At 42.9% G+C, this 144,179-nt stretch overlaps 1 protein-coding gene across 1 annotated transcript; it reads left to right on the forward strand.

Moving 5' to 3' along the window:
* The first annotated feature begins 8,893 nt into the window (after positions 1–8,893).
* Positions 8,894–94,378, forward strand: LOC117796929. The gene is made up of 9 exons (XM_034646830.1): positions 8,894–9,061; positions 57,280–57,421; positions 69,656–69,860; positions 75,593–75,842; positions 76,863–76,889; positions 78,288–78,369; positions 87,374–87,563; positions 87,934–88,061; positions 94,237–94,378. The coding sequence occupies exons 1-6, from the start codon at positions 8,894–8,896 to the stop codon at positions 78,297–78,299; spliced, it is 804 nt and encodes a 267-aa protein (XP_034502721.1). The 3' UTR covers positions 78,300–78,369; positions 87,374–87,563; positions 87,934–88,061; positions 94,237–94,378.
* Positions 94,379–144,179: the final 49,801 nt, after the last annotated feature.

The following is a 144,179-nucleotide window of genomic DNA, read 5'->3' on the forward strand; positions in this document are numbered from 1 at the left end:
GTGGGGACTGGATTATGGGGAGACCCGTAGGTATGTCATGGCAACACTTTGCATTCATCCTGTAGGCTATGGTGGGTACTGGCAATGGACCTTTTTTTTTTTTTTTGGTAAATTTAAAAAACTTACTAAGTTATGTGATTCACAAAGGAGTAATTATAAAATGTAGAGAAAAAGAATTTTAAAGATTTTTTTATTAGAGAGCACAAACGGGGAGTGGCAGGCAGAGGGAGAAGCAGGCTCTCTGCTGAGCAAGGAGCCCGATGCAGGACTCGATCCCAGGACCCTGGGATCATGACCTGAGCCGAAGGCAGAAACTGCTTCACCGACTGAGCCACCCAGGTGTCCCGAAAAAATAATTTTTAAAAGCATACTCTGAATACCCAGAGATATTGACATATTCTATTTCTTCACTTCAAAAAATGTATTTAATTTTATCCTCAGGGCACAGAATTGTATTGACATTACTATAATTGGTACAGTTATAGCTCTCTTTATTTGTTAATTTACTTCTGTAAATAAAAAAATACATCTATAAGCCCACTGCTGCCTCCAAGTAATAGAATATTGGCAGTAACACCTAACGAAGTCCTTTCCTGGGAACACATCTAGCTCTCTTCCCTGGAGGACACCATGGTTGTGATGAGTTTTGACTGGAGCCCTGATAGCCAGTGCATTCTAGAATGTTCAGTCTGGCAGTGGTATGGATGATGGAGTTGGGAAGCAGGTAAGTCTAGAGGAAGAACAATGAGAGGGCTCTGGTAGTGAGGGGAACAGGTAAACAAGAGGAAGAAACTATATTTGCATTCAGAAATGTTCATGTAATTCCTTCGTGAGATTTTTCTCCCCAGCCCTTTGGATGTATCTCTTAGAACAGTGTTTTCGAAACTCGCTTAGTAATCCGTGTGGCTCCCTGGCAGTGTCTGCGGAAGGTGCAGTTTCTCAGCTTCTCCCTTGGAGATCCTAACTCAGTGAGCCTCGTGTCTGTCCCAGGGGGCTGTGTATGTAATCTTACTTCAGTTGATTCTTAGGATGAGCCGTGATTAAGAAACTTTCTTAGAGAACGTCTTCTTCGATGCAGTTCGGAACAGCGAAGTAGCTTTCCTTTTCTCAAATATGCATACGTGTATTTCTCCAATTTCTCCATGATGAGTGGGGTAGGACACACAGAAAATGCAGATGCGGTGTTGGATATTTCCTTTGCCTCGAGCCCTGATTGCCAGCAGATTTGGGCAGCAGGAGTCATCATCAGACCAGTTGCTAGTTTGAAGCTCTGATTACTGCATTTTCCACCCCGCAGCCACAGGAAGGCGTGAAATGAACTTTCCCCTTTTAAAGGATTTTGTAACTTCTGAGGCCTCTTTAGTATCATTTTCTGATGCTGGGACAGCCCAATGAAGTATAGGAGATTCACCCCACTCCAGACTCCGTGGGGAGGACCTGATGGTCGAAACCAGCGGGTCACAAACTTAAGCTTCCATCAGAATCACCCGGAAGGCTTTATTAAAACAGGGATCACTGGGCCCCACCCCAGAGATCCTGATTCAGCAAGTCTGGGATGGGGCCTGAAAATCTGTATTTATAACAAGTCCCCAGGCGATGCCGATGCCACCAGCCCGGGAACACACTTTGAGAACCACTGTTCTAAACTCCTCAACATAACTTACCTCCCTCAGCCTCTATGATTGATTCAAGGGCCTCAGCCCGTGGCCTTCTCCTGGCCACGCGGGTGGGATGCTTCAGCCCTAAGCACATTACTCAGGTCTGTCCAGCTGTAACGTGTCGTACGTAACGAGTTGGGTCAGGGGACGTGATTTGGAACTTAGCTCAGTAGAGAGATGTGCTGTCTCTGAACAAAGAAAGCACAAACTGGGTCTTGTCCAGTAGAAACACAGATGTGAATACAGTATCAGAGGGTAGTGGGGAGATTTACAGACCTGGAAAAGGAGAGCGAACCACAAGTAGTTACCCTTAAATTAAAGTAGACCAGTATAGGACATCCACAGTCCGGGTGCATTGTGAACTCAGGTCCCGTATTTTGTGAAGTGTTGGACTTTTCTTTATCTGTTTTTCAATGAAGGCGTGACGTGCTGGACCAGTTTTACTTTATTTTTCAGGAACTCTTGATAACTAATTCCTAAGATTCTGGCCCCGGATTGGATTGTTCTCATTTGTAACTGCAATTTACAGGAGGTTTTGGAATGTAGGGCTATAGCATTTAAAACACTCTTACAATGGGAGTTTCTAAGGAAATGGGGGCTTTGTGACCCCTACTGAGCCAGCTAAGTGTAAATGCTTACTAGGATTTAAGAATTTTAATCTGCAAGTTATGAGTAATGCTGCAAGGTCCTTGAGTATATATCATTTCATCATAGTAATTCCATTTTTAAACTTTGAGTTTTGTGAAAGTGGATGGTGGATGTAGCTAATGTTTTCTTGTTACGGGTATGGTTCAAATTCATGTTATGTTGCTGGTCGCTCCCTTGAAGGGCCAAGTTTCTAAATGAACACGCTTCCTTCCAACCTGGCTCTTTGGGAAGGTTTGGTCTTAGCATCTCTAAATTGCTTGAGAAACACACTCATGAGGAGTGCGAACGCCGATAACAGCCATATCTAGAGTGCGGAGGCGGCAGTCCTGGTCCTCAAGCCTGCTGTTAGGGTTCTATGGTGGATGCGAGGGAGTGCTAGTCATTTGGGATTGTTGGAGGTAGAGAGGCTGAGGGCGGGAGGAGATACCAGAGGGGCAGCCCAGTCCAGTCGAGGAAGGTATTCATATATTGTTCGGATTTTTATCCCATGAGCAGTTAGTAAGCCATTGAAGGTTTTTGGTCAGGGGACAGTGGGAGCAGATATGTGCATTCAGAAATACGGCTATCTGAGGAATTGATTATATCCATACAGGATCCAGGGCACCCCTGTGGTAGCTGACAGCCTTTGTTCATTGAATACAGAGAGGCAGGGTAGGTTAATGGTTAAGAGAGAAGGTGCTGGAGCCAGTCTTCCTGGGTTCAAAGCCTGGCTCTGTCACCTACTAGCTGTGAAGTTTTAGGCAAATTGTTTAAGCTCTCCCTATGCGTCAGTGTTTTCACCTGAAACATAAGAATGACCGATGTATCCACTTCTTACGAGAATTCAGTGCATTCACATGAGTAAAGCACTTAGAACAGTGCCTGGCATAGAAGAAATGCTCAGGAATTGTGAGGTACTATTATTAAAAGTGATTATTTATTGTTGTCACCAGCGCCCCCTGTAAAAGACACAGGGCTATCAGTTCTGGGCCGAGGGTTGAAAGGAGGGAGGGCAGGGGTCCTGCACCTTGCCTGCACATTCAGATCCCCTGGAGAGCATTCCAGAATCTCAACACTGAAATTCTGCTCTAGACCGATTGGATAACAAAGGTTGGAAATGGGGCCTGGGTGTGAACTTCCTAGGTGATTTGCATTCTAATGTGAATCACTTGGTGTCAAGCCAAAAGCTCTAGGCTGGCCCAGGGTAGCATAGAAGGAAGGCTGTGTAGTCAAGTTGGAAGAGGCTTCACCCTCGGGGAGACAGGGAAGTAATGGTGGCTGTGGCAGAAGAAGGAGGCACGTCCCCTGCCAGTGTTCCAGAATGGCCTCCCCTTCCTCTCTGTGCATCCCCCTCCCGGCCTGCCATCTCTCATCCCAGCTAGACGTGTCAGCTGTAAGAGAGCCAAGGACCACGGGAGGTCAGAAGCTCCCCGGAGCCAGACGCTCAGGCACCCAGCTGGCGTCTACCTATCAGTGATGGATTACGTATCACCATTCTCCTGCCTTTATGAGTCAGTCTTCCAACAACGACCTGCCATGGGGCCAGCCACTTGCCAGGTGACTGGAGGGCAGGGGCCAGATAGTGATGTGGCTGCTGTTGGGGGGTGAGTTGTTACTCTTTTGTTTGCTTTTTCTATGGGAGCCAAAATTCAGGCTCGTTAAGTGGTAATTGACAGTGCTTTCTTCTAAGGAAGTTTCTCCCGGATTTGCTGCCAATAGGAAGTGTATTATTCCTCCGAGCACTATAGCATTCATTTATCGAGTGCCCACTCAATTATGAGGCATGACAGAGTTGGCCATCTAAGAGAGGAAAGACCACTTAATGATTCCTGGAGTCAGAAGTCGGGAATAAATGGACAGACAGATCAAAGAGTTAAGGGGAGTCCATTGTAATTGGAGAAGCACTTTGAGCAGAAGCTGGGTCTTCCACTGAAATCTTCAAGGAACACTTGAATAAATTGTGTGGGAGAGAAACTGGGTTTTTGAACATAAATGAATAGTGATTTCAGCCTATCATCTGATAGGATCACAAAACCCAGCTTGTGGTTGTGCTAACCATGGTGGGACTAGCATTAGCACCTTCTACAAATTAGCACCTTCTAGAAATTAGAATTCTATTTTGAGATCTTAAGAAGTATTTCCCCTGATCCAGGAGAAATGGAACTCTCTCCGAAGGTGTGTCCGCTACAGCAGTTTTCTGGGCTGGGTCTGATGATTTTTCTGGATGGACAATTCTTGCATGGGAAGGAGATAAAAAGCTTCACGCTTGGGAGGGGCTTCCTTCTGGAGGCGAGGGGTGGTTCTTGGTCACTGACCCAAATGGAAGGATGATTGATGCTAATGACCCCGATCAGAGCTTGTTCCTAAATTGACTGGGACTCGCTTTGGGAAGAAGATAATGGAAGGCCATTTGGAAGCACAGGTCAGAGGTCTTTTATAGATAGAGATGGAGAGGGGAATAGTACTAGAATTGGGATAAGGGGGGTTGGGAGAAGAGGCATACCCGAGACTTGCACTAGGTCTAATGCTTACCTTTCACCTTTTTAACACGAACACCCCAATTTCACCAACATCCTTCTCTGCAGTCATAACTTACTCCTTTCCTGCCAATAGAAGTACACACCTTGAAGGGGAAAAATTATGATTAAAATACTTAGAAGGCCTGCCATGTTTGTGAAATTGAATTGGAATGAATATACGAATAGATCTTTTAATTCGGTTCTTTTGGTTCTCTTGGTGAACTCTGGAGAGGGAACTTTCTGGGAAAAAGTGACTGCAGGGAAGATGGAGTGTAGTTTAGTTTTGTCTCTTTACATTTCTTCATTGCTCTCTTGGCTTTGCCAAAGACGCCAAGAAAGAACAAAGAGGCGAGGGAGAGAGGGCTGGTTGGCATAAAGACTATTCAGCACACTCAAGAAAAAAATCTGTGGAGGTCACGGAAGATCTTCTCTTTCTTTTATAGCGTAGCCTGGCTAGAGCGGCAGTTTTCTAAATACGAAACAGAAAAAAAACGAAGGCTCTGTCTTTCATAGTGTGTGAAGAATGTCTTGACTTTGCGCAGTGCCTTTCTTCTGAGAAAGCTCAAAGCAGTTTGCAAACATGACATAATGACACCCCGGAGAAGACTGCGGACCCAAGCTCAGGAGAATAATCCCCCTGCAGCAGTTTGGGGGAATTCATGCACAGATCAACTTTCTGAGTCGAAGCGAGTGTCCCCGGATTGTTTGAGTTACAAGTCTCACATACAGAAAGATGGGCTTTGACAATAAAGGTGGCGAGATGTCTCCACCTAAGTGAGATCTCTTGATGAGCTCTACGTCAGAGGCTTTAAAAAGGCACACTGGACATTTTTATAGTTTCTCCTTCTTTTCTCCCAAATGGCCATTCTTAGAGTTGGCTTTCATCTAGCACTTTTTTTTTTTTTTTTTGGAGCCAGCAAAACGGTAGAACAAAACAAGAGATACCAAGTACTATCTGTGTTATCATCGGCTCACCTCAGCCAGAACCCAGAGTCTTAGAGGGAGTCACTGAAAAGAGAAATGAAAACATCCTATCTCCCTGTGCTTTGATAGGATCTTGTGGCAGAGTGCAGCAGTGAGAAATTCTGTTAATAACTTGAAGGAAAAAAAAAAAAACAGTAGTTATAATTTGTGGCAGGTAAAGTCCTGTTTTCTGTCTTTGCAAGGAAATTTTTTTTTTAAAGATTTTATTTATTTATTTGACAGAGATAGAGACAGCCAGCGAGAGAGGGAACAAGCAGGGGGAGTGGGAGAGGAAGAAGCAGGCTCACAGAGGAGGAGCCTGATGTGGGGCTCGATCCCATAACGCTCCCATAACGCCGAGATCACGCCCTGAGCTGAAGGCAAACGCTTAACCGCCGTGCCACCCAGGCGCCCCTGCAAGGAAATTTTAATCAGATCCAATCAAGTTGCTTTTCCTTTTTTTCGCTCCGCCCCCTGGATCTGGTCTCCACCCTGCCTCCTGATTGGCCCTCTCAAGAAATCTCTCGGCAGGCTCTGCCCATGGGAGATAATTCATAGACTATGAAGAGAAATGGAACTGTGCCTTGTGGCTGTAATGGTATTTCCTGAAATCAAGTCCACTTTCAGGGGAAGATTCGCTGCAGGAATTATCGGAAATATTGCAACAAGGATTATTTGGAAATTGAAGGTGAAAACAGGAACTATTTACCGGTCAGGTCAATTCCCTTCCCATTTCCTTGGACTCTGATGTGAAATGGCAGTAGTTCATTTATTTCTGCTAACAGGTCTGGTACCCTGTCAGGTAGAGTAGCTGTTCCGTTAGAATCTGTGTTTTCTTAATCACCGAAGTATCCCTGGAAGGAGATGTTACTGGCCATTTAAATCTTGCTCAGCTATAAATACCTGTCCTGCGTCTAGACTTGGCAAGTGTGCGTGTTGGGTTTACAGCCTCAGCAGCAAGCCGGCCGTGCCTTTTCATGTGGTTATCTGGATTTTTGAAGGGCTCTTTGTGGTTTTCTCCCCCAATACTACCTTGTTTAATTAAAAAAAAAAACAAAAACAAAAACAAAAAAAAAAACACTTCTTGAAGGTATGGTGGAACTCTTTGATTTATTTATTTGCTTTGGTTTGTGGCTTTTATTTGCAATTGGACTGCCAAATTCATCCTCTCAGTGTCCCCTGTTGGACACATTACACTTGCTAAGAAATTACCCATGTCTTTCCTTCCAAAGGCCAACCCCCTTAGGCGGGACACGTGGAGCCTCCTGCCCCCACCTGTCTCTCTGAGCTCATCACCCCCTCTTCCTACTCAGAACCCCCTGCTATGGTCATGTGTTTTCTCCCAACTTACCTTTGACCTTGGTGTTAGTATCACGTGGGAAGGGGTAGATGAAAATTTTGCCATTATATACATGTCATACTCAAGAAGCTTGAGGATCATAAAGCATTACTGTGTGTTCGCCATGTACCTTTGCCTTCCTTCCGGTATTCTTAAACTTTTAGGACTCTGTCCAGTCTCTTGAACTGCATTGACATTCCTATAATTTGGGGGATCACAACCATGGAGCCCATACAACTAGGAGGCTACAGCTCGTGCACATTTAGAGGGCCCTTAAGTGGTTAATGAGGATAAGCTATACCTGTGACTATACCTCCTATAACCTCCTGAAATTCCTACTGGAATCAGAACTCAGACCCAACACGTTTGAAGCCTTCATAAAGTTCTGTTCTTTGGAACACGTAGCCTGGGCCTCTCCTAGACGTGACACTTCATACTGGAATCCTTGTGTAACTTGGCAGTGCAGAGTCCGGGACCAGACACAAGACACACCTGCCTTGCACTAAAATGGCTTCTGGAAAGAAGTTAACCGTAGGGTTCCACTGTGTGTAGTTGTAACCACTGAACGTGGTCTGTGGTACTCGTCCAGTGATAGAGATTCTATGGAACAGACACCATTCGTAAGATATGAGCTCTGATGGGTAGGCGCTGGGGATGCACGTCTGTCCTATGCCTGAAGTCTGGAGATTCTCCAGTTCATGGTCGTGAGCTCCTCAGTTCCCGGAGCCCAGAAGCCCATTCTCACTCACGGAGCTGCATGTGTTCACAGATCTGAGTTCTCTCTGAGAGGTGCATAGGTCTTCCACCAGAACCTGGCCAGCTCTCCAGGAGTGCAGAGTGCCCCACCGAGGAATGGGGAGGTGCTCATGCTTGAGACAGGGAGGAGAGCTGGCCCTTGTCAGAGCAACATGGGATTTCAGAGCAGATCGCTCTCCTGCTGTGATGGGGAACAACGTACTAAAAAGTGGCCCTCTTGAAACTTTCTCTTCTTCCCCAGGCTCTGTAGGACCTTTGAGTTCAGGAATGTGGGAACAGTAAGCAGCCATGTTCGATAACGCCAACGTGAAATTTGCAACCCCTAGGTAAAATTTTACATTGCCTGGACATGTTCCATTAATAAGCAGCTGAGTGAGTAACTGGTAGGAGATTGTGTGTGTGTCTGTGTGTGTGTGTGAAGGATCTCTGGACCCTACTGGTGATAAGATATACCCAGAATGTAAATAAAATCCTCTCTGCTTGTCTAGAGGGTGACTCTATTGCCTTGTGTAAGAAACAAAGGATACATTTTCAAAGGAGTGTTGTGGAAGGGAATTTTTTGACCCTGGGATGGCTTTGCAACATTCTTCATTTTTAGCACTTGAATGTGATGTGATCTGTGCTGGCATTTGGATTCAGAAACTGGTGTTTGCATCTGGGCTCTGTGACTCCTGAGATCGGTGTCCTTGAGCCTCACTTTGTGTAGCGGGAGTAAGGAGACAATTTTCGCCCTACCCACCTCTTACAGCCTTTCCTCTGGCTCCAAAGAGAGAATGTACACATAAGTGATTATCAGTGGTTTTCATGGAGTATCCAGTGAGGTTGTCGCTGTGACAGTGTGTTGATAGTCAGAATTTAAAACTATAAGGGAAGGGAATGAGATGAGTAAATCTGCATAAGGACTTTAGTGACCCTCCTGGGGTGGTGGGGGGGGGGTTGGGGTGGAGAAAGGGAACAAAATCTCAATCCTCTCTTACTATATTTCACTTTATAGAAACCCTGGGTGATTGTATGCCATAGAAGTATCAAAAATGGCCTCTATTAAAAGCACTAGGGGTAGGAAGATATACTGGAAGAAAGTGGTCCTGGATGTTGGCTTGTTTCCAAAAGCAAGGGATCTGGCCATGGATGAATTCAGTGAGATGGTGGTTGGGATCCCACGTCGCTTGTTGCACGGGGCAACCTCACCGGAGATAACCGTGAGTAGGAGGCCCTCCTTGCCTGCACCTGAAGATCAGGGGTCTGCGCTCTGTTTGCTGAGAGAGGGGAGTGGTTCTCAACACTCCAAGTTGCTCCCTTTATGTAGAATCTTGAAATGTCCCTTCCCTATCCCACAGTGAAAATCACAGGTAACATCACATACATGCATATAACCCGCAGAACTAATCGGAATAACGTCCTAGGTGTAACATAAAGGAAAAAGGAATGAAAACCAATTTGTAGTAAAGCAATATGACCCAACCACAGCAGACACAATGTGGCAGTCCGATGTTGGACGCGCAGAATCTTCAGGAGCACGTCTACCAACTGTTACAGGAATTGTGAGCTGGAGACTCCTCTCCCAAGGGGCATAGCTCTTAGTGACACGACGTTTTGAAATGGTGAGCCATAATTAGTAATGTTCTAAACAAAATAAACAACAATCTTCCCTGTACTGCTCAAGGTGGCTGCATTTCCAGAAATTGCCGTGTATATTAAAACCACCCAGGTACGTTGTGCTTATATATAAAATAGAACCAGGATCCAGGCTCAGATCATTATAAACAGGGGAGAAGCCCTTAATGCTTGATGGAGTATCTTTGGACATTTGAATCATGTGGCCATTTTTCTTGATGTCTAGTATGTGTCATCTGTTTAGCTTTGTATACAATTTCTGGTCCTTTCCACTAAAGGCCAACAACACACCTCCAGTCATCGTGACAACCAAGATGTGCTCTTATAGTCCCCAAACACCCTCTTACAGGGCCATTGATGTTTTTGCAAATGACAGGATCTCATTCTTCTTTATAGCTGAGTAATATTCCATTGTGTGAGAGTGTGTGTGTGTGTGTGTGTGTGTGTGTGTGTGTGTGTACCGCTGCCTCTTTATCCATTCATCTATAGATGAACGCTGGGTTGCTTCCATAATTTGGCCATTGTAAATATTGCTGCAATAAACATAGGAGTGTCTGTATATTTTTTTGAACTAGTTTTTTTGTTTCCTTTGGGTAAATACCCAGTAGCAGAGTTATTAGATCATATGGTATTTCTATTTTTAATTTTTTGAGGAACCTCCATGCTGTTTTCCCACAGTGGCTGCACTGGTTTGCATTCCCACCAACAGTGCACAAGTGTTCCTTTTTCTACCTCTGCTCACCCACACTTGCTGTTTCTTGCCTTTTTGATTCTAGCCCTTCTGACAGGTGTGTGGTGACACCTCATTGTGGTTTTGATTTGCGTTTCCCTGATGATGAGTGATGTTGACCATCTTTTCATGTGTCTGTGGGTCATCTGGATGTCTTCTATGGAAACATGTCTCTTCATATCCTCTGCCCCGTCTTAATCAGATTATTTGTTTTTTTGGTGCTGAGTTGCAGAAGTTCTTTTTATATTTTGGATATTAACCCTTATCAGCTATATCATTTGCAAATCTCCCATTCAGTAGTTAACTTTCTGTTTTGTGGATGGTTTCCCTTGCTCTGCAAAAGATTTCAATTTTGGTGTAGTCCCAATAGTTTGTTTTTGTTTCCCTTGCCTAGGGAGACATATCTAGAAAAATGTTGCTAAGGCCAAGGTCAAAAATGTGACTGCCTATGTTTTCTTCTCCAGTCTCACATTTAGGTCTTCAGTCCATTTTGAGGGTTGTTTTTTGTTTTTTGTTTTGTATGATATAAGGAAGTGGTCCAGTTTCATTCTTGTGCAGGTAGCTGTCCAGTTTTTTCAGCACGATTTGTTGAAGAGACTGTCTTTTCCTCATTGTCTATTGCCTCCTTTGTTGTGGATTAATTGACCCTATAATTGTGGGTTTATTTCTGGGCTCTTTATTCTGTTCCATGGATCTATGTGTCTGTTTTTGTGCCAGTACCATACTGTTTTGATACTAGAGCTTTGTAGTATATCTTAAAATCTGGGATTGTGGTAATTCTAGGTTGGTTCTTCTTTCTCAGGATTGCTTTGGCTATTTGGAGTCCTTGCTGGTTCCATTACAAATATTAATATTATTTGTCCTAGTTGTGTGAAAAATGCTATTGGTATTTTGATGGGGATTGCACCAAATCTGTAGATTGCTTTTAAGGGTTCCATTTTCTTCACATTCTCGCCAGTCTTTAGACTTGTTGTGCTTCTGGACTAGTAGATTCCAATCAAGTTATGTTTAAGAGTGTATATTGGGAGTTCGAGCTAGGCTCGAAATCTTTTTCTGTTACCTGCTAGCTGTGTGACTCTGGACAAGTTACTCATGGTCTCAGCCGCAGTGTGAAAGTGGGGATAGACCACCTTGGAAGGTTGGTGGTGAGGGGTTGTAAGATCTTCAGTAAAGAGCCTTGGAGGGTTTCAGACGTACGGTAACTATGTCACTCAGGCACTACAAGCATCTTTGAGGGCTTCTTTTTGTGGTGAAGGGCATTGGTCACAGCAGAGGCTACATAGAACAGCTCTGTGGCAAGGTACAGTTGTATTTCTGCAAAAAGGGGTGGGGGTTTTTCTAGAAAGCATTTCAGGAGGAAAACATGCAGGCTGTGGTCCGTATTGCATGGGGTGTTTTAAACATGAACGCAGATATCTTTAGGTCTGTCTAACCTTGAACACTTCAGGGTACTCTTTCTTCTTACTTCATACCGAGTCCCAGGGGACGTCTGAGTAACTAAGGCATTATGACAACCACACGGTAACCGTTACACAGCTGCAAGGTGCCATGGATTTACAGGTTTGTCATCTTACATGGACTTATCCACAGCCAAGCCCGTTAATACCTGTTACTACTCTGTGTGGAAGGGACCTGGAACAAAAATTCATCTAATTCTCCCTTACCCCCACTCTTTTCCTTAAAAGCGAATATTAATGCATGCTTACAGTGATATAAAACAGGCAGCCAGGCATTCTCCTGCACACACATTTTCCCGGGACGCACCACAGAGACAAGCTGTTGGAATGTATTTGGTGAAGACGTTTTGCTAGCTCAGAACTTCTTAAAGGGATCCAGCTTTCTTATGGAAATTCTTAGAGAAAATACTGAAGGTTGAAGAAGTTAGCCTTCGTTCCTTTCATCAGCGTTGTTTTGCCGGAGAAGATTTTGGTTTTTTTTTTTTTTTTTTTTTTTTTTTACTAAAGAGTTAAAGGAAATTCTGATCATACGCACTTGCCAAGTTTGTGTTCCTTTATAACATTAAAGCAAAGGGCCTTTCTTACGGTTGTCCTGTTTCATAAAGATTTCAAGACAATTTGGAAAAATGGATGCAGAATATAATAAAGACTAAAGGGAAAGAAGAAGAGCATAAAGTTAGGCATAGAAAATATGTGCCAGCAGAAGGGAAATTTGGCTCTGGGCTTCCCAGTGACCAGGGCAAAGAGGAAAATCTCTTGTCATTACATGATTTTTAAAAATGAAGTTTCTGGAGTGCCTGGATGACTCAGTTGGTTAAGTGTCCAGTTCCTGATTTTGGCTCAGGTCATGATCTCAGGGTCCTGGGATCAAGCCCCCCATGGGGCTCCATGCTCAGCAGGGAGTCTACTTAAGATTCTCTCTCTCCCTCTCCCTCTGCCCCTCCCCCACCACTAGTGTGTGTGTGTGCGCGCGCGCACATGCGCGAGCCTACTCTTTCAAATAAATATTTTTTTTTAAGGTGTTTTCTGTTGCCTGCTTAGAAAAAAACCATGCAGTTTCTTAGGAAGAGCTCCCTTGTCCCTGGCTCTGGGAACAGAATTCAGTATTCTAGAAGGTACTCATAAAGAGGCTATTCTGAGCTCTGATGATGAATTTCCTCAAATGCCCCACAGTGACTGCCACTGAATTATATAGGACTGCTTTATTCAACATCCCTCATTGTTGGCATTTTACCAGCGTTTAATTCTATAAAGGAAAAGAAAGCACCTCCAGGCAATTCTCCTTCTGAACTTTTGCAAACTATTGAACAGCAAAGAGTTGGAGGTCACCTCTCATAAGTTCCTGGAATGCGATTCTTCTCTGCAAATAGTGGGTGCAGAGCCAAACGCTTGAAATGGGTCAATAAGCTGGGGCAGAGGTGACGTTTCTTTACAGATAGGAAGAGGAAACCCAGAGCTATGGGGGCCAGGAGAAGGTTGAATGGAGAAGTGCAAGTGCATCAGAGAAGATCTAGAGACTTTGGGGGATGGGGAAGAAAAAAATGAACAGTTTTTTTAACCTTCAAATGACCACTGTTAGCACTTCCGTAGGTTTCCTTCCTTTTCTGTTTTTCATCATAGATAATGTTAATGAAATCAGAATTTGCATGTAACTTTGTGTCACTTTTTGTTGAACTGAGCAGCACAGAATGAGCTATTGTGTTTTATATTACTGGGGCATGTGTGGTGCATTCCCACCATGGTTTCAGACCTTCCGTAACATGTGATAGGTACCAACATGCCAGGAGTAAGCCACGCTTCGGGACAATTAGAAGAAGCTGTTTAAACAGCCTGGTGATGAATAAAGAGACCAGAGGGGTGGTGTGGGGGTGAGAGCTGAGCGTGGGGAGGAATTCAGCAGAAACTGAGAATCAGCAGGAGATAGGCCTGTGAAATCATAAGCCCCCTAGAGGACCTCCTGGGGCCCCCCACTGAATGTGAGACTGGGGGTCCAATTTCATGTGTATTTCGAGATGGAACATGTGCATCTCCTATAGAATTTTTATTTTTTTTGTGGGTTTATTTAATTATTTAATTAATTTATTATTATTTTTTAAAGATTTTATTTATTTATTTGACAGAGATAGAGACAGCCAGAGAGAGAGGGAACACAAGCAGGGGGAGTGGGAGAGAAAGAAGCAGTGTCATAGCAGAGGAGCCTGATGTGGGGCTCGATCCCAGAACGCCAGGATCATGCCCTGAGTCGAAGGCAGACGCTTAACGACTGTGCCACCCAGGCACCCCTATTTATTTTTTTTTTTATTTTGTTACGCTAGTTACCATACAGTACTTCATTAGTTTTTTCTATAGCATTTTTAAAAATATAATCATGCCTTTTCATAAAAAGAGGTAAAAATAGAACATTACATGGGTCAAGTAATGAAATAGTATAGTGGTAATATTTGGCACTTTTTTCCTCTTCTAAACTAGCTTTTCCAGGTGTCCCTTTTTTTTTTTTTTTTTTTTTTTCATGATCAAGAATTTTTCTTTCTGGAGAGGAAGGGGCAAAAAGTCACCTACTGATTACAGAGGAGACACTGGTGTTCACATTCAGACTAGGCAAATATGTATGCAAACACTTCCTGGCTCTCTCCCGCTCACCTTGTTCAATTTTGCATTTCTCCATCCCAGAGATAAAACATTTCTGATGCCTGAATATAAATTCACTGAAGTCCTGCCTTGAATGACCTCTAGGTTCTGACATTCCCTCATTGACCTTGTGTAGATTTCTTATTGTTTTTCTTATTTGAATTAGCGTCTGTTCCAGGAAGGGATTCGTAAATGCATTTTCTTAAATTGTGGTAGTTTTGTGCAGGCCAGATGCTGCGATACAATTCCACCTTCTCCAGGGACTGAAGTGTGAGTGTCAAGCAAAGAGGCTAACCTTTTTGCTTTTTATCATATGTGGCTTACAGAAATCAGCCCCACTGTGAATGATTGCTTTGTTCTCTGATAGCCTTTAAAAGGTACAGGGAGGGAATCTGTCAGTAGATTGTCTCCGAAGATCCCTTTTGTAGTAAAAGACTATTTCTTCTGAGGAAACTCAGCCAAATGTGACTTTAGCCATCCAAAAGCTCCCGATCTTCATAAATGCATGCAAGTATTTCAAAGGACGCAATAAAATTAGAACCTTTGAATTGATTTAATTAAGCAGCTGGGATTAATGAGAGGATGTATTTTGCCTGCAGTTATGAATCTTCCTCTATTACCAGCATTCAGTTAATGAAAGGAAACAATCAATACATGTTTGGAATGGTTTCTTCTCTCCAACACTGAAAATTTTTTAAGCTGCTAGTTTTAGCAGTGGATGTTAAAGTCTTAGGAAAAAAATAAAAAACACCCAGCTTCTTTCCTATACCAAAAGGGAATAGATTTTTGCGCGTCTAGCACAACAGGTAGGCTATCACCAGGTGGCGTGTTTACTGCCCATACTTCTGTTTCAGAAATGTATGTGCAGGATAGGTACTCCGTCGTAGAAAGGCCAATTTCCTGACAAATTGACCCAGAATATAACAGTCAAGTGAATTCTCCTCTCTCATTGGCTTCTATTCTAAAGCCAGAGAAATGCGGCCATGCTGCGTCATAGGAATGAATTTAGAATGTCTGCTGGGAGTTCAGATGGTCCCCGTTATTCTGTGAACGTCCGTGGAATTTACCTGTGGACTCTCAGTCTCTTCTGTCCTTTGGGACCTCGGGTAGTGCTGTTCCTAGAAGACTTCTCTGGGTCTTTCCCTGGATTCTAAGACTGTCTCTCTGTATTCAGGGCTTCTAGAAAGTCTCCATTCTTCCTTTAGTTTGGATGCTTGTAAGCGGCTCTATGGAACTGGGTTTCCATGTCCACTTACCACAGAGTTCACTAGCCTCACAGAGCCCTTTACCATGAGTGTTTCTTCCCTTCCTCGTCCGTTCCTCCAGAGCCCCTCACTATTTCCCCATTTCCCCTCTAGTTCTACCCCCTCTCTTCTATCCCCTTTGTCCCCCTTCCCTCCCTCTCATCTTTTATTTGGGGGGGGGGTTCCTTCTTTTTATTTTGAGACATTAAAAAACATAGAAATGCATAACAATTTATTTCTACCATGCAAGGTTTATAAATAATCTTTTAAGCTCCAAATTTTAGGGTTTTTAAAATTTTTTTTACTATTTTTTTATATTCAGTTAGCCAGCATGTAGTACATCATAGGTTTTTGACGTAGTGTTCAACAGGTCGTTAGTTCCCTGTAACACCCAGCACTCCTCACATGTTTAAATAAAACATTACAGATAGGAATAAAAGTTCTTTTTGATGCCGGGTCGCCTAGTCTTCCGTGCCTGTCCTAGAGGTCACCCTTATCAAGTGGGTTTCACTAGACCAAACACTCATCCAACGGCCCTTCTTGGTCTGCACGATGATGTCACCTGGAGCTTCACAGAAGGCTGTCCACTTGCCTCGGGTCACTGGTTTCTTACATGTCGATGGGGGCTGCGCACTAGATAGGGCTCTGGGTGTTCCAGAAGCAAATTTAAGAAATGTCCACTTTCACCCACATCGTGTGGGAAAACAAGCAGATGGAATGGGCAAACTTATCTGGTGTCGAAAACTGTGGCAGATGTAGCCAGGCCTCTGAAGGCCCAGGAGCTGCTTCTGGAGCTCTGTCTCCCTGGCCTCCCGTCTGTCTCAGCAGCTAGATCCATCATGAAGCCTCCTCATCTCCTTTCCATCCCAGGATCCCTGCTTATTTTTCTCCTGGCTGCTTTTTAATTCAGGTGTCCACATTTCTAACCCTGGATTCGTGACTGTCTCCTGATCCCCTGGTTGTGTGATGCTTTGGCTTCGATATTCTTAAATGTACACTGTCCCCAGGCTCTGCTTCGTTGAAGAAACCCAGAGCCAGAGTGGACTCTGATTTGAGCTCCTCACCTAACCCACCATAGCCTGCAGGGAGGGAGCGAGGGGCTGCTGATCCACCTGGCTAAGATGTGACTTTGCCCCTGGATCTGCACAGCTTTGCTCCGTTACTGCCGACTCTCAAGTCCTCAGGGGGATAAGAGGGGACCCAGGAAGCAAGGCCTGGAAATTCAGCAGCGAGCCTAGAGCCTAAGCTTCACCATCCCCTCCAGCTGGCGCCTGTAGCCCATCAGTGAGGATCTGGGAGGGAGGGAGGGAGTGCTTGTTGAAATTGGCCCTGGTCCCAAGGTTCTCTTCTGGGTCTCCTCGTGGGGCTGAGTCTGGCACCTGACACCTGTGCTTTCCAGAGCTGCTGGGATTGTTGGTGGTGCCATGGAGCCCGAGACTGGTAAGGCTGGGCCGGTGCTGGGTGTACGCAGGGAAATTTCTCACTAGCTTCGCCAACTTTGTGTGTGTGTTGTGCTCGGTTCACAGCTGCTCGACGCTCTCGCTGATGCTGTGCTCCTTCTAAGCCACCTTCTTCCTGCTTTTTTCCATTAATTCTTTCCTCCTTTTGCCTTGACTTACGGGTCTGTTTGGCTTTCCCTCCCATGCTCTATCCGGTTAACTGATCCTCTCAGCTGGAGAATTGTAGTGGCACATAAACGGGAAAATAGAAAATATTGATCAGCCTTGTATAAAGCCTGCCCAAGTTTTCATCATCCCTCCCTTTTATCAAATACCAGGGAAATAATATGGTGGGTCATAGACTCCCACAGGCCTCGGAGATTCAGAAATTGTGCTGTGGATGGTGTTTGGTTTGGGGAAAAAGATTTCTACCTAGAGTCTATGAAAAGATAACATTACTAAAGAGCAACTCTGGTTTTGCATATACCATTATTAGTGTTTTTTTGAGTCTATATCTCCCCGGTGATTAACTCGTGGTTCATGAGGAAGAGTAATTCACTTTTTCTCTGTGTTGCTGTGGTACCTCTTTTCAGGGACAAATTAGAATGTTCGAGGACCTTCTTACCTGTTCCCTCTTTGTGCCTTTTTCAGGGAAAGAAACCAAATAACATGAAACGTCAGACAACATAAAACCAAACTTTCCTCATCCTCCTAGAAATTAAAATATGCTCAAGAATCAAAGTGCCAGTCTGACCTCTCAGGGAGCGCCTCCTCGTCATACCAGAGAGCATTCTGGGTCCAGTGACACTGGGGCATGTGGCTGGCTGGATTCCCATGCTCGCTCTGGCATTTGCTAGCCGGCGGACCAGAGACAAATCATCTAAACCCTTTGTTTTTGTATTTATTTGTTTTTAGTGAGAGAAAGCGAGAGAGCACTCGTGCAAGTGGGGGGAGGGAAGGGGCAGAGGGAGTAGGAGAGAAAGAATCTCAAGCAGACTCCCCGCTGAGCACAGAGCCGGATGCAGGGCTCAGTCTCACCACCCGGAGATCACGACCTGAGCCGAAATCAGGAGTCATATCCTTGACTGACCAAGCCACCCGGGCGCCCCCCATCTGACCCCTTTGAACCGTGGTTTTCTCATGTGTAGAATAGGAGTAGATGCAGTGTGCCTGTCTTTGGATGTTGGGATAAGCAAAGGTGGTGTGTGAGAGGTGCTTAGCACAGGGGCTGACAGAGAACCAGCATTCAGGTGTGGTGGACTCACAATTACTGTTCTTCCTGGGCCTCCTCTCCTCTTCCTTCTCTTCTAGTGAGTGGTTCAAAACACAGCTCTGTCATGGGGCTGCCTGGTGCTGACCTTGGATCTACCTGTTATCATGTCAACTGGGACAAAATCTTCCACTTCCGTGAGGTTATTTCTGTGTCTGGGAGGCGATGATGATGTTGGTGACGGTATAACCCATGTTCTTTTTAAGTTTTCACATGGAGCATAGTAAATGTTCAATAATTGTTTGTTAATTCCAGTTTGGTTAATCGTCTCTCAATGATCAAAGTCTTCGATCCCTGCTGAATTTCCGGGGTGTTGGCAGAGTTGAGATGGGGCTGGGGAAACTGCTTATAAAGTTGAGGTGTCATCAGTGACTTCTCACAGAAGACCTACTACCTTGATTTCTTCACTGAAATTTAGGTGAGTCTCCAGCAATCTCGAAGGTCCCTTTAGTTCTCTCTATTGAAGCCCTCCATTTCACCCCCAGCCACTGGGATGGTGACAGAGGAATGGGGATGCCTGAGGTTCCCTTCACAGAAGCTGCTGCTGAGGGGTGGAAGGAGGGGAGCTAGTCCTGTGAGGTAGCAAGTGGGTCTTTTTTACAGGCTTCTCCACATCCCTTCACTTCTCCCTCCCACATATACATAGATCTGAGGAGGGTTACCCCTCGAGGTGTTGCCAGTCAGCCCACCCCTTTGCTGTTTCAGAGTTAGTGGGAGTTAACTGACAATTGTTTGAAAGCAAAGACAGGACCTGAGGTGGGTCCTGGGGAGCGGTGTCAGCGCCAGAGTGTAGAGCAGGGGAGAAGTACCCATAGACCAACAGCCTGTTTTATAGGATTTCCTGAGTTCATTGCTGCCTAGGATACCATCTACAGCACGTCGTCTTCACCCGTAACAGATGCACACTCTCTAATCACTACTGGCCTCTTTATTCACTTTTATTTTTTAAAAGATTTTATTTATTTGAGAGAGAGAGAGACAGTGACTGAGTGAGAACATGAGCAGGGGAAGGGGCAGACTCCCCACTGAGCAGGGAGCCCGATATAGGGCTCGATCCCAGGACCCTGGGGTCATGACCTGAGCCCAAGACTGAGCCACCCAGGCGCTCCTCTTAATGGCTTCTTTAGATCGGCTTCTTCCATGCACTAATTTGTCTGAGACTAATCCATGTAAACTAATATTCGTCTGTGTGTCTGGTGATAACTACGTGCTTCTTCCCACTGGCGTATTCAAGTCTCACGGCTTTAACGATAGCTCAAGTCTGGCTCTCCCAAACCTCTGAGAAGGCGCCCTTTTCTGGAAGGTCGACAGGCAAGTAGCAAGGGGTCCATGACCCTGTAACAACCAGCAGCAGAGCCAGCTTCCCTTTCTACCGCGTCAGCCCGCGCGGCACCGTCCATTTCCCTCAGTAACGTAGTGACTCAGACTGGACTCCTGTCCACACCCAGCGGAGCTTGTGAGCTTGTGCACATTTTCTGAAGTGGTTTAAATTAGGGGGTTATGTAAGTCATTACGCCAAGTCATCAAAATAGCAATTAGCTCAATAACCATGACATTAAGCCAGCTGTTTCCCCGGGGAAATGTGAAATTGGAAACCAGCGCCTCCGCGTGCTTGCCTCAGCCCTGAGCTCCACGAAACAAAACTGAAATTTACAAATATTGCAAGTGTAAGTTTCGTACATATTGCAGGTTGGAGGGGCAGTGAACTACCTCTCTTTTTTGGGGAAAGGGTCATGGGAACAAAAAGAAGTGTTAAGAAGAAGGAAAGCAAAAAGATAAGAGTATCCAGGTCTGGGAGAACACCTTTATAAAAGAATACCTACAGCTTTCCTGTTATTTATTGGATCTTGGATTATCTAAACATGTTTAACATATTAAGAGGCAGTTATGGTTAAATGTCTCCCAGGAGGTTAATATCTTTGGCAACAGTTTGATAGAAAATTGGACTAATCTCATTATACATACTGACTGTACAGAGTTTTATTCCTTTCAAATTTTATTTTTTGAAGATTAAATTATACTTTCCATGAAAGAGCTAGTTTTATACAGGAACTAGGGAAACTTTTTTAAAAAAGTATTTTGAGTACTTCCTCACCCATTTATCTGATCATTTAATGATGAAGACCGAGGTTTTTCTTCAAACAAGAAGCTTCTATACTCAGTGAATATTGCAATGAGCAGACTTGGGTTTTCTAACCAAATAGGGATCTCACAAATACTACAACCAAAGGCTTTGAAAAGAAATGTTTTTCCCCCCAGTTGTAAAATTAACATGTGTCTGTAGATTATTTGAAAAAATACAGAAAAGTATAACAAAATAAGTACTGCTCATGTAATCCCATCATGAGCCTGTTAATACGCTGCTGTTAATTTGTTAGCGTACTTACTTTCTTGGTTTTTGTGTGTGCGTGCATGTATTTTTCATATAATCACACCATAATATATACACTTTTATCCTACCTTTATATACATCTCATTAGTGGGTTCTTACTTTTGAAGTTTTTTGTTGAAAATGTTTTAGTACGAATGTGTCAGACTCTTTCATTGTACCTATTATTGGATATTGTCGATAATAACTAACATTGCAGTGAACTTATCAGTATATTAATCTTTGATTCTCTGCCCATTTCTTTAGGATATGTTTTTAGAAAGCGAATCAATTTGTTTAGGCATCTGATATCTTGTCAAATTGTATTTTGGACAGATGATACTAATTTTCACTCATTAGTGTTCATGTACACTCTGACTTAACTATTTTTATCCAATTTTTTTTTTAGAGATTTTATTTATTTATTAGAGAGAGAGAGAGAGATAGAGCACAAGCAGGGAGGAGGGGGAGAAGCAGGCTCCCTGCCAAGCAGGGAGCCCGATGCAGGACTCGATCCCAGGGCCCCGGGACCATGACCTGAGCTAAAGACAGACGCTTCACCGACTGAGCCACCCAGGCACCCTTGATCCAATTTTTCTTAACTCTGGCTTCACTTTCAATGCAGGAGGCTTAAACAAACCAACCAACCAACCAAACAAAATAGGCCTATGTCTGAAATCTACCCCAAACCAATTATATCAGAATTTCTGAGGAATTGGGGGTCAAGGCATCTGTAAGTTTAAAAGCCCTCAGATGCGGGGCGCCTGGGTGGCACAGTGGTTAAGCGTCTGCCTTCGGCTCAGGGCGTGATCCTGGCATTATGGGATCGAGCCCCACATCAGGCTCCTCTGCTGTGAGCCTGCTTCTCCCTCTCCCACTCCCCCTGCTTATGTTCCCTCTCTCGCTGGCTGTCTCTATCTCTGTCGAATAAATAAATAAAAATCTTTAAAAAAAAAAAAAAAGCCCTCTGATGAGTCTAGTTGATAGAGTTCAGAACTTTGCTAATTGTGGGAATGAAAAATATTTGACTTTGAAGCCCTTTAATATCAAAGCACATTAAAATCTAAGTAGTATATGTTTGCCTCATTGGCTTGAAAAACATACTGTGTAATTTAGGTCCTGGCCAAAATATTTTGCTCCAAGTGGATTTTCATATGCTTGGAAAAAAATGAGGTCATTTCTGCTTCAACATACGAAGAATCCCACCATCACCTGACCATCTTCCCAATTAATTTTTAGAAAAGTTTTGCACATTCTTTTCTGTTTTTTCCCATTTCATCTCTAAACTTCCTATCACTGAGGTGCTTTTAGAAATGGTAAATTTCAGTTGTTTTGCCTTTCCATCTTTATTCACATCTTTTATTTATTTTGGCATTTTTGATAGCAGGCCGTGCATTGCCAGTATGAGGGTTTTTACTGTGTCTTAGTGCCACATTTATTTTCTATCTATTTGTTCTTTGGTAGATAAAATATGCTAGAGAAGACTATAAGTAGCCTGATAAAAATACTAAAAATGCCCCATGAATAGTCTGGCCTGTCAAGTTTGATGAAGTTCCAGGCATTTCTGGGTTATGTTATTTTGGTTATGTTAATGCAGGGAAACCCTTTATGCTCCCCCTTTAGGAGCAGCTGATGTGAAATATTCTGCTCTTTAGTGAAATATTTTCCCGTGTGTCAGAAATCAGGGAAGGGAATGTTTCCTTCTCACCCCTAGTGATCTTACCTCAAAATCTGATAATCTTTTTTTTTTTTTTTTTTTTTTTTTTTTTTTTTTTTTTAATTTTTTTTNGTGCCATCCATGTTGCAGCAAATGTTGAGAATTCATTCTTTCTGATGGCTGAGTAATATTCCATTGTATATATGGACCACAATCTTAATCCAGTCATCTGTTGAAGGGCATCTCGGCTCCTTCCACGATTTAGCTATTGTGGACAATGCTGCTATGAAATCTTCTTAAAGGCTCTGATTTTTTGGTTTCTGTCTTGCCCTGGCCTCACCCTTTCCTCTTTTTCAAAATGCGGAATTTCCTTTCCCACTTCCCAAATATTCATTTTCCCATACACTTGCAGCCAAAAGTGGCCGTGTGACATAATTTTGTCCAATTACATGTAAACAAAACCCTGCTGATGGCCTTGGGGAAGAGTTTCATTTTCTGAATGAAGGCACAGTGATAGTGGAACCCCTTTTCCCTTACTGCTAGCCTGGAATTCTGATGTGATGCCTGGATTCGGGTGGCCATCTTGCAACCATGAGGTAGCAGACCTAAGAGAAAGAGCAAGAGAATAGCAGAGACACAGGTTCTGCTTTATTTGAGCCGGTGAACTCACCCTATCATTGTCTGCCTCCAGACTTTTTTGGGAAGAAAGCAGATCCTAATTGAGTCAGTGTTAGATGGGTTTCCTCTTACTGTCCGCTGAAAGCATTCCTGGCTATTATTCCTTCCCAAATATTAGTCAAGATCACTTTTAGCCACTGACTGTAGCTTCCTGTTTCCTATTTCATCCATATAAGAGCTGAATTAGAAAGGTCAAGACCATTCCTAAATGAGACATATTACTCACTATCTTGTTACCTCCCTTTTATTCTCTCCTCCCTCAGGTAATGGTGAGATTTGGGTCAGTTCTTGGACTAAGAACTGAAGAAAGTCACTTGTCTGTCTCTGATTATGTTTCTGCCTATGCTGGTAGGTCAGCTGGCTTCGGACTAAAGCCGTGTAGGCTCTTTCAAATAGAAAAAAGAGGGGGAATCATTCTCTTTACTGACTTCTCCAAGCTTTTCCCTTTGATTTGGGGCCCACAAACACACATGGTAGTTCTCGCGGATTCCTACCTTCTACTGTCCTGGTAGCGTGAGGAGGTTGACGTCTAAGGCAGGATAGCAGTACCTCTTGCTCTAATACTCTCTGTAGCACTCCCATTTTGCTACAGTTTCCCTCACGCTTAACGATTGAAACCGTTTTGGTAATGAATGTAATTTGAGGTTACATCTATTTATTCTGTTATGCCAAATGTTATGCCGGTGACTTAATTGGTTTTGTTAGAGTGAGCTTGGAGCGTTGGGTATATAAAGCAATTAAAATCTTTTGGCATTTTGCATTAATCACTGAAGCATCATAAATTCTTGAGCGGCTATGTGATGTACATATTTACCGAACACAAGTAGATGCGATTTATGTGCATTCAGCTAGGGGATGGCCAAGAAAATGCAAGTGTGTTTGAGGGTAAAGAGAAATATATCAAATGTTCAGTCATTGCTACAATAGCCAAAAGTTGAATTAAGGGAAATAAAGGTAAATCAAATCTCTTTGCTCTGTATAATCATTACAGGCTTTACCTATTTCAGATTTTTGGCTAAGCTATTTTTAGACAGGTTTTGCATTGTTTTTCTTTTCTTTTTTTTCTTTTTTTTAAAGATTTTATTTATTTATTCAACAGAGATAGAGACAGCCAGCGAGAGAGGGAACACAAGCAGGGGGAGTGGGAGAGGAAGAAGCAGGCTGCCAGCAGAGGAGGGAGCCTGATGCGGGGTTCGATCCCAGGACCCTGGGATCAGGCCCTGAGCCGAAGGCAGATGCTTAACTGCCGTGCCACCCAGGCACCCCTGCATTGTTATCTGATTATTCACTCTATGTTTCTATTAAATGTGTAGGCATTTACAGACCTGGTCAGTATTTTGCCTCTACACCTAAGTCATATAAATCTGTAAAAGTGTAATAAAAAATAGGTATTTCCAATTCTGGGCTTGAACTAAAATTCTGAAACAAAGACACCAGTTTATTTGTAACCAAGAATCAGCAAGTTGATCTTCTTTTTCAGATGTAACATTAGGGAACCATGAAAGCAGCTATGGGAAAAGAGCTTTCTTGGGAGCCTAATTCATACTACCTATTCATTGGGGCATCCTCCTCACATAGCCTTGTCACCGTGATCCTACCTCCATCCGATTGGGAGAGATTGATCATGGGAAGAAGCAAGCCTACATGGAAATGTTACTTCCTAGCAGAGTACCTGGGAAAAGGTTGCAGAGGAAAACCCAGGCAGGTCCTTTGCAGACTGACACATGAGATCGTGTAGTGACCTTTTCCAGAGAAGGCTCTTACTAATGAGAATCGTTACTTGTAATTCACTTACTCACGTTCAGCTTCCTTTGTGGCCAGATAACTGGGTGCCAACTTCTGTCTGACATCTTAATTTTAAATGTACAGAGGGGATTTCTGTGGTCTACCCTGCATGCCAGGCTGACTGGTGTAGTCTCTGCACGTTTCTAGGTGAGAGCTGGCTCTGTTCTCTGTGCAATCAGGATGTGGGTGAAGGAGAGTATGTCCCTTTTTGACTCTTCATGTCTTTCTAGGGACGTTCTGACTGCTTATCATTTGGAGGTGGAACCAAAAAGTTCAGCCTTTATTCTAGAAATCAGCTGTCAAACGTTGAAATCCCCCAAGGTCAGGCTGGCGGGGTGGGGGGCGGTGGCAATGCTCAATTGCAGAGGGGCCGCCATATTCTTCCCTTCCTGCCAACAGTGTGGCCACTAATGAGTCTTCTCCGTATTCTTAGGAAGTAGGCATGTAATAGTTATCTTACTTCTTTATAGACAGAGAGGCAAGAGAATGAAATCTCTTCATTTTGATGGCTCTCATTTAGACCCCACTCTGTGTTCTCATTTAGGCTCTTGGTCTTTGCTCTGTTCTGGCTTGCCATGGAGGAAACCAGCCAAACCCCATCACTGTGAGCTCTACCCCTCTTTTCCTACTTTCTCCTTGTTAATTATCAGCACAGACAACCTGCAGTGTGGGAAGACTCAATAAAATCCTCTCAGGCCTCAAGCGATGAGGCTAAGGACAAAAAAAAAAAATCCAAACCCTACCATGGAAGCTAATTGTGTGTTTTTAATTAATTGCTCCAATTAGTCCCTCTCTTTTCAGTTATGCTACTCTATAACAATGTCAGCTGGGTTGCTTCTGGAAGTGGAATTCGCTATAATGGTCAGGTACTCCTTAATTAAAACTCTTACTATGTACGATTAGCTCTCTTCATGCTTTCGTGGCAAGCCCTGGGGAGTGTGACAGCAGCATGGATACAGCCTGGCCATTAGAATGTCACTAGAATAAATGACATCAGTCCGTTTCCATTCCTATCATTTCAACAGTATACAAATAGTATAGGGAAAAGTCAATCATCTAGGATAGTATAACTAATGATGGGTTAATTTTCAAAGACCTAGTCTTTCCCCTTTGTTTATTAACTTTGTTATTTAAAATTTGACAAATAATACAAGCAGTGGGTAAGGTGAAGGAAAATGGCTTTTAAAGATAAACACTTCAGAAGTGTCTTTTACATCTTACTGATGGGAATATTTGTGCTTAGCAGATTTGTTGGTTCATTACAGCCAGGCTTCTTTGCGGTCACAAACGAGAAAGAGGAGGGTAGGCTTGGTGTAGGTACGTACCTGGGATTCATAACCCTGTTTTTTTTCTCTCGAATATTTAGTCTCTTCCTTCTCTCGCCTACAATTTTACTGTATCATAAAGTTTGCTTACACGGAAAGCCCATGCAGTATGGAAGTTATTCTAGGACTGTTTAATAATCAGAAAGAATGCTTTCTATCCCAGTCTTTCCTTTAAGTGGATTGTGAACTATTAGAGAACAAGCAGAAAAATGCTGAAGAAGAGAAATATATAGCTCGGTGGTTTAGCACAAAGTGAACATCCATGGAAGCACACCCAGGTCAAGAAGTAAAATACTGACAGCAGCTCAGAAGTCCCCTCCTGTCTCCTCCCTGGCCCTCCTTCCTTCCCCCAAAAGGCAACTTTGAAGGAATCATTCCATTGACAATTTGGCTTTCATTTTTATATTTTGAGAAGATGGCTGGTGTTCTCATTGCTTCTTTGAAAGCAATTTTTATTTTATTTCTCCAGCTGCCTTAAAATTTTTTTTCTTTTTGTTTGTTTTTCTGCAATTTGACTGTGATTTGCCTACATGAGAGTTTATTTATTTATCCTGCTTGGAGTTCAGGGGACTTCTTGAATGTGCAGTTGGTTGTTTCTCATCATTTTGGAGAATTCTCAGACACTATTACACTCTTTCTTTCTTTCTTTTTCTTTTCTTTTTTTTTTTTTTTTTGAGAGCAAGTGGACAATGGGGAGGGGCAGAGGAAGAGGAGGAAGGGGAGAAAAAATCTTAAGGAGGCTCCATGCTCAGCACAGAGACTGAGGCAAAGGTTGATCTCACAGCCCTGAGATCATGACCTGAGCTGAAATGAAGAGCTGGATATTTAACCAGCTGAGCCACCCAGGCACCCCAACTTCTATTTTTCTACATTCTCAACATCCTTAAAAAGTCTTTCTCAACTTTTTGTCTCTGTATGCTTCAATCTGAGTATTTTTTTTCTTGTACACTAGTTCTAGTTCATTAAGTCTCATCAGCTGTGTACCCGTTCTTCTAAACTGGTCCACTGAGGTCTTAATTTTGGTTACTTTATTTTTCAAGTCTAGAATTTCTACTTTTTTTTTTTTTAGGTTAGAATGGTAATTTTATTTACTATTTTTTTAAATAAATGATTTTATTTATTTATTTGAGAGAGAGCACAAGTGGGGGTGAGTGGCAGAGGCAGAGAGAGAAGCAGACTCCCCCAGTGAGCAGGGAGCCTGATGCGGGCCAGATCCCAGGACCCTGGGTCCTGAGGCGAAGGCAGATGCTTAACCGACAGAGCCACCCAAGTGCCCCTAGTAATTTTCAATCTGATATATCTTTTAAAATAATTTCTCCTCTTTGCTGAATTCACAGCTGCATCTTTTATTTACTTGAAAGGGTAAGCATAGTTTTGTTTTTATGTTTGCTGTATTTCATTGCTGTTCGTGACATACCAGCTTGGATGAATGTCACAAACGTGATGGAATGTTCCCTAGACAGTGGTACTCAGTGTGTTTTTACTTGGGGGCGGGGGTAACAAAAGAGGCAGCTAAGATTCTCTTTGTATTGGTTCACAGGCTTTGTTCTTTTTACTATGAAAAATTCACACTCCAGACTAAAGTACAAGGAAAAGTATATGAACCTAAAAGAATCCATCACACAGTTTCGATAAACATCAACATTTAGCAACCGTAGTTATTTTAAAGTGCATGCCTGGGAAGTCTCCTGTTTCTAGATCCACTGTGGGTCTACTTCCGTTGTCTGTTTTTTCTTCTGAGTCTTGCAATTATCCGGTCTTTTTGCTATTATTCTATTGTGTTTTAGGAATTGTACTGAAAACTCATTTGTAGAAATAATTTGGTGCCTAGGATATTTTGTTCTGCAAGGAAGATTTATGTTTTCTACCACTACATGTCTGGCAGCTCTTGCATCTGGAATCACTTTGATCCAGTTTAGGGATAAAGACGATTCAAAGCTGAGCTAAAGTTATTACAAGACCCAGCCTCCTCTGGTTCACCCTGTTGAGGCGACCTAGGCTCTCTTCTCAAGTCCAAAGCCAACGTTTGTAACTTTATGCCCGTGAGACTGCCAGAAGTGCTGCATAGACTTTTGGCTGCCTCTTCCTTTATGGGTAAGTACCCCCAGAGGAAAAACCCAGATCAGCCACCTTACTCTCCTCTACTGGTTCTAGAGTATAAATGATACGTATGTATGTGTGTGTGTATACCTTAATTCACGTCAGGAGGAGGACTGGTCTACCATCACTAGAAGCAAAAGCCTATTCTATGCGTTTCTGAAACAGTCTCTCATACTGCAGTCTTTTTATACTAATCATTTTAAAAGGGAAAATTGAATTGTAATATACAATGATTACATATGATTTACTTGATTTCTGTATCTACCAGGAGGAATTTCTGGATCACTGTTTCTGCAGACTGCTTATTTACTGTCCGGTCTACCCCTTGCTCCTTTGCCCCTCTGATTTATATCACAGATCCAGGCTCTCTTACTCTTCGCCTTCCAAGGAGGTATGACCGAAAAAAGGCCCTGCTGAAAAATAGAAGGGCAAGAATAGTGAAGAGGAGTCAGGGTCTCCTCACCTCTCTTTTTGCTTTTTTTGGTATCTCTGACAGTGGCTGTGCCTCCTACATGGTTCCAGCTCTTACTGGAAGGTCCTGGCTTCTGGGCTGTGGTAACACAACTTCTCCTTGTCTCCCCAGCCCCAGAAAGAGTGGAGGCTTCCTACTCTTGCTAACTTGTGCTTTACTCTATTCGGCTGCTCAGCCCTTCTAATCACTGTGTTGCCTCTAAATTCCCACCATGCCCACAACTCCCACTATTTTAAAGACCCAGTGAAGTTACTTCATCTGTCTGCAGGGTTTTGCTATACTATGAAGTGCATACCACACAGTCCTTGCCTTCAGGGAAGGTATAATTTTGACAAGGAACAAAAGATATCTCTATGAGAAGAAATGACAGATGATCTTGTGTTATGTGTCAGCCTTAATGATTTACAAGAGAAGGCCAAAGTAACTCTGGGAAAGGAGAAACCACTGGTATCCTCATGACCTTTTGGTAGAGGTTACGTTGGACTCTATGGGATGTGTGGTAGAATAGAATAGAAAACACTGCAGGTGTCAGATAGGATCAAAGAATTGAAATAAGAAATTCTGGAAAACAAAATTCTATTCGAAATCTTCATGAAAAAGTGGCTTTTGAAATTATTTTCCACTCAAGCTAATGTCATATATGAGGAACTCGGTGATTCCTGTGAAGGCTTTGAAAAATCTTTAACCAGTGAAAAACCTTTAAAACTGATGTGATGGCATTTTCAATCTCACTTTATACATTTGGTCTTGCTGGTCCATAAACTTGAGCTTCACTGGAAATTACCCTGTCGTTTCCTGCAAACAAGCCCTGTCATTTCAGATGGTACCATCAGACAACTGGTCGAAAGCCGAGCGATGAATGATAGGCAGAAAGCTTTTGAGCAAATACGTGCATGTTTTCCAATGATGGTTCATGATGGATGTATGATTAGATGCTCTTTCTAAAGGAGGATGTCACTGTCCTTCTGGGTGGACTGAGGTATCTGAAATCAGATAGGAAATAGAACAGTGTGAAACCAATGACCTGGGGTTGAGTTGTGACTCTGTTGCTGAATTCACTGTGTTGCCGGGCCATGCTGGAGCCAGTGTTGGGCCTCACCGTGCCTCTCTGCTCAGTGTATGTTGTCTTCACAGAGGAGGAGGGAGAAGCATTCAACTTGGAATTAGATCTTAGTTAGAAACCACTCTTTGATCCTTTTTGGCAATTTGATCTTGGGTAAAGAATTCAGCTTGATGAGTTTTGCCTTCCACATCTATGAATTAGGAAGAATAATGCAATGTCTTAAGAGGCTGCTGGAATAAATTAGGGAAACGTGCTTAGCTGTCTCACAAATGGAGCTGATAGTTGCACAAACATTTGTTAGCTGAAGTGTATCTGAGCTACTATGCCTGGCCAGGTTATATAGTTTGCTGAAGGACAGAGTAGAAACCTCACTGGGACCTTGTGCTTATCACAGAGACAGGAGAGAGTCACATCCTCTTCTTTCTTGCTTTTTTTGTTTTTTGATTTTTCAGTTGCCACTCCTATAATTCTGGCACCTGGCCGACAGAATGTTTGTATTCATTGTACATATTACCCACATGACGCACTTGGCTCTGCTCCAAAGGTGGAAGTTGAAATAAGTAAATGGTCTCTTTATTTGCTTTCTAACTAAGCCTCATTTCCTTTCCTCTCTTACATCCTGGAGCCCTCATCCTGTATACATGACATAAAATGCACACGAAATAACAAGTCGTTACTTGCAAAGTACGTCTTCTTTCCCCTTCAAGGTCTTAATCAGCAACTGATAACCTTAAAAATTCATCTCGTAAGCAGGCTCCTCATCAGGTATTTCTTGACCCCATTCTCCTGAGCAAACTTGCCTCTCCTTGGTAAGCCATCTGCTAAACATCTTTGAAAAGACAGCTCAAGGGACCCCCTGCAAGCTTCTAGCTCCCCCTACTTAGCACAAATGCAAAAACTGGTCAGAAGTCACATTATTGCCTCTGAAAATAATAGTCTTTTGCAGTTTATGCTTCTCTTGTCATGCAACCACAGCACAGCACGCTGATTACTTTTATTATTTCAGACGTTTCATTAGCAACAGTCTTCCCCGGCCCCCCAACACTCCCCAACTCCGAAACATCTAAAAATATCATCTTAACTCTATCCTTGGAGACAAAATAAATGCTAGCATACGCATTTTCTGTTTGTTCTCCACTCCACCTTCACCCCTGCCAAATCTTTCAACCATTTACACCAAAAAAGCTGAAATTCAGAAAGAAGATCATCATGTTTCTCAGAGGAACCCTTGTCTCTTCGCATTTAAGAGCTTTAAAAATCTCCTCTAACTCAGACATGAGGGACAAACACTTTTTTCTTCTTTCCTTAAATTAAAAAACAAAACACGTGAAATCATGGCCTGTGTTTTTAAACCAATTTTCGGCTATTAGCAGCCTTGGAAACAAATGTAAATACTGCACTTCTGAGTGCCAGAATTTAACTGGATATTTTAAAGTAGTTAATGAAGACACCTGAGCAGTCAAAATAAATGAAATAGCACCCATGGATCACATTCAGACTTTTATTTTAAGCAAAAATTGATCAAGCAGTTCACGGCAGATTGGAAGCAATGAACCTGAAATGGACATGTGGTCCCCCCGTGGCACAGTCAGCTCGGCCGCCATAACACGGTGCCATTGACTGGCTTACACAACAGACATTTATTTCTCATGGTTCTGAAGCCTGGGAAGTCCAAGGTCAAGGGTGGTTGACTTCGTTCCTGGTAAAAACCCCCTTCCTGGCTTGCAGGTTCCTGTCTTCTCACTCCTGTGTGTGTGCATGTGAGGGGTGAGGGAGGGAGAGAGAGAGCGCGCGCACGCAAAAGTGAACGCAAGCTCTCTAGTATCTTTTCTTATAAGAACACTAATTCCATCATGAGAGCCCCATCCTTGTGACCTTATCTAAACCTAATTATCTTCTAAAAGTCCCACTTCCACATACCAGTACATTTATGGTTAGGGTTTCAACATATGAATCGTACGGATAGAATGTTCAATCCATAGCACCCGCTAAAGTCAGATACACCAGCACCAGCCAAAGAAACAGTATAAATAGCCCTTTGATAGGGAGTGATCAAAGAAAAACTATTACAGCATTTTATTTTTAAGAGAGACCATTTAGTTCAGAGGCATGTCACTCTGTGGAGGTCAGTGTCTCCTGAGGGCGTCATGATTACCAATGTTCTTAGTAATGACTCTGATTCATAAAGAAGGATGAAAGATCTTTGGTGTATTCTGTTTAAGAGGAGGAGTGTATGGTACTCTATTTTAGAATTTTTTTTTGTCAGTGTACTTTAAATATTGGTGTGTATGCAGGTTGCAATCAGTCATGTGAAATACCCATTTATGTGCGATGGTCTTTCATTGAAGTATAATAGATATACAGTATTAGTTTCAGGTACACAACATAGTGATTCAATATTTATATATTATGAAATGATTATCTTAAGTCTAATTATTACCTGTCAACATACAAAGGTTTTCCATTATTATTGACGATATTCCCTATACTGTACATTACATCCCCATGTCTTCTTGGTACGTCTTAATCCCCTTCACCTATTTTGTCCAGCTACCTCTCCTCTGGTGACCATCAGTTTGTTCTCTGTAACCATGAGTATGTTTCTGTTTTGTTCTGTTTGTTCATTTGTTTTGTTTTGTAGTTTCCACGTATAAGTGTATTCATACACTTATGAATGACAAATACCATATTTGTCTTCCTCTGTCTGACTTCTGTCACTGAACATAATACCCTCCAGGTCTGTCCATGTTGTCACAAATGGTAAGATTCCATTCTTTTTATGGTTGAGTAGTATTCCGTTATATATGTATACCCCTTATTTACCCATTTGTCTATCGACGGACACTTGGGTTACTTCCATATCTTGGCTATTGTGAATAATGCTGCAGTGACCATAAGGGTGCATATATTGTTACAAATCAGTGTCTTCGTTTTCTTTAGATAAATGCCCAGAACTGGAGTTGCTGAATCATATGGTAATTTTATTTTCAACTTTCTAAGGAAGCTCTATGTTGTTTTCACGGTAGCTACACCAATTTGCATTCCCACCAACAGTGCACGAGGATACCCTTTTCTACACATCCTCGCCGATGCTTGTTATTTCTTGTCTTTTTGGTACTAACCATGCTGATCCATTAAGGTGGTATCTCAGTGTGGTTTTGATTTTCATTTCCCTGATGATTAGCAATGTTGAGGATCTGTTCCTGTGACTGTTGACCATCTGTGTGTCTACTTTGGGAAAAAAAATGTCTATTAAGTTCCTCTGCCTAGTTTTTAATTGGATTTTTTTTCTTTTTTATATTGAGTTGTATGAGTTAATTATTATTTTGGATGTTAACCCCTTATCAGATAGGTTATTTACAAATATCTTTTCCCATTCAGTAGGTTGCCTTTTCATTTCACTGATGGTTTCCTTTGCTATGCAAAAGTTTTTTAGTTAGATGTTCCCATTCATTCATATTTGCTTGTCCTTGCCTGATGGGTTGGAGCCAAAAAAAAAAAAAAAACCATTGCCAAGACCTATGTCAAAGAGCTTACTAATATATTTTCCCTTAGGAAGTTTATGGTTTCAGGTCTTATATTTAAGTCTGTAATCCATTTTGAGTTTATTTTTGTACATGGTCTAAGAAGGTGATCTGGTTTCATTCTTTTGTATGTAGCTGTCCAGTTGTCCCAACACCATTTGTTGAAGAGACTGTCTTTTCCTCATTGTACATTCTTGCCTCCTTTGGCATACATTAATTGACTATATGAGTGTGAGTTTATACGTGGCTCTTTATTCTGCTCCATTGATCTATGTGTTTGTTTTTGTGCCGGTACCATACTGTTTTGATTACTATAGCTTGGTAGTATAATTTGAAGTCTGGGAGCGTAATACCTCCAGATTTGTTCTTCTTTCTCAAGATTGGTTTGGCTATTTCAGATCTTTTGTGGTTCTATACAAATTTTAGGATTCTTTGTTCTAGGTCTGTAAAAAATGCCATTGGTATTTTGATAAGGATGGAATGGTTTGTTCTCCAAAAGATGATAAATCTCATATATTAACAAATACTTCAAAAAAATATGTTCTAGGATCAGTCAGTGGCATGCCATTTTTGAGGAACAGTTTCTTTTAAATTGAATTATGCAGGAGCTAACAAAATTTAGTGTTGATATTTCAGTCTTTGGAAACAATCCATCAGCCAGCCTCTCTTTCTTTCGCACCAACCTCATGCCATGGTTGAAAGAAATTTATCATAGTGCTTTCTTATCCAAGCATGTCTGTGCATGACAAGTCTTATTACCCTTTAATTTAAAGGTGTTAATACAAATCGGGGGTTAAGTAGAAGAGAGGAGTTATGTTTAACCACAATTTTTTCACCTGGGCCAAGGAACAATAATTTCCTGACTTGTCTGCTCTTTGTCTTAGTACCTTCTCTCTGGTTAGAAGCCATTTCCTGTACTCAATAGCCAAATTTCCCTTCTAACTGCCTGTCATACTTACCAAGCAATCAACATTCGTCACAACAATGAGGCTTATCTTGCCACAAGTCCAGGATACTCGAAGTCAGTTGGCCGCAGTTCCTTGTATCAGTCCCTACAGTAGATCTGGCTTGGCCAATGGGAACATAATAATTTACATCCTTTGGCAAAGGCTCCCCATTCTCTGGACAATGTTTATAAAGACACAGGCAGCTTCAGACTCTGTAATTCTCTTTTTATATATGATTTCATGTTTGAGAAACCCCCATTTGGCTGACACATCCCTTCTCTAGCCATATTAAAAGTCCTGAAGTCTGGTCTCATCTTGGCTGGCAGTGATGCTGGACTGCCTTGGTAAGGTGGCACTGCAGATCTTGGTGATGAGACATTCTGCCCTGATTTTGGAACTTATGCCTGGATGTAATCATATTCTCTCAGATCTGTATTCTTCCCTGTCATACTCCCAAATCAACGTGGCACAGCGGTTAAGCATCTGCCTTCGGCTCAGGGCGTGATCCCGGCGTTATGGGATCGAGCCCCACATCAGGCTCCTCCGCTATGAGTGCTTCTTCCTCTCCCACTCCCCCTGCTTGTGTTCCCTCTCTCGCTGGCTGTCTCTTTCTCTGTCGAATAAATAAATCTTTAAAAAAAACCAAAAAACAAAAAACAAGCCCCTGCCTCATATATGGGCCACCTTTTGACCTTGTCTTCTTTCATCTCCCCCTTGCTCTTCCACTTTGCCTACGCTGGCCTCTGCATGCCACTTCCAACACACCAAGCATGTTCCTGCCTCAGGGCTCCTGCACTTGCTGTACCCTCTGCTATATGCGTGTCTCAGTCTTATACTTGGTTCTAAGCTTTGTGCGTATGTCCTCTCATTGGAGAAGCCCTGCCTGACCACCTTATCTGGAATAAGAGCCTCCTGGGCTGTATTACTCGTTGTCTCTCCTTGCCCTACTCATGTATGTAAGCATTAATTTTTTGTCCATCTCCCCTCCGCCAGTAAAATATAAGCCCCACCAGGGCTTGTTTACAACTATATTCTAAAGTCCTAAAATGATTCCCAGTACCTCGTGTGCCCCCACTATACATTTGTTGACTAAATGACAGAATGATTCCTTATCTTATCGGATCCTTACAGCATTTCTCTTAGGTGCTAGGTGCTGGTATTCTGATTTTGTAAATGAACTGCAAAGGCAAGCTTGGTACGTTGCTTAAAGAACGTAGTCGCTGTGGAGCTGAGTTTTGAATTTGAGCCTTTATGACCCCTGGTTTAGTGTTTATCGTATCATACTTTTAACCTCAGCGTGTGATGTGGAACCATGTGGCAGTATTGGTGAGTGCTGGACTGTGGCATTCCAGAACTTGCCATGAATGTTCAGTGGCAGGGCAGAATCATTAGATTACTGCTGGCTTGATAGAGGATGATGACATTTCTCAAGGAGCTCAGCGGTGGCCTATCCACACATCTATCAGTCAACACCCTTCAGTCTCAATATGGAGATTATGGAGTTTGGTTTTCTGTTTCTGTGACCACTCTGTTCTGAATTAACAGGGAGAAAACTTGCTGATTAGTCTTTATATTGCAGTGGCTATGACTGATTTCCTCACCCCATCCTAGATAGATAACCAGGTCATAACAGGAATGAGAGTGCTTATAGTCTGGGTCCACAGCCAGAAGACAGGAAGTTAACCAGATCAGAATTGTTCATTCAGGGGTCCGAGTCAAAGAGCCAGTGGCAGGTCCAAGATACAGAATGTTAGATGTTCTATTTTCAGCCACAGGGTCCTCTTATTGATGGATTACTGGTCTGTCAGATGAATGCCTGGCTGGTGTTAGACAAGGAGTGCCCTGCAGATTAGCTAAGTTCTCACATTTTCCTCTTGATGATGCCTCTTGGGCCAAGGCAAAGGCAAGGTCATGAGTCAAGCTGACCCTGACAGGTATGTGCCTCTTGAATACACTGCCTCTGAGATGGGAAGTCAAGAGGGCACCACGCATGGCTGCTGGTGTATGCGTCAGTGGGGTTGGTGTCTGAGTGGACAACACTGACTGTCTTATGGGTTGATGCCATTTGGTTTTTGTTTATGTGTAAGTAAAATTCTGAAGACTTTTAGCTCCTATTTTGATATAGACAGCTGCCAACACAAGTCTGTTAAACTCCAGGAAATAAGTCGTTATACATAAATGCGGTTTTAAAAAAGTAAGGGTACAATGGGCTCAACATGAGTCAGCATATGGGAATATTGCTTAGGGAGAAAATGTGATTCTGGAGCTTAAAAACAGGAACCTAGCATGAGGTTCTTTTTCCTGTATTCATCATTTTAACCGTGTATTTTTAGAACACCTTCTACATGCCAGGTAATGTGTTATACGCTGACAACACACGGACACAACAGCCAGTCATTTCTCAAGGGGCTTGGAATCAGGCGACTTCTCTGTGGGCCGCATCTAGTCTCTTGTGTTCCTGTTTCTTTCAGCTTTCAAGAAATCTGAAAGGAGAAATAAAGACTTGAGATAAATGAAAAACAAATCGATGAATTAGTCTGAAGGTGATTTAATTACCAATGAGAGCAGAGATAGAGAAAGCATAGCCCCCGTTCATCTCCCATCATAGTGAGAAGGTCTGTGCAGTAAGAGAGGTGCTATGAAGACAGAATAGAAGTGAAGACCTTCCCTTCTGGACCTTAAAATAATGAAAATATGTGCATGTATATTATGTATCTATGGTAGTGTGTGTACATATATATATATATTTGTGTCCCCCCCATTCATATGTTGAAATCTTCACCCCCAGTATCTCAGAATGTTACTATATTTAGAGACAGGACCTTTAAAAGGGTAATAAAGTTAAATGAGGTCATTGGACTGGGCCCTAATCCAATATGATAGGTGTCCTTATAAAAAAAGGAGATTAGAGCACAGGCAGGCACAGAAGGAAGACTATGTGAAGACATAGGGAGAACAGACAAGCGAAAAAGAAGCCTCCCAAGACATCCACCCTGTTGACATTTTGATCTCAGTCAGCTTTCCAGCCACCGGGACTGTGAGGAAATGCACTTGTATTGTTTAAGCACCCTCCACCCCCACCCCCATGGTGCTTTGTTATGGCGGCCCTAGTGAAATACTACAAATACACATACAAAATGAGAAGACCCTAGCCCCAGATGTTAAGAATTTGAAAGCTGCACATACACATCAGGTCAAGTTTAGAAAGAAATACTATCAGCCGCTGGGTCATGGGCTGGCTAAGCTCAGCGGTCGGAAGAGAATGCTGGCTGGATGCTCTAGCTACATGGATGCTAAGTGCTTTATGTGTATCTGCTAGTTCCTTCACTCAGTGAACATTTTCTAAGTTCCTGCTGTGTACCAGGCATTGAACTAGGTACAGGAAATACAAGAACGATTGGGACAAGAGCCTGTCCTCCAGGAACTAGCTGTGGACGGCCGTTGCTACCGTGTGAGAAGTCTTAGGACAAACACATGAACAGGGCACCTAACCTAGGAGGTTGGATGGTCCAGCTCTGAATTCCCACAGCCACTGGACTACCCGTGGTCTTTTCCTTAATTATTTCTCCTATTTTAAAGTCTTCTTTCTTATCAACCTTCTCCAGTCTCTTCTTGTTTTTGTTTGTTTATTTGGTTTCTGGGTTTTGTTTTGTTTGTGTTTTTTCTCTGAATGATTAAGTATTGGATATCAACACAGGATTCCTAGTTGCTCCCTTAGGCTCCCAGGAAATCATTCAGAGAAGATGATGCAGTAAATCAAACTGCACGTTAACTCTGACCCTGGAGTGTTACCATCTGTCTGACTCAATTCCAGAAGAGAGAACCACCTCCTGTGACCTCTTCCCCCATATTTCAGGCCATAAATAGGTGCTGGGGCCCCTGCCAAGTTGGGTCACTGTGGCTCATAAGGGACGGTCAGTTCCTCACAAACATTACACAGCTACCAAATTACTATGCCACCCGAGGTGACTCATAAAATCGGCCCCACTTAAAAAGAGAATTTTAGAAATATCACCTCCTGACTATCACCATAACGCAACTAAGCTCTCCTCTCAGCTGACCGCCCAGCAGAGGCCTCAGAGGAACAAATGGGAAACCTAGCACTTTGATCTGCCCAGGGCGTGTATTAGGCTGCAGCAAGAGTAGAACTTTTCAGGGCTATTTTAAATCTAGGATAGTGATAAAATAGAAATGATGTTTGATATCTACTTATATTTACAAAGAAACAGACCAAGAGTGTATGTGCATACACGTGGGTCTGAGTGTGTATAGAGAGAGGTTGAGAGAGACTCTGACTGAGACCCACCCACAGGGTGGGGACACATTTGCTTTACTTTAGTCTACTGATTGTAAATGTTAATCACATCTGCAAAATACTTTCTTAGCAATGTTTAGGCTAGTGTTTGACCACACACCTGGGCACCATAGCCAGCCAAGATGACACATGAAATTTACCATGATACTACTTTAAACAGAAAGAGGTAATCTAAGTTCTTCATCATGTAATCGAATAAGAATATCAGTGAAAGTAACTAGCAGTCACACACAAAAAAATCTCTAAACCTCATAGTTATCTCTCTTTGGATGCTTTCAGTCTTGGGGTTTAGAGCCATTGCTTCCCAAGGCAGGCAAGTCCGTCTTCAGATGACCCTTAGAGTTGACAAGTCTTTGCTTGTCATCATTGAGTCCCAATCCCTGTCTGTGTAACTCTCATGCTTTAAATGCTGTTCTACTCTCTGGAACATCATGGAAGCAGGAGGAAGACCAATTTGCCTTAGATGTCCAAAATATGCTGTATGGGGTATTCATTTCATGTGATGCTCAGCATGGGAGTGAGGGATAGAGAAGTTTCTGCGCTCAAATAAGTTTGGAAACACTGCTTACAAGCTTTTCCTTTCAAAGATTTACCATGGCTCATATTAAAGGCTTGTGCAGCAAAAAAACCAGCTAGGCTGAACTCTAACCTAGCATTTCCCAGACATCTGACATTGGAAAATCCCCTTTTTCTTTTCACTACCATCCTCTAGAACGTAAATTGGAAAGTCCTGCGAGAGTCTCTGACACTATCAATGCTAGCCTTCCATTTAGATGCTCTGTCCCCCGGTCACTTGGCACCACAGCCGTACCAGTTAGCTCTGTTGTGGAACACACCACCCCAGTCCTTGGGGGCTTAAAATAATAGTCATTCATTATTTCTCCCAAGCGTGCAGATCACTGGGTGATTCTGCTGACCTGGTTGGTAGTGACTGATCTTACGTGTCCTTACTTCTGCATCTGCAGAGATGTGTAAGATAGAGGCTCGCTGGTCTAGCCTTGCCTTGCCTGGAATGGCTCAGCTTTATTCTATGTGCCTCTCTTATTCCAGCAGACTAGCTAGGACGTTTTCCTTGCTGTGCCAGAGATTGAAGAGAAGAAATGGAAACATGGAAGCAAACACTTTGCAAGTCTCTGCTTACATCAAGTTTGCTAAAATTCTGTTGGTCAAAGAGTGACCCTTGGGTGATCTCAGAGGGGCAGGGTGCTACAGAGTTACAGGATATTGGTGGCCATTAAGTGAGGCCATTGGTTATATTCATCTAATGCAATGGTCAAATGCAAATCTGAGAAATGGGGTCAAGAGAGCTGTCTCAGATCATTGACAGCAGAGTGGAGGGAGTGTAGTAACATCGCAATTCCTTAGAGCCCACCCCTCAGAGATGCTCAGGTTGGGGTTAGGTGCCCATAGTCTTAGAAGCTACTAGGGTAATACAGATGATGAGCTAGAGTTGAAAACCCCTGGTCTAGACCCCCCCTTTTTTTTTTTACAATATCAATTATGTGCTTACAACGATAAATTTCCCAAGGGTTATGGAAAGAATTTTACGTTGAAGATGTTGGTGCTTCCTCCCACTGAGCTTCCGGTCTCAGGCAAATAAGACTGATGTGTGACGAGTTACACAGCAGCAGATCAGCCTTCAATCCCACTGCTGCCGTGACTCTTCCCTGGCCTAAAATCTGTCCTGGCTCTTGGATCCCTGCAATTAGATCATTTTCTTAAACTGTATCTGATATATTTTATTCTGTGCGTGCCACACCCTCAGTCAGGGGGCAGCTGGGGGGAAGGGACTGAGCCAAGGGTAGTGCAAATTGAGCTGGACTTACAAGGGCTATAAATAGATGATTTTTTCCCAGAAGGCCAAGGATGCCAGGGTGGTGAACAGAGAGTTACTGTTGTAAGGCAGTTGACATGTTAAAAACAAAACAAATTTCCCCCAAAGATATTTATATACTGTTGTGAATAGTAACATAGGGGTATTACTGAAGTCATCCTATCTAATTATTTGTATATATGTACTTATATATAATCTCAGTCAAGAGATAGTGAATATACAGCTAATATCTTGTTGAAGTTCATGTAATTTTTAAAATTCTACAGTTAGGAACTATATTAGTCTGCTCATGCTGCCATAACAAAATACCCCAGGCTGGGCTTAAACAACACACATTTTTTTTCTCAGAGTTCTGGAGGCCTGAAAGTCCTTGGCCACTAGGGTTGGTTTCTGATAAGGGCCTTCTTTCTGGTCTGCAGATCACAGACTTCTTGCTGTGTCCTCACATGGTCTCTTCTGTGTGTGTGTGTGTGTGTGTGTGTGTGTGTGTGTGTGTGTGTGTGTGTACGCAGAGAAAGAGAACAGCTCTGGTGACTCTTCCTCTTCTTATAAGTACAGCAGACCCATCAGATCAGGACCCCACTATTATGACCCCATTTAACCTTATTCATATGCCTAAAGGTTCTGTCTCCAAATACTGTCACATGGGGAGTTTAGGGTTCAAGATATGAATTTTGGAGAAACACAATTCAGTTTATAACAGGAACCATTGTGTTAGACTGTTGCTGAAAATGACAAAATGCCCTCACTCCTTACTGCTGCCATTTGAGATCTCTTTCCAGACATAATGGGGCCCCAGAAGTTTCCCTTAGTCCTTTAGAGTGGTGCCTTTCAAACATTTTTGGACTGTAGCCGTCCTAGGTAGCACCAGAGATCCCTTGGCCTCCCTATTTCATGCGGTCCAACTAGATTTTATAAAGCAACGGGCCCCAAATATGTGGATTGTATACTTCCTTTAAAATCAAATGATCAGCTTATGTATAGATTTTATATCCTAGATTATTGCAATATGAGCTTAAATAATCAATCTTATTCTCACCTTGATCCTATGTTGCGAATTTTTTAAAAAGCAAAAATAATGAATATACTGTTGTACAAATATATTTTTACATCTTTATCAATAAGGGCATGGGTGTAATATCTGAACTGCGATGGGTTCATGTCTCAGTATAGCTACTAGAATATTTTGGTCTCCTAATCTGCATATGTGCTTCACTGGAAGTTAAGAAGGCAAATGTTAATGACATAGAGGTTAACAGTGAGGTTCTAAAGCAAGAGCCAGTATACTGTGGCCCAAACGCCAAGTTGTGCATGCTGCCCATTTTTATAAATAAAGTTTTATTGGAGCACAGCCATGCCTATTTGTTGACATGGTATCCGTGGCTGCTTTCAGGCTACAATAGCACAGTTAAGTGGAAAATGGCCTGCAAAGTCTAAAATATTTACTCTCTGGCCCTTTACAGAAAAAGTTTGCTGACCCTCAGTCTAAAGTAAAGACCGTGGAGTTCAAATTCCTAACCCTGCAGTTTCTAGCTGTGTAACCTCAGGCGAGTTATCTAGCCTCTCTGTGCCTTAGGTTCCTCATTGTAAAATGAGGACAATAATATTACCTGCCTCAAAGGGGTGTTAAGAGCAATAAATGAGCATGTAAACATCTCAGCATAGAGTCTGGGCTAAAGTAAACACACTGTAGTTGTTCACCAAACAATCCACAAGAAACTAAATTCATAATGAAGATGCTAACCTGAGAGCCATTAATAATTAAAAAGGAAAATTAACAGTAATTAAAAACCTGACCAACTCATATCTATAGTGGCGAGGCTCCTCCCTAAATATCATTTCTAAAAATTTCAAGAATTCTGTTTCTATGTGGGGCATGCCCAGTGGGAGTTTTTGAACATTGGCAGGCATTGCTGGGCACTAAACCACGTTAGGAGAATGTAGAATGAATCCTTAGTAAACTCTGGCGATATACTAAATTTAGTTTACCAATAACACATTGAATAACACTTAATAATTCACTTAGTAATTTACTGGTAAATAGTCTCTAGCCATTCATAAAAATAGAAATCAGTGGAATTGTGTTTGTGGTTCTGTTCACAGCCTACCAGTCTCACCCTGACTCTTTCCTGACTGGATGGGCAGCCATCTGGTTCCTAGAGTAAATGAAACCCAGCCATGGATCCCATCCCTAGTGATATTGCCAGTTTGACTTTCTCCTCTGACCACAGGATGTACCTTTCACCATGGTGGTAATTGACTCCTCCCCAAAATTTAGTGGTGGTACGATGTGTGGTTGGGTAAGAATAAATACCTTAGGGGCGCCTGGGTAGTGCAGTCCTTAAGCGTCTGCCTTCGGCTCAGGGCGTGATCCCTGCGTTCTGGGATCGAGTCCCACATCGGACTCCTCTGCTGGGAGCCTGCTTCTTCCTCTCCCACTCCCCCTGCTTGTGTTCCCTCTCTTGCTGGCTGTCTCTCTGTCACATAAATAAATAAAATCTTTAAAAAAAAATACCTTAGCCCCACTGGAAAATATATCCCAGTGATGAGTGGTAGGTAGGTAGCATCATATTTTGTTAAAAAAAAGTTTACGATCTAGGAGAGAAAGGTGTAGTGAGGTTCTCCCTAGTCTGCCCTGGGGGTTATGTGAGGTTGTTGGCAGTTCTTTCCATGAGGGGCTAGTTTTGCAGTTGTATAGGTAACACCAAGAATAGCAGTCCTAAAGAATAAACGGTGTTTCATTAAGAGTAGGAAGTGTGAATAGGAAGTCTCTTATCTCATCTGTTGGTGGTTTGGATCCTTATTGCTGTCAGAAGTCTCTTCATAAAGTTTCTAAATGAAGTAGAGATAACGATGAACTTGTGAGGAGAACTGGAAATGACCATTAAAAATGGTGGCCGAGTGGCGTGGCAAGAGCTGTTCACCACAGTAAACTCTAATTATAGGCTCTTTTTCAGATACTCAATTTAAAAAATTGCTATGGACAGTTCCTGACATAATGCTCCACACTAAATATCTGGTTCGTTCTTTCTTTTCGCGCTTGGTGGGCAACCGCTCTGGTCTGTGAGAATTGCACCCGTGCCTCTTCTCTCACTTCTTCTCTCCTGTGTCGCTATTTCTTCAAGACCTGCCACTGCCTGGAGGTCTCCCTCCTGTGTTCTCCACCTTCCCCCATTGCTTTGATCATTTTTCATTTCTGGTCTTGAAGACTCCTTGCAAACCCAGCCTAACTTGGATCAAGTGAATTTGAGCTGTCCATACCCCTCCTTTTTTCCCAGGTCAGGAATCACTAGATAATGTATTATGGAAGAGAAAGAAGGACGTAAAGGAATATATATGTGAATTTACAGTTCTTAGTTTTTAAAACAACCTGCTTCCTGATTATAGAAGAAATACTTGTCCATTTTAGGAAATTACAAAATAAATAATTCTAATCAAGGAGAAGATAATTACCCATAATCCTACCTCACAGGGTACACACTTCATCCTTCGCTGTATTTCTTTTCCGTGTTCAGCTGTAGTTTATAGAGTGCTTACTATGTACTAGATACTGGCTAAACATTTTATGTATTTTATTTCATTTAATCTTCACAACAACCCTCTGAAGTACAATTTATATTGTTCTCATGTTAAAGATGAGGAAATAGGGCTCAGAGAATGAAATTACTTGACCAGGTAAATGAGGAAGGAAACAAGCAGATAACAGCCCATGATATTAGCACTATGCTATTCTGGTTACCATTCTGCTCTATTGATATTAGATTTCATTATTTAAATTGAATTTATTGGGCCACCTGGGTGGCTCAGTCAGTTAAGCATCCGACTCTTGATTTTGGCTCAGGTCGTGATCTCAGAGTCGTGAGATCAAGCCCCCCATCGGGCTCTGCACTGAGTGTGGAGCCTGCTTAAAGTTCTTTCTCTCTCTCCCTCTACCCCTCCCCCACCCCCTCACATGTGCTGTCTTTCTCTAAAAAATATATATATATATATATTAGTGATCAAAGGATTGACTTTTATTTTTATTTATTTTTTTTTAAAGATTTTATTTATTTATTTGACAGAGATAGAGACAGCCAGAGAGAGAGGGAACACAAGCAGGGGGAGTGGGAGAGGAAGAAGCAGGCTCACAGCAGAGGAGCCTGATGTGGGGCTCGATCCCACAACGCCGGGATCACGCCCTGAGCCGAAGGCAGACGCTTAACCGCTGTGCCACCCAGGCGCCCCCAAAGGATTGACTTTTAAAAACCTGATGGGTTATTATCTTTGAAAGAATAATTAAATGTGTATTAATGATGGTTCAAAATACATTTTAATTTCTTAACAGAACACCATTTTGCCTTCTCTAGAATGGAGTGGGGAGTATTACCCATACAAAATGCTGTAAACTGAACTCCACTCTTGTCATTTTCCTCGTTTCTCACTGTTCTGAACGAACTGATGAATTTATCAGGTAAGAAAAGGAAGAAAGGAGCTCATCTCATTAACCCACAAAGGATTCACATTCAGCTTCTCCACTCACTCCTTCTGTCACACTGGCAGTGACCAGCACCAGGAAGACCAGATTCATTATTTTCTCTCTCGTTTTTGCTCTCCTGATATTTCCCCAGTGGTATTAATCATGAAATGGGCAGAAGTGGAAGTTCTCAGCCGACTTAGCAACATCTGACAAAATTATGATTTCCCTAATTATAGAGGGTGGCTTCAGTGTATATAACATCTTGCTGTTCTGTGGTATTTTATCAGTATATAATGTGCATTTTTTTTCTATCGGTGATTTATGTCCTCTGAAATAATACTCTACCAGAGTATAATTAGAAGTTCTACCTCATCTCCATCTAAAAATATTTGTGCGGAAAATGTTATCTGAAATCTTATGCATTTGCAAATTTATAAATCTGCTTTTCCTCATCATGGTTGAGAGACTGATACATTTTAAAGGGCTGCACAACCTTGATTCTTTAGATGTATTTATACTGTTTGTGAGCATGTCAAGTGTATCTATGTTATAAACGAACATCAGGGGGCACTGCCGCAGAATTCCTTAAAACTACTGTCATTTGATTCCTGGATTTCCTATGAAATGTCAGCACTCCTGCTTATTACTAAGAGAGCAGAATAAATAAGCATTCTAAAGGGTCTTTTTGCACTACCTGACTTCAAGTGCTGAATAACAAGGCTAATTTAGAACAATAAGATGTTATGCTGTAACATATATGAGATATAAAGTAAGATGATTCATTTCAGCCTCTTCCTTTTATGGATGGGAAAACTTGAGTTTATGGCTTGTCCAAGGTCAACAGCTGAGAGGAAGTCTCCTGCCTGGGTACAACAAAAGCTTCTATAATAATTTAAAGTAGAACGCATTCATTTATTCACTATTCCCCAAAGGTTTCGGATTTAGAAAAGCCTGGAAAAGTGAACACTTCCCTATATCCGTAATATTTGAAATGGAGTTGCCTCCCCTCTCCCACAACTTCCGCAGCCAGGGGTATGCAAGACCATTCAGTGGTCAAAATTTTGAATTGCTTTTAGACTTACAGAAAGATTGCAAGAACAGTACAGAGAATTTCTATATGTCCCTGTCCCGGTATACCCCACTATTAACATTTTATATACTGTAATATAATTATCATAACCAGGAAATTAACATTGGTATGGTACCATGAATTAATGACTCCATTTGAACCTCACTTTGAAATTTCCAACTCCTGTTCCTTTGCTGTTGCTGTCCTTCCCAAGATTCAGTTCAGGATTCCATATTGCATTTTGCTGCCATTTTTCTCTGATCTCCTGTGATCTGCAACAGTGCCTCAGTTTTTCCTTGTCTTTTGTAACCTTGACAGCCCGGAAGAATACTGATTAATTTATTTTACTCCATGTGACTCCGTTCAGGCCTGTCTGGAATCTTATCATTGGACTGAAGTCCTTCGTCCCCATCAGGAATACCGCAGAAATCGTTCCTCAGGGCATCAGATCACAGCATGCATGATGTCAGTCTGTGTTATTATTGGTGATGTTGGTACTGATCACCTGGTCAAGATGGTCACTACACTTTTCCACTCTAAAGTTACTATCCCAGTGGCCAAGGTGGAGTAAGTGGAGTGCCAAAATTGGTAATGATAGTATTAGATTATAACCCATAAAATCATATCTGTGAGTTAATAGTGACATAAATATGTAATTGATAAAATAGATACAGTAAATTCTCGTTATTCTCTGTAGCAATGTTCTATAAAATCAGTGTGTGAACCTGAATTAGCTCATACTGAACCCTTGCTCCTGGGGGAAATACAGGCTTGGGTGCCTGCAAGCCTGGGGTTAAAACCTTTTTATCAGTTGATCCATACATAACCTGGTTTTATTTTAATTTCTGTTTAAAGACTATTTGATTTAGTTTGTTGATTCATTAACATGGCGCTCACAGCCAACAGCACTGTAACTCCTGCGGAATGAAGCTTGTCTAGCACGCACATTTTTCTCTGTAAGGCACACCGTACCCTCGCAGTTAAGAGCACTAGGCAGCGTGTCAGCACTGTGCTTGGGGGACATTTTAAACAGTGAAATCGCCAACAAAAAGCACGAAAATGTGAAAAATATGGCAGTAAATCGATCAAGCAAAGGACACTTGTTTACGGCAGGAGAGCTGACATCAGGAGGCAGAGTGTTGCCTTGTTGGACCTCAGCGGGGAGTGCGTGTTTCAGGTGTTTCAGATTTGTCACTGCTCTGCGTGTGTCCACGAGTGACCGAGAAAGTGCTGTGAGTTTAAATTTTAGCCTGAAGGTGAATTCTCAAATTCATCATCTGTGAATAATGAGGATGGACTGTATGTGGAGGAGAAGTGACAGCTGTTCTTTGCAGTAGAACTCTAATAAATGTGCAAAGAATGAAGGACATAGAGAATCGCCACCCCACAGGCAACCCCCACACTGATCATTGCTGCAGATGGACCACCAATGGATACTAGAACAGTGGGCAACACTTTGAGGAAGAAAGGGATTTGCGTAGCTTCAAAGTATTTCCCCTGAGACCTTAATTGACTACAGGGGGAAATATAGTAAATTTTTATTCATTTCAAATTTAATATTGCGTGACTTCTTCATTTTTCTAATATTCCACAGCATTAGCAGATGTTGACTACGAATATATATAAATAGGTGGTAGGTTCTCACATTCTTGATAAGGGGATCTCCACATTTTTCATTGTAGCTTCATATCTGGATAATCACTAGTACTCAGTCAAAGCTGTTGGCGTGTGTATAACTGGAGAAAAGTCAAGAAGCTATCACTTCAAAGGTAGATTTGGGAAATGTGAGGATCACTGCCTGTGTGAAATCATCCCAGGTGGAGGCAAGCACTTCTCTTCAGTGTTCCCACTGTGTCCTATTTGGATAGATTAGAAATATCTATTTTACACCACAGATTGATCGTGTGCACACTTGTCTCCTGAATAGGCTGCTTCCTCAATAGAGTGGCTGCCCCTCCACCTTTCTATCTCCAGTGGCAAGCACGGTGTCTCACACACATAGTGGGTGCTCAGTAAACATCAGCTGGGAACGGGATGGCATGGGATGAGACAGGGTAGGATCCAAGACAAATACCGCAGGTCTGCTGGACATCCACCATCCGGAATTTTTTCCCAGATGAATTTTTGTTCTTGCCCTATTTTCAGATGCTAATGTTTATCTCCTCCCCATGGTGAAAACAAGCATGACCCTGGTGGTAGTTAAAGGCACATGGAAATGAAGACCTTGGTAAGCCCATTTGGTCCATAGAAGTTTTTTGTTTCATGTAACTTAGTTCAGATGTGACCTTAGGTTTATTAGTCATATACCTACTTTTACCCTAATAATGGTGGTGGCACTCTTGTCTCAAGAGGCAAAACAGATTAATGGGAGTATTAGGGATTTTGTGAAGCAGCATATCTGAAAAAGCTTTTATTCTGAAAAAAGTGTCATGGTTGGTTCTGAGCACTTGGACGGTTTCGGGTTGAATCGAATGTATTAGGGTAGCTAACAAACATACCAGCTCCCCAGTTCTAGAGACTTAATATAATGCACTTTTTCTTGCTCATTAACAGTACAGTGTTCCTGGTTGGGCAGTTCTCCCTCCAACAGTGTTTCAAGGACTCGGGCTTCTTCCTTCTCATAGCTCTACCTGCCTCCAGGTCTTTAGAATCCTCTCCCCTGAGCTGTGAGGTTTTATGGCCCAGTCTAGGAGTGGTTTTCTGTCCTCTTCCCACACTCTCTTGGAAGTGAATCAATCATATTTCCACCCTTACGTGCAAGGCATGCTGGGAAATGTCTAACTTAGTGTGCCCAGGAGGAAAAAAAGAGCAATTGTTCAGTGAACAACCAGCCAGTCTGCCTCACTAGCTCAGCCTGGCATCTCTCTCTCAATTCTCATGTCACTTGTTTTCCTTATTCTTCTTCAGATATTTAACACTTGGTTCATTGTATTCCCTCATTCATTATGAAACCCACTGGTACCATAATGGGCTCCTACAACATGGCAGTTGATGGAGGTTTTAAAGAAAAATCAGGTGCAGGACCTACCCTGGAATTCAATCTAGTTCAACGCTGTTTAGCTGTCAGAGTATTTGGAAGTCATGAAAAAATATGAGTGTGACTACCTATTTCACAAAGTAGGTACCTTTAGCTACTCAGTATCTAAATTTTGCCTCAAATATTTATTTGCTGTCCATTCATTTGTTCATCCTTCTCCTGGAAAAAAATGCAGAAGCAGATATTTAAGATTTAGGGGAGAATGTAAAGGCAAAGAACTTTAAATTCTCTCTCTGAATTTAATTATCCTTGGAAATTTGGAAAAGATTATTTAGTCAGTCTTACTAGAGAATTAGTTTTGAGAACCACTGATTTCACCCCCCATTATATGTGGATGTGGTATTCCTTTTTAGTTACTGTGTAAGCAGTTTGAATTTAGGGACCACATGTAACAAATTTTTTTTCTGGGGCTACTGGGTGGCTCAGTCGTTAAGCATCTGCCTTTGGGTCAGGGCGTGATCCCAGGGTCCTGGGATTGAGCCCCGCCTCATGCTCCTGTGCTGGGAGCCTGCCTCTTCCTCTCCCACTCCCCCTACCTGTGTTCCCTGTCTCACTGGCTGTCTCTCTCTGTCAAATAAATAAATAAAATCTTTAAAAAGTAAATAAATAAAATTGTTTTTCTACCCCCAAACCCTTATCTTTACACACTCAACCGATATCTTTTTTTAAAGATTTTATTTATGTATATATATAAATAGAGCACACAATAGAGTACACATGTGAGTGGGGGAAGGGACAGAGGAGGGAGGGGAGAGAGAGAATCCCAAGCTTGGCGCGGAGTCTGTTGTGGGGCTTGATCCCATGACCCTGAGATCATGACCTGAGCCGAAACCAAGAGTCAGATCCTGAATCAAGTGAGCCAACCAGGCTCCCCAATCAAATCATCTGTTTTAAAAAATGATCGCTTGTGTAATTTTTAAATGTATTTATTGTAGAAAAGGTTGGAAGTATAGGTAAGCAGAAGGACAAAAATTAGAAATGTTTGTTATCTTACTTCCCATTGATAAATCCTGCAAAGATGATAGGTACATTTCTAGTCTTTTTTCTGTGTGTGTGTGTGTGTGTGTGTGTGTGTTTAAGTATGATGACAGTGTACATAACCTTTTACAACAGCAATGGATGGGATGGCTCTAGGCTTATGGTTATAACTTTAAAAAATTCATGTATTAACATATCCATCTTTCTGTTGGACATCCTTTTATTAGGATTTCATTTTGAACATACTAAGGATAAATGAATCAATTAAAAAAAAAAAACACCTACAAGGAAATGATGCCTGACTGTAAAACGGGACAACAGAGGGGAGGTCCTATAGAATTGAGGAGAACGGCTGAGGGCAGTTTGGCTCTAAGACAGACATGGCAGTTAGTGCTCAGACCTGGGTTTAAATTCAAACAACATGATAATCATAATCATAATGTAGATTATTTTGTATGAACAAAGTAGTTATAGTTGGGTTAATGGTTAACATACATCTTTGTGATATATTAAACGCAACACCAGCCTCTACGTATCCTAGCTTTATAGTTTACTAACTGCAGTTATTTTGGGCTAGGTTTTCTTATGTCTGAAATGGGCATGATGCTGGTATTTACCCCGCAGGGTTGTTGGGAACATTAAATGAGCCAGTATATAAGGAAATGCCTGGTGAAGAGTAAAGCTCAGTAACTATTAGCTATCATGACACTACATAAGAATTAAAAAAACAGTAGATGGTGGTCTGTCTTTATAAGTAGGCTTTAAATGAGTGGTCCTCAGCCAGGAGTGATTTCCCCCACCTAACTCCGCAGGGGACATGTGGCAATGTCTGGAGACATTTTGGGGTATCCCACCTGATGAGGTGGTCGGGGAGGGGGTGCTTCCGGTATCTGCTGCACAAGGCCAGTGTTCCACATTCCCCCACAGCCAAGAATTATCCTGCCCCAAACGTCAGTAGTGCTGAGGTTGAGAAGCCCTGCTCTAAAAGAATGCATATGCCGCCCAGTTGTAGATAGAGGGTGAGGTCTGCCGCCAAAGTCACACAATTAGGAGGTAATTTCTGATGATCAATTAGTATGCCTGGAAAGGAGGTTAGTAGCGTTCAATTCACCTGGTGTTTGTGGAGGTCAAATGAAAGACTGTATTTAACTCTTCCGTAAACTAACGTACTGTGCTAGTAGAGGTTAGTTCTTTGTTTTAAAAAAAGATTTTATTTAGTTGACAGAGAAAGAGCACAAGCAGGGGTGTGGCAAGGAGAGGGAGAAGCAGGCTCCCCTGCAGAGCAGGGAGCCCCATGTGGGGCTCGATCCCAGAACCCTGGGATCATGACCTGAGCCGAAGGCAGTCACTTAACTATGTGAGCCATCCAGGCACCCCTATAGGTTAGTTCTAAATAATTTTCCTCAACTTTAAAAAAATTGTTTTCATTATTTTCCTACTGAAGTGTCTTTTTAGGCATTATTTTACCTAATTACTTCCTCCCACAATGATATTTTAATACTACGGGTATGCTGTGTATCTCTGAATTCAGATAGGGTGGAGGGGTTGAGGGCCACAAACCACTATGATATCCAAGATTTTTTTGCTCCCCAAGAGCCAGTTTCATCTGTCTGGGGCGATATCCCCACCGTTGAGAATGCATATTCTAAAAGGGGAATGAATTCTGAAAATAAGTATATTTTTCATGATGTTTTGATTACTTATTAAATTAAAAGTAGCTCAATGTCACCTGTTGTACATTTGGCATCATACTGAGACAGCAATAGGAAACTCAAAAATAATACCATTGATTTAAAACACCTGTAGTCTAGATAAAGCTAACATGCCTCCAGCGTTTTAAATGGACAGCGATGCTCATACAAATGGATGGAGATTTAGTAAAATCTGAAAATGCAAAAATAAAATCTGATAGAGGGCAAAGAGAAGAGAAATTGAAGAGAGAGAAGCTTTCTCGAGAGGCTGCTAATCCGAGTTTATGCTTACCATGAAAAGGAAACCTAAAAGGAGGGCTTGAGAGGCAAGAGGATGAAGGAAAGTTGTACTGGATAAGGAAGCTGAAGGAAGTCATATTCCCTTTTCTTTTTGTAGGTGACAGTTACTACAATAACTAGGTAGCTTCTTTTTCTGATTTGTTTGCAAAGGAAAGATTAGGCACACGGAAGTCTGCAAGGCTAGGGCATGCCTCGCGTCGGGGAACACCGGATGCTTACAGCCTACAGGTCAGCTGTCTGCTCATCCAGCCATAGGTCTGGAAGGAATCTGCATGTGGCCTGACTATTCCTGTTTCTTGCTATTCCTGCTGTTCCTCACTCCCTGTCTCCTGTTGGTAAATCTGAGGCAGAGGGCTCCCATGTGAGTTGTCAGCTTTACCTCTTGCCATGACATCTACCCAGACCTCCTGTCTTTCAATTCTGTCTCCCAGTCTCCCAGTGGTCCTTGTGGGCTCCCACGTCCACACTTTTGCTTGTAGCTGGTATTCCATCTGGACCACCTTCTCAGTGCATCATTGTCTGCCTTCATATTCTTCCTTTTTGCTCCTGCTTCCCGACGCTGACACTGAGAGGGAGGTGTGGACCTCCCTTTACAGGTGCACGGCCCTCCTCGGATGACACAGTGGGGGTGTGTGTGCCCGGAGTCCAGGTCTTCTGCCCCAGAGTCGGATGTGCTGTCTACTCTTGCTGCCTGGGCCTCTCTGGCAACTTGACTGACAATGTTGTCGATCTTCAGTGAACATTTTTTCTACCGATGAATGTCCAGATAGATACCTTTTACTCTGAAGTTGGATGAATGATGGTAAATAAAACTGCCACAGTTATCTGCGTTGTAAGTTTTGTATTTGATTGCTCGTTTGTTGACATCTGTCAGCAACTGGAGATAAAATTTTAAATCTCTGCTTCCTGACTGCAGATGTGTTAGTATGGTGCAAGACGAGTGCTAAATGTGACTCTGTGGTATGAATACCATACATGCTGGTTCTTTGTAGTACCCGTGAGTTTTCAGGTAGGGACTATACAGGTAGATGACCACAGATAAATAGTGGCCAGGGTGTTCACAGTAGTGCTGGGTGTTATACTGCTTAAAGATGGAATTTGGTGCACTTATTTTTGTATCCATGGGCCTAGACTGACCGTGGGACGTAGTTGGTGGTTGATACACGTTTATTGAAGCAAAAGACCTATTGTTTCCCTCCTCTATATGAGGTGTCTGCCAAGTTCATAACAATTCTCCCTTCTCTGGGAACTCAGAATTGGCATTGGCTGTTTCTTCTCTGAATTCCTGCACTCACCCACCCCCAGCCATAGTTCATGGACCCAGGTCAAACACCTGACCATAGCCGGCTAAATACCCATCCTTGAGATTTGGAATCGAGACACTGGGGGACTGATGGTCAGTGTCTGTGGCTAAACCCAGGGCATATAAATACAGGGGCTGCTACAGAGCCATCTTACAGATTGAAAGTTGGAAAAAGCTAGACTGGCGAGCTCGAAGGCTGAAGCCACCATATACAGAAGAGCAGACAGAATATGGAGAGAAATTCGGGAGGGATTTAGCCTGCCTGTAACCTTGGTTGCATTTCCCATTTGATTCCTTCAGACACCCTTGTGTTATTCTAGTAAATTTGTTTTTGCGTTAAAGTTGGTTCGGGTTGGTTTCAGTTATTTGTGGCTAAAAATCTTCCACCACTATATCAAAATTTCAGATTTCTCATTTCAGTGAAGGAAATCATGCTATGTGGAAAAATTAGATAAGGAAGAGAGGCCAAACTTAGTTTAAGAACTATAAACGGACCCCCCCCCCCAAAAAAAACTATAAACCAAAATTATCTCAAATTGTCTGTATTCAAAATGGAGTTGAGGGGCTTGGTAGAATAATGCTGAGGGGCTGTGCGCGTTGTTAGCTTTGAAGAAGTGGGGAAGTTTTCCTTCAAGGTGCAGCAGGAGCACGAAGAGAGAAAAATGGTAGACAAGAGTCAGTGATGAAGCAAAGGACCAAATAGTTCAAAGAAGATAGACAAGAAACCAGAGGCACTCCTCCGTGCTTCCTTAGCTTCAGCCCTCCTATCCAACCCACTGCCAAATCCTGTCTACTTTCCCACCTCACAGTCTTTTCAGTCTGTCTCTGTCCACTCTGAGTGGCCGTTAATTCTCATGAGGTCTCCTGCCATGACCTTCTCTAAGTAGACTGCGGGAAGCCACTCGTGCCACCAGTGTTTCTCCACATTGTGACTTGAGCGGTCTTCTAAAAATGCCCAGTGTACCACCTCTCCCAGGTAAGCCTTGCAGAGGCTTTCTTTTGCTCTGGCCCATAAAGCCCTGTAAGGCCCAGCCACTGTCCAGTGTCCAGCTTCATCTGCTCCCTCTCCTCTCCCCATCCATGCTTCTGTGTGGGCTTCTTTCCATTTCCTCACACCGCCAAGCTTCCTCTGCTATGGGGCCTTTGCACACATTGTTCCCTCTACTGGAACCTTCTTTTCTGCCACTTTACCCAGCTTTCCTTGGCTCCTCTGACTAGACCAGTTAATCCTAGCGGAGCACTATACGCCCATCCTTTCTACTGTATGTCCTAGGTACAGTTTTCCTTTCCTTTTTCTTGGTATTTCATTGCTTTTCTACTCTGCGGGGCTGTAAGCTCCACAGGGGCAGGAAATCTCTGCTTCAAACTGTTGTTTTAGTCCCAGCCCCTAAGAGGATGATCAACAAATATTTAATGAATGAATAAATATATGAAAAGGTAAAGGAAAGAAAGAGCAAGCAACCCCCTACCCCCCCCCAAAAGCAGCCTCCAAATTTCTCAATATTCTTTTTCAAAGATTGGTTTTATAATTCAGTTGTTTGTAACTCACAGTTTCTCTTCACCAGACTCATGATGAACGATATTATTAATAATGCTAAAATCCCTTTACAAGTAGGGGTATAAGGTTATCAGTAGATAAAATATAATGTTGGTAGGACTCTTTGGGCAGCCCACAGAGGCCTGTTTAACCCATAGTGTCTCTAAAACGGTAGTTTTAAGTCCCAAAATCTCCTAAGCATCTTGTGTCTTGAAGGGACACAGGCAGTATGAAGGAGAAAGGACTCCATTTACCAGTGGCGCAAAGACGATCTGAGAGATGTGTTGTAAGGCTGGCCATTCTGGTGGTGAGCATGGGACAGGGCAGATGGGAATGGAGGGCAGGCTTGGGGACCATTCAAGGGAATAAGTTGCTCATTAGCCAGTTGGTAGGACTAGCTAGGATAGGCCCCTTTTCCTTTCCTTTTGCGTATGTCTGTTTGAAACTGTGTGCACTTAAGCAGAAGACACAGCTTACCCTGCTGGACAAAGACCTTTCTTTGCTCTAGAAGACAGAAGTTGTTGTACTTTGGCGGGACATCTGGTTGGCTTAGTCGGTAGGGCGTGCAACTCTTGATCTCAGGATCGTGAGTTCAAGCTCCATGTTGGGTGTGGAGCCTACTTAAAAAAAAAAAATGGTTGTACTTTGGGCTAGAATTTCTGCATGAGCATTCTATCCTAAGAGAAGAAAAGGAACGGAGTTTCCGAAGGCAGAAGGATTGTTACAGAAGCCCTCTGGGAGCAGGAGAGTGAAGTCAATTTGTGGAAGTGATGCTAGATATTGATGGCTGAAGAGGAGGGTCGATGGTGCTCAGGGAATGGGAAGGCAGGACGGGAGAAAAAAAGAAAACACAGACTCCTTGCCTGAGAGTAAGGGACAGAAGCATTCTGCTATTTCAAGGACCAGGTTTTCTGACAAATATTCCCAGAGCTCATGGCGCCACAGAAGGGCCAGTTGCTTCAGCTAAACCTTTCTGGAGAATATCAGTTTTATTTTAGAAAGAATAATCTGGCTGCGATGTTAAGAAAAATCCAAAATCCAGAAAATACCAAATTATCTTAACAGCTACGTGGCCTGAGTTGTTTTCATGAAATGAGATAGAATACTTGGCAAAAGCTTTCTTATTAAAATCCCATCAAAGAGGGTTGCCTGAAATTAAACCCAGTGTTCTTTCCAAAGAGGTTTGCAAATACCATCCATGCAGTAGAGAAGCACAGGAATTCTGATGAGAACACATTTTTCCAGGATTCATGACCCCCTTCCCTTTCACTCGGGAGGCGGCTTCTTACTCGTGGTTGTTGGATAGAACCGGTGAACCAAATACTCAAAACCAATTTGCTGGTTTGAAAAGAGGTTCTTGATTCTCCCAGCAGGTGGATACTTGGAAAATTGCATTGTTTAACTCTACACATGGACGATTCTTGTCTCATACTCCTTTAAATCAGGCCTACTGAGTAAGGCACATGGATTCTTCTTGCTTTATTGAAGTCTTCAGAGGAGCTGAAAAATGCGTACCAGGTCTGAATGTTACCTTGAGTTAAAAAGACCGCACGTGCTTCTCAGAAAATGTCTGGTTAGATGAGGGATTTTTTTTTTTTTTGCTAGAATGTGCATTATTTTTTTGGGGGGGTGGATATTGGGAGAGAAATTTCCTGTGTGTTTTGTCCAGTACCAAGAAGACAATGGAGGTGATTGGTCAACAACCAAATTAAATAAATATATTTCTGGATCTTATTTAAAAGGATTACTGCTTCAGCTCTTGGTGATTTATTGTTTTCAGAACTGCAAAGCCCAATCAATGTATTATATGTGTCATATTAGCATTTATCGGTCCTATGACCTAAATTTGTGTTCTTGCTATGAAAGGAAGCTTCCTCCATCATTGATGGAAACACATACTCCCTGAATGATTTTGTGTATTTGTGTTATTTTACTTGATAATAAAAGTTCACACTGATATTCAACTCTTTGGGTAAAGGTGAACAAAAACTCCGTGCGCTCAAGTCAATATTTCTTCCCGGTATTGTTTAAGCATATATGTAAGGTGTGAAGCCACATGCTGCTGAATATTCCCTTTAAATCTTAGAAATGTGGGTCCCCGTCCCGCTCCAGACCTCGCCCTTACACTCTTTCCTGAGACACATTATTGGCCCACGGAAGGTTCGTTTCAACGGGAGGTTTGCCACTTTGAACCAATGTGAGCAGCCTTTGTAGCTGGAGGAAATGATTTATTGTTCCCAATCACCATTAATAAGAAGACCATTGTGAGCAAGTTTGCTGGTAAATCTACAGCCACAGGGGAGGATTTTTGTTTGTGACAGGGAAAATTTCTTTCTGCTTAATGGGGAGAGACATCTCTGACCCTTACCTTGTATGGGTTATGGTGGGAGAGAGGCCCTATGGGTATTTATTGACCTGAAACCAGGAGCCTTTCTAATACAGAGTTATGTTTTAGAAATAAAACTCCCAAGGTCCTCATTTGGGCAGCTGGTGGAGAAAAGAATCAAGTTATAGTTTCTATTTTCCTCAAACATCTGCATTTTTGGCTTCGATTCTTTTTTTTTTTTTTTTAACTGACAAGTTATTTCTCTTTCAGGCCCCATGGTGGATAAAGAAGACTGTCATACGGACCAGAGAGAGAACTAAAACCGAAGAAAGGATCTCTATGAAGACATGCTGTGGGGACGCGGATTGGAAGTTGCAGCAAACGGGACAAGAGACAAAGTGCGCGTGGCCAGGTAGCAGTGCGGGAAATAGGGAATTCCCCGTGGTGGTTATTGGCACAGGAAACTCGTGAAGCCTCTTGCCCCAAATTAAGGGTCTCGTGTTATAATTGTTCCAAGAATACACAGCAGGCGCACCAGTCATACAATTAACATAAATAAGTCGTTCTGTTTCTAAACTCTTGTACCCTTGACTGAGTAGCAGCTGGGGGTTCCTCTGCTGCATTTCCTAAGAAAAATCTCCAGAGAGTCCGCGGTAACTAAGACCGAGGCACTCTCAAGGTGTGAGATTCATCTTCTTCTGGAATTAGGGTCACCTTGGGATTCAACCTCTAGTTGAGAGCAGGTCACGTGGAAGCAAAATTCTTCTGAGACACAAGAACAGGAAGGCGGGTGTGGAATAAGTCTTTCCCTCTTTGCTCCAGGGACGAACCAAATTTAAAGGCGGTGATAAGAACACTGGGAGAATGATATTTTTTAAATATTAACTGATTTTTCCTCTCTGGCAGTTCCTGTTCCCTCTGCCTCACCCCCTCCCCACCCCTCGCAGCCTCACTTAGGCATCATTTACTGTATGAGGGGAAAAAGGAGTTTGACCAAAAAATAGGGGAGGGGGAAGGCTTTTAATTTTCAAAAGCCAAGACCCTCAAGGCACTTGGCGTAGTAATTATATGATGAGTTGGAGCTAAGCTTCCAGCCTCTGGTAGACCATGAAGCTTTGCAGGTGTACAGGCAGGGAGGGAGGGAGAGTTCTAGATCCCGGGGGCGGGGCAGGAGCTCTCAGCTGTTGGTGAGGAGGAGGGAAGAAGATGGTGGGGCAGAGGAGAAGCAGAGAAAGCCCTTGGAAGCCAGTAGCCTCTCTCTGTTCTGGAAACAGGGTTTGTGTCGAGCACCCCGGGAGAAAGTAGTAGGTACATCATTTTCCTGTAGGACTCAAGGAGTCTGCCAAACCCTGAACAGAAATGGCTGAGTGGTATCCAAGGCACAGATAGTCTGAAGGAGTTTCCAGAAGTTGAATGCGTCCGCCCAGCATGCGAGTGTTACAGTGAGTCCCCGATGCTCAGAAGTGCCACCGGCGTGGTAACGGACAACCCACAACCTTCAACTGGCCTCGGAAGTAAGGGCAGTCGTGGGAGACTGAGCCCCTAACCTGCAGGCTCTGACAAACTCCAGACAGTGTCAGGAGTGAACTGAATTGCAGGATACCCACGTGGTGCTGGAGAATTGGTTAGTGTGTGTGAGGGGGTGGGAGGAGCCCACATGTTTGGGGTCAGAAGTGTTTTGAGTAAACACAGTTCGGACCTTTTGACTTCTTCCGTGTTTTTTCCAAGGCACAATTCGAATTGCATCTGTTCCCAGCCACCTTTCCAGAGCCCTCCGTCCTTGTGTTCCTTCAGCACTTCACAGGGATTATACCCTTCGGCAGCATCAGCTTCAGATCGCAGGTGGGGTTAGTGTCAGCTGCTGGGTGTGAGCCCAGAGGGGTTCTGCCTCGTGTCCTCGCAGCACCTACCATGAATGTAGCATCCGAGGCTGGCAGGTATTTTGGGGCCTGGTACATCATAAAGCTTCCATACAGATTTGTCAAACTAAAATTAAAATCCGAAAACACATAATTATAGAAACATGAGACAGATCCTTGAAAGCATGTTGAATTGGCATGGCTTTGATTCCCTCACTGCTTTTCTCTTTTACCCCAATGCTTTATTTCAAACTTTTTCATACATACAAAACAGTGCAAGTCACCGTATAACGATGACCTAGCTTGTAGGATAGACTCAATTATATTCATGTGTCTGTGTGTACTGATGTGTTTATGACATATTTATTGATCTGTCCACCTACCCATCTGTCAGTTCCATATTATTTTTCCCTCACTGCTTTTCCAATACACCCAATGTTTGAGAGACCTTCAACTTTGGAACAGGATCTGGGATTAATTCCTGAATTCAGCCCTTATTTGTTGCATGATCTTGGGGTATTGCTTAACCTGACAGTTTCTGTCGCGGGAGTGGACAGTGCAGCCTATTTCACAGGCTGTGGTGAGGAGTAAATGAGATAATATAGGTAAAGGGCCTAGCGCATCATGTGTGTTCAGCACAGGATAGCAAGAGAATAAGCATTAAGTACAATGTAAATATTTATTTCTGCACAGCACTGATTTGCAATGATTTGTGCCTCTTGTGTTCTTGCTTACAGCCCCTGATTTAGGCCCAGAAAAAAAAACAAACAACAACACAGGAGACGAGTTTCAGACTCTCTTGGATATAAGCAGGAAGTCCCTAGATCTAAGAGGTCAGAGGTGATCTGGGCTTTGGTGTGGAAACTGCATTCTGAATCCCCTGGCACAGTTAGAAAGGCATAGAGCTAATCGTAGAATCAACAGTTATTTACTTCCCCTAGACAAGATGGGGTTTGTCTTACATAAAATAATGCTTACATAAAATTCTGAAGAATGTTTGCTGGAAAGGAGGTGATTAAGGAGAGAGTGTCAGGGTTCTCCCACAGCCATAAAAACCTCTTCCTGAGTCCTTTGGTGCAGGGATTTGCATATTTTCTGAGGGTAGGCCCTCATTAGTATACCCTTCCACTCTAAGGCTATAGGCTAGCCCCAAATCGGGGAACCAGAATTATGCCCAAATCATTTTGTTCCTGAATGGTCCTGCAAAGCTGTGGCCGGAGAATGGAGGATGAGGCCACCTCCCCTATGGCCTTGGACCAGGCAGCATTTGGGATGGTTGGAAGCTTGAAAAAAGAAAATCTCATCCTTTGTTCCTGCCCATGCTGTGGCCATGCCCATCCCGTCCCCAGTCGTGGCCATATCCTTCCTACCCCTTGGTTTAATCATGTTGAGTACAGAATGGTGTGACTATTATGGCTTGAATAAAATTGGGATCCATCCATAGAAAGTGTTTTCAGCAGCACACTTAGAGTTGCACACTTGTGTTCGTGTATGTCAGGAGAATTGTCCCTGCAGGAACTGGAAAATGCCTAACGTCCTCTCCTCTTAATGGTTGGTAACCTACCTAATGGGTCACATCACTCAGTAGAACTCCTTTGAACATGCAAGTGCCTGCTTTCTCTCAGTTCTGTCCCCACCCCGAGAGTCTGAGTCAGTGGCTCTTGGGATAGCCCACTGGAATCCACATTTAAAAAATCTTTATAAATTATTTTGCTTCACAGCCAGAGCTAAGAACTACCTCTGTATTATCACGTCACAGCTCTTCTTCATAGAAACAGAGATGAAGCATGCCTTCTCTTGCGATGCAAAATCTTGGTTGGCCTTCCCATTTTTGCTTTGTCTTCCACCGGTTGACGGACATAAAATAGAAGGCTAGTTGAAATGAAAAGATTAGGACTACTTCCGAAGTAGAAAGGTTGGGCATAGAGGGGAAGTACGGACAACCCGGGAGAGCTTTTGAGGAGACTCTTAACTAGCGTCAAGAAGAACTAACAGAGGTTATCACTTGGCTACCTCAGAGAAGGGAAAGGGTATAGCCCAGGACAGAAGGGCACAGGCAGATTGAGTTACTCCATTTTACTCTACAACACCCAGACTTCACATTCTAATATCCCAAGCATCTGTGGGCCGGGTGCTATTTGGGGTGTAGGTGTCATTGTCCGTGTAAACAGATTTTGTTGTTATTCATGGTGGCATAACTGGACAATGTCCCTCAGAGTTTCAGTCAGCAAACACTTTATGGACTATTTGAAGAAAGAATAAAACCCTCGTTGTTGTCTGAAAATCTACATTAGCTGGTTAGATGAAAAAACTAACAGCATCAAACCTTCAGATCAAGTGTTACTTGTGCAGAAGAAAATTCTAGAAAAAATAGTGGAACACTTTATAAAGAAATACTGCATTCTTGATACTCTTGATGACACACAAATATCATGTGGAAAGTGGGAACAACATGCCAATTCTGAGTTGAAAAGGGACCCAGGACAGTCGGATGTGAAGGAGTTTGGAATATAATTGAATTGGTGGCATTTTTTCCTCTTCCTTAACGTCAGATAGTAGCGATGCATCTTCTAACCACTGGTGCCTTCTGTTCGTTGTAATATGGTATTTGTGTTGGTCTGTACAAAGTGGAATACTGGATAGAAGTCTCTACTCAACAGTCCTCTGAGAGTATATATAAGACATAAAACTACAGAGGGGGCCCAGGGAGTCACAGGTCCATGTGTGTCTGAACCACTACCATATATTTACACAATAGTAACACTTTTAAAGAAAAGTAGCTGGTTTTACTAAGAAGGAGGTATTACCATTTTAGTGGAATTTTTTGAAGAACTAAGTAGGCGTGTGAACCAGAAACTGATGGCTATAGCCAGGTGTGCTTTCAAAAAGTCTTTCCTGTTGGAGGTTGCTTGGCTACCCCAGAGTAGGGCCCCGCAGGACCTGTGACCCCCAGGCCCCTCTTTCTTCCCCATGCTGCCCTTATAATTTCTCGCAGTAGCGCTCATAGAAACCTCAGCAATCTTCACAGTGCTCTTCTTCAGACTAACCATCTTTTTCTTCAGAGATTTATCTTTTTTTTTTTTTTTAAGATTTTATTTATTCGACAGAGATAGAGACAGCCAGGGAGAGAGGGAACACAAGCAGGGGGAGTGGGAGAGGAAGAAGCAGGCTCACAGCGGAAGAGCCTGATGTGGGGCTCGATCCCATAACGCTGGGATCACGCCCTGAGCCGAAGGCAGACGCTTAACCGCTGTGCCACCCAGGCGCCCCTATCTATCTTTTAAATCTGTTTTTGAGGGCTCCCCATCCTCGAGCCTCTCCTCTGAATACCCTTCAATCCGTCTACATCCCTTCTAGGTAACCTAGACCCTAGTTTGGCCAGGAGTCTTCCTTGATGCCTGTTTTCCAAGCTTCATTTGCACCTACAAACCCTTTCATTCTAAAAAGTGTCCCGATGAGCACAGTATGGTGTACGGTGAGGCTCCTCACAGCGGAGCTGAACGCGCTCCACGCGGGCGGGTGCATTAGGGAACATTAGAGTGGGGCTCTCCCTATCCTAAGTGTAGGTGTTTCACAAATGCAATCAAATGGGTGCATCAGTGACTTGGGGCACACACCACACTGTCACCTTGTGTTAAGCTTGAGGCTGATCACAGCCAAGCCTTTTCCACAAAGCCGCATCTTCCGCTGTGCAGTAGGGCTTCTGATGGTTCTGTGGCATTTGTTCCTACTCAGGTTCATGATGTTAGAATTCTGCCCATTGTCAAGAACTCTGTCATCCAAAATGCTGCCTTGGGGCGCCTGGGTGGCACAGCGGTTAAGCGTTTTCCTTCAGCTCAGGGCATGATCCCTGCGTTATGGGATCGAGCCCCACATCAGGCTCCTCTGCTGTGAGCCTGCTTCTTCCTCTCCCATTCCCCCTGCTTGTGTTCCCTCCCTCGCTGGCTGTCTCTATCTCTGTCAAATAAATAAATAAAATCTTTAAAAAAAAATGCTGCCTTATCCCTTCCAACTTCCTGCTGTCAGAAGGTCGAATCTTGCCTTTCTTTGTCATTATCCACGTTCTGATGAAAGATACTGCATAGGACAGTCTGGTGGCGTAGCCCCTCATTTCAGTGTGACCCCCATTCACATCCCAGGAGTCATTTCACATCCCAAACTCCCCCGCCTCCTGCATGATAAGATCTCTGGAGACCTCAGCAAATGCCGATTGAAACGTCACATGTCTAATGTCGAGTCTGTTTTCTTAATCAGCGCATCTAGATCTTGGACCAAAACAAGGGAAGAAAACACAAGTCTAAGGTGACTTCTTAGTGAGTGCACTTCTTTTTGGCCCCCGTGGGGCTTTGGAAATGGAATGACTGAGATGGAATAGGTCAGTGCTCAATGAATATTTGTTGATCCAAGCATGATTTTTTTTTTTTTTTTATTATTGAAAAACAAGCGGAAGAGCTTACTCGTGGCTCTTGCTGTGAAAAAAAGCCTATTTCTTTACACCTGTCAAGGACATCTGCTTAGGGAAGTCCCACACCCAGCTTAGGTCCACGTTGGAGTATGAATTGACTCTTTGCTAATCAAGTAAATATTATTGCTGAAACGAAAACATGATTGAAGCTGGAAGTGTGAACCGAATGCAGAAAGTGCCAGCTCTTTAATGTAAGCAATTAATTAGGCATCATCTTTACATCTGGTGATAGGTCCCAGGGTGTTAATCAAATCAAATATCACCAGCTGCTGAGAGCACAGGCTCGTTCGGGAAAGATTCTTTGCACTGAAGGGGAGAGGGAGGTGGCGCTGAGATGATTTCCTGAGACACCAGTAGCTGAGGACCCCTCTAGAGGAATTGTGGGAAAGTGCTTTGTAGGCACATGCGTAGCATCAGAAAACGCCGTCTTGAGTTAGCTGAAGTGGAAAGGGCTAGACAGAGCTGGGTTCACCTCCTGGTTCTGCTTCCTTCTAGCCTTGGAAAACCACAAGATCTACCATAATTTCTTCAACTTTAAGACGGAGGGACACCACCTAGCTTATAGGGCTTTCGTAAGGGTAAGAAACTGTGTAGATGGCACTCTGGGGCAATGCCCAGCCTGCAAGAAGGACTTCCTGAGTCAGTCAGGGTGGTAGCGATGGTGGCTGTGAGCATTTGAATGGGTTCTGATCCCCCCTCTGCTGCCTGCATGTCATCTTTGACCTTGGACATACCCTTCACTTTCAGAGCTTGCTCTTCAGTCTCTGAAAAGGCAGGAGTGGGCTAGAAGGTGTTCCAGGGCTAAATGCCCATCATTCTATGACAGGAGGGGAATTGAGACAATTCGGTGATAAGGGGGACAAGACATGGGAAAACCGTCCCTTAAACACGGGAGGGTTGCTTCGTCACCAAGGGTGATGCTTCATAGGGCATTCATTTTCCTTATCCCAACCCTGCCCCCCCAGCCCCGGAGCAGGCCGGAGGGCACCTGCAGTGAGCCATCATCCTCTCTGGTCCTCCCCACCGCACCTGCCTGGCTGTCCTCACAGGTGGGGGCTCACGGGGGAGCACATCTGTGCAGTGTAGGGAGACACTCAGCACCATGACAAGGGCACCTGGAAGGAAAAATTTTGGAAAGGTCCTGTGACCTGTATTGAACTATTGGGTAATTTGAAATAACACTTCTTTTTCTCTGTTTTTCTTGTTGCAAATTAGTACATGGTTGATGAAGAGAGGTGAGAACAAAAAGTAGGTTAAAGCTACCGCCATGCGCACGCTGTGTATGTCCTTCCAGTTATTTACATAGAAAACAAAAATGACCGAACATTACCACCGTACCTTGGAGTATACGTTTCTGGGCATTTTCCCCCTTCATCATCAGTGCTGTTTGAACTTTTGCCGATTTCTGTTAATAGCAATGCGTTGGTTATTTAGCAGAGGCCTCCGAAATAGGGTGCCTGCTTCTAGGGCAAACACGAAGCAATCGGAACAGGAAGAAAATTTTAGGATTTCTGTTTATTTTTTTTACCTCCTCTGTTTAAAATTGTGTGTGTGTGTATGTATGTGTGTGTTTATTTCATAACGTGAAAATATGCGTGGTGGTAGACAGTGCAGAGCTGGGTTGGGGGCGCAAGGACACTATTAGAGACTTAAAACTCCTTCTGACTTCCTGCCCTTCCGCCTCACGTACGGGCCTTCGTCCTCAGGCTGGCAGCCTCACGTTTGCACTCTGGCTGCTTCTCTCTGTGCTTAACATTACATTCCGGGCAGAAATCACAGGACAGGATGAAGAGCAAAGGGTTTTCTCCTAGTGAGGCTTTGCTTTTTATTCAAGAAAGGATGTTTTCCTTCTCCTTGGTCAAAACAAAGAAAGTTGGCAAATGGAAACTTTTGGCTTCTCAGCCTCTGTGGCGAAGAAAGTCAAGGTCATAGGGAATTAAGACTCGTTGGGGGTGTAGATCATCCGTGGGGTCTGCCACAGTCCTCACTCCAGGAAAACACATACACGTGTGCACGTGTACACACGCACACACAACCCCGCCAAAGGACCAGAAGTTAGCTCTCCAGGGCAGGTGGGTGGAGGTGGTGAAGCTGGTGGTGGAGGAGGGACCATTTAGTAGAAGCTGGGCCAAGTCCTATTAACTTCTGTAGAAACACAGGACATGCATTCGGACTTCGGAGCAGTTCTGCAGAAGATTTGGTAGCTGGGAGTTGTGAAGTCTGCTGTCAGGGAACGGTCCAGCGGGGTAAGCTCAGTTCTGTGGCGTGCTGCTGCGTGGTGTTGTATCAGGTACTGTAAATCATTTCTGGTGAGGTGTATGATGGCAGCTTGCAGCTGGGTCCCTGCGCATGGGTAGGAACTGATCACAGTGTTCGCATCAGACACGTTCCTGATAACATACAACCAAGCAGCACCATACCCAGCAGTGCCCCTGAAACCATTCCCTAGGACCTGTGACCGACTCTTCCCAGGTGGACAAATCCTAGACCCAAAGAGCTGGTGTCTTTGGACATTGTAAATTGCAGAAGCCAAAGGTTTTAAGAACAACACAGATCTTTGAGCCACGTGTGTTTTCCTCTAGGAAACTTGGTGGTGCCAGAGAAAGACATTACTTCGGAAACTAAGTTAAAAAAAAAAAAAAGAAAAAGGAACTCATGAAGATGAGGAAGAATTCACTGATTTTTGTCAGAGGAAGAAAGACCTGATTTCTTTTTTTTTTTTTTTTTTTTTTTTTTTTTTAAAGATTTTATTTATTTATTCGACAGAGATAGAGACAGCCAGCAAGAGAGGGAACACAAGCAGGGGGAGTGGGAGAGGAAGAAGCAGGCTCATAGCAGAAGAGCCTGATGTGGGGCTCGATCCCAGAACGCCGGGATCACGCCCTGAGCTGAAGGCAGACACTTAACCGCTGTGCCACCCAGGCGCCCCAAGACCTGATTTCTGAAGACAGCCTATATCCTGAACGGTTTCCTGGAAATGACACCACTGGTTAACTTTTATAGAGCATTCCAAGTGTTAAACAGCAAGTTCTGATGCTTCCAACTGCCCAAAGAGGTAAGCAATTTAAATGAGTTTTATGTTTTTACCTGTATCTGCCTTGGAGGCCCACGTAAAGTAAGCTTTTCTGTGCGCATGCCACCGACTTGATATCTCTCTTCTTATAAGGACACAAGCCTCCGTGGATCAGGGTCCCACACTTATGACCTTATTTAAGGCCACATCTTAAATATAGTCACAGTGGGGGTTAGGACTTCAATATATGAATTTTTTTGGAGGGGGAGGCACCATGCAGTCGATTACAATTTGTTTGTATCTATCAAACTGTATGTTTCATAGCGTCTTATAACCGCAGCAATCCGTATGCTCCTCCTCATGTGACCCTGGTTCTGCAAGAAAGGGTAGTTAGGCTGCTCGTGCAGTTTAAGAAGACAAAGGAATGTGTGCTCACTGTAGAAAAAGCACCATCTTCTGCAAATCGGCAAGGCAAATACCTCAGTGGAAAATGGGCAAAGATGCGCGATCAGAATTCACAGAAAGGAAAAAGACAAAAAGCTAACAAGAATATGAAAAAATGCTCAAACTCCCTAGTTGACAGAAAAATGCAAGTTAAATTAACAGTGAGGTATCTCTTTGCATGTACTGGACTGGCAAAATCAGGATACTGCCAAGTGTTGGTGGAGCATGGGAGCCCTCACGCACTGCTGATGGGAGTGGAAACTGGGGTAGAAATCCTGCAGGGGGCCCTGGTGGTAACAGCAGATTAGGTCTATGTCTACTTCCTGACCCAGCAAGTCCGCACTTGGGTACACATCAAGAAGGGATTCTCACAGAGTTCGTAAGGGTCCTGCATGAGTAAGGTGACAAGGCATTTCAGCTTGCCTGGAACAGCACATCTGCTGTCCTGGTGGAATTACTGATAGCGCCCTTTTCACTCTCAAACTGTTCATTCTGGGTATAAGGATTGTGCTCACAGCATATTTATGGTGGTGGTGGGGGAGGGGAGACAGGGAGGGTTTTGGAGGCAGTTTGGGGAGTGGAGGGGCCAATGTGTTGGGTTCATGCTCTTCCTCAGAGAGAAGTAAGAGTAGATGTGCCCTTAGAAAAATACATGGGTCTCAAAACATGGGCTGAATGAAAAAGAAATGTTTATAACTATAGTTGCATACCATTAGGATTTGTGCATATAAAACTCTGTTGTATAAGAACACGGAGTAGCAAAAGGGCTGAGAAGTATGATTATCTCAGGCCACAGTATCCGAAATAGAAAAGAAAGAGTCCCATCAAGATAGAGAAAATTGAAGAATTAAGCATTCAAAAAAATTAAACTTGAGATTACTTGAGAAATTGTTATTTATTTGTTTGTTTCTTTATACTCTTAGGCTCTAAAAAACATTGAAGCCTGCTTAATAAGTATCTTAAATAGGGGTACCTGGGGAGCTCAGTCAGTTAAGCATCTGACTCTTAATTTCAGCCCAGGTCTTGATCTCAGGGCTGTGAGTTCAAACCCTGTGTTGGACTCCATGCTGGGTGTGGAGCCTACTTAGAAAAAAAAGTTTCCTAAATAAGAAAAAAAAACATAAAATCATTGAGTAAGGAAGGCAGAATAGAGAGTATATAGAACTAGGAAAGATAAGGTCAAGTCAGGTGTGAGATTAATATCTAAAAAATTCATACCAAAAGGCCCTACAGATTTTCAGAGCTGGGTCTCAGCTTTGGTGCTAAACTGCCCAAGGAAGGAGATGCCCTCACACGTGATCTGCAATATCTGTAATAACAGCCACCACAAAACCATCCCAAGTACTAAGAAGCAGCCCAATTGTTTCCCATTCTGAGATCAGAGAGAAATTTCTCCTTTGGGCTGTCGTAAGGAGGGCATTGTGTAATGAAACAGTAACCTAGAAAACTCATCTTTACAGAAAGACTCATTCCAGAGCCGCGTGGAACACCTAAATGCTAATTTACTTGAACAGGGTTTGGGCTCCTTGGATTTCTGCAAAATAACGAGGTTTCAGTTGCAGGATACGTCAGGAAATGTTCCTGTGAATGCAGTAAACCTGTGTGGCCCACAGACATTTGGGCTCTTCCACTTGGTTATGAACCACAGGGCCATACATTTCTGGTCACTACGGCATCTCCTAATGGAAGAAGAAAAAAAAGAAAAGTGTTCTTTCAGATTCCATGAGCGCCATTGCCTTTCTGCCTCTGAGGAGGGGGCAGGAGACGAAGAGAGAATGTTTTCCTCTATCTCTTCCTGAAGCAACTTTAGCAGCAATTAAATTTTTATTGACTAAAAACCAAGCACAGTAGTCACTGTAGTGGCTACAGGAAGTAAATCTATTATGTGGAAACAGGTGCCACCATCGGACTGGAGCCAGCAAAAAGCAGTGCGTAGTGGAAGGGTTTAGTGGCAGGCACCTGCAGAAAGAATCCAGTCTGAGACATGACCTCCAAATGGACATTTAGGGTGTGTGGGAGGGGGTATGGGGAGTAGGGGAGGGAAAGAGACAATCTGACGTTTGGTACATTCTGGGTTTGGAGCAAGTATAGTTCATCAGATTCTTGGAAGCCTGATTGAAATAACCCCTGAGCACAATCCAGTTGTATTTGATTTTATTTTTGTCAAGGTACCTCTGCTTATTTATTCAATTTTTAAGAGCACAAGAGAGGGAGGGATGGAAGGTTGATGCCAAAATAGCGGTAATTATTACCTTTCCTGTAACCTGTATATGACTTGGCAACTCATCTTGTCAATGGCTAGAGACTATTAAGCCCTCGAATGGAGGCTGGCTTGTGACTTTTTGTGTCCACAGAATGTGGTGGAAACCATGATGTGCCTCTTTTAAACATACGTTCTCAAGAGGCTTTAAGTACTTCTCTCTCTGTCTCTCTCTCTGTCTGAACATTGCACAGCCACGATGGAAACACACCCAGGCAACTTGCTCAGTGATGAGAAACAAGGCCTATTTACTTGTACAGCTCTGGCTGATTGCTGGACTATACTAGCCAGCCCGAGTGGCCCAGCCACCAGGTGAGCATGAGTGCCTGAGCGAGCCCAGGAGAGAGCAGCTGAGCTTCTCCCAGATCCCAGAATTGCCCTGCTGCCCTAGATGTGTGAGCAAAAACAAATGCTAATTGTCTAAAGTCTTTGAGTATGGGTGTGGTTGTTATATAGCAATAGCTAACTGATACACGATGGTTCCCAGCAACAGTATGATAATTAATAGAAAAAAACCTTTCCCACTATTATAAATAAAGGAATACAAATGAAAATATTACAAATGAAAAACAACAATCACCTTGGCATTCTGGTTTGTATTTTAGGATCTTCCAAGCCAGTGAACATGGAATCCCCTGAGAACCTGAGGAGCTCTAAATACGTAGACAAAGTTTCGTTTCTAGACTTGAATAATGGAAGATCAGACCTAGACAACTGGAACTGGGTTTTTAAAACACTCCTGCCTGGGATGCCCAACATGACTGCACGGAGACAGCCAAATGTCTCTCTTACGACTAAAGCCTCTGAATTGTAAGTCATTTTCCTCATCTCCTTCTACTTTACATGACAGAGGGTTGTTTTCTCTTCAAATATCTTTAATTACTCCTAAATTGCTTTGCACCTGCCACTGTGAATTCTCCAACAGTTCCTTTCTGCAGTGTTTTCCACTCAGCTGGTTTATGTCTCCTCACCTCTCAGGGAAAGGAAGCGGGGATGCGCACAGAAACACCTGTCACAAGTGAAGCTGGAAAACAACAACTTTTAATTGGGTTCTACAGTGGTTTCTGTGGCCACTTCTGACCCCTGACATTTGCTTTTCTCTGAGTTTTGTCGTCGGTTTTATTGCGAGCCCTTTGGTTGGGCTTCATGTTTGCAGCAGGAAGGAGAGACACAGCGAGACCTGCCCCCTCTCCTGTGAATCACCAGCATCTGTTACACGGTGGCCGAGTCTCATTATTGCTGCTGCTGCTGGGCTGGCAGAGCTTTGGAGAGCAGGCGTGGCGGGCTCTGGGACTCACTAAGGACTCCTGGGGAGGGGCCAGAGGAGGGTTACCATCTTGGGGAGGCCATTGTGAAAATGTGCCTGTGTCCTGCAAGAAATGAAAGAATGCTTTCCTTTCAGCACTGCTAGAGGAGGCAGTACCGGAATTCTTAGGATATCTGTATGAGGAAATTAGCATTCAGTGTGTAAAATATCTGGGAACATTGGGGATCTTTTTTGAAAGTTAAAAATATTCTCACGCTCTTTCTCCTTTTCAGAAATTAAAGGATTAGAGCAGTATGGTATAATGATGTTTGAGCTGGGGCTGGAGGGCTTGGTTTTGAGGTGTACTTGGCTTTCTGGCTCTGCCATGTGAACTGTATGCTTTGTGGCCCATTACTCAGTTTTCCGAGACTTCACTTCTTATCTATGAAGTGAGAATGATATTAAATTTGTCATGATGATTAAGTTATTTAAAAATGTGTAATTCCTAGCAAGTTTGGAGCATAAATGTAGTTGATAAATGCAGTTCCTTTATTTTTCCCTCTTTCCCCATTCCTAACTTTTAGGTTTTTTGTTTGTTTGTTTTTTTGCTTGTATATGATTTTCTCTGTAGAATAAGGGATGTGTTTTGGAAAACAAAACATTTATATAAAAATCTTGAAACTGTACTTTTTACCTAGTAATCTCACTTATGTAAATGTGTACTAAAGCAAGGCCCCAGTTTTTAGAAGTACAAAGGTATAGTCATAAAGAGATCCTATTGTTGCTTCAAAAATATGTCCTTCCTGGTCATTTTCCTGTTTACCTTATTTTTTAAAAAGGCACTTTCCTCACCCTCTTTTTTTTTTTTTAATAATTTGTGCTATTTGCTACTTATTGTTTCCATGCAGTCAGTAAATTCCTATCTCTCCCCCAAATCATTAAAAAATAGACTAGAATTAATTCCCCATGGGCTTAAGCTGAATCACTTCCTTCTAAAAAAGATTGTCAAATAGGCTTATTTCTTTAGTCTAGGCAGCCAGTTTGCAGGAGAAGCAAAACTCTGGGTTATAACCCATCTTACATGTTTATGCATCTACTGGGATATATTTCATAATAATAAACTATGCCAGTCCTTCATAATATTTGGAATTAAATGGTCTAAGTGTACACTGAGAAAACAGTCCAGAAAGCATTCAAAGTGAAGAAAAGGGAATTCATCCTGACTAGTCACTTGCTGCTTGCTCATCCCTATGCTGGGGTTTTCCAACGAATTGCTTTTATAAAAACAAAACAAAACAACAAAAAACAAAAAAACCCTGCCAGTAAGCATTTTAATCCCCCATTTCCTGAAAAGGAAACTAAAGCTCCGGAATGTCAAATGGCTTGTCTCCAGACCAAGAATCTGAACAAAGGATTGCTTGACTTTAAAATCCATGTTCTTGCTTCTATTCCCAGCTGCCTCCAAGGCAGGGGTTCTTACATTGGCTATACGTTGGACTCATTTGGAAAGCTTAAAAAAAAATAGCAATACCCAACACAATACTGAAAAAGAACAAAATTGGAAGACTCATACTACTCAATTTCAAGACTTACGATAAGGCTTCAGTCATCAAGACTATGTTCCTTGGTGAAACAATAGTCACAGAGATCAGTGGAACAGAATAGAGAACACAGAAATAGACCCAAATATAGTCAACTGATCTTTGACAAACGAGCAAAGGCAATGCAGTGGAGAAAGCTTTTCAACAAATGGTGCTGGAATAATTGGAGTCCGTACATAAAATTTAAGAAACGAACCTAGTCCCAGACTTTACACTTTTACAAAAATGAGCTCAATATGGAACTTAGACCTGAAAGTAATACACAAAACTTTAAAACTGCTAGACTAAAACACAGGAGAAAGCCTATGTGACCTTGAGTTTGATGATGAGTTTATAAGTAGATGATGCAAAACATGATTTATTAAAGAAAATTGAGAAATCAGACTTTGTTAAAATGAAAAACTTCTGTTGTCTAAAAAAACACTGTAAAGAGAACCAAAGGACAAGCCACAGACTGGGAGAAAATATTTCCAAACACATATCCAATAAAGGTCTTATATCCAAAATATAAAAACAGTCTTAAAACTTAATAAGAAAACAATCAAATTTTTGAATGGGCAAAAGATCTGAACAGATGCTTCACCAAAGAGGATTTACAGATGGAAAATTGGCATGTAAAAAGATAGTCAACATTATGTGTCATTAGGGAATTACAAATTAAAACAGTAATGAAATAACACTACAGCTATTAGAATAGCTAAAATTTAAAAACTGGCTGATAAGGATACAGAGCAACAAAGTAGTCTCATTCATTGCTGGTAGGAATGCAAAATCATATAGACACTTTGGAAGATAGTTTGGCACTTTCTTAAAAAGATAGTTGTAGTCTTACTGTGTCATTCAGAGACTGAACTACCACTACATATTTACTGTTTAGAAAACTTAAGTTACTGTTTTGAAAATTTATATTCATACAAAAAGAAACCTGCATAGGAATGTTTATAGCAACTGTATTTATGATTTCCCAAACTAGAAGCAAATAGGTATATGGATCAAGAAACTCTGGTACAACATCTATACAATGGCATATTAATAAAATAATAAATGAAGCATCAAGCCACAAAAAGACATGAGTGAATCTTAAATGGAAGTTGTTAAGTGAAAGAACCCAGTATGAAAAGGCTGCATATTATATGATTCAAATTACATGACATTCCGGAAAAGGCAAAACTATAGAAATGGTAGAAAGATCAGTGGTTTCCAGGGGCTCAGGGGAAGGGGAAAGGGGTGATTAAGTGAAGCACAGAAAATTATTTAAGACAGTAGAATGATTCCGTATGATAACTATAATGGTAGATATATTATGCATTTGTCAAAACCTATAGAACTTTATAGGACAAAGAGCAAACTTTATGCAGATTTTAAAAAGTTATTTAGTAGGTCAGGATCCCAGGATTAAATGCAGAATTATGACAAAACAGTGTAACTGTATTGCAAATGTATTGAACAACCTCACTGAAGGCGTGGAAGAGGAAAGGTATTGACTTAAGTAACCTTGGAAATGAGTGGAGTCTGTAGGACTAGAGGCAGAAGGAACTATACACAAGTGCTGTGCTGTAGTTGATAAACTTGTTTCCCATGAGGGTACAGGCTAACAATTCTGATACTACTATATATGCACACTGGAATTCAGTTAAGTGAATGGATAGACAAATGGTTTCTCACTATTGGAGTGGAAGGTTACAGAAAAGCATGAGACTGGAAACATCATGCGATAATCTGATTAGAGTTAGAGACGTCAATATCGACTCATATTAGCTTAATATAGATAGAGATAGTTATATACAGAACTACTTACAGATACGTGTGTATGCATAGGTTAGTATACACACACATAATTTCCTTGTTCTGTCAACAGAAAGAGCCTAGAAGCAATATCACCCCAGTAGCAATGAGCACACCTAGCACCCAGATCTTAGTTTCTAATATCATTCTCCAACCAAAGGAACCAGAACTTGGATAAATGACTGATTCTAGGACTAGGGTAGGAAATACATAAGATGAGCAAGGAGCATCTTATGGTGCCCAGAAGTAAGAAAGTGCTCAGAAAAACACCACTGCTACCACAAAGGGACTCAAGGCCAACTGAAATAACTCCTAATGGCCAAAGCTGGAACACTGGAACAGCACAAGGAATAAATTAGTAGAGTGAAACTCCAAGTAGAAAATAAATGGATCTATATGATATAAATAAATGGAAAAAATAGACAAATTTCCTGTATCAAAGAATTCTAAAAATTTCGTATAGATCCTAAGCATCAAGGAAGTGGAATATAACCCTGCATTCCGTACGTGACTTCCTTTAGAAGAGTACAATAAGGAGAAAGGGATGAGAGACTGACTTTGTCTTGGAGAAATCTGACAAACACTGTCTCAGTCAAATGATGAGGGTCAACGTCACTAGGGACAAGTCATGTTGACATAGGTGCCCTTGATCTGATGTGGTAAGAATGGCTTCCTCTTATGGTCTTCTTCCCAAAAGCACGTAACCCCAGTCTGATCGTGAGAAAAACATCAGACCAATCTCAGCTGAGGGACACTACAAAATATCTTGCCAGTACTCCTCAAAACTATTAAGGTCATCAAAAACAAGGAAAGCCGGTGAAACTCTTGCCACCCAGAAGAGCCTCGGGAGACTTGACGACTACATGTAATGTGGTGTCCTAGATGGGATCCTGCAATAAAGAAAGCAAACTAAGGGAAAACTGAGGAAATATGAAAAAAGTATGGATTTTAGTTAATAATGTAGCAATGTTAGCTCCTTAAGGGCGCCTGGGTGGCTTAGTCGGTTAGGCATCTGACTCTTGACTTTGGCTCAGGTCATGATCTCGGGTTCGTGGGATCGAGCCCAGGTCAGGTTCCATGCTCAGCGGGGAGCCTGCTTGAGAGTCTCTCTTCCTCTGCCCCTCATCCCACTCACATGTGTGATCTCTCTCTCTCCTTCTTTCTCTCTTTTTCAAATAAATCTTTAAAAAATATTAGCTCATTAATTGTAACAAATGTACCATACTCCTATAAAATGTTAATAATACGGGGAAATGGGTGTGGGATGTATGGGCAATGTCTGTAGTCTCTTTGTAGTTTTTTCCATAAACCTCAAACTCTCCTAAAATCAAACATTTATTTAAAAGAATTTGTACTACCCTGAGTTTCTGCTTTCCTCTGGGTTGTGGCCTGACCCTCGAGACCCAGAGAGCTGCCCAGTTGATTCCAGTGTGTCTCCTGCAAAGTACTCTAAAGGAAGGGATGGATTTTCCCTTTTCCTTTCTTGTCTAATTCTAATAAATGCTCTGACCTTGTCCTTGGTTAAATAGCAGTGAGACTTAATGATTTTGGTGGTTTGACTACAGCAGTTCTTTTAAATGTACAGCCAGTGCTATGGAATTTAAGAAGGTTTAAGTACCGTAAACAGTTGAGGAAAGAGTGAAGGGCAGGCTATACCAGGTGCATCGTCTGCTGAAATCTGTGCATAGAGGGAATGCCTTGAATTTTCTTCTGCTGTGCCGGGCGACGCGTACATGGAGGTAAATCGTCCCTGAAGTTTTAGGTGCAATGGGTTTGGCTTTAATTAGGAAGTAGGCTCATGCTCCAGGGTTTGGTTGTGACCATGAGGTAAAAGCATCACGTGCTGGGGAGTGTGGCTTAGAGACTCAGGAACTCTGAACTGAAGCGAGCCGCCTGTTTTTCTCTTGCAGGAAACCTGGCAGCAAGGGTTCCTGGGGGTCTCATCTGGTGCTGAAGATGATCGGCTCCTCCAGTCAAGGAGGAAGGAATCCCCTCGACCCAGCACCCAGACAAACCTGTGTGAAGAGACAGAGCCCGAGATCCATCCTGTCCTCACACACAATCAAGGTGTGTGCTGGAAACGGTGAGACTGAATTTTCTAGACTTGCTCTGTTTGCTGAAAACCGAAAGAGGCCAGGAAATTGCTTCATGTACGTGAAGGTATGAGAAAGATTTATTTTCCCCATCATTTTCTTGCTCAGAAATAGTCATTAGTAGAAACTTCTGCCCTTTTTTTTTTTTTATAACCTGTAAAAATATTAACCAACCAGAAAATATTTATTGGTTCTTACACTATGCTAGGCACTGAGGGGGACATTTATAAAGGTAAAAATAATAGTGGCCTTTTCTTCTAAGTAATGCCTGATGTGTATCGAGTAACAGACATCTACTGGGTACTAGAGATTTAAAAAAATAAAAAACTAAGACTGGTTTCCTTTCTGAAGTAGCTTATAGTTCAAGAACTTACTATCTAGAATGCTGGTTCCCGACCACAGGTGAGTTGCTCCCCAGGGGATTTTGACAGTGTCTGGAGAAACATTTGGTTGGTACTGCTGAGGTGGGTGGGAGACACTCCTGCCGAACGTCTTCCGAAGTGCAGGTCAGTCTCCAACAACACAGAATTAGAGGCCCCAGAATGTCCCTAGTGCCAAGGCCGAGAGACCATGCAAACCCAGTGGGCCCTTCCTTACATCAACAGCACACTCTCCAGGTGTGAATTAACAAAGCAAACCTTAAAGCTACCTCCTGCCCTCCCTCTACCAGGTGGGGTCGGATCAGGGGAGGGTCCCTAACTAAAGAGAGAGGAAACGTTACCACCCTGCTGTCTAGGCAGGGAACGTGGCACTGTTCAGATGATAGTCAGAAATTCCGTCTTCAGGTCCCAGCATTGTAAGTATGACAGTCCGGGACAGAGGGCAAGTTCTGTTAAACCAGGTTGCTGCACAGATGACCTGAGCCTTCTCCTTTNTTTTTTTTTTTTTTTTTTTTTTTTAAGAGCAGCCAAGTGTCTATAGTCAGACCCAGATATGCAGAAGTCTTCTCAAATATAGTTGATCTTTGAATAGCATGGGTTTGAACTGCATGGGTTCATTTGTACCTGGGTGTTTTTCGATAAAAACAGTACTGTGAATGTATTTTCTTTTCCTTATGATTTTCTTAAGAGCGTGTTCTTTTCTCTAGCTTTATTGTAAGAATGCACTGTATAAGGTACGTAACATACAAAATATGTGTTAACTGGCTTTCTGTTATCAGTAAGGCTTCTGTTTACTAGTAAAGTTTTGGGAAAGTCAAAAGTTGTTCAAGGATTTTTGACTGTGTGGAAGGTCAGCACTCCTAACTTCTGAGTTGGTCAAGGGTCAACCATAATATTACCTGAAGTCAATGACACTCTTAAAATTTAAATATGGCATTTGCTCCTAAGTTGAAACGACTATAAAACTTTTGTATTGTCTTATCATGTGTATGAAGTACTAGTTTAAATTTTACAAGTGGCCTTGCAACCCTGCCACTATAATATAGCCACTAGCCACATGTGGCTATTTAAACTTAAATTAGTTGAGATTAAATAAAGTTTAAAATTCATTCCTTCAACACACCAGTCACCTGGAAAGTGCTCTGTAGCCACATGTGCCTACTGGCGACTGAACCAGTGTGGACAAAGAACGTTTCTATCATCACAGAAAATTCTGTTGGACAAACTGCCTTATAAGCCATTTCTAAAGATGCTTGCCAGCGTGCACAATTTTCTAGCATCTGAGGCACCAGGGCAAACACTTTGGATTATTTCATTATCATTGTCTGTTAGACCTGTCTTGCTGGGAGGGACCATCTTTTGTTAGACACGCAATTTTGTGAAGCGTGTATGTAATGGATGTTGGATAATATATCAGATGATTGAAACTGATTTTCCAGAAGGTGTAACAATGTAAAATTCAAGTAGATAACCTCTATAAGGCATTTCTGATCTAAGTCAAGTGTGTATTGTTAAATATTAATTCCATTAAGGTATGTCAGCAGGGAATTAAGATATGTGACCCAAATATATTTCTTTCTAGTAATTGAGTGTAATAGAGAACTCGTGCTCAGTGGATCTTAACCGAGCATAAGTCAGGTTGGAGGGAGGTGGGAGGATTGGAAAGACCTGGGAGTTCCTGTAAAATGCATAGGTTGCCCCCATGTAAGGTTTGTCAGAATGGCAGGGCAGGTGGGTGGGGCGAGAAGGTCTTGCACGGGTCTATTTTGAAAATATTTCCCATGTAATTCCACTGTACCCAACCCAGGTGAGTATTGTTTAGAGATACTAAAAGAAAATGATTAATGTGCCTCTTTCCCATTGTATGATGGGGGCAGGTAGCTTTAAAAAGACACCTGTGCTCCACCTCTAGATATAATTCTGTGCTCTTTGGGTGGGCTCATTTCTCACTGTCCCTCTTTCAAAAGACCCACTGGTTGTTTCCAGCAACCCCTCCCACTGGGTCACTTAGAATGACCCACTGGGTTTCGAACATGTGCCTTGGGCATTTCCTTCCAGTATCCGTGTCTGTCTCCAGCAGACTTGTGCAAGCTGCCTATTACAATCCCTTCTTGGATGCATTTTCTTATCAGTGCCTGGAGTGATGATATTGTGTGCTGCTGATCAAAGAGGTGTCACATGCCCTGGGACGCGGTGGCCAGAGAGGACACTCGGGTAAGGAAATTCAGGAGCCCCATTTGTATTTTTTGCTCAGGTCGAAGCATATGCTTCCACAGGAAGGTGGGCCACGGGTGTCTGATTAGGGCTAAAAATATTCTCTAAGAGGACCTCATCAAGCCCTTGTGCAACTGTTTAGGTTGAGAATTCAGTTTGGTCCTAGAGTGTGGCTCGTTTTTGTTAAGATTAGATGGCTATTACTAACTAGGGAGAAGCCTAACCATCCATCAGATTGAGGGCTAGCTCTGCTGATGGGTAGAAAACTTTCAACACCCTTATCCCAACCCTCATTTGAACTGGAATTTCACGCTATGTTTTCAAAGCATATTAGACTGTGTGTGTTTTTCACTTTTGTTTTTTCTGTTAATGCATTTAAAATAGCTCTACTCCATTCCACATTTTCTTTATCCTTGGTTTCAGATTTTCCTTTGGCAGAAATCCAGTTTTCCCTACAATATGTAAAATGCTGATTACTTGGGATTTTAAAACCATAAGGTGGAACTCATATCATTGGGAAACTGTCCAGAATATAAAGTCCTTTCGGTGGCATGTTGCACAACATATGACATAAGCAAAAAATGTTCTAGCATCCCCAGCAAATGTCCAACCCTAGCTTCCTGTATCTCTTTAGGGCAGCAGAATCTGTTGGTTGTGAAGGTACAAAGAAGGTATGAAAACAAGGAGCCTGGAACAGACTGTAAATCAGTAGGTTTGGTTCCATCTCTGAAAAGTCTTTGTGAACGTTTCTCTGTTGGGTCTCCCAGGGCTTGGGATGTCAGGGGTGTGAAATGCCCTAAGATTCTGGAGACCTGTGAGGGTTTGTCTTTTCTAGAATATCCAACTAAAAGGGGAAGGAGAATGTTAAAGCCATGTGTAGTTTTGGTTTAAAAAATACAGTAATCCCAAGGGAGGAAGGGAGGGAGGGGAGAGAGGAAGGGAGGGAGGGACCCAGCGGGAGGGAGGACTCTAGCATGGCTTGCTGAGACCGCATCATTCATTAGCAAATGTAACTGTTATATGGCAGGATGTGGCTATGTGGCCTCATAAAACACGTACTTTGTCTTTGTCCGCATTCCTGGTACAGAGCTCCTAAAATCCTTGGAATTTTCAGAGTGTTAGGAATATCTTTTGTATGCTAATGAGGTCACTGAATACAGGCCCTTAGATAGCTTCAGGATAGGGTTGGTTACAAGAAACCACCCCTGTGAGAAGGCTAGAACTGTGAGCTCTGCCTCCCACTCCCAGGGAGGAGAGCGGCTAGAGATTTAATTCAATCACCAGTGGCCAGTGATTTAGTGAATGATTTAGTAAAGAAGCTTCCATAAAATCTCTGAAACAATGAGGCAAACGGAGCTTTCAGGTTGATCAAGAGGTTGATTTGCTGAGAGGGTGACACACTCAGAGGGTTAGAAGTTCTGGATACCGCCCCCCCTCCCATCCCTCCGTGTGTTGCCCTATGAACCTCTTCCATTTGGCTGTTACTGAGTTGTATCCTGTATAATAAATCTGTAGTAGAGAGTAGAGTGCTTTCGTGAGTTGTAGCAAGTTATTGAACCTGAGTGGGTGTCATGGGAACCTCCAAATCTCTAGTCGGTTGGGCAGATGTTCAGGTTTCCTGGGGACCCCACTTGTGGCTGGTGTCTAAAGTGGGGGCATCTTGTGGGACTGAGCCCTTAATTTGTATTAACATTGGGTAGTGTCAGCACTGAACTATTGGACACCCGGTTAGTGCCAGAGCATTGGAAAATTGATAGGTATTGGAAGGACGTCACTGGAAATAAAATGGTGAGCAAGAGCGGACCTGTTTCTGCTCTTGAAAAACTTACAAGTACCTTAACGCATCTGTTGGGTTATTTAACACTATGCTGCGTATCACCCACCTCCTGACCCGCGCAGCCTGGCCTTAGAGACCGACCTTTGGGGACCACATCCACGGGCACCCTGCCCTTTGTCTCTGGTTGGATTTGACCAATGGGGAGCCCTGGTGGGAAATTGAAGGGAGGGGGTGAGTGAGGTCACTCAGGGTACTTACTCTCCTCACTTCCTCCTCGGGAAGATGCCTTGGGCTATGTCCCGAGACAGAATCCCACTACTCCTTTCAGGACAGTCTTCTCTACATGACTTTCTCCTCCTTCCAGGTTCTGCTAACCACTGCTCCTCCTTGTCTCCTTGTGACTTGAGGTGGGAACAGTGCTTCAGCTCTTAATCCTGGATTACTGCCCCCATAATTCCTTATGGCTTTTTTTTTTTTTTTTTAACATCCTGGGTACACCTTTATAAAAAGTTCCAGGGTAAATAAACCTTATTTGAATGATTCTGATTTGAGCGAGCCATCTTACTGGGACCCTATCTAATATAAGCACCGTTCACTTAAATGCCAGATTTGTTGGCAGATATGTTGATTTTTGTTTTAACACAGTGGATGCTAAGCCAGCCATTGAGCTGCTGCTTAAGAAGGTCACCCTCGTTAGCAATGATGAAATCGCTTCATAGAATGCTTATCTTGGTAGGTCCTTTGGCAAGGGAGTATATATTCAGTGAGGGAAGGAGAAGGGGAACTAGGACATCGGTTCTGTTTAATAGCATGTGGAATTGCAGTTTAGTTACCAAAGTGCTCTTCTTACCCATTATGATTCTGGCATTAATACTATATTCCAGGCTTGGAAGATAAAGGAATAGCCCAGGATTTATACCAACATGATACATTCTGATGAGAGGCTGATAAATGTTGTAGAAAGTGACTGTTGTTAACTGTTTTATTGGTGAAGTAAGACAGGATAGTAGCACTCAAAAGCTCAATGATTGTGCCTAGAACATGTTTCCTTCCATGAGAAGCATTACGTTTGTTACTGATCTTTTCATCTGAGCCCACCCCAGCACCTCCCCTAGAATCTCTCACAGGCGGCTTTTTCCAAATGATGAATGTCTTGTAAAAAGATACACGTTTATAGGTTTGTCTTTCACAGGAGTTACTTTGAGCCTCCTTTCTTCCTTATTTTGCTTTCCAAAGCCATTACTGAAATATAAATTGTGGTGGCCAGACCAGATTATCAGACATGGTTACAGCCTGTATATAATAATCTATTGATCTGTAGATAAGAGGGCAAGGTTTTCTCCCAAGATGCTATATGATTACATCTCAGGAGAATTGGTGAGAGATACCTTCATCCTTGATCCTTAACCTTGAGAGATAGGGGCACCTGGGTGGTTCAGTCTGTTAAGCGTCTGCCTTCAGCTCAGGTCATGATCCCAGGGTCCTGGGATCGAGCCTGCATCAGGCTCTCTGCTCAGCGGGAACCCTGCTTCTCCCTCTGCCTCTGCTTTTCTCTCTCTCTGTCTCTTATGAATAAATAAATAAAATTAAAAAAAAAAAACCTAAAAGCCTTTGGAGATGAAAGGCAATTTCAAAGTTCATTTGCCCTCTAATACTGTAGATGAGGAAACTAAGACTGAGAGGTACTAGATAAGAGACTTACCTGAGAACACAGCTTTTATTAGTGTATTGGGGCTGCCGTAACAAAGGACCACAAACCGAGTGGCATAAATGACAGAAATTTATTGTCCCCAAGTTCTGGAGGCTAGAAGTCCAAAATCAAGGTGTTGGCAGGATTGGTTTCTTCTGAGGGCTGGGAGGGACGAATCTGTTCCCAGTGTCTCTCTTCGGCTTGTCAGTGGCTGTCTTCACCCCATCTTCATTCATATCCTCTTCCCATGAGGTGTGTCTGTGTCCGAATGTTCCCTTCTTACAAGTTCACTGCCATACTGGATTAGGGCCCACCCCGATGACCTCATTTTAACTTGACTACCTCCATAAAGCCCCTATTTCCAAAATGAAGTGACATTCTAAGGTACAGTGTCTAGGACTCCAATGTGTGAATTTGGGGGGAGTACAATACAGCCCATCATAAGAGCTGCCCAAACACTGACTAGAACCTTGGTCTTCTGATGCCCTTGTTCATTGTTTTCCTCTCTTGCACCATGTGCCTATTAATATTCATATTCTCATTGCTGCAGAGAAGATGCGTTCTTTTTCACGGACATAGGATACAGGGGCATGTCAGAACCTCCAATTTTTTCAGACATTGCAAATGATTCAATTTAGGAGAATATCAGGTCAAAGTAAGTTCAGAGGAGTAAGGATTCTTATTAACATAGCCTGAAAATAAAATCATCTTGGAGGTAAGCAATGAATTTTTTATTATTATGTGGCTGATAATATTGAACCTTTTGAGCGAGAGATGAAGTTCCCCTCGACTTGTCCCATAAACTGCAGCTGATATTATCACACTGTGATGATAAATGTGTGTGTCCAATTATTTTCCTCTTTGATGTGGATCTTGCTGTCCCTGGAGCAAAGGCTTCCACGGCAGCAAGCCTTCCCTCTAGATGTCCTGTGATGAGGCTTTGGCAGAACCATTGCCAATCCTGCATTTGATTCTCCTAAAATCAGTTTGTCAGTGTAGAGATGCTTAAAGCATCTAAAGGTTATGAGGCAGCCACGTTGGTGCCCAATATCTGAGGGAAATGTTTGCACATTTGTAGGAAGATATTTTTGTTATGTTATGTCGAGTGGCCTTTTAGAGAAGGCAGATCTAAACAAAACAAGACAAATTGAGAAAAAAGACAAAAACACCAAACCTTTTAAGTTTTTAGTTCATGTACCGTGTCTTCAAGGTCAATGTGGCTTGCTCACCCTTGCATTAATGAAAATTGCTTTCATTAAAAGTTGGAACAGAAGAAAAATAACAAGGCGTTGGACTCTTCGGTAATGACCGCATGCTCCCTGTTCTGATGTGGCCCACCGTGCTCATTTTGAAGGTGGGAAAACTGATGATCAGAAAAACATCGAAACGTCATCAGCTCAAGTGCACTCCCTCCTAGACCAAGGTGCCTGTCACCAAGGGCAGTACCTGGGATGCAGAACTCTGACACACTGGACTAAGGGGCCATCCTAACAATCCAGTACATTCACTAGCGGTACCCTTAGGTCTGGACGAGGCCAACTTAACTAAGTCACAGAATATGCCTCTCGGCACTTAAAAGAGGTAGTAGGGTCTAGGATTTGCCGCCTGTATCCTGCCGCTTCTTAGCATTTCCCGAAGCATCACCAGTCTTTCAGTATACGCCAAGGAAAAAACTTTCAGTGGTGAAACAAGTTTGGAAGATGCCACGTACTCTGTCTCTCCTTAGCTACTCATCATGCCTATTGGAATATTGAAGGCTTGCACCCTATCTTTGTTGTAAGAAGAAACTATTTAACTTCAGTTGGGTGCTTGCCAAGTCATCTGATCTTGGAACCATTTGTTTAAGTAAAACCTGTAAGTTGCATGCAACACATTTTGAGAAATGCTGTCTAAAATTTGCATAAGTTGAAGAGAGAAATTGGAGAACAATGTATATACTGAAAAACAATTTAGATCAAGTTCATAGATGGTCAGGCAAGAGCTTTGCAGAGATATCCCTATAGACACTTGTGTGACAGTCCTTAGAATCACCCACAAAAGATTCCTTGTGGCTATTGGCAGGGATGGAACAGTACGCTGGGCTGGCCAGGCTTTTCGCTCATTAGGTTCTTTCTTAATTGTGAGGGTGTGGATGACTCTGTGTGTGTGTGTGCGCACCCGTCCTGGATAATCAGATGGCTAAAAAAAAAAAAAAAGTATTGGGAAAAGAGTGAGAAGGCAGGAAGTGTTTTGGCATTGATCATGGATTTGTGATGTGACATCTCTCAAATCTCTCAAATCTTAAGAAAGTTCAGAAAATGACAGCTCAAGGTATGTGTCTATAACTCTCAGTCTCTGTGAGTCTTAGCTCTCGTTTGGGGTAAATGTCCACTCTCATCTATTTAAATAGGACACGTCGGTTTATTCAGGAGAGAGTGGCAATACCTTGATCTCAAGGAAAGCTGGTCCTCTGTTCAGCCCCTGGGGATGAATTGTGACAGTCTCAACTGGTCACAGTTATTTAATTTTGCGTTGTCAGTAACTGGTCTGGGGCAGCCACATGACCCAGGATGAATGCAAGAGCTATAAATAGGAGGAGGCTGGATATGGATACTGGAAAAGCTTTTGTCTTCTCAATAAAAAGGAATGACAGAATCATGGGGCATGGCTCTTTCTTTCTTTGCTTTGCCCCTCCTCTGGCATTCAGACATGATGCCCGGTGATGCAGCAGCCTTGTTGGGACCATGACGTAACAAGCACCAGAAGAAAGTTGTGTGCTAGGAACAGAGGGTGCAAAGGAGAAAGAACAAGGTCCTTCTGTGGTTGAAGGACCCACACCAACCCTGGACCTAACACCACCTGATTTGTACTTATTTGAGAAGAATGATATCCTGGTACTTGAAATCATAGTGCACTATATATAACACAGTTGCAACCAAAATCATTTCTAGGTGAAAAGTTATATAGTATAAATATAGATATCAGGAGCCAGCCCCGATGATCAGAGTAGGAGTTTCAGATCTTTAATGGGGAGGTATTCCCCCATTAAAGTGTCTATGAAAGCCACCTTGGAGCCTTGAGATCTCACCAAACCCTCTCTGTGCCAGTACACACCTGTCTTGGATAGAATTAATCAACTCATTAATTAACTAATTGTACTAATTGTATTGATTCCTTGTTATCTGCCAGATATGGGTTTGTTTTTTGTTTTTTTTCCTCCAGTGCTGGGGATAGACTGGAGAAGACAGAGAAGATGCTGGCTGTCATTTCCCTACAGGGAGAGTAGGCGGTAAACGAGAATAAATGAAGTGAATAATTTGAGATAATGAGAAGTTCTGTATGCGATAGGAAAGGGCTGTTGCGATGGGAGCTGTGGGAGGTGTGCATGTGGCCTGACACAGTGATAGTTGACATGAGCGTTGAGTTGCAGAAGGGAGCCAGCTGTGGAGACGAGGCCCAGGCTTCTCGGGAGGGATGGTGGCACAGAGCCCTGGGCAGGAAGGAGCATGGGCTGCTAGAGACACAGACTGAATCATTAATGGGCGTTCACTGCGAGGGGATGCGGGAGGCCGTCCATGCTGGTCTTGTTGTACCATTCCGGCCGCTGGGCTCATGGCCTGGTGATGTATCTTGAGGCTGCTGACAGGGCTTGCTGTCACACAGGTGATGTTTCCTATCTTCTTCTTCAGGCTGTGAAAGTCCAGGGAATGGGACAGCTTGGGTGGGTCTATGTGTAATAGATGGTGGTCAAGGTGCCGGACCTTCTTTCCCTTCAAGAATGCTCAGCCACAGCACCGAGCTCCCCAGGGCCCTGACTTCCTTTGGAATGGCGTCAAGTCCATTCTGGAAGGACTGGCCGAGCGTTCAGTGGGCTCACAGCTGCTTCAGCACCACACCCCAGTCACCCGCTCGAGTTATAGCTCCCACGCTTGACCTGTTCCCTGTGGCAAGGCCAACACAGAGAGGCAGGAAGCCTGGCGGGGCCCCTGGCTTTGACTCCCAGCCTGTCATGACTGGTCCTATCTGACATCATTTTCAAGTGATACTTATCAGTGAAGAAGTCACATGAGGTCACAAGGCTCGGAGCTCCCTCAAAAGTCCTCCTGCCCTGCATCCCCTCATGTATCTGGCATTACCCAGAACAAAAGTGTGGGGTGTCCCCACCCCGACCTCGAGCAGGTTGCCTGCTGAACCAGGTATTCACCTAGTTCCGGTAGAGAATCCAGTTCTTTTTCCCCGAACACTTGAACTTGGGGGGCAGTTAGAACATAATTATATCCCTGGGCTGTTAGATTGCCTCTGGGGTCCTGTGTCATGAATGGGACCCCAGCAATGCGTTCACCTGAGGAGGGCAAGCAGGCCTGGAAATACCCAGACTACCATTTCAAAACCCTGGTTCACTTCTCCTAGATCTGGGACCCAACCAATCACAAAATACCAAAATTGGAAGACACTCCGGTGATTAATACCCCTCCTCTTCTAGATGGGGAAAGGGGGAAATAAGCTGACCAAGGTTAGTATTCACTCTACAGAGAAAGTCTCTTTGGGATCCACATGAATCTTTCTCAGATGTTTACAGCATTTTGTTGTAACGTGCTGCCTTGACTTAGGGAGCAAATGAAAACAAACAAAACTCATGTGTCACCGATGTGCATAAAGTTCTTTGTTCCTCGGTCTGGTTTGAATCACCATCCTAGGTAGTGGGCATTCCTTTTTCTCATTTCACAGACGAGGAAAGTGAAGGAAGTGAATCCATTTAGTTAGTAGGTGGCAACACTGAACTTAAGCTTAGGCCTTCTGGTTTTTATTTGATAGCATTCCCAAGTCCAGCTCCACTTTTGTCCTCTGGGGGTTTAGGGGCAAAGCAGAAATTAGCCATAACTTAGGCAGGATGGGGTCCACAGCAGGCGTCCTCGGTGCTAGGGGCAGGTGTTCTTAGGTGCTCGGACCTCTAAGGAGAGGATTTGGATTTTTAACAAACCGCTCTCACCTTGGCGTGTGAATACTTCCCTCTTAAAGCCCCTGTATCTGAGGCAGGGTTCCCATGGAGCCTAACATAACGGGGGGCTGTCATCTACTTCCTTTAAATGCCATCTCCAGGACACAGTGGCACATAAAAGCCCAGGCCATTAGAACCAACTGGCTCTGTCCGAATCCTGGCTCCAGCAGTTATTGCAGGTGACCTGAGACATCCATCACTTAACCTTGCACTGTCTCAGTGTTCTTACCTGTAAAATGGGGCTAGCAGTAGTACCCTTGTGGGAAGGTGGTTGCAGACTAGAAAGAGGTAAGACATTTAGAAGTGGGAGCGCTCTGTAAAGGTCAGTGGCTGCTTTATTTGCTCTCCGCACAACGGAAGGAATCCTGCCACAGATCTGCGTTTTCTCCAGCGGTATAAAAAGAATATGTTCGCAGTTCCTGATGATTGGTAGGCGTCCCAGGGTAGAAATATATAAAGATACACTCATGTACAGTGCACAGCTTGACTCCAGAGACTCATCTCTTGCAGACCCTCTACTACAAGGGTACCTTCTTCTCTGTCACTGTCTCCCCTCCAGCGGCCGAAGGCTTTGGCTCGCCCACCTGAGAAGCTAAAGTTTGCCTGGAAGTTATGCCTACAGAAGGAAGAGAAGTAAGAGCCTCTTATGTAACCTGAAGAGTACGAAAGCTCCAATGATAAAAACCACTGCCCTGAACTTTTCCAAAGCACAATAAATCTCTGCCTACAATGCTTCAGTCCTTGGCAAGGTATCCTTTGTCTGGTTTTTGTAGACTAGGAAAAAAGTTAATGAACCCACTCCCGTTAGCTTGTGTCTTTATGCTTAAAGGCTATAAAGGGGCTACTATTTCAACTGAGTCCTGTCATCTAAAATACACCCCATGTTTGTTTTATGGTCGCTCAGCGATATTCTGACTTTAATTTGATTGTTTCCCGTGAATTTGGGTATTCCCTCAAGCAAAGCTGAGCCTCCCTCTCCCCCTTCTCTCTCTTTCTGTTCCTTTTTTTCTTTTTGTGTTTCTACTTTTTGTTTAGATCGTCTCTCTCCTGACCTTTCAGTGGCTCAGNTTTTTCCCTTTTTTTTTTTTTTTTTTTTTTTTTTTGCGGTGCACGCGCGAGGCTGGAACACAGAGCCAAGACACAAACCGCGAAGCAACAGCTCAGCCTCCCAGAGCGAGTGGGCTTTGTGCTATTTCTGGCCAGAGCAGGTGTGGCCTCGGTGGGCTGTGGAGAACAATATCCCTCAGGTAAAAATAAATTATTAAGATTAGGAGCAAAATGATGCAAATCCTTCATTCCCAAACAGATCATGAACTAGGAACCGTGTGGAAAGACCACTGGGTTGGGAATCAGTCAGGTGTCCTGCCATGGATTTCTTCCAGATTACTCTACCAATCAGCAGTCTGGTCTCGGTGAGTACAGGTGACTTACACATACATTTTTTAATCAACAACAACAAAAATGCAGTCACAGAACTGAGTGCCACCCCTGAGTTCTAGGCAACAATCCTAACATTTTGACCAGCTCCCTTGAGAACGAGTTGAGCTCAAACGAGTCTGTCCCTTCCTCCCACCCCAGAGATAAACACGGTCCTGAACCTTCAGACTCTCATACTATTTCCGTGGACACCTGCATCTTTCAACAGTAGGTACTGCTGTTCTGCCTGTTTTAAAACTTGAAGTAAAGGGGAGCACACTGTATGCTCTGCAAATTGAGCATTAGATTTCAGCAACATAGATCTGGTCCATTCGTTTTAACTGCTCTGTGGTGCCATGTTTCATGGACAGACCACCATATGTTTTATCTGTCCTCCTGTGACGAATGGTTAGGTTGCTTCTGATTTTGCACGATTACAAACATGCTTCAGTGAGTGTTGTTATACATTTCCTATGCTAACATGCAGAAGTTTCTCTAAGATAGCGTTTTTTCAAAATGTTTTGTCTATACCCACTGTTAAAGATACACTTTACGTGGACACCCAGCACATGGGTTACAACTGTGTGTGCACGTATATGTGAAATTAAAGTTTCTCAAAATAATATCCTTATTTTCTATGCAGTTATAACCCAGTTTAGTGTGGTCCAGAAAAAATGTGCTGGTTACAATGTACTGAAGTGATCCTCTGACCCGTCTCCACGAAGAATTAGATAAACACTGTTCTGGGACACATGGAATTGCTGGGTTATACCCAGTTTCAAATTGAGGAATTTATGTCTTTGTGAGTTCATGTTATGCACTGAAATGGATAGTTGCATTTAGCTAGCATTCTAGCTAAAGAAGGAGGCTTTTAAGTCATTTTGTGTGTCCTGTCACTGGAAATGGAAGTCCTATTTTAAGTTTCTGGGCTTTAATTTTTCATCTGTCACAAGAAGCCAAACCAAAACAAAAATACTAGACTCTTCAATAATTTGTAAACTTGCTGTCTCTTCAGTCCCCGGGTCCTGGGGAGGACTTCGGGGTCTGCCACAAAGTGTGTAAGTGGTTAGAGCAGGGAAGGGAATAGAATGAGTAGATGGAATCCTGGGCCTTTCCCCACAGTTCCTTCCAAAGGACTCTGTTAATATTTCTCCATTGTATTTCCATTAGATTTAATTGGCCAAAAAAAAAAAATGTGTGCAGCTTGAAAATATTCTTAAACTGTGAGTTTAGATGCTCTCCAAGGCTCTTTCTGGATCTAAACGTGAATGAAAATAACTTTTGAGTCCCTGGACCATTTCAACTTGTAGCCAGAACCAAAGAACGTGGCGGTTTCGGGGGTAGGGCCCTGGCAAGCAGGGCTGGCCTACCTAAGAGTCGGCCCATCTCTCCCGCCACTGTGGGAGCCGACGTGGACAGGGGGCTCTCGGTCCTGAAGGGCAGTGAGCTCGGGGCACTCTCCAGCTGGGGCTGCCACCTTGGGGACAGCCATTTCGGTCCTGTCCTACGGGCTTCATGGCCATGAGGCTGCTCTAAGAAATCATTGTTTTCATCATGCTTGTTTATTCCGTGACTAAGGACCTAACGTAGGTGCTCGCGGTGAAGCTTATTTGCTCAGCAGGGTACACACCCAGTGAAACCGTTCTATTCACAGAGATGGCATTTTATGATCAGTTTAATGAAACTTTCAGCTCCTCTCAGGTTTACTTCTGCTGTCCCAAATATAGTAAGGTCATAAAAAGAGGAAGAAGAAGAAAAAAAAAAAACCAATTGGTAGTGAGTTGGTAGGAAAGTGACTTCGGGGTGGGCGGCTGTGAATTTACGTGGACTCGTGGGCTCCTTCCTCGACAGGCTTGCTTCTGCCTTGCTTTCCGCACCTCCCTGGGCCTGGCTGCCTGCCCCCTCCCAGCCACAGCCCTTCCCTTCAATTTGTCCTGCTTGCATTTCATCTCCCGTAATCAGTTTTCATCACATCCCTCCCAGGCTCTGGAAGCCTCCAGGGATCTTCCTTTCCCACCACGTGGAGTCTGAAAGCCGCTGTTAGTGATGCTCCTCATCTATTCTTTCCTTACCTCTTTGGCTTTATTTCCTCTGCCAGAGGTGGTTCTGGTTCCTGGGGCTTAGAGATAATGGAATTTCTGTACATACATCACCACCTGTTCCCCCTGCACCCCCCCCAAATTTGAAATCCGCATCATTTTTTTTTTAAAGATTTGATTTATTTGAGAGAGTGAGCACGAGGAGGGAGGGGCAGAGGGAGAAGCAGACTCCCTACTGAGCAGGGAGCCCAACACAGGGCTCAATCCCATGACCCCGGGATCATGACCTGAGCCGAAGGCAGACGCTTAACCAACTGAGCCACCCAGGCGCCCCAGCATCATTTTTCTTAAGTTCAGCCTAGTTGCCCTAAACAAAAGCGTACATACCAGCAAGGATCGCTTCCCTCGCCCATAGGCTACAGCAGCGGGGCTGCGGGACCCTCTGGGGACAGCAGGGGCAGGGAAGCAGTTTATGCCCCTCTGTCCCTCCATATCCTGGGAGAAGATGAGGCTCACTAAAGTGCTTGCTGAAAAGCTCTGCCGGTTTGACAAGACAGGCAGAATGCACCCAACTCAGAAGACAAATATGAAAGATATTAAATTTCAAGACAGGAAGGGCTGGTTCAAACCCTTGGAAAAAGATCCACCCTGGATAAGGCAACATTCAGCAGGTCACTGAGCCCCGGAAAAGATGCTGTGGGGGCTGGTAGAGGAGAGACCCGAGAAGGCTTACCTATCGGAGCAGGCTTATCACATCTGCAAATATAGTTTCTTTTCAACTTTTTATTTATTGTGCTCTGTGTATGTGTTTAGTGGCCATGTCCTTTGTCTGGAATGATTTCCATAAGTCCTCATTCTTCCACTTAGCAGGTGTATGATTTGGGGCGAGTTTCTTTATCCATAAAGTAGAAGTAATAATGGTACATAGTATATGGCGTTGTTATGAGGACTGAATGACATTATGCGTCTAAAGAGCGCAGAACATGGTCCAAGACCAAGATACTAGCTATTATTTCTGTTATAGTTGTAAGTACATGTAAGCTGCTCTTAATTTGAGCTGCTGAAATTCCACCTTCTCTCAAATACCCTCTGGTCACTTGAGTTGAGCAAGCATTCACTGATGATATTGTAAGTAACACGTTGACCTTGCCCTTGGGTAGCTTACCTTCTAGTAGGGAAGACAAACCCATAAGTAGATTATTTCAGGTTTTTATTTATTTTTTAAGAGATAAAGCATGCGTGTGAGGGGGAGGGGCAGAGGGAGAGAGAGAATCTTAAGATCTTAAATAGGGTCCACGCCCAGCGCTGAACCCCATGGCGGGGGGGTCGGTCTCACACCCTGAGATGACCTGAGTTGAAATCAAGAGTCAGACGTTCAACAGACTGAGCCCCCCAGGTGCCCCAGGTTCTTTCAGTTCAAGGCTGGGCTGTGCAGTGTGGTCACCATGAGCCATGTGCAGCTGCCGAGACTACATTGAGACGTGTTGTCTATGTAAAATACACATCAGAGTTTTAAGACTTGGTTTGATAAAAGAATGTAAAATATCTAATGCTAGCCAGTATGATATTGATTACCTGTAGAAATAGCGACATTCTGGGCATACCGGGTTAAATAGAACAGAATTAAATATTTGTATTGAAGTGTAGTTGACACACGAGGTTGCCTTGGTTTCAGGTGCACAACATAGTGAGTCAACAAGTCTGTGCATTCTGCCGTGCTCACACCACATACGGTTTCCATCCATCCCCTTAGGTCGCTCTCACGACACCACTGACTCCATTCCCTGTGCTGTACCTTTTATCCTTGTGACATACTCATTCCATCACTGGAAGCCTGTACCTCCCACTCCCCTGCACCCATTTTGCCCATCCCCCACCAGCCTGCCCTCTGGCAACCATCAGTTTGTTCTCTGTATTTATGGGTCTGTTTTTGCTGTTTGTTTATTCCTTTTTTTGTAGATTCCATATATAACTGAAATCATGGTATTTGTCTTTCTCTGACTTATTTCACTTAGTGTGATACCCTCTAGGACCATCTGTATTATTGCTACACACACACACACACACACACACACACACTACATTTTCTTTAGCCATTAATCTATCAGTGGACACTTGAATTGCTTCCATATCTTGGCTATTGTAAATAATGCTGCAGTAAACATAGGGGTGCTTATATCTTTTCAAACTAGTGTTTTCTTTTTCTTTGGGTAAATACCCAGCAGTGGAATTATGGGATCATACGGTGTTTTTATTTTTAATTTTTTGAGGACCCTCCATACTATTGTCCCACAGTGGCTGCACCAGTTTGCATTCCCACCAACAGTGCACAAGTGTTCCTTTTCTACCCCTGCTCACCAACACTTGCTATTTCTTGCCTTTTTGATTCTAGCCCTTCTGACAGATATAAGGTGACACCTCATTATAGTTTTGATTTGTGTTTCCCTGATGATGAGTGATGTTGAGCATCTTTCCGTGTGTCTGTTGGTCATCTGGATGTTTTCTATGGAAACATGTCTCTTTGTATCCTCTGCCCCTTCTTAATCAGATTTTTTTGCTTTTTTGGTGCTGAGTTGCATAAGTTCTTTTTATATTTTGGATATTAACCCTTATCAGATATATCATTCACAAGTAACTTCTCCCATTCAGTAGTTAGCCTTACTGTTTTGTGGATGGTTTCCCTTGCTCTGCAAAAGATTTTTATTTTGGTGTAGTCCCAATAGTTTGTTTTTGTTTCCCTTGCCTGAGAAGACATACCTAGAAAAATGTTAAGATCAATGTCAAAAAGGTGACTGCCTATATTTTCTTCTAGTAGTTTTATGGTCTCCAGTCTCAAATTTAGGTCTTTAATCCACTTTGAGGTTTGTGTTTTGTTTTGGTTTTTTTTGTATGATATAAGAAAGTGGTCCAGTTTCATTCTTCAGCATGTAGCTGTCCAATTTTCTCAGCACCATTTATTGAAGATACAGTCTTTTCCTTTTGTCTATTTTTGCCTCCTTTGCTGTAGATTAATTGACCATATAGTTGTGGGTTTATTTCTGGGCCCTTTGTCCTGTTCTGTTGATCTATGTGTCTGTTTTTGTGCCAGTACCATACTGTTTTAATACTAGAGCTTTGTAGTATATCTTCAAATCTGGGATTGTGGTATCTCTAGGTTTGTTCTTCTTAAGATTGCTTTGGCTATTTGGGGTCTTTTGTGGTTTCCATACAAAGCTTAGTATTATTTATTCTAGTTGTGTGAAAAATGCTGTTGGTGTTTTGATAGGGATTGCACTGAATCTATAGGTTGTTCATACTATACATACAATCTATAGGTAGTTCACACTACCCAAACCCATTGGAGGTCAGTGATAGATGAACAGGTGTGAATGCAGTCATGTACATTCTCCTTGGACCCCACAAATGAGAATGTAGCAAAAGAGAGCAAAAGCTCTCACCTTCCTCTGGGATTCTCATTCATTAGGTCTATGCTCTACTGAGCAATTTTAGGCTGCTCTCCACTCTCTAGGACTATGTGCAGAAGGGAATATTGGTTCTTCCAATCCATGAGCATGGAATATCTTTCCACTTGTTTGTGTCATCTTCAATTTTTTCATCAATGTTTTATAATTTTCAGAGTATAGGTCTTTCACCTCCTTGGTTAAATTTATTCCTAGGTATTTTATCTTGGTGTTGCCATTGTTTTCTTAATTTTACTTTCCACTACTTCCTTATTAGTGTACAGAAATGCAACTGATTTCCAGGTATTTGTATCCTGCAACTTTATAGAATTCTCCTAATAGTTTCTTAGTGGTGTCTTTAGGGTTTTCTACATAGAGTGTCATGTCATCCAGAAATAATGATCATTTAACTTCTCCCTTACCCTCCTTGCCAAGAAAAAATTAATTTCACCTGTTTCCTTTTAATTTTTAAAAAGTGTACTACTAGAAAACCTAAATGTACGTGGCTCCTGTTCTATTTCTGTCAGACAGCGCTGGTCTCCGGTGATACAGGGTGCTGTGGGAACCCAGAGGGGCAGCATGTTGTCCAGCCTGGGGGTGAAGGAGTGCTGCCTGGAGGAACGGATGCATGTGGAGCTGAGTCTTAAAGGTGGTGCAGAGGTTATCCAGGTAAGGACACATCTTGAGGATATTCTGGATTGAGGTAACAGGAAAGCCAGGGGAAATGTGGTGTTGGGGAGGAGCCCTGGAAGGCAGTTGGTCGTTCCCAGCCTAAGGTGTTATGAGTTGGGGACTGGAAGATGATGAACATTTAACATCCAGTAGTCATTAAATGCCCTGGTTCTTGTCTTACACGTGAGGTCTGGTTATGTTTCCACTCTTTGTTTGAAGTTTTGGGCTATCAGCTGTTGAAAGCTGGACGTTTATGTCTCTACAAGAATAGGACTATCCTGGAAGATAGGCCTAATGCACGCACATATGCTGCTTGGAAGGCAGAATGCCATCTTCCCTTCTGCACATGGTCCTAGAGAGTGGATAGCAGCCTAAAATTGTTCCCTAGAGTAAGGACCTAATAAATGAGAAACCTAGAGGAAGGTGAGAGCTTTTGCTACATTCTCATTCGTCGGGTCCAAGGAGAGTATATGCGACTGCATTCACACCCGTTTATCACTGACCTTCAGCGGGACTACTTCCCTCCCCCAAATTCTCACCAATACGGAATACAGTTGACTTTTGAACAACACAGGTTGAACTGCACTGGTCCATTTGTATGCAGATTTTTTTACAGGACAGTACTGTATTTGCTTTTAATATTATTTCTCTAGCTTACTTTAAGAATATAGTATGTAATACATATAACATTATAAAGTATGTGTTGACTATTTGTGTTGTCAGGCTTCCAGTCAACAGGCTATCAGTGAAGTTTTGGGGGAGTCAGAAATTATACATGGATTTTTGACCATTGAGAATTGGTGCCCTTGCTGCCTGTGTTCTTCAAGGGCCAACTGTATAATCATTTATCTGATGATATAAATTTGGAAGCTCATTATATCCATTCTATCCCAAATCACCCTCAAGTCTTCTGCCTTTAGTAACTAATTACTAAAAGGAAATTTAGTAGGTCATACAAGGTAAAAGAGGAGTGGCAAAAGGAGACAGTGCCAACCTGAGTGGATGGAGAAGCTGGAGAGTGCAAAGACATCTTCAAGGTCTGCTGCTCCCTCTTTAACGTACACGTGACTCACACAGGGATCTTGTGAAGATGCCAGTTTTAATCCAGTACGTCTAGGGGCGGGAGCAACAATCTGTATTTTTATTCAGCTTCCCGATGATGTCAGTCTGCTGGTCCACGGATTTCGAGTTGCAAGGTCTTCAGAGTCAGTTTAGTTCTCTCCCGCAGCTGGAATCGACATTGCCGTAGCCCTGATGAGTCGTGAGAGGCCTGGGAGGGAAGACCGATAGCCTCCTTTGTGCTTTGCCGCCGCCGCCACCTCTGTGGAGCGAGTCTAATTGTTGGAACCGTTTTTCTTGTCCCTAGACACTATCTGGGAAATTTCTGTGCATTGGTCCTTGTTCTATTTTTGGAACCCCTGAGATAATGAACTTGATCTCTCTTTCTCATGACAGCCATTTGGAAATCTGAAGAGCATTTTTATATTTCCCTTAATTCTTCTTTTCAGTAGATTGAATCTCCTCATCTCCTTTAGCTGTTAATGATAGGACCCTCTGGACTGTCCCGGGAATCTGTGCTTTAAGTGTACCTCTCCTAATTGAGCACAGCATTCCGAGCTTTGTCTGCACATCAGCAAGTAAAAGGGGCCTATTACCCATTTGGCTGTTGATTCTCTGCTTCTGCCAGAATCCTCAGTCATCTTGGCATGTTGACTACTCGTTAGGTGTCAGTGCTTCTGAGCCCCTCTTAGTGGACCGAGCTAGAGAAATGTACGTACGCTTATGTGTACATTTCTGTCCAGGTGATTTTGTTTGTCCATCCATCCATCTATAGGAAACCCTGAGTTAATAGTGATACTTTTACTCCAGTTCAACTTCATAGGTTTACTCTAGTTTTCTCCCTTTGCACATTTATAACTCCCTTCCCTAGGACTCAAAACCTGCCTTCTATTATCTTGAAGACAGTTACCTGTGTGATCAAACCCAAAGTAAAACCAAGCTTCAGTCCACCACCACTGCCCTCTCCCCATTCATACTATGTTCACACCACTCAAGTTCCAACACACTCCCACTTCTCCTGGGACCTAGCTAATAGCTTTTGAGATGAACTATTTGGGAAGGGATGGGAAGGGGAATAGAATGAGAAAGACGAGAAAGTTGTTTTTTCTCTTCTGACTTCTAATTTAGTGAATTATACTTACACGTTTTCTAATATTGACTCATCCTTGGACTTTCACATTGTGCCCTGCTTTGATTTTTCTGTAAGACTTCTTGGTAAGTTAATTCATTTCACTGATGTGAAAAGGCTTTGTAATGCTAGAAATTTTCGTAGACATTCCTTTAAATTCATCTTCTTTGATTTCTACAGGGGAAACACAAAGCTTTTTCTAACTTTGTGGATTTCTTCAGGGCCTTTGCTTTTGGAAATGATACCAGAATTATGGCTGCATTTTTAGTGGTGGAAATTATTGATATGTCTCAAAAGTAAGGAATCAGAGAATATCTGCTTTCCAATGGTGATGTAGGACTTTCACCAAAGCCACACCAGTATTTATAATACGCTAATGAGTTTTTCTCATAGAAAAACAACTAAGATTCCTAACATTTCCTGGAGTTTCAAAAAAAAGAAGAAGAAGAAGAAAGAATTCGACTAGATGTCCATTTGTTAGCCCAACATTGGAAAGGATCAGCCTTAAAGAATAATTGGTGAGCAAATCAATATCGATACCACTATCCTTCATCTCTTCATATCCAGCCTGCCCCCAAAGATTTTCTTGGAACCCACAAGAAGGTTAATTGAAAAGATAAATCTGCTTTGGAAAGCATTTGCATTTTAAGCAGAGATGGAATTTGGGGAAGTGCCATGCAGACATTTATCATTCTACAAATCATAATTATTGTCAGTGACCCAAAACCTAGAGCAGGTTATGATGGTTAAATAATGTCCCGAGTTTTGCTCTTTGGGAAAGCCTTTGTCCCCCACTTGATCATTACCACATTGCCTTGGATCTTTTAGGCCTAAAGTGCATATGTTGCTTATATTTATCTGAGTAGTTTAGTTAATTTTGGAGGCAACCATTTTGTAGGTGTGATCTCCCTCCTCTGACAGATAAGGCCTGGATTGCTCTCCTTTTTATATTTCATTATTCACACTTTCTTCCCCATCTCCCACCAACCCTCCCACCATTTCTATTTAAGAAAGATATCTATTATGTATGTAGATTTCCCCAAAAAAGGTCTACCTATGCCACATGCGCACGCGCGTTTATACCCACAGTACATGTGGACTTCTCTGTATGTGCTTAATTTTTTTTTTCTTGACTAGGGCACTCCTGAAAAAACATCTGAGTATGACAAAAGCTGATAGAAGAGAAGGATGATACTTTTTGGTTGTGAGGTTTGAATTTTCACCATGATAAGTTGACTGTTGGGGAACTGTGCCTGCCTCTGGTCATCCACAGAAAAGGTAATTATCCAAATAAGGACATGCCGGAAAACAGAAAAATTAGAACTTGCATTTTAGAAGCATGCTAGTTCATAAAACTGGTAGGTCACATTCGTTTTAGAAGTCCATCAGCTAGAATATTGTCTGAGCCTGTGATCAGAGCATTCATTCAACAAACATCTAATGAGAGCCTTCTAGGTGCTAGAGAAGGATTAATAAGCCCAGAGAAACATGGTCCCTGATAGTAAATTTAACAACTGGCTTTCCCCAAAACAAAAGCTCTGATTTTTCATATTTACATTGGCAAATATGAAAAATCAGAGCGTAGATGTTCCCACCATAACCAGTTTCAGGCCACCCCTGTTTCTCATTGCCTGGCACACAGAAACTGGCAACCACCATCATATTCATATCTGGATCATAATTAGCATCATTAGGCTTACTTTAACAAACTAAAGAAGAAACTCATGACCTACAGGGGAAAAGTCTAAGATGTGGAGAAGGGTTTGAAGGACGCACACCGGATTTAGTACGATAACCTCAGAAAGACGTAGGTCATTCCTTTTTCTTTTTCACTGAAAAGTCTGTAAAATGTGAATTTTAGTGAGTATGTATTTTAGAACTTTTAAAGAAAGCATTTACAGTGTCCAAATGGAGCAAGCATAGCTTTTACATGATGTGGGCCCAACAGTGACCAAATGCATAGTGGATACAAGGCAGTTGTTACGAGAATCCTTGCTAAAGGCTAAGTTATTTCCCTGGTGAAAAGTGACTTCAAGTATTGACAGAAGGTAAGTATTCCAGTTGCTGTAGAACAAATCACCCCAAAACTGTAGCTTAAGACAATGCTGTGTTTATTTCACTCACAGGTTTACAATTTTGGTGGAACAGCATGGGGACATTGTGTCCCTTCTACTAGTAGAAGACAGTGGATGCTGGCTGGGACCACCCTGGGGCCCCTCCAGGTGGCTGCTTTTGTCCCCAAAGAGCCAGGTTCAAGCTCTATCAGCTTGTATGTCCTCACCTTAGAAGTCACAGCACACAACATCTTTTCCCCACATTCTCTTAGGGTGCTCACAAGGCACCACCCAGGTCCAAGAAGGGGAAAATTAGACTCGACCTCTCTTGCTGGGCAAGTTCTGCAAGAATGTATGCGACTGGAATATTAACATGGGCATTTTTGGAAAAGACAGCCTGCTCCAAGAAATTCTCTCCTTGTCGATATTATCTGCACTCCATATCTGCACAGAAAACATGGAAAGTTAGCCAGACGGTCTCAGTTGCCCAGTTGAATGTGAGTATTGTAACTTCACTGCAAAAGCAAGGCATTGTAAAAGCTGTAAATTCTTATGTGGGAAACCCAGCAAATGTTAGCATTGTATTTCCCATGCCTAGCAAGCCATTGTTTTTAAATTAATTTCCATGTCAATTGTCAAATTTATCTCAACCGCAAAGCAAATGGACTCATGACAGAGATGGTGGGAGCCTACCTTTGCTTGGTTGGACTCTGAGTTTGTATTACTTCTCAAATGCAAACAAAGAGCACAGAAAGGAGATTCATGAAAATGAAAAGAATCTCTGAAATTCCTTTGAAAAACATTCAATGCATATAGGTGTCCTCCTTCTTACCTGCCAGCCACGGGATACACGAGGCTATGTTGAACTTAAAATGGTGCTTGAGAGTCCAGTGCATTCCTCCTATTATTTACTCATTAGGGTTTGAGTCAGTTCATTCATTTGTATCCTCAACGTCCCTTGGTTCCCACTGGGGCATGCATAAATAGAACATATTAACAGGAGACTAATCACCAAATATGTATGGATCACCCATAGAGTAGCACTGAGAGAATTGTCAGAAATATCCAACGATGCAGTCTAGTAAACTGGAATCTTTCTTTATGGTAGGAATTGGTAACCCCAAACCAGCTGTAAATTAGACATGCAGAGCTTCTCATTTTTAGAGATACTATTACTGGAAGTTTATATTGCTTTGAACATGTCCAAGTTCTTATTTAAGAAGATGAGGTCATTGTGTAGCAAAGGTCTCAAAAACCAAGCTCTTTTGGCAATTGACACATAAAACAAACAAAGTGATTATTCACAGTTGGATAAATCCAATTGAATTTTAACAAAGTTCTGTCCCCAAATATTTTCTTGTGCAGGCTGAAGACAACCGTGAGACATTAAAGACAATATTTTGTTTTTCAGAAATTTGTTGACATTTTGAGCAGTCCTTTTTCTCCCATAACTACAAAGCCGAAAGAGCAAAATGAGTAAACTGCCTGCCCGTCTTATTGTGTGTCCGACTATTTCCGTTCCTTGACTTATACTTGCAGGGAATACTTGCTGTACCCCCAGCTCAGCCAGCCTGGTGGCTCTTCACTTATCTAGGTTTATACAACTAGTTCTTGGGGCTCTCTTCCCAAAGATGCTGCTTCACAGGCCAACACGAGGCCAAGGAATGTATATTCTTTAGGCGTCCCCCTTATGATTCTGGGACTCAGCCTGACCTTGGGAACGACTGACCTAGAACATTTGCTAACTCCTGCAATTTCTGTGGCTCAGGACAAAATGGTGTTACAATTCCATTTCTGTCCTTGGTAAACATTTTACAGTAGAAACTCAGGTTTATACTAAATTTTTATATGTTGACTCGCTTTGTAGAAGCTAGAGCTTTGAAAAAGAGATAGGGAAAGGAATTCCAGTTCGTAAATCTCATCATTTCCCTCTGGAGCTTGGTGTGGGGGCCGAACTTTTTTTTATATTTAAATGTAATGATGGTCATTAGTTGCTAGAATTTTTTAGATTTCCCAGGCCCCTCCAGCTGGAATTCATGAAATAAACAATTACAAACTCAAGTGGCAATTTGGATAGGGCCACAAAGAATAAATAAGGTTTCCAGGGTGCCTGGGTGAGTCAGTTGGTTGGGCGTCTGCCTTGGGCTCAGGTCATGATCCCAGGGTCCTGGGATTGAGCCCCATGTCGGGCTCCCTGCTTCTCCCTCTGCCCCTCCCCTGGCTTGTACATGCTTTTTCACAAATAAAGAAAATGAAATTTTAAAAAGTTTCTACAGTTAGAAGAGTAGATAAAAGATATTTCCAGGTAGAGGGAACATACTAAAGGCACAAATGCTTGACGTTGCTTGGCCCACTCAAGGATGGGTGAAAAGCTCAGTGTAGCCAGGATCGGATCCAATATATGTGGGAGGTATCTATGGCTTGAAATATTCAGTCCTCGGTGATGGAGTCAAAGAATTCTATCTTAAGTTCTGTTTCCGATTGCCTGAAATGGCTTTTTGAAGAAATGTTAAGATGGATTCTGAAGATGCATCTGGTTCCGGGACTGATTAGGGCTCAGTAGAAGGGGCAATAGTACCAGGGCCACATATTTTCTCTTTCAAACCCTCTTTTAATTTGTGCATATATATATACATATACATATAGATATGTATATACACATATATACATATGCGTATATATACATATACTTTTTTTTTCCCCCCACTTCGTCCCACACTTGATTCTCACTGGGCTGTCTTTGACCGTATTGGTGAGAACCAGGTGAAATACAACCCAATGTTCACTTGTGAGTTTCTAAATCAGTGATCCAGCCAAAGGAATGACTGATTAACTATTAATCTGATTGGCTATATGGATTTCCACTTAAAAGCTGTTGGGGCACAGACATATTTTTTTACATAAGAAAGAGATCAAGTAGAAACTAGATCCTACTTCAATGTTTACCAAGAAAGTTCATACTATCAAAGCACCTGCATTATTATATATGTAACTTTGGATTGGTGAATTTTTTCAGTTTAGTAGTTTTTCAGAAACCAATCCAAATACTTTACATGCTTCTAAGAAATTTAAACATGTGTATTTACCTGCTCAAAATTGTAATTCATGTGAAACCTCTTTTTGTTCCCATTTTGAGTTATATGTAATAATCTCATTGGAACAAAATACATATAGGATTCTCATTAGTATAAGATTTTATATGTAATTGGCATTTTTTTTTCAATTCTAGGACTTTCTTGGGGGCCACATTTTCGCACTCTAAAATCAGGATGTGTACATTGTCATGTCTGTAAACATCTGCCCTCGCATTTCCTGTCCAACTCTCACCTGCTCCCTCCCCCTGCTCCTAGTTATTAATTCTATGCTGCTTCTTGGCCATTTTAGAATCGAGGAAACAGGGAAAGTGCACGCATGGAGGATGGTCACTGATGTTGCCAAAATGAGAGAATAAGAACCCAATAACTAAGGCAGATGTGTCTCTCTTCCTCTTCGTTTTGAATGTGGCTCCATGTATGTCTGACAGCTGGAAGTTTGACATGTCTCTTCCACAGTGTCTTAAGGTACCAGATATATCTTTCATGTTCCTTTATTTCCAACATTTTATTTTTTTTTTTTTTATTTTTTTTTTTTTTTAAAGATTTTATTTATTCAACAGAGAGAGAGACAGCCAGCGAGAGAGGGAACACAAGCAGGGGGAGTGGGAGAGGAAGAAGCAGGCTCCTAGCGGAGGAGCCTGACGTGGGGCTCGATCCCACAACGCCGGGATCACGCCCTGAGCCGAAGGCAGACGCTTAACCGCTGTGCCACCCAGGCGCCCCTATTTCCAACATTTTAAAATTATTTGGTCTAGTAAGGTAATAAAGTAAATTGGTGCTGGGGCGAACAATTTTACTTCTACCTAGAGATTAAGTTAAAAAACCTTAGAATGTCAATCTACAGGGAATGTTAAAGCTTTTCCAGTTCAGCCGAGGCTTTGGGAATGGAGCCCTGTCCTCTCAAGGTCTACAGGTGAGCTTGGTCCTCCCTCATGGTGATGCTTATGGCAAGTTCTTAAACACTTCCTGCCCAATTCTTTTGACCTTAAAATAGCAGTCTTCAAGCAACTCAACTCTTCTAGTTGCCACAGGCAGATAAGTTGTGTAAGGCTCAGCAAAGCACCAGAGATGTTTGGGGGTCAGATGAATTTCAAGCCTCAGTATTACCACCTTTTAGATGTGTGACCTGTCAAGTTACTCAGCACCTCTGAACCCTATTTATTCAAGCTATGCAGAAAATAATCACTGCAAATGAGGTTTATACATGTAGAATGTGTCAGCGCCAGCCTGGATGCTGGGCATACGGTGCTAAACAGACATAGTTTCTGCTCCCAAAGAACCCTGCTCGTCAGACTATACAAGGAAGAGTTGCCATTTGCAGCCCAGAAGATGAGTTCTCTGATAGGGAGAGCCCAGGCTTGGTAATGGGGTACAGTGAATAGGTAAACGTTTTGGAGAAAATACTTCAAAGCTGAGACAGGAGTAATGATGAGTGCCTTTACTTTCTTCCCTGCAAAATGGGGACATATGTACCTTGTTGGGTTATAGTGAGGAAACAGAGACGATGAATGTAACATTCCAAAGCTGTGCCCAACAGTTTGTTATTGGGCCAGAAAACATATTTTTGAATCCCTACTGCTTATGATGGTCAATATTCAATATGAGTAGGGGGCTGGCCCCATCCTCATGGGTCGCACAGGCCAAGAGTCTAGCCCTAGCACCCGAGGCTGGCCGATTATTGCTCTTGTCCCACTGGCCTAGTCACGGCTCTGAATCTCAAGAGCACCTGCTTAGGGAGGCCAGGAATGCTTCTCTGTTGTCCATTGTTGTACATTTAGTGCTTAGCAGCTCCTAGTGGACCTTTGCTACTCACACTCTGCCTGCAGCAGATACAGCCGGCACCCTGCCTTATCAGCTCCCCCTTCCCTCTCCATCTCCACCTGTTCAACTTTCAGCAGCCAGCTCCTGCATTTATTTGCCTGAAGGTCTGCTCTGGCTGGCACGGGCCACTCAGGCCACACCTGAGGGAGGAGCCTTGGAGTGATGAGGAATTAAGTTCCACCCCAGCTGCTCCTCTGAGGAATTAGTTCTAGTTACCCCATGGCAATAACTCAATGGATAATATACCCTCCATTGGCTGTTTTGCCTTCCTTATCTTACTTGCCCCACTTCCTCACCACTGATTTCAGGGGTTCTCCCAACTCCCAAATAAACCACTTACATTTGAATCCTTGTCTAAATGGCTGTCCAAACTAAAATGTCCACTCAGCGTCCAAATCTTTAAATTTTCCTGCTGCCTGTAAAGAGCCCATTTCTCATGATGGGAACTGAAAAGGTCACGTGCACTTGCAGCCACGGGTGAGTACATGACCTCTACTGTGCTAATCAGACACATCCCTCCACTTCCTTCAACTGGAAGCCCATGTCATGAAGAAATGCCCAGAATTGATTCAGTTGACAGATGGTAGCAGAGACAACAATTTGGGAGTTCCCAGCAGCCAGTGTTGGTGGCACACATGGTACCCCCCCCCCCAACAATGCATAGAGCATGGCTTCATTGAACAGTTTTACTGGGATATTTTTGAGCATTGCTCTTTCCCTTGTATTCTCAGAGCCTCTCCTCCTTTTGTCCTTTCAGAGATTCTTTGATCTTTCCGATATCTTCTGTGACAAATTCCTTTCCTGCTAACACATCAGGTTTGGTTCATATAGCTGTACCGAAGAAAGCTGTCTGGGTCAGTCAGGATAGAGCCAGGGAAGCAGTCCTCTACCTTTTCTAAGCAGATGGGATTTAATACAGAAGGGGATGGAAAAGCTGGAAAGCCAAACAGGGAGCAATGAGGTAACCTACAGATCACTAACACCTGGAAGCTGCCATCACCCCTGGGGCTAGAGGGACCATGGAGGAAGGGAGCACATTGTCTGGCAGGAGCTAGAACCACCTTAGGGGGGCTTCCTGGAGAGGTCACCAGAGGGGGTCCAGGACCCGAAGTTCCACAGGAAGTGGGGGAGAGAGAGTGGAAGAAGCATCTGGTTTTCTTTCCTTTCCCCACCTCCAGTTTTACACCATACCACCTGTAAGTCGAAAGTAACCAGACGCTAGAGGGCAAGGGAGCCTATAATATACAGCACAACAGGGAAAGAGCCAGAAATAGACCTGAACACCAACAGGCAGTTGACATGCACAAGTAAGGGGAGCTCACATACTTTTTGGCTGAATGAACAAGGAGAATAACCAAGGAGAGGGCTGCGACCAGAACCTTGTGTTACACCAACTCTTAAAGGATGGGGAAATTAGATGATTGCCCCTACGGAGAAGCAGTCAGAGAGCTAGGAGGAAACCAAAGCAGGGATAGTGTCCTGGATGCCGCAGCTCTGAAGCCATCCTATCTGCCAGACTCCTAACTGGATTTCCACCAAACAGACCTCTGAATTATTCATTGAGTCTAGACAGGAGACTCCAAGTGCTTAGCCATGAGCTTTGGGTATCATCGCTTCTAATCCAGGCTATTCCCTGGGTAACTGGAGTTATTAAGTAAGGATAACAGTGATTGCCAACTTTCACTGGGCAAGGTGAGAAGCAGTGCATAATGAAGATTTTTAAATACTTGGCCAGATAGAGAAACACGTCGCAGCAGGAACCTTAATTGATAAAGTAGAGACAAGTGCATTCACTCCCACAGTTGGAAATTATGGGACTGTCTTACATGACTTCCATGAATAGATTGATTGCAACATCTTCCTTAGCGGCAGTGCAGAAGAGAAAACAAAGCTCTGTGCTTGGATTTATGAGAAGGAACATGGTATGATTCAGGGAAACCTCATTTTAATCTCACCTCTACTGCTCATTAGCCTTGTGATTTTAGACATATTTTCAACTGCGCTTCAGTCTCCTCGTGTTTAAAATTGATTCTGTGCTGGGCATTGTGCTGGAATAATCACTTGCCCAGATAATGGGCACTTCATAAATATCTGTTCCCATCCCCTATCTCCCTTCTTTTTACCATAGCACTAGCCTAGGAAAGAAAAGGTGAGAAAGTACACTAAAATTCTTTCTATAAAAAAGGGCTGGCATGAATCGGTTTTATACGGAAATGCTTAAAGGAATTAAAAACCAAATCTCAGAGCTCCTGCTTATTGTTGAAAGCACCAAAATCCATGGGTATTATACATCCAAGGCCACTTACTCAGAATTTCAGATGGTCTAAAAAAAAATTTATCTGTACAGATTTTGTTTCTTAAAAAAATCCTCACTTCCCATGGCTGCCATAAAATGTGTGTTCACATATTTTGAGTGGGATTTCATTCTCAGGGGGTGCCTTGGTGTTTCTGTGACCCAAGCAAGAGGTCCCTATGCCTTTATCACATGGTTTCTTCTTGACACAGCTGGAAATATGATTGCCTCAAGGCCCATCTCAAAGAAGCGGGGCCTCTGCTATGGGTCAGCAGCACCAAGAAGTGTTGCCAAGATATAATACAAAACACAAGACCCCCAGGTCTCCCTCTGGGTTTCTGGAGCAGCGGTCTTTGGCTCAGCTGTGGAAATTTCAGTTCGTTCACGGAAATCCAAACACACCTGTCCCCCAGACAGGAAAATGCCTAATAAAGGGACTTCCTCCTTGCTGGCTAGTCTTGTGGTTTTATTCAGCCCTTCAAGACAGTGTGGGGGCTGAGTACCACAAAGCAGCCAAGCTAGGGATGGAAGCAAGCCCCCGGGCTGGTCCCTGACATAGAAGAGTACCGGCCAGCGTGGCTACCTGGGGGCGGCAACGAGGGCACTCAGAGCTTGCCTGGGCTTGGACACAGCAGATGGAGCTCAGACAAGATCAGGTCTCACTTAAACTTTATCCTTACGCGGACAACCTGTATTCCTGCTGTCTCATTCTGCGGCCTGTTCTTCGGCACGATGCCTTTTATCTATTTAATTTCAGAGCATGACAGGGATATTTATCCCTTTATTTATATGTCAGTCATACACCTTTAAGTATTGTATTTGTCATGACTTTGTTTTAGAAAATAGGATTTCAAACCAAAACGTATTATTTTTTTGTAAAGGAGTGGCTGTAGTATCAAGCCAAACTTAACCTATGTCCTAGATGGTGGAGATCAACAAGAAAAGTTCTCCCCCATTATTTTTTTTTAAGGCTAAGTTGCCTCAGGAGGCCCCTTTCCAGATAGAAAAGCAGCTTTTCCAGCATAAGGGAGACTCAGGTCCTGGGACCGTGGAATGAAATGCTCACAGAGGGTAGCTTTTCTCTAACATTGTTCCCCAGCAATGCAGACTCAGAGTGTATAGGGCCATGGACCCTAACTTTGAGACCCTTGTCAGAAGTCGGTCCTCTGGGATTACTGTAAAAGCACCTGGCCCCCCATGTTTCCTTTTTAAAAAAAATAAAATTTATTCATTAATTATGGTACCAAATGGCCATGGTTAACCACATCCTGTTCTTCAAGGAGTAAGCATATTTAGCCCTTCATTTTAATATTTCCATATTCTAAATAGAATGCTACCTCTGTTCACATTCTAAAGTTATGTTTCATATATCCATTTACCATTCCTCCATCATTACATTATTTGTATTATCTGACACCAGAATAGTCACTTGAGCCAAGGAGCCTATTACCGTGTTTCCCTTCAGCTATTCCCTTCCAGCTATTATTTTTCCTAGAGCTGAGAATTTAGTCATTTAAAAAAAAAAAATCTTTTCTCCATACATGGTAAGTCTTTCCAGTGCCTCCAATAGTGTAAATATTCAAGGCACTGGTTTTCGATTTGGTTTTGTTTTTTGTTGTTGTTGTTGTTTAGCACCTTAAGTATACTAACTGACTTAATTTCACAGGAACAGTGAGGTAGGTACATGATGGACCCATTTCATCACAGGGAAATGTGAATCACGGAGGGTAATGGACTAGCGCGGTGAGATCCTAAATGGCAGAGTCAGGACTCGAAGCAGGCCAGCTGGGCTCCTGCAGCCACTCCCCCAAGCTCAAGGAACGCAGCCCTGATGTAACTTTCTACACCAGCAAATCTACCAGGTAATTAGTTGGAAACTTTCTGTAAAGCTCTTTCTGCTGTATGTCCCGTCATCAGGTTCGCCTGCATTGCTGCCTTTCTACCCTTGTGCCCCCCCCCCCCCCGGTCACACTCGTCCAGGGGACTTCCTTCTCTCCCTCCTGGGTGGATAGCATTTTCTGGATAGTATTCCTTCTTTCTTGGTTTACCTTAGAGCTTTGGGGGAGCCATCCTTTAGTAGGCTTCTCAGACTTTTTAGGTCTTAAATATAAAAAAAAAAGTTTGCATTCTGTCTAGATAGTGCTGGATGCAGCATTCGCAGCCATTTTTACTCCTGATCACTTGTGTGTGACCTGTTTTCTCCCCCCTTATTGAAACTTACAACGGTGGTGGGTCCTCTCTTATGCTGGGTGCTCAGGAGGCCTTTTCAGTCTGGACATACATGTACTATTTCTCTTCACCTCTTTCTCTTCTAAACCCTCTTTGGTATGTTATTGGGCCTCCTGGTTTCTTCTATTTTTTCCAAACATTTTACAAAGTTTATGTTTTTTTTTTTTAATATATAATTTTGGCTCTCCTATCTAAATTTCTAAGAACCCTTTCTTATCTTAATAATAATCTCTGCTCAATAACATCCTGACCTTGTTTGGAGAATAAATAGCTTACCTCTCTGAGGTCATTAAATACAGTTTGATTAAACTTCTTCTCAGTTTCCTTTCTTCCTTGTTTTGAGGCCCCTTACTTTTATGTTAGAAGCTTTCGTCAAATGTCAAGTAATCCTCAGCCTTCTCTGAAGATTTTAACAGTTGGGCAAATAAATACTGATTAGAAGCTCTGTGTACTTGGACATGGCTTGCCAACTGCCCAGTAATTGGATAAAGACTTTGTCCATACAGGTTTTTCTCTAAGCACATGAGGTATTTATTTGTGTAGAATTATACTGAAATTCAGTGTTAGATGTGGGGGTTCCTAAAAGCCCTTCTGCTATTTCTGCAGCTTGGACTCTATACCTCCCTCCCACGTTGCTTTGCACTGTCTTCTCCTTTTCTTTCCCCGCTACTAAAGTCTTAGACATTTTAATGTAGAGCAGTTTGGTTCAGGCTGACCCATGTCCTCAGAGCGCTCTTGCTACCCCTAATCAGCTTTGCAGTTTTCCTAAATGAAGACAGTTCTATCAAAAAGAATTACTGTTCAATTTGTGCCACAAACCCAAACATCAATTATGGAGTGAAAAACTCTAATTCTTCTATGATAGCTATGGATAAACTTGACTTCTGGACTGGTGCCAACTTATGTAATTCTTATTTCCTTATAATGTGTAATTATTGCATTTAGATCCATCCCACTTACTAAGATTATTACATTTCTCTTGAAGTCATTAATCTCCTTGTTGCAGTGATTCTGCTAAAACTGCATGTTTATCTTTCTGATGAGTGTGCTTCAGATTTTCTACATATTGGAAGTCCTGTCTATTGACTTTCAATGGAACTCTCTAGACCTCTTGGCAAACTTATCATTAAGGGCTCCTTCCCAAGCCCTTAAGTGCTGTAGAAACATAATAGTTGTACATATACCTGGACCCTTAAACATGATTTTCTTTACGTGGAATCAAATTCTTGATTTCCTGGCCTCACACTGGGTTGTTTTCTGCTTCTTGAAGCTTCCCTAGATGCCACAATCTCCCATCACACCCTTTCCATTCTCCTTTGGTCCATGTACTCAACTTGACCTCTGATGTGAGACGGCTTTGGGATCCTGTACTCACCCGTTCTCCTCTCGACTACATCTCTTTAGGGGATTCCATCCAGCCCCTAGTTTTATGCTGATCACTCCCAGATATTTATCAGTAACTATGTTGTATCCCTAAGACTCCTGACTCTAGGTGCCGGCTGAACATCTTCACATGCTTAGCACGACCCGGACAGAACTTTTCAGCCACTAGTACCTGCACACACACTCACGACCCCTTATATACCTCCTTCTTCCTGTTTTGGAAAATGGCACTAACAAACATCCAGCTATTTCTTCAAGCCGCAAATCTCACAGTTATCCTCAGTTCTTCTCTTTCACTCAACTCACAAAAGCCACGTATCTACACACTATCGCTCCTCCTCCAGCAAACACCTTGACTCTGTCCAGTTCTATGCATTTCTAGGACTCTCGCCTTAGACAAAGACATCATATTTCTTCTGGACTACTACGCTGGCTTCTTACCTGGTATTTCTGCTTCCTGTCTTGCACATAGCAAGCACAGGAAATTTTTTTGAACCATGAATCACATCAGATCATAAATCTTACAAAAGTCTGACTACAGCACCGTCCACGCTCCGGCTGGTTCCTCCCAGCTTATTCCCTCTCAAGAGTCTTTGCACTAGCTCTTCCTCTGCCTAGAATGAGCTTCTCTGTCATTCACACAGGGCTGTCTTTCTTGTATTCTCACCTAAAGTGTCACCTTCTCAGAGAATGCTTCCCTGGGCACCTAGGGTACTCCATCATTATCTTTCCCATCAGCCTATTTTAATTCCGTGGATAATACTTACCACTATCTGATAAATTTTATATGTTCCTTGTCTGTTTAGCACCCCTGCCAGAATGTAAATTCCTTGAGAGAAATGACCTTATCAATCTCATTCAACTTGGGTGGATTAAAGGCACTTTAGAAGTGAGAGAAGTAGAGAGAAAAGCAACTTGCCACAGATCACATAGGTATCTATCACGGAGATAGCAGGCTTTTTGGCCTGTTGCTTTAAATGTGCTCGTCGTCGTAATGACCTCTGCTACAACCCATAGCTACTATTTTTAATTATACTGTTGGTTCCACCACTTTGAGCATTTTTTTTTTGGTCTTATTCTAGGGTTTTACCTTACCAGCATTATCCCACTTGAGGGTTCTATGCCCAGAAGCCAACTATGTGTTCTGTCATTCGTCATCTTTATCCTGAGGCAGTCACAAGCTTACTTTATGAACTTCCAGAGCTTTCTTTTCGGCTGTTCTTTCCTGTTGACCCACTAGAAACCCACCTTCTTGCCAAACCAGATATGTTCATGCATAGGGTGGAATTGTCAATCCACAGGGTAATTATGGTTTTGTGGAAAGAGCTTTGCCTGGAGAAACCGGGCTTTTCATCTTCTCCGTTACCCAGAAGGTATCTGATCTTAAGCCCTTAACACTCGAAGCTTCAATTTTGTTGCCTGCCCAGCTTTGCCATGAGCAGAGGAAAATTAATTAAAACAACAATCCACTCTCCCTCTCTCCCACCCATCTATTTGGAATCATACATACGAAAATTCACTTCATGGGGATTAAGTGAAGTCATAAATAATCCAGTTAGTGGGATTAAATGAACTCATGCATATAAAAACAGTTTGCTGAGTGTAAAACGCACTACACATGTAAGGGATTAAATGTAAGGCATTGCTCCCAGGAATTGGTTCCTAATGCATTAAATATACGGCCATCAGTAAGTATGATTGTTTCAAGTCCCTGTTTTAAGCCAGACTTTCAGAACAACTGTCTTCCTATCCCGTATACTTCTGAATAATGATTTTTCTTAATGAAAGTATTGTGTACACAGTAACCAATCCAAATGGTAGAAAATGAAAACAGAGTTTGCTGTCACCTCAAACCCCGCAGGTATAACGCCCAGACCCAAGCAGTTAGCCTTAGCTTGCTATCTTCCATTATTAACAATAATACTCAATAGCTTAGTCCTTGACAATGAGTCAGACACTGTTAAACCCTTTACATATCAGCTCATTTTGATGCTCACAGCAACCTTACGGCTCAGGTATTCCTGTTAACTTGTGTGTGTGAGCAAATGGAGTCCGAGGGATGGGAAGCTGTTTGCCCCGTGTGACACAGCTAAACACAGACACGGGAGCTCAGGCAGTCCGGCTCCAAAGTTCATGCTCTTGGGTGGCACAGCGGTTAAGCGTCTGCCTTCGGCTCAGGGCATGATCCCGGCGTTATGGGATCGAGCCCCACATCAGGCTCCTCTGCTATGAGCCTGCTTCTTCCTCTCCCACTCCCCCTGCTTGTGTTCCCTCTCTCGCTAGCTGTCTCTATCTCTGTCAAATAAATAAATAAAATCTTTAAAAAAAAGGTTGTTTAAAAAAAAAAAGTTCATGCTTTTAGGCACCATTCCAAACAAGCACATAGAGTACCTATAGAACATTCCATTGTATAGTGTATCCTGGTAAGACTTTTATAATCTCTTCTAAATTTGTCATTATTAAAAATAAAGTGCAAAACATAGAAACATTCAGCCACCCTGGACAAGCCTAGTGCTTTCGTGTTTGTCTATGGCATACGTTTCTGTAAGTGGAGAGCGGAAACAAAGGACATGTATACTAAATGTCTCGAGGGATACCACCAAACCGCCTTCCACGATGAATAGTAACGTTCACCTGGAGTCTGCAAACCCGCAGACTCACTGAGAGGACCTGTGAGTTTTATGTGCCTCTGTTTTTTTCTCTACTTGCTTTTTAAATCCGAGTGCTCTGCTGTTTGACAAGGGATTTTACTGCACCGTAAACACAGCTTTTTGGGAAAAGCTCCTCATATACCCTTGGGCTGATGTCTCAGCTCCCGGGCAGGGGCTGAGCAGGCAGCGGCGACCTCTCTGCTTGTGCTGCCTGCTACCCTGAGGCTCTGGAGAAATTACTGTGAGGCTATTCACCTGGGCTCAGCCTGCGATCTACTCTGACAGATTTATTGGCTCTTAAACCTTTACCCAAGCAGAACCTCTAAACCAATATACGGTTTCACTCATTTGCACTCCAGGGAGAGAGAGCGCAGCAAGAAGGGGGCGGGAAGTCCACCCCTCTCACCCCCTTGCAAACTTCTTAGGAAATGGAATTCATCATTTCTTTCCAGTTTGGCTTTTTTTTTTTTTTTTTAACCAGAGTTTTTCTCAGTCCATTGGTACGTGGAAATACTTTGGTGAAAGGAAAAGTAGTAAGATCATTTGGTCAACCACTACATCCATTAGCTATTTTTTAAAGGACAATATTGAATGAGAAACTTGCAGTCTTCCCCAGCTTTTGTAGGAATGGAGGATGGACGAAATGGCATCAATTTAAACAGGAGGGCATTTAGAGCGCTACGGAAGAGCATCTAAGGAAACTCACCAGTACTATTACCCCTGTTTTCCTGCTGAGAAGACCAAAGCATAGAGAGGGTTAAATGACTCAACCTAACTTACTCCGGAAGGGGTGAAGCCACAGTTCCAACTCGTGTATCCTTTACTATGCCCGTTGGCGGTCTCCAAACCCACCTGATAATGCTTTCTAATTCCATGTACTTAACACCGCTTTCCTAACTTCTGTGCGCTACAGACACATGCAAATGCTGGCTAAAAATCCGATGAAACTCTTTTACATATAGGCAAGGAAGAAGGGGAGAGAGAGACAGAGACTGAGAAATGGAGACACGAATCTCTCATGTGCCAAAAATAAAGAAGAACCTCACAACCGATGTGGTAAGTACAAAAGTCGAGGCCCGAACAGAGGATAGCAGACATGACCATAGGACCTAACCGCTAGGGGTTGGGGGTTTTTACACATGGCCCTTGGGCCTGAGGAAGGTAAGGAGTCAGAACAGAAATTCACTCATAAAGCTAGAACCAAGGAAGACCTGCTCCCGCTCTGTCAGGGAACCATAAAGCAGCGTTCACTTACTAAAGCTACCAGCACATTTCTCGCTGATAGATATGAGTGGGGAAAATTTTCCCACAATAAATGGCAATTTAAAAAATCTGTTCTAGGCATAGGTGTGGCACCCAAACTTTAGACCCTCCTCATAGCAGAGGCACCCCAAATGAAGATGTTAATATAGACACCATAAATATTTCTGAACGGTGAAACCCCTGGGCTAACCCAAAGAAGATCAAGCATCAGACTTCCCTGAAGGATTACTACCAAATCTTGAAGTACCCAAGCATCCCACAGGGAAGCTACATCCTAACTGAAAAAATCCTCACTAATCAGGGAAGAGGTCCACAAAATTGGAGAATCGATAGATACATGTGGGAAGAATAGCAGCACCAGAACCTGAGATAATCTAATAGTAGAAAGCTATCTATAAACTTAAGTACATTTACAATCATGAAAGAGATTAAAGGGAGAAATAAAAAGCCCTTGTGGTAAAAACAAGAATTGGCTGTTTTGACAACCCAGTAGCACAATTCAAAATGAAACACTGTGAATGAAATTCAGCACTGACCAGCCTTGAGGGCGGATTGGCACAGTTAAAGAGAGAATTGACGACATGGAGGCTATATCTGAGGAAATTACCCAGAGTGTGGCAGAGAGAAACAATGATGAAATCATAAAGACAGGTTTGGAGATACGGAGGATTAAATTAGAAGTTTGAATTTAGCTGTAATGGGATTTCAAAAAGAGAAAATGGGAACAGAGTAGTGCTTTACTTGAAATGGCTATGAATTGTCCAAAACCAAGAAAAATCCTGAGACCTCACACGGAAGCAGCACGCTGAATCCTGCAGGTAATATGCAAATCTGGTAGATTCCACATATGAAAAGCAGAACACTGAAGCAGACACTTGTTGAAGAGCCAGTAGGGAAAACAGATAACACAGAACGGAATGATCCTTAGAATAGGGGACATCCACAAAATAGACCAGAAAACCAATCTGTCCAATCATCAGAATCACCTGAGAAGCACATGAAACTACAGTGTTACGGTTTTACCCCGGCCGCTTTGGTGGTGGTCAGGAGTACGTGTTACAAAACAAAACTTCTGGGATGATCAAGTAGGTTTCAAACCCTTTTATTCCTGAGCACCAAATACATAAGCACACACACAGGTTCACACGTTCACATGCACTGATCTCCAGTGTGTGTTAGTGAAATCCTTCCCCACTAAAGACCGTGGAGAGGTTTGATCCAAAACCAAGGATAATTTCTAAAAAAAAAATTTTTTTTTCCATCTCTAGGAGATTCATGCTAAATGGGGCCAGAAGAGGATGCCCAAAGAACAAGGCAAAGGAGTTAGCGCAAGCGTCTCTGACCTCACCATTCCTCAACATTTCGGCTTCTGCCTCCTCTCGAGTATATATATGTACTCGCATCCGAGGACATGTCGTTCGGCCTCAGACCTCCAGAATCCTGTGTGCGTGTTTGAAAGGAAGAATGAACGGCCCACATTTGAGAGCACGTGGCGAGACACAAGTCCTCTTACTTGATATTTCATATTAAATACAAAAAGACACCTTACCACACAAACAGCAGAAATTTAGTCTATTTTGCCTTTACGGACATCTGTTCTCAGACTACTGGTTGTTTACCTGCTATAATAAAGGCTAATTTAGTAATACTAAGTATATTAAAGTAATACTAAGTATAATTGGAATGTTTTCTAAGTACCCCAGCACACACACAAAAAACGAGAAGTTTCCAGAAGGGAGGGAGGGCAGTGAGATTTTGCCACATTGTTGTACACGCGTGTAGTAATCTGTTTGCTCTTTGGCTTGAACTCCTTATATTTTGCTTTTCCCTTTTGGATAGAGAATGCTTGCATAAATAATAGCGTATCCACAGGACAGAACTAGCCGGTAGAAAAAATGATGTTTTTGAACAGATAGTTCACAAAAGAAAAAAAAAGCACCATAAACCCATAAATACTTAACTTCACTAGTACAAAATAATAAAATTCCATTTTCTTCCATTAATTTTTTTTTTAAGATTGATAGTGCCTAACATTGGTGAAGTTGTAGAGAAATGGGCCCTGCTTTGCTGTTGGTAGTACGAATTGGCACATACTTCCTAGATAGATATTAAAAATTTACATAGATTTTTTTTTGGGCTCAGCAATTCCACATAAAGGGTATATATTCTTAAAAATTGGACAGGTGCGGCACTGTTTATATTAAGAAAATTTAGAATCAACTTATGTGTCCCAAAATAGGAATTATTCCAATAAAATCTGGTGCTATACAATGGAATACAGTTAGGAAAGATATTCGTAATACATAGGTAATAATTTAAAAGTGGCAAAATTGAAGGTAATATAAAGCAATTAATTTTATTAAATTATAGATAAGAATACAATGTCAAGACAGACTAAGAATTGAGAATTATTATTTCTGGGTGGTGGGAACTTAAGGGTGTTTTTCTTTTTTGCAGAGTATTTTCTGTAAGTTTTGCAATTTAATTTTTTTTTTAATAAAGGGAAAATTTTTGTCATAAAAATTTTTAAGCAATCAGATAATGCCACTTATGGCAAAAATGAAGGGTACATTATGATTACAACTTTATAGAAATGTGGGCATTTCTATAGCAAAGAATGAAGTGGGGAAGGAGAGGAGGAAACAATCTCTCAACAGTGCTTTTCTTTGGCCAGTGGAATAAAGGGCAAATGTTTTCTTTTATGAATTTTTCATATTTTCTAATATAGTATCAATTTTATACTAGAAGGAAATTTAATAATCAGGATTTTCCCATTATATTTCATTTTATACACCTCTCATGCCATGTCAAGTATTCAGAGTCCTAACGCCGAGTCTCTGGGCTCCATCCAAGCCACTGTATTAGGTAAGTATGCATAAAATATTACTACGGAAGTTATGACTTCAATCACAGAAAGCTAGGAGACTTTTCTAGAATCCTCTCCTGAGTCTATCGGGAAGCCAGGCGAGATGAGAACGTTGTCTGTCTCCACTCAGTATTGCATCTGGGTCTGCAGAGGGGTGGAGAGCAAGGAGATCTTGGCACCCCTGTTTCAGACCCATGCTGCAGTGCACTCGCGTTTGGCATGCATTCCCCACACATATGCTTTGCCTCTCTCTCCTCTTTTAAGCAGAGGGCTCCTTGCCTACCCCAGGCTGGATATCAGCAGGGGGCCTCCTGGCCCCAGGAGCTTTCTGTATGAATGTGTGTGGTTTCTGCACATTGAAACTTGGCGCACACAGTCACCCCTCCCCGTGCACATCCTCCATATTCCATTAGAAGCCATCCAGATTCTTGGTCTGAATCTCAGCCAAAACCAGACTTCAAAGAGTCACCTAGTTTCCATCTGCTGAGATACCACACTCCCTTCCCCTTTGCAGCTTCCATGCCCTTCTCCAGTCCTGTCTCCACGGAGCCACCTGAATGAACGGATCTTGCCCCTCCTTGGCCCTAGAATCTTCTGCAGCTTCCCATCCCATGCAGGAGAATGTGAGTATTCTGTAGATGGAAAGCAAGGTCCTTTGTGCTGTGCCCTCAACTTGTGTAGTCGGCCGTGACCTTCACCAGACATTTCTGACCTTCCTCTATTGCTCTAACACACTGTCTGTGGACTTGACCTTCTTCCTCACTTGTCCCTGCTTTTCTACACGCGCTTCTCTTGCCCACTCCACTTTATCCTTCCTTCAATATCTTTTCATGCTTCAAAAGCCAATTTGACTGTCATTCCCCTTGGGAAGACTTCCTGACTCTCCCCTCCCCTGCCTCCCGCCCCATCCCAGGTGCTCTGGTCTTTGCCCCCTCCTAACATCCTAGAGTATGTGCCAGCTCAGCTCTGCCCTTCGCTGGATGGCGAGGTCCTTGCAAACAAGGACTGGGGTTTTCAATGGTTTTAGTCCAGTGTCTAGCCTCCTTACAGTTTCCAGTGAATGGCCTACACTCAATACGTATCCAGCAGCTCTGCTGCTGGTCCAACCCCAACACACACCAGCCATGTACAAGAATGTTCACAGCAGCATTAAATGAGTTAGTCCCAAAATGAGAAAGAACCCAAAGGCCTGGTCACCATAGAAGAAGTAAATCACAGCATTTTAAATAAATAAATCCTATGCGAGAATGAGCGAATGAATGTTGTGAATCGATCTCACAGACATAGTGTTGAGTGAAAGAGTTTACAGAACAGTAAATGACGTGTAATTCCGTTTACATTAGCCCAAAAGCAGCCGAAGTCATCCGCGGTGGTAGAAGTCCTGTGAGTAGTTAGCCTCAAAAGTACAGGGCAACTGATAGGGGCCTCTGGGATCCCAGTAATGTCCTGTTTCTAGATCTGGATGCTGGCGGCGTGGACGTTTTCACACCGTGAAAATCCAGCCAGCTCTGTATTTATGATCGGTGCACATATCTGTATCTTATACCCCAATAAACATTTTAATGTAGAAAAGTTCCCTTTGAGAAACGTGTCTCTCTGTGGCGTGGGGAACAGTGACAGAAATGGGAAATGTAGGTGTGAGTCCAGTGAATTGCCGGCTTGATTCATGCGCTTTTCCCCACTCAGGATGGCGTCACACCGCAGAAAGGAACATTTTTTTTTTTTAAGTGACGAAGTCTCCCTCTAGAAGGGTCTAGCCTTTGCTCTAAGAAATGTGATGCTCAGCACATCCGTGGGTGTTCACTTGGAGGGTTGGGCTTCTCACCTTGAACTTCAGCAAGCTCACATAATTTTGGAACGCGTCGGGATAAATCAACAGCTAACTAGAATTGGGATTTCACTCTACTCTGTATCCTCATCCTTCTGTTTTTACGGTTTCTGTCCCAGCGGGCACAGGGTTATGGGCCGGCCCGCGTCAGTCACACCAGACACACGTTTCACGGCTGCAGTTCGACGTTGGGTTCTTCTTGGTACAGAGATAAATTATCTAAATCAATCTTTCCCCTTCTCCCCTCCCAATCTTAAGGAGGCTAGAAATACCAGACTAGGGGATACACTTAAAAATAGATCCTCTTCTCTTGAAACAAACAATCGGAGGCCAGGAACCCGGCGACCCTGGTCTCTGAAAGGGCCATGGCCGTCTTGGGTGCTTTCTGGGTGCCCCTCGCTGGAGCCCGTCCAGCCACCCCTGCAGGGCCCACCGAGCTTCTCTCACGTTCTGTAACAAAAGCCTTTCAGCATCTGCACAGATGGGCTTGCTGCTGCCACCTTCTCTTTTCACATTTCCTGCACTTTTCTTCCTAAGCTCTCAAATGCCCGAAATAGAATCAGGGTTTCCGGAGTCTGGAATTTAGCGGGGGAGCGGCCAGGGTGGCTGCAATTCCCTCTAATGACCACGGCCCTGAGGTGTTTTTCCTGGTGGCTACAAGGTAGGGGAAACCTTCAGAGGCGCGCTCAGAGTGTCTCCCAGAGAAGAGCGTAGATTTTCCCTCGGGGTGGTTAGGGGAAGGCCCACGGTGAGGCAGGGCATTCGTGCTCAAGGAGGGCACGAGAGGGCACAAAAAACAGGGGCCTTTGCACGCTTTGCCACCTAATAGCCCCCTTCACCAATTCTCTGATTTCCTGAGGTCTCTTTCTTACCGGATGTGCCCCCTCCTCTCTGCTTTTTAAACTGAATTCTGGAAAAGATCAACCTCCTTGCTCCTCTCTGCCTACTTGAATTCCCTCCATCCTACCAAGTCTAGTTCAAAGCCCACCTCCTCCGGGAAGCCTTCCTAGATGACTTCAGCTGGCAGCGATTTCCCACTTGTCTGAATTTTCAAAGCCCCTGCTAATATTAACTGAGTGCTTATGTGCCACACATTATTTGTAGCCCTTTACATATACAAAGTCAGAGTCCTTACGATGACTCTACTAACTAAGTTTTGTTATTATTCCCATTTCACAGATGAGGGTCCCGAGGCCCCTAGTGACATCATAGCTCCCTAATTGGATTAGAAGCTCCATTTGCCATTCTCTTTGACTTAACGACTCGTCCCTTTCCCAGCACAAGACTGGAGACTTGCAATTGCTAATTGTTCAACTCACGCTTGTCCACTTCTCTGTGTGCTTAATGGGACTTAAGACTATGACAAAAAGATTTTGGACAGCATTTCTACCTGTTTATATATGCTATCTCTCCATTTCTGTCAACACTACAACAGAGGAGGTGAGATTGATAAAAACCATGGTAACAAAAAGTCCTCGTTTGGTCTGTGTTGTATGCCAGGCATCGTGGTAAGGGATGTACATTCAATGTCTCTCCTAATCCCAGCTCTTCTTCCAGAGAAGATCAGAGAGGGTTACAAAAGCTTGCACTAGGATCAAATAAGTAGATCAAGCAAAAGGAATACAAAAATGTAAGAAGTCAAACAAAATCCCGAGTTCGGTTATGACCCGAGAACACATGCCCTAAGAACCCTCCTTTGCAAGTGAACCACAAATCTGGCTCTGGGTTTCCTAGTGTTGGTGACAAAGAAGGACACATAACCAGTTACAACACTCCCATTGCCTTTGAGATAAAGACAAACCCTCTGTTCAGACAAAGCACACATAAACGTCTCATCAAACCATTTCCTAAATTCTCAGTGCAGGCCCATCTCATTTCCCTGAAAAACACAACAGTAATATCCATCGGGGGGGAGGGGGGAGCGGCAGGACTTTTTGGCTTAAGTATGCAGTTTAATTTGGTTTAAGTTCATTTATCTAAGAGATGGATGGACTGTACACGTTTCAGGAAATTCCCTACCAATGTTCTTTCTCACAATGGGGCCCCGTTCTATCTGCTCCAGGCGACTGCCTTTCCCCCTTTAACTAAAAGCTGAATAGGTATTTGGGGATCACCCCTATGAACGTCCTACAGAACTCACATGCCCAGCAACAGCCTCTGGGAAACCCAGTCTCACCGGCAACATGGAGCTTTAAAAATGGAATTTTCGATGGGGAAAATGAAATTCACACTCCTTTGTATGATTTATGATGCTTCTTACAACCCAACCTCACTCTGCTTTTCTAGACCTGATTTATTGCCCCCCTTAGCATCTTCATGCTTCATCCAAACTAAAGTACATCAAGTTCCACGAAGACCCTCCGTGCACTCACTCAGAGCCCCACGCGTGCTTCCAAACCACCCTCTCCTGTCTCCTGTCTCCCCTCGCTTCTCTGCCTACTGGGTCTTGAAGGATGTCACCTTTTCTGTGAATCCTCTCCTGATGTCACCTAACCATTACTCTTACCCTTTCCTAGATTCCCATAACACTTTGCTACTACCATATTTCATTATCCCCTTCCGTTAGTGTCTCAGATTTTTTTTTTCCTGCCACATTGTAAATTCCTCCAGGCTAGAAATGTGTCTTACTTATCTTTGTATTCCTGCATCGGGGACATTGTCTGACCTGGATTTATTTCACCAGATATTTATTGAGTGCTTCCTGTCTGGACAAAGCAAGCGGGGACAGTTCCCATCCCGCGATGCTAGGTTAAAAAACAACACGTGAGTTACTCCACAGGTGACCTAAATAGGTTTCCATTATCGGAAGCCACCCAGGTCTCTGGAGATGGATGACTCAATATGCTTGATATAGAAAAGGCAGGCCGAGTACACCGTTAGGGCAAACCACAAGCTAATTCTCCTGAACGCCATTTCTTAACTCAGGTTTTCCCAGGTTCGAAAAGCAGCTCAAACAGCTGCATTTACAGGTTGCCATTTATTCCAAGTGTCTTCTCTTGTTTGTGCAAACTCTGTCTAGCCGAAGGGCTTTGCAAACTTCTATTCAGCATGCAGATACATCACTGTATCCGCCGATAAAACACGCATCCCTTACAAGGAAAACTGAGCCACTATTCCAGGGGACTTTGACAATTTTACAGCAGAGGTAAGAGAAAAAGGTCAGGAGAGGGGAAAAAAAAAAGTGTCTACTCCTCCTTGATTTCCTGACATAAACAGAAAATTGAAGAACTAAGTTACCGAATTTCATTGTCATTAAAAGGACCGACTTAGGTGGGGGCTATAGTAAGTCATGTGTGAATCTGACCTCAGCTCACATCTGTGAGTTTTTAATCAGCCATCCGTCACAAAAAGCCCTATTATGGACATTCAGAGCCACGGGAGCACTGCAAAAATCTAAGAACATTTCCATAAATGCAGTTCCAAAAATGGGTCAGTGAGAGCATTCTGAATATAGAAATTGGAAACTGGTATTTGAAAAGTTACTTGATACCATATTGTTTATGGCTATACATTAACCAGCCCAGCAAAAAAAGTTAGTTTTGCTTTCTTTGTGCATATAAGCAAAATCAAATGACACTAGTAACTTTTGTTAGGAAGTAAGTTATTTTACTTTACAAGAGTTTCCATGTGATAGAGTAAGTGCAGGACTTTATCAATGTGGCATTGTCTATTATTCTATTCAAAAGAGATAAACTATCAAACTATATCAAGAGTTAACTGTGTGCCGGCCTCTGTAGTTGGCACTAGAAAAAGAAAGATCACTAAAGTCTTTGTCCACGTGTATCAGACAGTATCATAGGGAAGACAGACCGGCTAAGATAGGATTACAATATATTACGACGTAAATTCTTAAATACAGATGTTCATGAAACTCAGAGGCAAAGCGCGGACGAGAGAGCACAGGAAGGCTTCCTGGAATTGCTAAGTCCTTGTGGAACATGGAAACAGCGAGCACCATGCATCAGGTGGGGATCACGGGGCATATCCTTACAATGAAATGAGAGCAGCAGGAACCAAGGACAGGATCTGGGATAGTCCACAAACTAAGGGGCAAGGGGAGAAAAGGGAGACTGCAGGGGATCAAGAAGTGATACGAGAGGTAGAAGGAAAACCAGGAGAGAAGAGTGCCACAGAAGCTGGTTGTGGAAAGCAAGAGATTACCGACAGCAGCCCAAGGAGGGTGTAATGGTCCAGAGTAGAGAGAAGAGAGGATGGGAGCAATGTCCTCAAGCCGATGGCGGCACCAAGAATATGGGTGGAGGAGTTGACTGTGAGTAAGAGGGAGGAGCTCCAATCCTCCATCACGGTGGGGAAAGATCCAGGAATGGGAGCCAGGGTGGGTAACTATGTGGGTGCGAGCACCAGGGGTTCAAAGCCAGATGGCTTCAGTTTCTTGTTCCAGGTAGGCAACAAAATCATCTGCTGGTGATGACTCCGAGACTGGAGGGAAATGGTAGTTCGGGGACATCAGAGAAAGAAATCGAAGAGAAGAATCTTACCGAGAACAGGGGAGAACACTAGGTTTGCGATGCCTCTGATTCAGAGGGTTGTGGTTTTTTCCACCTGAAAGCAGGAGCCCAAGGATTAGAAACAGGGAATAGTAAATGTTTATTAAGCATTTACCATGTATCAGACACTAATGTTAGCATCTTTAGATTTTGTGGTAGGCAGAATAACAACCTCTCCAACATGCCTAATCCTAATCCCTGAAACCCAGGCATTTGCTACATTCTACGGCAAAGAAGAATTAAAATTACAGGTGGAATTAAGGTTGCTGGTCAGCTCACTTTAGAATAGGGAGAGTATACTGGAGTCGCTGGGCGGGCTCAGTGTACTAAGAGTTCTAATAGGTTGAAGAGAGAGGCACAAGAGACGATCACCGTGAAGCAAAAAGGACTGAACCTGCCCTTGCTGGTGTTGAAGGGGGAGGACAGGGCCATGAGCCAATGCAGGTGGCCTCTAGGAGCTGGAAAAAGCAAGGAAGTCGATGTTCTCCCAGAGCCTCCCGAGAGGAGTGCAGCCCCGCCAACACCTTGCTTCCAGCCTTGTGAGACTGTGCCCGACTTCTGACCTACAGAAATGTCAGATAACGAATTTGTGTAGCTTAATTTTGCAAATGTGTGGTAACTGGTTACAACAGCAATACAAAACTACAACACTTGCGTGTCTTACTTGAATTCTCCCAACAGTATTTTACCAGTTGGGAAACATTGTGAGTTGATCCTGGTTATTGCCCTGGATGTCATAAGAGAGGTGGGGACAAACCTTGACGAAGAAAAGTTATCATTTTATAAGGCATCTGCCTCATGGAAATCTTTGTAACATTTTTTGGGCAAGGAATAATGGGCCACTTCTGAAGGCATGGAGAATGCAAAGGGGATTTTGATAATGTGGGGTTCTCAAATTCTTCCACGTAAACGTCCCTGTCCCATTCTTTGCCTATCCATGCCCCGCTTCAGCATTATGGGATCTGGTGAGGTCTGTGTCTCAAGCCTTCTCTGCAATTTGACTCACAGTTAGGTCCCTGGCCTGAGTTTCACCCCAATCTGCCTTCTGCTAACAGTAGTGGAGGGTCTCTTTAAGGCCGCAAGAGAGGCCTTTAGGGTTGCACATTATGCCCTGAATTAGTGCTTGGTCATGTTGAGCCTGCCAACCAGCCAGCCCTTACAATTCCTACTGGTACCCCTCTTTCAGGTGTTAGTGAGTTTGCAAATGCCAGCATCCCAGCCCCTCTGACCCCAGTTAAGATTCTTAGTAGCTCTGATGTTTAGCAAGTCAGGGAATAACACTATGCCACTTTTCTCCTACAGGGTGGCCTTTTCCAGTTAGCACAATCCCCAATTCCAGAAGCATCCGCTAATCTTAGAATTAAAATGATTTTACTTCAAAATCAAGACAAACTACCACGGAATACAGAAACCTGAAATCCTAGATATGACAATTGGCATGTGTTTTACCAACTCAGTGATAAATATAGTAACTAAGAGGTCCCCAACAGGGGCGCCTGGGTGGCTCCGTTGGTTAAGCAGCCCACTCTTGATTTCAGCTCAGGTCTTGGTCTCAGGTCTTCGAGCCCCGTGTTGGGCTCCACACTGGGTGTGGAACCTACTTACTTACTAATTAACTAACCAACTAGGTCCCCAGCAGGTTCCAGCAGTCGATGACGTGGAGGAAGACGCGCCGGCGTTGCTGTCACGGTATTACGTTCTACCTTTGCCTCCTTGTAGTCATTTCTAGGTTTTGTTTTGTTTTTTTAAAGAATGCTGATTGCTACTTCGGTTTGCCATAACTTTTTTCTTCATTTTTACTGTACTAGAACTTTGTCAGGACTCACGGATCAATTAATTGATAAGAAAGCATAGAGTAAATCCATGTCTTCCATTACTACAGATTTTCAAGGGGCCAGGCCCAATGACTCTGGCATCTGTTGTCCATCTCTGCCCTCATCTCCCTGTTCTTAGAAGAGCGGAACAGGCTTGGAATTTACAATCAGAAGGCCAAGATGTCATCCCCAGGTTTGTCATTCACTGCTTCTCTATGCCCGAACGGTTGCTCCCTGAGCCCCACCTTCTTCACATCCTAACAAAAAGGGATCATCGGAAAACCCACCCGGTATCATTCTACTCTTCTTGCTCATGCTTCTCCACTCACACCACAGTGGGTTTCTACAACATGCCCAACTCCCTTGCAAGGATTCTATACTTGCTTTTCCTCTGCCAAATTGACCTTTCCTGCTACACTCCAGATAGGCGGCTTCTCATTCTAGGTCTCATGTGAGATGTCACTTTACTTAAATCCTACGGCATCCTTCCTTAACTGTTCTATCTAGAATAGGTCACCTCACAAAGTTCACCACCCCTGCATGCCACTTCCTTGGTAATACATATACCATTCCGTAATGTTTTTATGTAGGTGTGTATAAAATGTGTTGTCTGTACGTTCACCTATAATGATACCCTTTAAAATGCTAGTTAAAGGGGCACCTGGATGGTTCAGTCGATTAAGCATCCGACTCCTTGGTTTCAGCTCACGTCATGATCTCGGGGTCCTGGGATCAAGCCCCACGTCCGCTCCATGCTCGGCACATGGAGTCTGCTTGAGATTCTCATGCTCCCTCTCCTGCTGCCCCTTCCCTGGCTCAAGCTCTCCATCTCTTTCTAAAATAAATAAATAAAATCTTTAGAATGCTAGTTCAAGGCTTCACACAAAACAGACTGTCAAACATCCGTTACACAAACATGTGAATCTAGTTCATGGACTTGGAGTGTATTAAAGATGCAGTATGTGGGCAAAATTTTAATTAGAAAGTATTTTTATCTGTACCAAATACTAGATGCAAAGAATAGTTCATAATGTTCAAAACTGTTCCTAATTAGATCAATGACTTGATGCTACACCAAAAATAACAGTATATTATGAACTTTATGGATTTTTATTGTACAACAAGGCTTTAAGCACTCACATCTATAATTCTTGCAATACTTTCTTGAAGTGTGTCCGTTACTTTATCCCAAGTAAATGGATTATGTGCAAAATTTGAGTTGTGAAAGAATGACACATTTTGAGAGCTCTAAAGGTGCAAATGATTACAGGTAAAGTGAAGAGTTGCTTTCCCTTTTGCCCACCAGCCAAACTGTTCAAAGCCCTTTGATGTAGGAGTTAAGGGAGAAAGGAAATAAATACACATCTGAAATGCCATCACAGAAGTGCCCGTCAGCGCTGAGTCCTGCCTTAATTGAGCATTGGATATGCATGAGAATAAGCTACTTGCCAATGTCACATGATTTATATCCATAATCAGAAAAATATGAGGCTTAAAGTTCAGGTGCAGACTGACATTCTCTAGCCCACATGAAGCGGATCATGACCTTTCAAAGCCATGAGCAATCACTTACTGTCCATTTCTTCTCAGCCACCTGGAACATCAAATCAAAAAGTGTTTCTGGAAAGCTAAGATTTTGAATTGCAAAGCGATACCCAAATCATCCAGCTATTAAGCATAGAACGGGGCAAGGAGAAATTAATCAAGCGGTGGGTTTTTAAAAGAGAAATGTGGTTTCCATCTTTTATACATAAGGTGAAGCAAACATGTTGAAAACTTTTTCCAGAAACAAAATCCTTTGTGACTATGATCCTTTGAACGGTTTAATGATAGTAAGTCCTGGAGTCAACATTAGAAACACACAGAATGGGTGTGCTGGTCTCTGAACACATGATGTTTCTAGAATCAGTCACAAGTCCTCATGCATAAAATAGTGTGAAGAAGGCTCTCAGAGTCACGGGATCTGCCTCTAGTCCTTTATTTCATAGTTTTCCCAAACTAGAGCCTCCTAGATTATTTCCATCGGAATGTGAAAACTGGATATAAATCAAGGCTCAATGACCGGCTGGATGCCTTGGAGTCCCATGGCCTTCACTTCACATGGGTCCAGACAGAAAGGAACACTACTGGCAATCACATTTTGAGTACCTGCAACGTACCAGGCTCTGTTACATGTCTTATCTCACTCAGCCCTCTCTCAAACACCATGATGGGATTTTATTTTTATTTAACAGACAGAGAAGCAGCAAGAGAGGGAACACGAGTAGGGGGAATGGGACAGGGAGAAACAGGCTCCCCACTGAGCAGGGAGCCCGACAGGGTGCTCGATCCCAGGACCCTGGGATCATGACCTGAGCTGAAGGCAGATGCTTAATGGACTGAGCCACCCAGGTGACCGGATAGGAATCTTTTTTAATGTTACCTACAAGGAAACTGAAATGCATCATCACTGAGCACAAACGAGCAAGTACAGAGCATCCACACAAACCTGTCTCCATTAGGCTCCAAGCCTCCTGCTCTTTCTACCACACTATCTGTTCTTCACTTGACCTCTACTGGGAGCCAACCTATTCTTCCCATCAATGCAAGACCAGTGTTTGCTAGGAGGGCAGATTGGGTCATTGGCCTCCAAAGGATGCTCCCTGCTTTTTAAGCTACATTTAACTCCCTGGAGAGTTTCCTCTCTGGCTCAGACCAGTATTTATTGACCTTGCCAGTCAAGGTAGCAGTGTCTTTAGGAAAAGCCCAACTGAGTTTCCTCCCATCAGTGCTGGTTGTCAGGAGCTGAAGTTGGTTTCCTCTGAACACTACACCCTGGAGCTTTCTGTGGCAGGAACTCTCAGCAGCAGTTACTCTCAGAAATGACGGCTCTCACTAGTAGCCCTAAGTGGCCTCCTTGCCATCCCTTGCCTTCAACCCCAGCAATGAGACCCCTCAACAGCCAACAGCCAACGACCCTTCTAGCTACTATGGATAAGCCATCAGCATAGTCCTTTATGGCTCTTCCAGGCTAACGTAGCTTTGGCTCCAAGAGTGTTTATGAATAAAGCCACACAGATCTTTGGAGAAAATTTTTACAATTCATTCTATGCAAATTTCCACTCAACATCATACTTTCATCTGCCCCACCTCAGCCCTGCTTTACTTTGTTTGAGGCCAGGAAGTACTCACCTTTCTCTTAATCTGCAAAGAGCACTATTCTCCAAGGAGATAGGAAGTACCTGGGTTCAGGGTATAGAAAGATGTAATGCTATAAAAACGCTTCAAAAATCTCAGACTGTCCCTTCCTGGGGCACAGAAGCAGCTGAACAAATCAAGACCCCAGGAGAGTCCAAAAAATTCCTTAGTAATTCCGGGCACATTATTCAAACCCAATACTATTAAAAACCAAGTCTAAAGCAAGCCACATACAGAACGTTTTTCTTTCTCTTCTGCTCTCTGTGATAATTTGATCTCTCTTAACTTGAAAGAAACCTTTATCTGATTGAATGGTCTCTCTGGCTACCAACCAATTTCTCTCCAGCCTTTTACTGTTTACTTGCTGGACTAGAGCTAAACCTGCTGCAATACCCCCTTTCCTCTTTTTTTTTTTTTTTTTTTGCAATGTGGTTCCTTCCACCAAAACTCTAATATTCTTGGATTCTAATGTAGGCAGTTCCAGTGACCTATGAAAGTCCTTATTTTCCTTGCTTTCTCTCAGGAACTTTCCAGGAGAGAAACCAAGGGCTCCAGCTGAGCTGCTCACCAAAGGCCAGTACCAATTTACTAGTCACATGAGGAAGCCATCTTGGAAGCAAATCCTCCAGCCCTCAGTTAATCATCAGCAAACACCAACTTCTCCCAAGCTAAGGCTGCATGGAGCAGTGACAAGACTTACCCTACTGAGCCCTGCCCAAATTGATCTATCAAAAAAGGAAAAATACATATATTGCTATTTTAAGCCCATTTTAACTAAAACATTGGACTTCAACCCGAAAGTGCGAGACCTTCCTCTGCACCCCTCTGTACTATTCTTCTCTCATTGAACTATGCTGTCTTATGTTACAAGTTATTTTTTCACGTGTTTAGAGACTATATGACCCGAGTGATGATTACGCTCTTGGAGACAGGTATCTTGCACTACATTCGTTGACTTATCTATGTCTCCTCACACAGTGACTTTCTAGGCAGTAGATACTCTATAGGTATTTACTGGTTAATTAAATCAAAGACTATGCATTCTGTAAGAAAAATAATTTCTTATTGTGTCAGTTCTGCAAACATGAGAGATGGCACAGAGAAGACATGCTGAAATCCATCCAGACTCTGAGTGGATAACCCTGACATTTAAGATAATAAAATATCCCCATCGTAGAAAATGCATACAACCACCAATTCTTCAATCTTCTATAGTGGTTATTGAATGCCCTATTGGAATTCGGTATCCAAGTCTTGGAATTTATTTAAAAAGTCAAATGACATTAGAGCTTTATCACTCAACATGTAATTTTTTGATTGAGTTACAACAGAAAAGAATCAAGTTTTCAGTTAATGAGTTACAAATAATTTATCTGTAAATAATAATTACTACTAGTAGCCAAATTAGCTAGACTTTAATAAGTTTTGTCTAAAGATAATCAAAGAAATTAACTTCTGGAACAGCAGTATGAGGAGTCCTCCAGACTCACTCCCTAACAAAGCAACTTTACCTAGTAAAAATTATTTTAAAATACCAATAACTATTTAGAGTCCCTGTAAGTGCCTAAGGAGATACAACAGATGAAGAAACACTCATTCAAGAAAGTCTAATAAATCTTGGTAAGAACAGGGAGAGCCTATGTCAATTGAGTCACAATCTACTCCCTCCCTTGCCCCTTCCCTCCCAGTGTAGCATGCTGGAAGTTCCATTCCAGAGAGGGGTCCCTCACCCCCAAACTACTAGTCAAGTGCTCTATCTCCCTGGGATGGACAAGTGCCAACATTTCTCATCCTCTCCTAGCTGCCTGTTTCAGAGACTAATTTCTGAGCAAGGGTGACCAAGAGGTCAGGGGCTCCCTTCCTCCCTCCAGCCCCACTCTTGGCCCCACTGGTTCTAACTCCAGGCAAAGATGGCTTATGACACTGAAGCCAATTACTATCACCACAGTTTGCACATACAGAGGATCTTCCACACTGGGAGAGGCAAGCTGGGAAGGCAGAAGCTACTGCCCCGGCCCAGTGCCCTGCTCATTAGAGCAAAAATGGTACTCCAAGAGAAGTGGTCATTGTCCCTGCTCCCACATCCAAAGCAGGGACTCTGAGATTTTTGCATTGAGAGAGGCAGGGCAAAAGAATAAAAGACGTAGAAACTCTTTCCAAACAAACTTAATTTATTTGGAGTAGAATGTGGGCAAGTTTGATTCTAAGGGAGTCTCAAAGAACAATGGAGATTTTGGTGTAGACAATTAAGTGGAGGTCGATGGCTCTATGAAAGGGACAAGAAAGAACTATAGGCCAACGAGGTTACCAGAGAGAACCAGGTAAAGAAATAACTGCTAAGATGAGCCCTCCTGGAGTCAGAAAAAAAACCTTAAAGACTAGCTTTATAAAAGGGCCCAGATGTAATCTGATCAGACTGGAGCACTGTACGTATTAGGACATTATCAGAAACCATAGAGTAATCAGCCAACAATTAAAGGAGTCTAAGAGCTGGGTGTGATGCCAACAGACACAAAAGGTTTAGCCGAAGACATGAGGAAAGTAGACAACCAAAGAGAGCCCTGCTAAAACCAGTCATCCAAGGGTGACTGTGCCCATGCCCAAGGTTGCACCTTCTCAAGTATGACATCAGAGGCTTCATGCTGCATGGGATTTCACTGAAATACTCCAGCCAAGTTACTAACCAAATAAACAAGCAAACAACAACAAGCCTGGGAGAAGAAAAATCAGGATCCAGAGTCGCTACAATAAGCTATCACAAGTGTTTGGTTTTCAAAAACAAAACATTATCAGACATGCAAAGAAGCAGGACAGCATGACCAATACAGGGGGTGGGGAAAAGCAGATGGCAGAAACTACCCTCTAGGAGGCCTGAGATGTCAGACTTAAAACAAGTTCACAGCAGCCACTATAATATGTTCAAAGAACTAATGAACACTTTGCTTTTAAAAGTAAACGAAGGTAAGATGACAATATCTCATCAAATCAGGAATAATGGAGATGAAAATAAAGCAAACGAAATGAAACTATACAAGCGCATTCGCCATGACAGATCATACACTAGGCAGGAAAACAAGCCTCGATAAATTTAAGAGGACTGAAACCATAGAAATGATGATCTCCACAATGGAATCAACTTAGAAGTCAATGGGGCGCCTGGGTGGCACAGCGGTTAAGCATCTGCCTTCGGCTCAGGGCGTGATCCCAGCGTTGTGGGATCAAGCCCCAGGTCAGGCTCTTCTGCTATGAGCCTTCTTCCTCTCCCACTCCCCCTGCTTGTGTTCCCTCTCTCACTGGCTGTCTCTCTCTCTGTCAAATAAATAAATAAAATCTAAAAAAAAAAAAAGTCAATAACAGAAAGAAATGTAGGGAATTCAGAAATATGTTGATATTAAACAACACACTCCTAAATGCCCAATAGGCCAAAGAAGAAACCACAAAAGAAATTACCCAATACTTTGAAATGAATACAAATTAAAAGTACAATATAGAAAAACCTGTGGGATGCAGTTAAAGCAGTGCTGAGTGCTGAAATTTATAGCCTATGTTTAAAAAAAAATCTCTAATCGATAACCTATCATTCCACCTTAAGATGCTGGAAAAAGAAGACACACTAACTTTAAAACAAGCAAAAAAATAAAGAAATAATAAAGATTACAGTATAATTAATGAAAAGGAGAATAGAAAAACAGGGGGGAAAAATCAACAAAACCAAAAGACTGTTTGAAAGAAAATCAACAAAATCTTTAGCTAGACTAACAAAAAAGAGAAAAGACTGACATTACTAAAATCAGGATCAAAGAGGGAACAAAACTGCTGACCTTACTGAAATGAGAAAAATACAAGGATAAACTATGGGCAAGGGTATGCCAACAAAACAGATAATCCAGATGAACTGGACAAATTTCTAGAAGGAAACGAACTACTAAAAAGTGATTCAAGAAGCAATAGAAAATCTGAATAAATCTATAACAAGAGATTAGCAATAATTAAAAAAAAAAAAACTATGCACAAAGAAAAGCCCAGGACCAAATGGCTTCAGTAAAGAATTGTACTAAACATTTAAAAAAGAATTAGTACCGGGGCGCCTGGCTGGCTCAGTCGGTGAAGCATCTGCCTTCGGTTGGGGCCATCACCCTAGAGTCCCAGGATCAAGCCCGAAATTGAGCTCCCTGCTCAGCGGGGTGTCTGCTTCTCCCTCTGCCCCTCACCTTGCTCATGTTCTCTCGCTCTCTCTTTCTCAAATAAAATCTTTTTTTTTTTTTTAAGATTTTATTTATTTATTTGACAGAGATAGAGACAGCCAGCGAGAGAGGGAACACAAGCAGGGGGAGTGGGGGAGGAAGAAGCAGGCTCATAGCAGAGGAGCCTGATGTGGGGCTCGATCCCATAACGCCGGGATCACGCCCTGAGCTGAAGGCAGACGCCTAACCGCTGTGCCACCCAGGCGCCCCTCAAATAAAATCTTAAAAAAAAAAATCAGTACCAATATTTCACGAACTCTTCTATAAAATAGAAGAGGAAGGAACACTTCTCAGCTCCTTTTATGAGGTCAGTATTATCTTGATACCAAAACCAAAGATCACAAGAAAGGGATAGATCAGTATCTCTTATGAATAGAGATACAAAAATCAATAAAATACTAGAAAACCAAATCAAGCAACATATTTTAAAAAGTTAAAAATCATAATCAAGACAAAAATGATTATACGTCATAACCAAAAGGGATTTATCCCAAGAACATAAGATTTGTTCAACATCCAAAAATGATTAATATATGTATTAATAAAAATAAATGACAAAACCACATGATCATCTCAATAGTTGCTGAAAAAAAATCATTTAACAAAATAAAATATCCCTTCATGACAGGAATGCCTAACTAACTTGGACTAGAAAGGAACACCCTCAATCTGGAAAAGAATACCGATGAAAAACCCAGAGCTAAAGGGAACGAACAGGAAGATTCCGCCAGCTGTTGAGTATGCCTATTCCAATTACGCATTCTTTAAGTGGGAAAATCACCACGGGCAGGGTTCAGGGATCCACGGAGAGATGTGCCCGAGCTAAAGCTCCATGGACCACCTGACCTCCATAAGCCCCTCCACTGAGTGATGCGCACAGTCACAGCTGTTGGGTCTCTTGGACTTAGTTCAGAGCCAGTGTCCCATAATCCCCAAAGGGCCTGATTATTTCCTTTTCCCCAATATACAGTTACTCTGGTAAAAGACTATAGGTCCTAGTAGGGAAACCGGGAGAAAGATGAACAGTATGAAGTTTTGGTAGCGTACAGAGGTCTTTTCTCAAGAGGACATGGCCTCCCCCTCATTTAATGGGCTCTGGGTCTATAAGTTGGCTCGAGTCTGGGAATTGATTGAGGGGCCATGACTCTGCTTTTAGGATTCAGGCTTAACTTTTTTGTTCAATTCTTCTGCTGGTACCAAACGAGAATTTAGTAGGATTCCCGTATGTTTTACTTCTAGTTCACTAGGATTCATTAGCCAAAGCCAGAGTTCGGCACAAGTCAGACTCCTGATTGCTGCTTTGACTTTGCTGCTCATCATGGTAGCCATCCCACCTGGCCTTTGGTGGTGGAGGCCCCACCACTCAGGAGCCAACTATTCCCATTGCATTTCAGTTTCCCGATTCGGTGACTGCAGTGTCCACCGTGAGGTCTGGCCTACAGAGAAGAGTGATCACAAAACTGCCCTCACCATTTATTCCTCAAAATACCGGTGAAAGGTCTAGCTTTCCAGCCCTCCCAGTAAGGGTGAGTAGGCCTTACATGACAAATCCACTCTATCATTCCAATCTCTAGAAGTCTTTGAATCCCTTCCTCTCCATTAAACCAAGGCATGTCTAGCAATTCCAATTCACTCATGGTGAGCCACATTTTGGTCCATGTTTCAGCATCCTTAAAAGAAAAAATCTGAATGCTTCCTGCCTAATAACAGGAGCAAGACAAGGATGAGAGTTCACACCACTTCAACATAATAGGGTCAGGCAATTAGATAGTTAAATTCTAGCCAGGACAGTGAGACAACAAAATGAGAAAAAAAAGTCATCAGATTGTAAAGCAAGAAGTAAAGCTCTGTTTCCAGATGACATCATCACGTATATAGAAAATCCTAAGGAATCCACTAAAAACTATGAGAACTAGAAGTGTGTTCAGCAAGGTTGCAGACTTTAACATCCATACACAAAACTCAATTGTGTTTCTACAAACAGTAGGGAATAAATCCAAAAATGCAATTAAGAAAATAATTTCACTTACAATAGCATCAAAGAGAATAAAATATTTAGGAGTAACTTTCACAAAAGAAGTGCAAAAATTATACTCTGAAAACTACAAAATATTGCTGAAAGAAATTAGAACCCAATTAAATAGAAAGTATTCTGTGTTCATGCAGTGGAAGATTCAATATTGTTAATATAACAATACGCCTCAAACTGATTATAGATTCAACACAATCCCTGTCAAATTCAAGCTGGCTTTTAAATAAGAATTGATAAGCTGGGGGGGGCTCCTGGGTGGCACAGCGGTTAAGCATCTGCCTTCGGCTCAGGGCATGATCCCGGCGTTGTGGGATCAAGCCCCACATCAGGCTCCTCCGCTATGAGCCTGCTTCTTCCTCTCCCACTCCCACTGCTCTTGTTCCCTCTCTCTCTGGCTGTCTCTGTGTTAAATAAATAAATAAAATCTTTTAAAAAATTATAAAAAAAAAGAATTGATAAGCTGTTCCTAAAATTTATATGGGAATTTAAGTGACCCTAGAATAGCCAAAACAATCTTGAAAAAGAACATACCTGGAGGACTCACACTTTCCATTTTTAAAATTAACTACAAAGTTACAATAATCAAGACAGTATGATATCAGCATAAAGATAATACAGAGCATGTGAATAAAATTGAGAATTCAAATTTATTCTCACACTTATGGTCAGTTGATTTCAACAAGGGTAGTAAGACATTGCATGGAGGAAAGAAGAGTCTTTTCAACAAATGATGCGGGGACAACTGGATATTCATAAGCTAAAGAATGAAGTTGGACCCCCTAACTCACACTATATCTAAAAAAAAAACTCACATTAAATGTAACAACATAAATGAAAGAGCCAGAAGTAGACAATACTTAGAAAAAAATCATAGGCATAAATTTTCATGACCTCGGATTAGTCAATGGTTAAATATCGCTAAAAGAACAAGCAAAAACAAAAACAGGTTAAGTCCGATTTCATCGAAATTTAATGGTTTTGTTGTACACCATTAAGACCACCACTAAGAAAGTTGAAAGACAATCCACAGAATAGGAGAAAATATTTGCAAGGTGTGTATTTGGGGAGTGATGAAGAGCTCTTAGAACTCAATAATTTTTTAAAAAAACAGTTGAAGAGCAGGCAAAGGATCTGAATAGACATTTTCCCTAAGAAGATTGACAAATGACCGCTAAGCACATGAAAATGTACTTGACATTAGTCATCAGGGAAATGGAAATCAAAGCTACAGTGAGATACCACTTCATATCCACGAGGACGGCTATTATAAAAGTTGTTGATCAAATTAGACCCTTCATACGCTGCTCGTGGGAAGGCAACATGGTGCGATCATTTTGGAAAATTGGCAGTTTCTAGAAACGTTAAACAGTTGTTGTATGGCTCAGAAGTTTGATTCCTAGGTGTATAGTCAAGAAAAATGAAAGCACATGTTCATACAATAACTTGCACGTGAATCTTCATAGCAACAACATTCGTCATATCCAAAAAGTGGAATGAATCTAAATGTCCATAAACTAATGAATGATTGATTGAATGAATGAATGAATTAATGGAGTGGTATAGCCGTACCATGGGATACTATTCAGCCACCAACGAGAACGGAGTACTATACATACTACAACATGGAAGAACCTTGAAAACGCTTTGCCAAATGAAAGAAGCCCGTCTCAAAAGACCACATGTTGTATGATTATCCGAAATGTCCAGTTTAGGCAAATTTGGAGAGACAGAAAGTACTTTTGTGGTTGCCTATGGGTTGGGGCCTTGGGGGAAAATTGGGAGACTGCTAATGTGTAGGGGGTTTCTTAGAATAAGAACGTTCTTGGGGTGCCTGGATGGCTCAGTCAGTTAAGTGTCTGCCTTCGACTCAGGTCATGATCCCACGGCCCTGGGATCAAGCTCCGCATCAGGCTTCTTGCTCAGTGGGGAGACTGCTTCTCCCCCTGCTTGTACTCTCTCTCTCTGACAAATAAAATCTTTAAGAAACTGAATAGAAATGTTCTAAAATTGGTTATGGGGGTGCCTGTCTGGCCCAGTCAGTAGAGCATGCAACTTCTGATCTCAGGATCATGAGTTTGAACCCCTCCGTGGGCATGGAGCCTACTTAAAAAAATAAAATTGATTATGATTATACAACATGGTGAATATACTAAAAATCACTGAATTCTGTACTTTAAGGAGAGGCGCATTGTATAGTTACATGAATTACATCTCAATAAAGCTGTTATATATAAAAGATTATTTGTACATGTTTAACTTGTATAAAATATGTTTATTCCTGATTTGAAGTGATTAAAATGTCCCTGAAACCAGCTCACAATTCCCCACTGCTTTGGTCTTCTCTGAAAAAATGGTTCAGATCGTATAGACCACTTTTAGCCTTAAATAAAAATACTTCTTCAGACGAAGAGTTAAAGTCAGAATGTGGTAAAAACATCTCCCTTCTCTGTCTTTCTGGTAAAATGAGGACTCACCCAGGACTTGGCCACTGTAAGTGGCCACATAAGTGACCACTGAATTTCAGAGCAAGAGGGCGTTCCGGCAACCAGGTAAGAAATATCCCATGAAAACGGTTTTCTCTTACTACAAATTCCCTCAAAGCAAATCTGAGATACGGGCTTGGGCTCAGGTAGTTTACCTGAGCGGTAATTCCGGCAAGAACAAGTGAGTAAGTGGAGAAAGACACAAAAAGAAGAAAAACCAATGAAAGGTATAATGAAACATAGGTTGCCTAAGGTGGGCCATTGGGGCTCAATCCCACTGGGGATGCTCTGTAAAGACATGTACAATATGCCTCAAAATTGCCCCACAGAAGGATAGGGAGACTGAGGCATGTCTACACCAGCTCACGTGTCCCCTTAGTTGGGGACTGGTCTGGAGGAGTGAACCCTCCCACACTTCCGGGCTGCGTCTGCCTGCTTCAGAACAAGTTCTGCTGAGGAAATCCTTCAGCCTTAGAGAAATAGAAATGCAGATGTTTGAGGGGAAAGCCATCAGCTTCCTGGAACCAGTTCCACAGCGACAAGCGAGCTTAGGTGGGTTGTAGAGTAAAGAGGTGGAGAAACGGATCACCTCCAGTCTCTTGTGACTCAAGAGACGTCAGACAGATGGGATTTCCGCCACTGCCCTGGCTCAGAGGGAGTTTTCAACTCGCCCTTCCTGCCCCATCTTGATTAGGAGGCTAATTTCCCTTCAAGGTCATCATCGCCCAAGCGGCAAAGACGTCTGTTGATCTGTGGGGCTTCGGAGCATTGAGGACCCTCACTCAAGGCTTGTCCTACAGGAGTGGGTCCGTGTGGACAGTAGAGGAATCTAGGTGATCTCACAGGCAGCAACAAATGTCACTTCCACCCGGGTGCTCCACCATCCAGGGGTTGTTGCCTGGGAATTTGTGGGACACCCATAATGACAGAAAAGGGACATTTAAGCGTAGGGCAGAATTCATTTCCTCATAGCTTCTTGGCACATGAAAGGTTCCTGCCTTCTTACCACAGTTCCCAACTTCTTCCTTTTACCTTCTTGAGGCGTAGTTACTCAGAGAACACATTCTGCTGCTTCGGTCCAAGCCTTTCTGTACCACAGCCCCACTGATTAGTGGTAAAATGTTAATGACAGAAATTAATACCTGGATATGTAAATTCCACGTCTCAAAGTTAGGAAATGTCAATGTAAAGAGAGCCGAACAAGGTTCCTTAGCACAGGATTTCCCAGATGCATCAAAACATCCATGAGCTCCGGCTGTCCTCCAAGAGCGGTTTTGAGTTCACAGGATTTCTCAAACCTTTTTGACCAGAAAGCTTCTTCCCCGGAGAATTTCAAAGTTCTACAGAACACGCGTGGAGCACACTGGTGTAGCCCAGTCCATTCGTTTTAATGATGAGAAAACTGGAATCTAGAGGGGCTACGTGTCTCGCACAAGGCATGCTCTAAGTTGCCGATGGAGCCAGAACTCGAACCCAGATCTTCCATCTCTCAGTTAGGAGAGCCCCTTGCTCAATGACAACACAATGGTTATGGCTTTGCCTGTGAGGAAAAGCTCATGAGTCCTCCTTTCCCTGTTGTTTGTGTCTTAGAAGGGTGCCATCTCCTTCAGTGTCTAAAGCAGGGGAATGAAATATTTGTATCATCCCCATGATCAGCAACTGTCAACAAGTAGAAGCTAAATGTGATGAGTTCTCACTCAGGACACACAAAAATGAGGTTTTTAAGCAGCAAGGATACTTTCTCTGCTCTCTCTTGCCTCCTCTACTAGATGGATGCTGAGAACACTGGGACTCTTGGGAATGGCAAAGCCATACAATTGAAGGAGGTCTGTCTTCTGAACCTGCATGTGGCGGGAAGCCACTGGCTTGCCTGTAAAGAATTCCACATGAGCAAGAAGGAAACTTCTATTGTGATAAACCACTCAAAGTGCTGAGTTTGATACAGCAGTTCACATTGCTGGTTAATACACTGAAAGATGGAAAAAAAAAACATGGGGCAAAAGAAGAGATGGGGCGTGTCAAAAAGCATGAGATGATGAATTCAGAAATTTGAGCACACAAAGCCATTCCATCTCAGCTAGAAAGAACCTGGCACAAAGCAGATCAGCCCTTATTCTCAGGGACCAAGGGGCTGGCACAACAGCATCCCTGAGGCTGTGCCCTCCCCCACCACACCTTCATTCAAACTAGAACACAATACCTCACTAAATGTTTTTCATGGCATTGACTTCTCCCCACTCCCACTGCCAGAACCCCAGGCTGAATCATCTTCATCTTTTAGCTGAATTATTCCAAATAATTTCTCAGGGTTTCTATCTTCTGTAAGCTGTCATCACCCTTTGCCCCATACTAAACCATTCTCCATGCTGTGTTCAGAATCACTTTCAAAATACACAAACCACATTGTGACCCACATTGCCCTCACCCATGCCCGCAGCTTGCTTGAATCGCTTCCATTCCCGATGCGATTACAACGAAGTTCAAACTCCTTTGCAGGATATATGGCCCTCCCTTTCAACTCTCACCTCCCCTGCCTTTGGACTCTGTTCCTCAGCCATTCTGAACTTCCCCTGGCTCCTTGACTGGGTCTTGCGTCTCTTGTCTCTCAGCCATCATACAGGATACTTCCATTTCCTGAAATGGGCTGCTCCTTTCCTTCTTCCCTGCCAAGACCTCATCCCTTCCTACCCCACAGTGTGACTCTAACTCCACTTAGCTGTCACCTTTCCTGGGAAGGTTTGCCTGATCATTTCAGACTCTGTTAGCTTTTTATTTTCTATTTGTCCGTAGTACCCTGTCCATGTCCCATCACAGGACATTCATTGTCACAGCTCTAATTGTATGTTTACCAATACCCTCATCTGGAACAATCCTTGGGGACACAAACACCTCATTCACCACTGGATCTAAGCTTGGGGGCTTAGAACAAAGTGATTTCTTGCAGATTATTTCTTGAAGGGATGGTTGAGGGGCATAGATGATTGGGATGGACGCCTACTCTATACAAGCCGGAGAAAATCTTTACTTATGTCAGTAAGCAATGTTGTTTAACTATTAGTGAACACAGGATTGCATTTTTTCTATTTAATTCTGCTCCATAAAATGTCTTTTAACACGTGATAGTCTAAAGTTGCCGTGTTGGCCTGTTTTAAAGGATTTGACTAAATGATTTTGTGTATCTATTAATGTCAGTGGAGAACCCAGCCCATCTCAGTCTCTGCAAGCCAGGACTATAGAGAAGTCTGGCTGGTTGGTCACAAGGAATGAAGCAAGCACAGGGTTAAGATTTTGGCTCTGAAGTCAGCCTGTCTGTGTTGAGTCCCGCCATAAGCTTTACCACAGCCACGTGACCTCGGGCAATGAAATAATGTTTCCACAATCCTTAAGAGAATGTCTGGTACATATGAGGAGTTTAACAGCTGGTAGCAAGTTATTAATGTTGTCTTTGCTACAGAAACTAATTTTTTCATTATCCTGCCCTAATATTGTCCTTAGATCATGACGGAGAGAGACATCCCCCGGGGGTTGTACACTGTGTGCAGGAAAAGTAACCAACCAAGACCAGCCCTATGAGATCATCAGGGAAGACCTAGTTCTTGTCATTGGACAGACAAGAAAAGCCACGGTCAGCAGGGTGCAGAGACCTGCTCCTAGTCACGTAGCCAGTCAGGACAGAAGTGAGACTCAAACGAGAATTTCCGATTCCAAAGCCAGGTCTCTTTCCACCACACTGCACTGCCTCTGGGCATTAGCACTTCCAGATCCTACAGGCTTCCAAGTTTCTAAGATCAAATGGGACTTAGGATTGTAAATAAGCACACTGGGACTGACTGTTCCCCTCTCTCCATTCATAGATGCTTGAGATTGTGGGCTCCTGGAGCATTCTGCCTGGGCTGCAGGACCCAAGAATGTGGGCCCTCTCCCCAGGCTCCCCTCTGCCAAGAGGCCAGACTGGCTCCCACAGAGATCATAGTGTCCTTTTAGGAAGTAGCTGCTGCAAATCCCCCAGGAGCTACCCCCTGTCCTCCAAAAGCCAGAGACGCCGGGTAGAGGTGTACCACCGAGACTGACCACACTTGCCACTTGAGTGAACATCAGGGTGCGCTAAGCCTCTGAAGTTAGTTCTATGTGCAAACTGCCAAAGCAGATAATACACAAAGTACTCGGAAAGTCATAGACTGTCCAAGCTTGACAGGACCTGAGGCCTTATCTTTGTCTGAACTCTTTTGGAGAGAAAATCTGATCATAAAAAAGGGCAGGAAAAAAATATCCAGGCTTTGGTGGTCGTGGTGGGGGGGGGTGTTCTGAGTTTCATTCCACTGTCCTTTCCATCACAATAATACACATTTTTCTGGAACATCATTGTAATTGGATCCCTTATGGAGATGGACTGCTTCAGATGTAGAAACCTGCTTAGGGCATTACCATCACTGTGGTGAGCCATTTTTGACATAGGTTATCTTTTGTGATCTGGAACACCTCCCTAGGATGAGATGATGGGGGGGCGTGTCTTAGTCTGGGGACTTTGTGTAATAGGAACCCTAAGAGAGTCCATATAGAGGTGTGGACAATTCTAGAACTGTCAAGAATGATGCTTCTTGCTGGTTTTTCAGTGTGCAGAGAGATGCTCTGGAAAGATGAGGCATTCATCAGGGTCTGTGAGTCAAGCCAAAAGGCCAGATCAGGAAAGTGGCTATCAGCCATCCAGTTGCAGGGGGTAGCTCTTGAATGGGATGAGGGAATCCCCACACACCTGCCTTACCCATAGCCTAGTGCCCTCCTTAGGTGGGAGGGACCAACCTGTGTTCATTAGTTCCTGGAAACTGAGGTCTTCAAGATCCTATGGAAACTCATAGGAGGTCCCTGAACCAGGATTTGCTCCCATCAGTCTAATCAGTCTGTCTGTCTGTCTGTCTCACAGACAGATAATGTATCTAATGTCCTCTGTTCTTCAGTGTCCCAATCATAAATCAGGGACAGGCAACTCCCCACAGTACGGCAGTGCCATGCCAGAGGACTAAGGTTGTCCACAGCACACCACCATTCCCAGTAATGGAGAGCTGGAAGTAGATCTGAAGGGGAAAATCTCCATCTCTTAATTCCATCCCATCTAAGTCAGGAGACAGAATTTTTTTTTAAGCCTTAAACCTTCATCATCCTTTTTGGTAGGAGAGCTTGGAAGAGTCTGAATAAACATCTGACAGATGACTGGATGGATGGATGGATGGATGGATGAATGAATGAAGTGAGTGTCTGAGCTAATGAGTAAACGCACAAACTACCCAGGCAGACAATGACCGTGGAGGTACACAAGAGGATTGCAAAACCTTCACAACACAGGCACACGTTCGCATGATTCTGTGCTGAAAAAAGAAGCTTATCTGTTTATTTAATTCCCATCAGTACGGCATTTCCTCTTCTGTTCTTTATACCTTCCTGAACTGTGTATGACAAGAAACCTTTAACTGTTTTGTTCTCTGAACATTTGGGCAAAATGAAAATAACTTTTTGGTGTTATTTCTTTTATTTCTCTAGCCAGCCGAACATTTGTTCCCAATCCAGAGCCCAAATGAGCTATTTTTCACTGAAACTCTCAGTCTTGCCTGTTGCCACCACCTGGCCTTGTCACTGCAACATTTCTTAACACACTAGTAGGGAAAAGGCCAGCTGGAGGCAGAAGACAGCAAAGTGGTGGAATGGAGTGCGGAGCGGGGGCTCTGGAGACAGACAGCCCTGGGCCCTGGAGTCTTGAGTCCAGCATCTGATGAAGTGGCTTCGGGCAAGTTACCAACCTCTGGATGATAATGGAACATGCACTGTGAATACAAGTAGTCATGCAGGGAAAGTGCATTGTCATGTCTATTACACAGTGAGCACTCAAAGTTTAGTTACTATTGTATTGTTATGTTATATTGGATTACACTGTGTTACATGACATCATATTACATGTCCTACTGGATTGCTTGGTGTTGTATCATATTATATGATCTATGACACTAGTAAATTTACACTGCCTGCAGAACCAGGGCCTATGGGTGTGTTGGCCAAAGTCACACCCTTCAAAAATATCTCCTCTAATCACTTCTTAACTTTCTTCCCCAGACTCGAGACCACGCCTTAGTTCTCTATTACATACATCTAGAAAATAGAACACAGCGCTCTTCAAGGAGAAAACCTACTTGCCCTTCCTGTCAAACTTCCAGCTGAATCTGTGGCCAGGCTGATCCTGGCTGTCCCACAGTGCTCTCTCCTCCTTCCCACTCAGAAGTCACTAGAGTTCAGAGTCCTGAAGGGAGCTCTGTGTCTGTGGAAGAAAATGCACTTCGATCTCCTTTGCTGACCTGACTTTCACCCTTCCCCTCAAGCATTCCAAGCTCCCACTCACGTCAACAAGCTGCATTTTTAAAAGTTGGTTGAGATTATAAAAGTGTAAGGTTAGGCAAGATCAAGGATAGGGCCAAAGCTGAGTCTGACAGCTTATTTTACTCTGTGCACTGGGGCAGTCAGGCCAGGGGAGTGTCGATGAAAGGCCAGGGTTTTCTAGTAGCCTTGGACTGTTGGCCTTACTCTAGGGAAGGGATTCAGAGCTGAAGACAGGTCATCAGATCAGAGAAAATAGGTATGTTGACCTGTCATAACTCCATCCTTAGAGTTGGTTACCTTCTCTTTTATTTTCTTCACATTATAGAATCCCCATTTCTAAGGGGTGGCAACATGCCAAAGGAGGATGGAACCCTTCCTCTGAGCCTGAGAGAATGCAGCATATTGGCTTACGCCAAACATGGCAATCTCATTCCTCTCTCTCCGTCACTGACTTGGGAGTGGACATGTGACCCAATTCTGACCAATGAGACTAAAGGGGCAATCTACTGATGGATTCTTCTCAAAAGATTTGTGTTTTCCGCTACAAAGAATAATAGCAAGTTCCTTCCTGCCTGACTTGCATGTAATTGCATGGAAACCGGATACTTGGAGCTACAGCAACCATTTTGTGATCATGAGACAACCACCAAAGGGCACAGGATAAAAGTGAAGAGATGGAACATGGGGGTTTAGATACTATCATTAAACTGTTGAACCAATTTGGAACCAGTGTCTTCTAGACTTTTATTACTTGTAAGGTGATTAAAATTTTCTATTGTTTTAGCCACTATTTCTTTTCTGCTACTTGCAACCAAACACATCTTATGTGATATAAACACTGTCCAACTCACGTTGCAATTTTTGTATTTCATATCTGTGGATTCTGTCTCTAATTTTTTGTATTTTTAACACTGAATATGATCCTGGCCCTTGGTAAGGGTCGAGGAATGTTTGTTGACAAGGTGTTTGGGTGATAAAAACATCTGAAGTGTGTGTGCACGTACACACTCGCACACACACACAATGGAATATTGCAAGGCCATAAAAAATGAGATCTCGCCATTTGGGACAGCATGCATGGGCCTAGAGGGTAGTATGCTAAGTGAGATAAATCAGACAGAAAAGCAAATATGTGATTTCATGCATATGTGGAATCTAGACCAAAAAATGAACATATAAACAAAAAGCAGAAGCACACTCATAAATGCAGAGTGTAGACTGACGGGTTGCCAGAGGGGAGTGGGAGAAGGAGACAGACAAAATGGATGCAGGGGAGTAGGAGACACAGGTTTCCAGCTATGGAATGTGTAAGTCACAGGGGCGAAAGGCACAGCACAGGGAAGTCGGTGGCATTGTAGTCAGGTTGTATGGTGACAGATGGCCGCCACACTTGTGGTGAGACAGCATGAGGCATAAACCTGTTGAATCGCTATGTTGTATACCTGAGCCTAATGTAACACCGTGTGTCAACTCTACTCAAATAAAAAAAAAATTCTGAAGATGGTG

This window comes from Ailuropoda melanoleuca, chromosome 17 (assembly GCF_002007445.2).
Source record: "Ailuropoda melanoleuca isolate Jingjing chromosome 17, ASM200744v2, whole genome shotgun sequence".
Lineage (NCBI taxonomy): Eukaryota > Metazoa > Chordata > Mammalia > Carnivora > Ursidae > Ailuropoda > Ailuropoda melanoleuca.

Coding starts and splice junctions, on each gene's coding strand:
- LOC117796929 (XM_034646830.1), top strand. CDS start 8,894: ATGGCCTCTATTAAAAGCACTAGGGGTAGGAAGATATACTGGAAGAAA. Junction 57,422..69,655: donor GACAAAGTGCGCGTGGCCAG/GTAGCAGTGCGG, acceptor TTTGTATTTTAG/GATCTTCCAAGCCAGTGAAC. Junction 75,843..76,862: donor ATTGCTTCATGTACGTGAAG/GTATGAGAAAGA, acceptor TCTTTTCTCTAG/CTTTATTGTAAGAATGCACT.